This window comes from Microcaecilia unicolor, chromosome 7, assembly GCF_901765095.1.
Source record: "Microcaecilia unicolor chromosome 7, aMicUni1.1, whole genome shotgun sequence".
NCBI classification, from domain to species: Eukaryota; Metazoa; Chordata; class Amphibia; order Gymnophiona; family Siphonopidae; genus Microcaecilia; species Microcaecilia unicolor.
Window position 1 is genome coordinate 238293754 of NC_044037.1, and position 144179 is coordinate 238437932.

Consider the following 144179-nt stretch of genomic DNA (forward strand, 5'->3'; position numbering starts at 1 on the left):
TTCCTAGGTACTTGAATTCTGTAACAACAGAGATTGTTGTATTGCCTATAGTAATGGATAAAGAAGTAGAAAAGGATTTGTCTGCAGTGAGAGAGACCTACAGTCTTTGTGGAATTAAGAACCAAGCAGTTTGCTGCTAGCCAATCAGATGTCACATTCAGACAGTATCGAATCCTGATATGATCAATAAAAAGGGAATTGAGATAATCAACCAAGAGAATAACTTCTGCTTAATAGAATACTTTAACCCATGATCATGTAGACGTGCTGAAGGAGGACTTAGGAAAATATTAAATAACAGAGGTGCTAAGACTGAACTCTGTGAAATGTCACTGGACAGAGGGCAGGTGGTGGAATTTGATGAAGATCCTGAAACTCTAAATGTCCTGTCCCATAGATGAGAGGTACCCCAGTCTAAAAGTTTGCCCATGATGCTAATGGATGTAAGTCTGGTTACTAATAAGGCATGATCCACCAAATCAAAGGTGAAGGAGAGATTCAATGAAACAACTGTTTTAAAAGTCTCTGTTCTGTATTGTGGATGGAAGCCCAATTGCCATGGGTGCAGTACAAGTAGATTCTTGATACATTGTAGTAATTGTTGAAAAACATTTTTCTCTGTCAGCTTGGATAGATAGCAAAGATTCAAGATTGGTTAGTAATTCTCAACCAAAGAACGGTCTGCATTCACTTTTTTTTCAGAACAGGTTTCATAAAGGTATGTTTCCAGTAAATAAACTTTTAGGGACCAATTGTAAGGCAAGAGGCATCAGGCTGTACTTCAGTATTTTATACCTGAACGAAGGAATCAGGTCCAAGAACAGGTTGTAGAGTGGGTGGAAGAGATCATTTAACTTAAAGAAGCTAATGAAGGGAGATTGAAGTATGACCAAAGATGAGTGAGAGAGGCAGCCTTTGAGTCATCAAAAAATATTGAGGATGGTACTGGTGTAAGAATAGGACTGAGAGCCATAGCAGAATTAGCAGGTATAATTGTAAGGGTAGACTGGAGCTGATTTATCTTATCTATAAAGTGATCAGCTAGTAGTTCAACAGAAGTATTGGCAGTACAGTCCTAAGAAGCAGTGGAGGTTAATTGAAAAAAGTTATGACAAATAACATAAGACAATGATTGCATGAATACATGTAATTTTTCTCCTGAAATAGAGGCCTGTGAAGGTATTCATAAGCCACTTCCAAAGCACTATGTTGATGGATATTTGTGTATAAGACAACAACATCCAAGGTAGCCATAATCAACCCCTGAGATTCAGGTATATTTATAGTAGCCAGAAGTAGGATAAATTATGAAGAATCCCTCACATAAGCACTTGTAAAGTCAGAGATGCATTCAGTAGCTATGATCGAATATTGTCATGTGCAACAGGTGCCAAGGGGATTAAGGTTGAATAAGGAACCTTGTTTGGGGGGAAATGATGATTATGTTTGCAGATGGAATGAAGTTATTACAAGTTGTTCACTGGATTTAATATTACTGACAGCAGATGCATTGTAGGACGTTATCTACAAAGAGAGGAGATACAAGAGAAAGTTAGTTTAACCCTTTAGTGTCCAATGTTCCCGTAATAATGCATATGGGAACAGATTGATGGGATCATTGGACACTAAAGGGTTTTAATGCAACAAATACAGGGATCTCCATTATATGAACCGAAGGCGGCTGAACTTCAGATTATAGAGAAGTATAGGCAAGAACAAAATTGGCTAATTTCCATAGGGATGAGTTTGATTATACTAAAGGCAATGTATACCCTTGAAGTGACAAATATTGCTGCCTACGTAAAGGTAGAGAGGTAAGAATACTAATTTAACACATATCATCCCGGCACCTAACTTTGGGTACCATTTATTGAATTTTCTCCTTGGAGCCTAGTTTGAGGCAACCTGTTATAATTAGGATGCAAAATCCTGTTAACACCAAGAGTGCTGGTTAAATCTGAGACATTACATTTGTGTCCAGAAAAAATCTGTATGGAATATTTTCCATTCACCTTTTACATTGCTGAATTTAAGATAGAACCTTCATTATAAAAATTGCCTATTTACCATAACTTACTCTAAACAGTAGCTTTTATCTGTTTTCCACTGACAACCACTCTATTAAAATCCTGATGCAAAGAAGTGGAGAAGGTGAACTAGAAGTGCTGGTATCAGCCCAGAATTACTGTCGGGTAAACCTTTAAAGGTAGGTTTTGAATAAACCTGTTATTTGCAGTCAAGGCTTTTGACTAAAGTATCTGAAATCATTTATGAAGATAAAAGTGTTTTGTAAAAAAAAAAAAGAGAAAGAATAACACTATTAGGAGTTAATGCAATGCTTCTATTTATGCTATTTAATTTAGTACTCTTGTTACGATAAAGAGGGAATTCAGCTACATACCAATAGTACTACTATGCACAGCCATTACATTAAGAGTTTCCAATGTGATGAAAATTAAATAGGATTATTGCATTCTATTATAAACAAAGACAAACATATTTTGGCATATATTTGCAGTATTCCAAAAGAAGTATCTGTAACATAGGCATACCATGGTGCAATTTTCAAAACTACCCATCACAGTTGTTTTTACAAATGGACATTGTTCCAGTTCTCAAAGGAAAAGTGACTGCATGCTTTCCATTTGAAAACTGCCTAAGGAAAACCTACCCATTGAGTTTTTCACCTCCTTTGTTCTGTGGTTACATTTCCCTAAAACACAACAGGGTCGATATATAGTGCTTAAACCATGCTAAGCTAGCTGGCTGTCAATATTCAGCAACACTAAATATGAAGTTATGAAGGCTTTCTAGTTATTCAGTGCCTGTGCCTGCATATCTAACCAGGCAAGTTGGACCATGTAAATAGTAGTCCTAACTAGGCTCAGTTTGGTGTGCAGGTATGTATCAGCGATATCTGCATAACTTTAGGATGTTGCTGCAGACTCAGATATTAAATGCTGGTACATGGCTATGGCTTGGCAATGAATATCTGGGCCTCTTCTTAGCTGGGAGTGAACATCCCCCCCCCCCCCCCCCCCCCATTCAGCTGGTGGCGGGTAGCACTGTTAATGTCTGCCACTAACTTTGAACCTGGATATTCAATGCCGGGCCATATCCAGTTGCTGGCATTGAATATCTGGGCTTTTTTTAAAGCTGGCTAGCACATGCCTGGTGATATTCAGAGCTAACCAGCCATTTGTTAATGCATAAAGATTGGACAGCTGTTTATACAGTCCTAGTTATGCGCTAACACTAGCTGATCAGCACTCGATATCGGGAGGTAACCTGACTCCGCCCCCAAAATGCCCCAGAACACCCCTGGCATAGCCCGTTTGCACTTCAGCACTAACTGGTCATTTTTAGTGAAGATAACCAGTTAAATGCCAGTGAAAATGATCTGATAGCCATCGATAAGCGAGTTAGTCAGCCACTGTTCCCGGCCAGTTAACTCATTTTGAATATTGGCCAAAATGACTTTTGTTGGCTGAATATTGACCTGAACACTTATGGTTTTGAAAATTATGGTATTGTGCAGGGCATGGCAAAGTCTGGGTTACTTGGCTGGGCTTCTTCACCACTCCAACAATACAAACCACAAATCCAACTCCCAATCTTATCCGGGGTTTTCAGGTTTCTAAACACCTTGCAAAAATCGCACAGTGCAAACAAACAAAGATTCCTCCAGATCTGAGTAGAAAGTACATTAACATCCCAAAGTCCTAGGGTCAGTCTTTGAGGAGGGGTAAAATTCAATCACTGTGTCCTTTTCCCCTCCTCTTTCTTGACAGTGTCTCACAGTTCTTTCTTGCAGTAGCAATTCAAAGAAAACAAGTCCTTGCTTAACATCACTCTGGTTCACAACTATACAGTTGTGTCTGCAGCCAGGATTTCCAGTCTGGGTACCTGGCAGCCACCCGCTGGGCGGTTTGTTAAATTGTATCCAACTGAAACTCAATGTCACAGTTCACTGAGGATTTTGTAGACATATATTATATCCCCCCTCAGTCATATCTTATGTTATGGCTCAAGTTGAAGAGCCCAAACCTCTTAAACCTTTTATCATCTAATTCCACTATATTTTTTTGAAATGCAACAACCAGAATTGCAGACAATACTCAAGGTAAGGTCACACCACATAGCGATACAGAGGTATAATCCAGTCCAGATGATTTGCTGCTCTTTGATTTTCTTACTGCACTTTCCAGGTATTATCAGTAGATTTTCTTATTACACTTTCCACGTTCACTGAGACTTGTTTTGGTTCCTCTGTACAATCACCCTTGAATACCATTTCTAGCACAGGTTGATCTCTTACATCCTCCTCAATAGAGACTGAAATAAAGAATTAATTTAGGGGGTATTTTTCTAAAGCTTATCTGCAGCAGGGCCCATTTTATTCTCATGGGCCCTACTGCAGATAACTCAAGCTAAGCTTTAGTAAAATACCCCCTTAGTATCTCCACTATGGTTTTCTTCTCCCTGAGTGCCCCTTTTACTCCTTGATCTAATTGTCTCACTGACTCCTTATCTGCTTTTAATGTACCTGAAACAATTATTACTAAAAGTTTTTGCATCTGTGGCAAGTTTTTGTTCAAATTTTCTTTTACCCTTCCTTATCAATGATTTGCATCTAACTTGCCAGTTTAAGCATGTCTAAGACAGGAACATCACTTCTAAACAGACTGGAGGAGTAGCGTAGTGGTTAGGGCTGCAAGTTTGCTTTCCTTGGGTTCCTGGTTCAAACTCCACTGCTGCTCCTTGTGATTTTGGGCAAGTCACTAAGGGACCATTTTACTAAGCCACGCAAGTGTCTTCGCGTACTCAGTGTGCGGCAAAATGAAGTTACCGCAAGGCTACTGCGTGGCTCTTGCAGTAATACACACTGCCCCAAAAAATTTTTATTTTTAGCTGCGCATATCGGACATGCGCCAAGTGGTATTTGGTGCATGTAGGTCATTACTGCCCGGTTACCATGTGAGATTTTTACCACTAGGTCAGTGACTGGCGGTAAGGTCGCAAACCCAAAATGAATACATTGCAATTCTGATTTTGGCCCAAGTCCATTTTTGGCAAAAAAAAAATTTTTAAGGACTTTTTACATGTGCAGTGAAAAGTGATTCTGCGCATGCCCAAAACCCGTGCCTACACTACCAGAATCCATTTTTTAGCGCACCTTAGTAAAAGGACCCTTTAACGCTTCATTGTTTCACATAACAAATTAGATCATGAGCCTGACAGGGAACTACCTACTGCAACTCACTTTGAGCTACCAAGAAAAAAAGGTGGGAGTAAATAAGTAAGCTATGCACCCTTTTATTTAAATGCCATGGGCATGCATTTATAAATAGCTAATTTATATTTATCTAGTTTTATTTTTTCACTGTATAATCCACATTGTAAAACTGGAATATAAATCTCTGAAATAAAAAATTTTGAGAATAGTTTGACTAATTTTCTATTAATCAGGTCTAAAATTCTTTAATATAATTTAACACAGACATTTATAGTCCTCTTAACCACTAACATTTCAAGAAAGGTAACTGTGAAAACATAATTTTAAATGACAATATATCCAAAATTTGTCCCTGAATAAAAAGAAAATCCTATAAACAAGAAATTAACAGAAGTATTTATAAAAAAGACAAGTTTTTAAGTAAATCTGAAAATGTGATAACTAGTAACAGCTCCCAGTTCAGTTGGTAAGGTGTACCAACAATAGTCCTGTTTCATGTTGCTACCAAATGACATGTGTTTGAGTTGCAGTTCTAGAGATTTATTTATTTATTTTTGTTACATCTGTACTCTGCACTTTCCCATTCATGGCAGGCTCAATGCAGCTTACATATTATATACAGGTACTTATTTGTACCTGGGGCAATGGATGGTTAAGTGACTTGCCCAGAGTCACAAGGAGTTGCCTGTGCCTGAAGTGGGAATCGAACTCAGTTCCTCAGGACCAGAGTCAGGTTCTTGTTGGAATATGCAGATACAAAAGAAAACAAATTTTAGGCCATAAAACATCTTAAAAGTTTTTTTTGCTACCTACATTGGAGAGTTTCCATCAACAGGTTGGTTCATGTATGTTTTTATTTATGTCCTTATTTCCTTGCCTATTTCTTATCATTTTTATCATTTGCATTGTTTACAAACATACTTTTCTGTTTACATAATTTTTATCTTTTATTGGTTGTATTTTTATTGGTTGCACTTTTAACATCTTTATTATTTGCATTATAATATTCAGCCTTTTCTGTTAATATTATTTAATTGTTATAACTTTGTATTGTTATTTAAGTGTTTGTATAGTATTACCCATACACTTACTCATTGTATTTTTGTTGTCTTTTATTATTTTCTAGACTCCTGAGGCAGGCCATTGGCTGAAACACAGTGCTATGTCGAGTCTTTTTATCAATAAACTTTCTTTTAAGAAATCAGGCTCTCTGTCTTATCTCTGGAATCCATGGTCAGTTTCCAACTCTTTCTACTGCTATTGCATCTCATGAGATTTCAGAGTTCTCCACTTTGGTGGACTTCTACTGGATCTTTAAAACCATAGTCCATAGGAAGCTATGTAGAGTAGCATCAACTTTAAAATTTGTGTCAAGTTCCCAGAGTGAGCATATAAAGGTACTGTGATTATAGTCAAGCATATTTTTATAAAGTGAAGATGCAACATGAACTTTTCAAAAGATCTAATTGAGAAGTAATGCTTGGGATGGCATAAGATAAGTTAAGTAATAAACCTGATTTATGTAGGCAATGTTTCTGTTGCAACCATCTATAGTGTTGCGAGGAAGGGAGAAAGATTTCTACAAACTGTCAAATGGAAGAAATGTTTTGGTAGAAGTATCACAAACATCTGATATGGATATTATTCCTTTTGATATCCATTCTTTCCAGTATAGCATTGAATTATTTACCTCAATATGCGAATTACACCAAAGTGAGGTGAATATTGAATTGTGTAAAGAGTTATCCATAGACTGGTCTAGTTCCAACATACATTTTTGGGTGTTTGTAATTATTATATTATCATTTTTTTGAGAACGGTAGCGTTATGAATGATAACATTCTTAAGGAAAAAGGTTTAGCAAGATCTCGTTCCAGCTGCAACCATAAAGGAACATAACCATCAGGAGGGGAAAATGAATGACAACCTTGTTGCATAGTGAAAGCCTTATGGTACAAAAGAAATTCTGGGAACATCACACCAAATCTATTTTTAGGTGCCTTTAGCTTGGTCAATGAGATCCCAACAGCTTTTTCTTTCCATAGAAATGTGGATTATAGCAACTTATCAATTTGTTTGTAAAATGTATTGTGAAACAACAAGGGGATCATACTCAAGATGTAATTAACTTTTGGAGAGACCGTCATTTTAACTGTCTCTATTCTGTCCCACCATGATAAGTGAAGGAGATGCCATGAGAAGAGTAGGGATTTTAGAAAGGTGAGTATATGGTCTCTATTATGTTTAACTGAGTCCATTATATCAGTATGTAGATCTATACCAAGGTACCACATTTTTATGGGAGACCAGACTAAGTCATATGGGTGTATTAAGTCCAAGTGGGCATAGATGTTTAGAGATAAAACAGTTTTTGATTGGTTTATTTTATACCCAGAGAATTGTGAAAAGCTGTCAATCAGAGAGAAAAGAGTTGGAAAGAGAAATTTGGACAAGACATATAAATTAAAATACCATCTGCATAGGTAGATATTTTGTAGTTAGTTTATTATATTTTATCCCTGATATCTGACTATGAGATTGGATTGCCAAAATGAGTGTTTCAAGAGCTATATTGAAAAGGTAAGGGGAGAGAGGACATTCTTGGTGTGTACCTCTTTTCAGGGAAAAAGAATCAGATAGGTGATTACTTGCCAAAATTCTAGCAGTGGGGCTAGTATATAGTAGTTTAACTTTGTCAATATATAAAACCTTGCATAACATGGAAAAGGTAGGCCCAGTCTACTCTATCAAAAGCCTTTTCAGCATCTAGGGAGAGAGCAATGACAGGGACAGAATACTTTTTTGCTAAATTTGTTAAGTGGAAAAAAAAGTCTTTTGAGTTATACATAAGGGCTCATTTTCAAAAGAGAAGGGTGCCCATCTTTTGACATAAATCGGAAGATGGGCGTCCTTCTTACAGTGTCTCACAATTTGCCTTAGGATTAAAGCACAAAATGTACTGCACTGAATGAAGGTCATATTGATATGATTCACAAGTGTGAAAAGGTGAACTATGATAGGGGATAACAAGGAGCAGGATTGACCAATTATGGTGTAATGAAGATACTTGTCCCTTGATTGCCCTATATAAAGGGCGCTCACCTAGGGGTGAGTGGGAGAGGGGTGGGTGGTTGGGACTATAGAATCAGACCCTATGCAAGTGAAAAGATGTCTTTTTTTAATAGGATAGAATAGAAGGAGGTAAAGTCAGCAGTTTAGCAGGAAGATATTAAGAGCAGGACACAAGTAACATTAGTTTACAATCAAACCAAGTCTGAAAATGCCCAGCTTAGCTCAGACAGCTCTCAAGGTAAACTAAGTTCTGTTTTTTTTTTTAAATCTTTTACCACTCAGCTTTATACAATTGCCCCTCCTCCAGAGGTACACACTCTATGAGTCACCAGATGCTATGTAACCAAATTGATTGGATTAAGTCACTTGTCACAGGTTCAAAACACAGTTCTCCAGAGTCACCAGATTCTATGTAACCAAATTGATTGGATTAAGTCACTTGGCACAGGTTCAAAACACAGTTCGAATTAAAGCAGTACCAGCATAAAAATATAAAATCACAATGCAAGAACAATTTTAAGCCATAGGCAATAGGATGAAGACAGATAGAAACTTTTAGAGGTCAGACCCTCTGCAAGTGAAAAGACAGGTCTAATTTTTTAAATAGGATAAAATAGAAGGAGGTAGATGTAGCAGTTTTATCAGGAAGATATTAAGAGTAGGACACAGGTAATATCAGTGCACAATCAAACCAAGTCTGAAATGGGCATCATCACATTTGCCGCACCAGAATCGCTAGTGTGGCTTTGTTAAAGAAGCCCACAGAGTATTTGTGAAAAAGTAGGAAACACCTTACCTTAAAAGATAAGAAGTTTTGATACTGGGTTTAGTTACTTCCATAATTTGATAGGTGTCTATATTTTTGATAAATAATTAAGGTGAAGACAATTTTAATGTTATTTATGCAGATAGTGATTGATGGCTAAAGGTGACTAAAATATACTTGCAAAGTTCACAATGTACATACTTTTACCTCATTTAGGGGCCTGTGGTAGTGTAGGCATGGGTTTTGGGCACGTGCCGATCCATTTTTCAGCATGCCTGCAAAAAAAATGCCTTTGCTGAAAATGAACATGCGGCAAAATAAAAATTGTTGCATGTCCATTTTGGGTCTGAGACGTTACCGCCACCAATTGAGTTAGCGGTAAGGTCTCTCACGGTAATCGTGTGGTAATTGCCCATGCACGTCCAGTCAGAGTTACCACCTGATTTTTGCCATGTGCCAGAAAATAAAATATATTTTCGGGCATGCGCAAAAAATGAAATTACCGCATAGGCCACGTGGTATCCGGGTGGTAACTTCAAATTGGTGCACATTGAGCATGCTTAGGTGCCTCTGCAGCTTAGTAAAATGTTTACTTTTTCTTTTAAAAGCCACCAGGCTTCACCTTTACTGAGGCCAAATCATAAAACAAAAGCAAGAAACAGCAACAACAAAATAACATCCAGTTCTCCTGCACTTCCCCAAGCTTCTTATCATATTTGCCGTTGTCCCTGTTTGTGTGCTATTCATATGTTTGACATTCCAGTTTGTAAACTGGCTGTTCATGGTAGACATCCTCAGCACACCGATGTCCATCTCTCATATTTTTAACAAGGTATTTTTTGTTGGAAAATACATGTAAGATGGACGTTCGTTTTGCATATTATGAACTGGACATTTCTATCACACTAGTGATAGTCAGCTGACTTGCAAATTATAAATGTTTTTAATCATGTGATTAATCACAATTAAAACTTGTAATTGAAATGCAGTAGTGGTACACACCCTCTAACATTTCCCTATGAAAACAGAACCCTATATCCCCCCCCCCCCCCATATTTCCTCCTTGCTTGATTCAAGGATGTAGCAAGAAAGCAGTTTTGGGATGGGCCAATGGGTAGGCTGGGTGGCACACATTTCCTTTCCCCACCCCTAGCATGCTGAAGTTGCAAACCCCCATCAAAAACGGTCAGTGCTACAGATGCTGGACTGCTGATAGCACAACTACATTTAAAGCTACCTTAACAGACAGTGTTAAATGCAATCACGCTAACAGCCATCATGACAACTAACACACAGTACTGATTCACACGCTAGCTGTCACCAAAGAGCTCTTCTCTGCTCCACCCCTGTCATGCCTATGTAGCACTCCTGCCTATGATAAGCAGCTGGTGGTGTTTTTTTTTACTGTGCTGACTGGTTTTAATGTTGCGATAACCGTTAGCGTGTGTCAGCACTAATATCTACTATGCGGTAAAACCCACATTAGCTGTTTAATGCAGCTTAGTAAAATTCCCCTTTAGTTCCTTTCCTTTGTAAAGGCAGTTTTAATAAAATAATGATTTAGCATGATTATGTTTGTATACCAAATGTCAAACTCTTTTGTTATTAAAGTTGCATCTCTGTTATTAATGTTCACCAAGGCTTGCAGAAGAAACAAAGTCAGTTATCAATGAATAATTCAAACTCCAGAGCTGTCAGGCCTCATTATTTTAAATAAGGCTTGGTAGTACCAGTTGTAAGTGGCTAATTGCACCATTTAAACTTAAAGTGTTTGAATGTTTTACACAGTAATTGAAATCATGATTTAAAAAAGTTTTCATGCATTCTGAAGGAGTTCATAATTTTATTCAAATCTAGGTGGGCACACAGAAAGGCAACCTGATGTCTGCTCCTTTTTAAACAGAAACTAGTTAATATTTAGTGGTGGACAGGGGTCATTTTTTTTTTAATGCCGCTGTCTGAATAAGTGGCATTGCTGAACATATGTATATTGTGGTTGTTACCATCATGTGTGGAGCTAAGTAGTTTAAACTGAACTGCATTGCTATTCAGACAGCAGCTGAATATTGCTGCTATAAGTTGAGGTTGCAGGGGGTCAATTTAGGATTAATGTTAGGAAGTACTTTTTTCATGGAGAGGGTGGTAGATGCCTGAAATGCGCTCCCATGAGAGGTGATGGAGATGATAATTGGAATTCAAAAATGTGTGTGATAAACAGGGCTTTTTTTGAGGGGATACTTGGGGGTACTGAGTACCGGTACCTTTTCCATTGTCTTCTAAAATTGACCCATGGACTCCAAATTTTAATGAAAGAGCTCAGGCTCTACACAGCAATTCTGCCTTGTCATAGATTCTGTGACTGGTTGCAGGGGGTCTGGCTATTGTGGGATATGTCCCTCAGTGATCACCCCACCCCTGAAGGGTGGCTTAGTATTTGAGTACTGGCACCTTTTTGGCTAGAAAAATCATACTGGATAAACACAAAGTAATCCTGTGCTTAGATGGCAAATCCAGTAATTAGGAAGCAAAACCAGTACCAGGCAGACTGGATCATGACTGGACAAATTTGGATGAGCTGGAGTGGGGCTTTGATAACAGCTTCAGTAATTGGGGAGCAAGGCTAGTGCAGGGCAGACTTCTACAATCTGTTCTGAAAATGGCAAGGGCAGATTAAGATCAAGTATACATATATCATATCACATCATATGCTATGAGTTTATTTAGTTGGGCAGACTGATGGACTGTACAGGTCTTTATCTGCCATCAACTACTATGTTACTATTGTGCTTATTTTAAAAGCATATTGTCATCTCAAAATGTCCAAATGGACATCCACGTGTTTGAAACATCCAAATCCAGATTTTGCAAAGGCAGAAAAAGGAACATCCAACACTGTAGGGAGATATATTGTAGGCATGTTTTGGGCGGGACCAAGGAAGGCCCAAAATCCGAATGTCCAACAGTGATAACCTAATGGAAAGTAATGTCCAAGTTTAAAAAGAAGGATGTCCTTAGTTGGACCTTTTTCAATCACGTCTAGGGTACAAAAAAGGGCTCTGACTGAGCAGCTGGCCACTGGAGGGATTAAGGCATGCCAACTCCTTAATCCCCCAGTGGGTTGCTGTCCCCCTCTCTCTCCCCTGAAAGTGAAACTGGAAAGGCTCTCTGATAGATTCACATGGGCATTCTGAACAGGGGACTAGGCAGAAATGAGGAGTAGCACAGTAGTTAGTGCAGTGGACTGTAAACCCAGGGACCCAGGGTTGAATCCTGCTTTAACAAAATTGTGTGCCCTTCAGGAACAGAAACAAATACCTACTGTACTTAAATACATAAGCCACCTGCAAGACTGAAGGCTATTGAAGTGTTGTACATTCAGGTACAGAATGCATTCTTTTGTTCCTGGGGGGTGGGGTGGGGCTCACAATTACAAAATAAAAGTAAAGTGGGAGTTGAACCTGGGTCCCTTGGTTTAAAGTTCACTGCATGAATCACTAAGCTGCTCCTCTGATCTGTAAGGAGATCTGTGTGGCTATTCTAAGAATACTGGCAGACAGATGTCCTTGTCCCTGCTTGTTTGCCATTCATATGTTGGACATTCCAGTTTGTAAAATGGCTGTTCATGGCAGACATCCTCAACACATGGATGTCCATCTCACATATTTTTGAACAAGAAATTTCCTATTGGAAAATACATGTAAGATGGACGTTCGTTTTGCATGTTATGAGCAGGACGTTTGTATTCTGACTTGGACGTCGTTTTGAAAATGCCCTTGCTACTGTAGTAAAGCACAAACGTAAAAAGAGAGTGTTCCCATCTGAACTCTCTTAACCTCTGCAGTTTTCAATTGAGATATGTGTTGTTCAAGCCATGGAAGAAGTCCCAGGTTTCTCCAGCACTTGCAAAGAAGCAGCCTTACCAGAGCTTAATATTTTGTTGAACCCGGTGGATTGACCCAGGATTGCAGATGAGTTCAGCCACTGAAAACTACACCATAGAGAAGTCTGCCTAAAGGAAGTGTGGTAGCTCTTGGAGAGGATGAGCTGGACTAGCAAAAGAGGACAGGAAGAAAACACTGCATTGGTGGATAGAACAACTGACAGTTGTACTACTACTACTATTTAGCATTTCTATAGCGCTACAAGGCATACGCAGGTTTGGTCCAGGGACTGGTGGTGAAGCTGTGTTTCAAGGAGTGATCTTGAAGTTTCTCCTATAGCAAGGGCATCTCTGATCAGCTCTTATGGTAAAGTCTACTACTATTATGTTAGAAACCATATGATGCACTATTAGTAGGCTGTAGAGGATTTTTTTCTGACCATATGGCTACTATGGGCCTTGCTTTAGAAGACTGTAAGTCTTGAGCCCTTGCCCAGAAGACATTGGGAATTGATACAGTGGGGACATTGTAGATTTAACTCAGAATGCTACCAGTCTGCAGAAGATGATATGGCTGTATGAGGTATCCTCAGTTTGTCTAGTAAGGTACAGAGACTGTAGAACTGTGTGAATCTCTGATGTATTAATTTCCTCACATCCACTAATGTCTATCTAGTGAAAATGTTTGAAATGTTTAATCGATATTCTCAGTATGCTTAATGAAGCTTTACCGGCAACTTCATGGCTTTTTAATATATACCAGACAAGAAGCATTCTGGCCACTAGTAAGACATTTTAACATAAGAAGGGCTATCAGTGGATAGTTTACTCAGTTGTTAGAGGCCTCAGCTGAAGAGGAAATTATAAGAACATTTCTCTTGGTGACTTTGTTGGAGACTGATAAGAATTAAACCTGACCCTTTATTTTAAATATTGTGATAAGCTGTTTATGGAAGGAAGAGTTTGGATTTTTCCTGATATTTGTTCTGCTGCCTACTAAATACTAGTGTAAGCAGTCATTTAAAGTGTGATCACTTTTATCAGCCAGATAGCTATATAAATGACCCTGCCTTCATTTAGCAGGAACACATGTAAATTAACATAAGCACATAAGAATATAAGAATTGCCATACTGGGTCAGACCAAAGGTCCATCAGACCCAATATCCTGTTTCCAACAGTGGCCAATCCAGGTCACAAGTACCTGGCAAGATCCCAAAACAGTACAGTACATTTTATGCTGCTTTAAACTAACTGCTTTTACCACATTCTCTGGCAATGAATTCCAGAGTTTAATTACATGTTGAGTGAAGAAATATTTTCTCTGATTTGTTTTAAATGTATTATTTTGTAGTTTCATAGCATGCTCCCAATTCCTAGTATTTTTGAAAAGAGAAAACAAGCAATTCACGTCTACCTGTTTCACTCCACTCATTATTTTATAATACCTCTATCATATCTGCCCTTAGCTGTCTTTTCTCCAAACTAAAGAGCCCTAGCTATTTCAGCTGTCCCTCATAAGGAAGTCATCCCATCCCCTTTTCTAATTCCACTATTTCTTTTTTGAGATACGGTGACCAGAATTCTAGACCATGTCAGTTGGAAAGACTATCCAATAGATGCAGGATGCCCAGTCCTGATTAGTTTGAAACCAACTGACTAGTTTTCCTAATGTGGATGTGGATAGTAACAAGAAAAACATGAATGGAATGGGTTAAAGTTTGTTATTAGTTTTATATAAGTTTTGGGTGCTAACTGGGGTATGGCATTGATGAGTTCAACATTGTCCCTTCCCACCTCCACTGACATCATTTCCTGTTTCTACATGGGCTGGACAAGTCAGAGGGAAAGCATCGGACCACGGCACAGGCAACATATGTGCAGTGCTGTTGCTGCCAGGGACCAACAGAAGACTACCTTTTAAGGTAGACCTGCAAGAGGGTGGGGGGTGATGTTGATTCATGGGTGAGGAGAAATATGTTGGGTAGCCCCAAGGACAGGAACTGGAAGTAGAAAAGAGCAGCTTATTAATTTTTTAAAATCACAATTAATAATTAATGCATTAATCGCAGAATTAACTGTGATTAGCTTATAGCCCTCATTCATATTCATTATAGGGATTTGATACATTATAAACACTACTTTAGGAAAGGTTCCCAGAATGGATTGTCCCTGAAAGAAATGAGTAGTAGAAGAGTACTGTATAAGATAATGTGAAGAGACAGAAGAGAGAGAAGCGTATCCATATCTCCCCTCCTGTGAGCTGCAGGAGGCACACAGCACAGGGGTCTTTGCAGAAACTGCAGGCCCAAAAGGAACGGGCTTACATGCTGTCTCCTATTTTGATGAGTAAGGAAGTAAAATCAATTGAGCACATTTCCATTCCTATTTTTCTCTGTTCTAAAGCAATGAATACAGGCGATATTGGAAGATGGTTCTCACTACTAGAATTTTATATATATATATATATATATAGCAAGGAGATTCTTTATTTCTGGCTGTTTAAATCACTTGTGCAATACTATCCATGGATATTCAGTAGCAGTTAACAGGATAGTGCTGCTAAATATCCCCTCTAATTGCCTATGCCAAAAACCAGCTAGTTTCTAGGCAGTCTGCGGGCAGAATTAGGGCAAAGCAGAAACTTAATAGGTTAGCAGTGTTTTTCGGTCCTCTAATCAACTAAATAATTGCATTAGGGGGTCCTTTTACAAAGGCGCGCCGAAAAATGGCTTGCGGTAGTGTAGGCGCAGGTTTTGGAAATGCGATGATCCATTTTTTAGCGTGCCTGTAAAAAAAAGGCCTTTTTAACATTTTTGCCGAAAATGGACTTGCGGCAAAATTAAAATTGCCGCGTATGCATTTTGGATCTGAGACCTTACCGCCAGCCTTTGACCTAGCGGTAAAGACTCACATGGTAACCAGGCGGTAATGACCTTCATGTGCCATTTGGCGCTTGTCTGTTACGTGCGCCCGAAAATAAAAAATATTTTTCAGATGTGCACCAAAAATGAAATTAATGCAAGAGCCAATGCGGTAACTCCATTTTGGTGTGCGTAGACGCTTATATGGCTTAGTAAAAGGACCTCAAAGTTAGGACAGCAAAACTGAGGAGCTGCAGAATAAATAGACTTGTAAGTCAAGAAGAGGCTATATCCCATTGAATGTATAACTTAACTCTGTAGCAGACTGACTCACTCCTAATAGTTTTTTTCTAAATGTTTCTATATATTTTGTTAGAACACATCTTTTTTGGCCTTCTTGCTTCCCATATGATGTTGGGCTCTTCTTTGACTTTTAGTTTGGAGATCCATAACTTGAGGTACTCCTAGATGCTGATCTATCCTTCAAATATTAGTAATAAGTTCCTCTTTTATGGTTCTACAAAGACTCCAGCCCATGAGACCATTCCTATCCCACCATGAGATGGACATGCTTATCTATTCCTTGGTCATATCAAAGATTGATTACTGTAATACTTTGCATAATGTTTTTTATATGACCATTCTCTGTAGGCTTCGGCTTATTTAAAACATACCTGTAAAATTGTTGCTGGGAGTTTGAAAGTTCAACCATATCTCTCCTCTTTTAGCACATAACACTAGTTGCCTATCTCTGTGTTACTAATAAAATTCTCATTATGACTCAACGGTAAATGTAGAAAGCTACTGTGGGCACATCTATGTGCATTTTTATGGCTGTGCAAAGCAGAGAAGTGTCTCTTATAGAAAATAATGCAGTATGGACCCCTACTATAAAGTTGAATGCCCTCTGTATTTAAATGCATGGAAATGTAATATATGATTTATTTATTTATTATATTTGTACCCCGCACTTTCCCGCTCATCGCAATGTGGCTTACATAGTAACAAGAGAATACAATCTATAGTAAATGAATCAACAAAAGGGGTATGTGATAGGACAAATGAGCAAGGAGTAAATGGGATAGATGAGGTATGAGAAAAAGGATAGGGATAGGTAAGGATAGTGATATATTATGTAAAATGTTCCAATGCAGAAAAGCAAGCGAAACAGCAGAATTGTAACATCAAGGCTGAGGTGACATACAGTTCACCTTGAGGGTCATCTATAGTAAAATACAATGCTTCACTTCAGCTGACCCATGTCTAGTGGACTGATCCCCCCTCAACTTACTTGACACACCAAAAGTCATAGTTGCCTAGTGGCCCCAGACACTACTCTCCTCCTGCCCTTGATACAAAAAACACTCTAATTGTCTAGTTGCCCCAAATCTGACCCCTTCATTTGACTCACAAAATGTCCTGGTGGTCTAATGGCCCCCTCCCTCTCCCAACCTGACCTCCCTTACCCCAACATAGAAAAATAAATTCCTGGTAGCTGTGTAGCCTGGTGGAGTAGTCTACTGGTTAGGGCAGTTGCATGAGAACCAGGGAAACTGGGATTGATTCCTACCATGACTTCTTGTGTTTCTGGGCAAGTCACTTAACTATCCATTGCATTGCCCTAGATACAAAATAAGTATCAGTACAGAATATGGCACAAAGAAGTTGCTTGACAAATCCAGACTGCCAAAAAAATAAAAAGTCTGAACCTGTCAAACAGAATATCTCCCTTTATATGGTAGTGAAGCCCCACCCAGTGCATCCCAGGATACACCAGACAGGGCATTGCCATTTTGAAGGTGGTACCCCAGGAGGATGGAGTGCTACTCCCTCCTCCCTTCTAAAGGTATACGGGGGTTGGAGGTAATAGGCCACCAGGGTGGGTGGGTGATGGGGTAGGGTAGCCCATTGGGCCACCAGGGACAGTTTTTGTGCCATGGGTTATGGTGGCTAGAGGCCTACTAGACCTCCAGACCCCCCCCCCCCCACCCCTCATGTCTGGGGCGTATGGGGAGGGAGAAGGCCACTAAGCCACCAGGGAAACTTGTCCAGGTGGGGTCTCTAGCCCCTTGCGTGCGGGGGGGGGGGGGGATGTCCTGTTTGAACAGGTCAGGGCTTTTTGTTTTTTACAGCCCAGACCTGTCAAACAACTTCTGCGGGAGGATTGTGTCTTGGGTGCATGCCCAGACACAATCCTCCCACAAAAGTACCCCATTGATCAGAGCTAAAAGCGCCCAGTAGCATCAATTACGCTCATAACCAAACTTATGGAGGGCATAGTGACGAAACAACTCAATGAATACCTAAATAAACACTCAATTTTGCATGAGTCCCAATCAGGATTTTGATCACAGCACCAAAACTGTACTAGTGTCCGCAATGAACTCATTCAAACAAGCAATTGCAACTGGCAACAACATACTCCTACTACAATTCGACATGTCCAGCGCCTTCGACATGGTTAATCACGGAATACTACTACATATACTAGAATACTTCGGAGTTGGAGGCACAGTTCTCAAATGGCTCAAAGGATTCCTGATCACTAGATTGTACCAAGTAACAACGAATGCGGACATATCACCCCCATGGATATCTGAATGCGGAGTTCCCCAAGGATCTCCCCCTCTCACCAATTCTCTTCAACCTAATGATGATACCTTTAGCAAACTGCTAGCCAATCAAAACCTCAATCCCTAAATATACGGAGACAATGTCACGATCTATATCCCATTCAAACCTGATCTAAACGAAATCACCAACAAGATCAACCAAAGCCTCCAAATCATGCACTCCTGGGCGGATGCATTCCAGCTAAAACTCAATGCAGAAAAAGCACAATGTCTGGTACTCACCTCTCAACACAAACAACTACTCAACCATAACCACACCATACTGCTCTCTTCCCGTCTCACAAAATCTGAAAATTCTTGGAGTGACCATTGATCGAAACCTCACACTTGATACCCACGTGAAGAATACCACGAAAAAGATGTTCTACTCCATGTGGAAACTCAAAAGAGTAAAACCTTTCTTCCCGAGATACATATTCCGTACCCTGGTACAGTCAATGGTAATAAGTCATCTGGACTACTGCAACGCACTGTACGCCGGCTGCAAAGAACAGACTATCAAAATACTCCAAACAGCCCAGAATACCGCAGCCAGACTCATTTTTGGAAAAACTAAATATGAAAGCGCAAAACCCCTAAGAGAAAAACTTCACTGGCTCCCACTCAAGGAACGCATTGCGTTCAAGATCTGCATGATTGTACACAAAATCATTCACGCAGACGCCCCAATCTACATGCTAAACCTCGTGGACCTGCCTCCCAGAAATGCAAAAAGATCAGCCCACAAATTTCTCAATCTACACTTCCCCAACTGTAAAGGATTAAAATACAAGCTGACACACGCCACTACCTTCTCCTGCATGAGCACGCAATTATGGAATGCATTACCCACAACCCTGAAAACTATCGATGAAATATCTAACTTTTGCAAATCCCTGAAGACACATCTCTTCAACAAAGCCTACAAAGAGATCCCATAACCTCACAAAACTACCTCACCAACCCACCCAGCTATTGAAATCAATTTTCTATCATATCTTGCTTAAAACCTTCTTCTCTCTTCCCTTACTTAATTTCTGTATATGACTAATTGTATCTGATATCCTGGAAAGACTATGTCATAACAAAACTATGTAAGCCACATTGAGCCTGCAAATAGGTGGGAAAATGTGGGATACAAATGCAGTAAATAAATAAATCTAAATTTGCATTCTATTAGCTCTGCTCATCGGGGCTTTATTTCCCTATGCTATTCTGGCGCTACTTTTACAGTGCTGTTTGAACAGCACAGGGAAATTGATCATCAGGGCCTATGTGACTGTCTTGCATAGCATATTTGCAAAGGTACATACACATAGGCAGAGCATGGAGAGGGCTGTCATTTTTTACTTTAAATTATATGCATCCCTTTCCACCTTTAAGTGCCTGCACTTACACCAGAACTAAATGCAGGCACCTTGGGTTATGCTAGAATTCTGTAATGGAACCTAGGCACCTAAATTCCATTATAGAATGCCTAAATGAAGACACCCAGTTATTGAATTGCTCCCTTATATCAAATTATCACCATTGAAAAAGGTAAATTTTAGGGAAATATAAATGCTGAAATGTCACTTGAATGTGTGAAGACTGATGCATTAAGAGTTCAACTTTTTAACCCCCCAAATCTAAAGGTCTTTCTTCCCCTTGCTTGACAATAGAACTGCAGCCCCAGCAAGCTTTGTATTGCAGAGAAGGCTTAGGAATTGTCTACAGCTTGAACTATGCCATGTTGAAACACAAACATTATTTCAGAAAAGTCACTGAAAAGAGAGATGTCCTGGATATGAGGAAGGAAGATGTTTCTAAAATAGAAATTTTATTTTCTTTTTTTTAATTTTCAAAAGATTGAATTGCAGGGATGCACATTTGTTATCGTGCGTTCATTAGGGGCACTTTTGCCAAAGTTTAACATGTGCTAATGGACATTACCATGCGCTACGTGCCTTATGGGCCATAGGTATAATTTATTTTTTCATTTAAAAATTTCTAGCTGTAGTAAAAGGTCCTTTAGAGGGGCATAATCGAATGGGAACGCCCATCTCCATGGGCGTCTATGTCCGAAAACGGGTACGTGAAGAAGCAGGACAGACCATATTTTTGAAAAAAATGGGCATCCATCGTTTGTTTCGAAAATACGGTTTGAACGGACCAAATGCCATGGATTTGGTCCTTTCTGAGCTGGGTGGGTTTTTTTTTTTTTGCGATAATGGAAAATAAAAACGTCCAGCTCAGAAACGTCCTAATCCAAGCCATTTGGACATGGGAGGGACAAATTTACAACACTGTCATAGCTCTTAGGGGTGAAGGGGGAAACTACATGTGGGTACAGTGGGTTTCAGAGGCCTCCCATTTACCACCACAAGTGTTACAGGTGGAGGGGGGGATGGGCCTGGGTCTGCCTGCCTGAAGTGCACTGCAGTACCCACTAAAAGTGCTCCAGGGACAGGACTTGCTGCTGTATAACCTTGGCACACCAGTTGACACCTGAAGACTAATCTCGCTGAAAACGTCCTTTATTTGAATAAGCACGTTTACTCACAGTTAACTGCAGATCAGAGGTTGTGCCCCACTGGCAACGAGTCTTGCAGTAGGTCAGAGCTGGCAGAATGGTGTACAATGCCCTCTTTCAGCAACATTCAAGGTAAGAACTAAGTGCTATAACATGGCTAACACATGAACAGGATCTAAAACTGGCTTACAAAAATGGCCACTACCTCATGGACTACTGGAAACAAAACAGGGCACACTCTGACCCAGTAAGCAGAGGGAAAAGCACCATGGGAGTATAGCCTACCAACTACCAACATCATGAGCATTTAACACAAGCTAGTGGAATCACGGAGCCCAATACCCTACACCCACCACAATGCACTGCTAATGTGACTCTGCAGTGCCCTTAACAGAAAAGGTGTCACACTCACCCGGGAGCCACATCAGAACCAGGGAAAGGCTGTCAGAGGATAGAACACATTCTGCTGTCATGGAGGTGGGTATGGAATTTGAGGCTGGCATACAGGCTGGCAAAAAAAAGTTTGTAAAGTGGGTTTTGTTTTGGTGGGAGGAGGTTAGTGACCACTGGGGGAGTCAGGGCAGGTGATCCACGATTCCCTCCAGTGGTCATCTGGTCAGTTGGGGCACTTTTTTGGGACTTGCTCTTGAAAAAAAAGGGTCCAAAAAAGTGACCCAAAATCGCGGTAAAAACGCCTTTTTTTCGCTTATTAGCTAAAGACGCCCATCTCTCCTCGGCCGATAACCATGCCCCAATTCCGCCTTCGCCACACCTCTGACACGCCCCATCAACTTTATTCATTCCTGCGACGGAGTGCAGTTGAAGACGCCTAAAATCAGCTTTCGATTATACCGATTTGGGCGCCCGTGAGAGAAAGACGTCCATCTCCCGATTTAGGTCGGAATATGGGCATTTTTCTCTTTCGATTATAAGGTGGATAGTGTGTCTTAAAAAATATTTTGCACGCAAATTCAATCTAACATAAATTTACCTAACAATTAGCATGTGTAAAGTTGATTAGCATATGTTAAAAATTTTAATATGCATTATAAAACCTTTATTAACCAAAATGTGCAACCCCCCCCCCAAAAAAAGTCTATAAATCAGGAAAAAAAAGTCTAAGGGGGTCTTTTATCAATGATTAGCATGTGCTATCTACTGCAGGGCCCATTTTATTCCTATGGGCCCTGTTGCAGATAACATGCACTAATCGTTAGTAACCCCCCCCCCCCCAAAAAAAAAAAAAAAATCTAAAAATGAGCCAAAATGTTTTTAATGTGGACATCCTTAATGAGTTGGAGTTATACCAGTGGAAACCAGTCAGAACAGTTCATGGAATTTTTGTTTTTAATTTTGTTCTGCAATAAGAGAAGAACACATTCAAATGCTAGAACTGATTAATTCTGCCACTGGTGTCTTCTGCATAGTCCAATGCTTTTTCTAAATAAATTCTCTCACTGCTATGCTTTATTTGTTATTGATTTAGACATCTACTTTAGAGATCACTATGCAGTGGAGAGAGAGAGAGAGACAACATAAACATCCATAGAATGGAATTTGGATGTCTCACATTGGATAGATGGCATTACGTTACTTAAGTGAATCCTTAGAAAACATTTTGTACTACATAACACCCATTTCTAACCTTTCTAAAATTACACTATGTTCATTTTAATCTGAGAATAAATTTGAAATGTCAAATTACATAATGAATGAAAAGCTACTGAGCAAGCTATATAAATGAAAACAAATCTGATAAAAGTACATTTTAGATATATGCTTACATGGAATAAAAGCTAAAAGACCTTTATGTCTCCATATTCATTTCTGCCTTTCTAAACAAAGAAAAACAATCTACCTCTTTAATGTAGCCCCAAAATTGTATTTCAGTTATAAAATGTATTTGAAATACATTTTTTTTTCTAAATCTGATATATACACTTTTCTTCTTCAAAAATAATAATTTGCATTTCAGATTATGTACCACTCAATATGATTTCATGTAATTCTATTTCCCTGTGCTGTTGTTGAAAAAAATCACACCAGTGGAAGAAAGTCAAACTAGATATTGTATTAGACCAAGGCAAATGGTATTCACCTTTATAGTCCCTCTGTTATATAATGAATATACTTCATTGGAACAATGATGCATACTTCAACAGTTCCCTGGAGAGCAGTGAATCCTGTTTTGAGAGATTCATGAATATGTACATTAGTACAATCCATCGGGAGCTTGCTGTTACAAAAGAACCGCAAGTGAAGCTGATCAGTTTTCATTTATATATGTAATCACAAGGTTATCACATTATCTCCCACTCCACAGAGAAATGTACTTGCTTGGGTTAGAACTTTAAAATGAAAAATAGCAAAGAAAACAGTTCCTTTATGTGAGGTTTAATACATGAATCTCAAAAAAATTCTTTTAAAATGTATATACTGTACAAGGCAAGCAATGAGCATAGAATACTTTGAATCAAGAACCATTAAATATAAGTAATTGCTTTATATATATATATATATATATATATATATATATATATATATATATATATATATATATTTGTATGAATTCATCAACATTTTAACTTTTTAACTAGAAGTAAGAGAAAGACCACAAAAGACAGCAAACAGATGAGTGAAGAATTTTACAGTCACAGCTTCCAAAGTTGTTCATGAATCTCTGTGTCCTGAAGATGAATAGGGTACACATGGTAGTTCTTGAGGCTGTAGTTTATTTAAAGTGCAAAGATTTCAGTGAAAAATAATTCTGGCCAGAAGCTGCTTCCTAACTTTCAAGAAAAATGGCAGACCACCACTAAGTTAGTGACAATGATGAAAGCTACACCAGTAGTTTTGAAGATTTATCTTTAGGTTTGCAGCACCTCTGTTCTAAGCAAGAGGTGGTGGTCTTGTAACATCTTAAGAAACAAATGAAGAAGCATTAATATGCCTGGAGACTGAGTCTATGATGATGCATACTATTAAATTATCATTTCAAATACAGTGGTAAGAGAATCACCAGGTTAAATGGACAGTCATCTAAATAAAGACTGAATAGTTAAAAAAAAGGAAAACAAGTAATATTAATAACAAATGTACAAATTGTTTTTTCTTACCTTGCATTTCTTCCATTGTCCTTCTTCCAGCTCATTTGAGATCCTGTTGCTATGATTCTTAATATGTGGCTAACTGGGGATTCCTTCCCTTCATCATGTTAATGGAACATAACCTCAACTGTTCTTACTCTGGCAATTGTGGTGATGGTTCTGAATGTATGCATAAGAGCACCTTCTGAAATGATCCAATCTTTAGCCCTAATTTGGGTCATTAGAAATTGCCCTAGTTTGATAACCACAAACCCCTCCCTTTCACAAATCCGTTGCAGAAAGATGGGTTTTCAGGCTTATTTTAAAATTCCCAAAAGATGAAATTGATCGCATGAAAAGAGAAGATATTCCATAGGAATGAGACCACAAAATAAAAGACACTCTTACAAGTCCATATTTAGTGCACTTGAGATGGATTGGTAAGAATAAGTCTGTGGTCATTTAGGGCCTCTTACAAAGCCATGATGCCGATTCTTGGTGCGGCAAATGAGAGGAAGTCCATTTAATTCCAATGGGCTTCCTTTCATTTGCTGTGCTGGAATCGCTAGTGAAGCTTTGTAAAGGAAGCCCTTAGGGAGCAAAGTAGCCTGGCGGGAGAATAAGGAATAGTCAATTTAGCTATAAATTCTGGAAGACCAGTGTGCATTACGTTATAGGTCAGAGTCAAGATCTTAAACTGAATCCTTTACTGTGGAGTTGTTTAAGAAGGGGGGTAAGGTGGTCCTACCACTTTGCTTCACAGAGAACATGTGCTGTGGTATTCTGAAGGGTTTGAAGTCTTTTAAGGTCTGATTTAGTGGTTCCTGCATAGACTACATTACAATAGTCAGTGGCCTCCCCTTATTCCCCTGTGGTCACTAACCCCATCCCACCCCCCGCAAATATGATGAAAACCCTTATTTACTAACCTTTATGCCAGCCTCAGATGTTATACTCAGGTCCATTAGAACAACATGCAGGTCCCTGGAGTAGTCTAGTGTTCGGTGCAGTGCACTGCAGACAGGTGAACCTAGGCTCCTACCTCCCCCTAACTGTGAGCCCTCCAAAACTCACCAGAAACCCATTGTACCCACATATAGGTGCTCCCTTCACCCGTAAGGGCTATGGTAGTGGTGTACAGTTGGAGGTTGGAGGGTTTGGGTGGGTTTTGGGGGGGGCTCAGCACACAAGGTAAGGAAGCAATGGTCAGATATGTACCTGGGAGCAGTCTATGAAGTGCACTGCAGTGCCCACTAGGGTGCCCTATTGCTGTCCTAGGATGTCAGGGGACCAGTTTACTAAAAATGCTGGCTCCTCCTACATCCCAATGGCTTGATTTTTCTCATTTTGCACTTGGATGGGTTTTTTTTTTTTTTTTCAAAAATGGACCAAAAAACTCCCCATCCATATCACAAAAAGTCCAAAAAATAAAACGACCACAGTATTTTTGAAAAAAAAAAAAAAGATAGACGTTTTTCTTTTTCGAAAATAACCTTCTTCCCTTTTTAGATTTTGGACATTTTTTGCAAAACATCCAAAGTCGGACTTAGACATCATATCGAAAATGCTCCTCTCTGTATCCTTTAGCATTCACAGTATCTTTTTTTGTGCTTTTTGTTCTCCTAAAGTTTTTGTCACTTAAATCTATGTATTTACTCTGGATTGCGTGTGTGTGATGTTAACCACTGATGTTTTTCATTTGGCGCCTTAAAATGTTTTTCTTTTACATCTGTTCCCTCAGTGCGCAGACCCCTCTCTTTTATATATATACATCCCACTTTTATATTTTTCCGTTTCAAGCACTTTGCCTCTTTTGATGGTTTTGTAAGCATTCCACACGTCTTATTTCAGCATGCTTAAAGTTCTGTTGCATTGCTTGTATCACTTACTTATTAGTATCAGGTCATTGTGCGATTTCCTTCTGTTCTTATCTGTAATGGATACATTGGCAGTGCTGCTTCTTAAGCTCACACCTCTTTTCACTGACATTCTGTATCTCTTTTCTTTTCTGGGTTCTCCTTAGTGATTTATTTTTTCGTTGCTGCATCACCACATTGTATACACTGTGATGTATTGATTGGCTTGTCTTGTCTTTTTGCACTTAGAACCCCTTGAGGGAAGGTTTTTGTTATATTTTATCTTTGTTTGTTTTTTTGCCTGTCTATTATCATCATCATATCCTTGTTGTGAACACTCCATTAATTCCTCACCCTTTACATTTGTCTTCAGTCTTTGTAATTTTAACTTTTTTATGGTATTCTCACTAAATGAGTTTATGTACACATATATCATGAGGCTTTTCTCCCCTCTGTCATATAGGTTTTTTTTCTTTACTTATGTCCCCTTTATATGCACATTTCTCCCTTTCACAGATAGCGTGTGTTTCAACTACATAAGCTTAAAGACATTGACAGACTATACCAAGGTGTGTTCTTTTACAATAATGTCTTCTGGCTCTTTTCACTGTTATGTTGAATTTTCATTTGTAATATTTATCTATTTATTAGGATTTATTTACCACCTTTTTTGAAGGAATTCACTCAAGGCGGTGTACAGTAAGAATAAATCAAACATGAGCAATAGACAATTACAGAAGTAAAAATATTCAAATATTAACTTCGTATGCATAATGTGTGATTCCAGTCTGTCACATATGCTTTAATTATATGTTATATCTGTAGTAAACAATATACTTCACCAACGCAGCTATGTATAAATGCAAATGTGTTTATTCATCTATTTATCATATCATATAGACCAAAATATCAAATAACTTAAAACCACTCATCCAATCACACTACTCATGCTCGCTCAATACATACTCAATCATCTACTCATCCAACTAATCACACCTCTCTTAAATCCTTAACCAACTGTTTCACCTTCAATGTTATACCATACTGGGTTACACCAACACGCTGTGAACAGTATTGAATCACTACACTCTTATAGTTCCAAACCCCACCAAACATTAAATTCATGCAGAGTCACTGCTGTTCACATCTTTATATATAGCGTTACCACTTCTTGTTATTTGTCCATGTCCATACACACTGCAGAATGTTCCTAAAGTTGGTGTGGGTTCAATGACTCAATCCTTCATTCAGGCACATATGCACCAATTCCTTCAAGTTTTTAGTAAAAGTCCACGTATTTTCCGATGTTCACCAATCACAGCATATATGATTGTAAACCCGCCAATTCGCTTGTGTAGTTCTTGTCACTTGCAAATATCTCATATCACTTCTATTTGTCTTTTATGACCCTACACGATGCCATGTTTCACTCTGAAAGAGCATCATCAGGGGTCTCTATTCACTAATACAGAGCATCATCAGGAATCTGTATGATTGGAATACATCCGTGATCAATTGGAGAGACTGAGCAGAACCACAGGAGCCAATCCAGGTTCCTCCTTAGACTGGGCTAACTGTTTGACAAACGTCATCGTAAATGGAGGAGCAAGAGGTCCAGACAGACTCAGCAATATATTACTGTTCAAGTCGGGGTCCTTCCTGACCTCGACAGCAGAAGCACCCATTGATCATGTATGTTTAAGGTTAGGGCTGCATGAATGGATATGTGACAGCTGTGGCTTTGAATACCAGTCCTTTACTTGTTAGATGGAATTTATCTTGTTTTATATGCAAATACACACTTCAAACAAACATCAAGAGACAGATACGGGCTATGAACATAAGGAAATCACCAGCATAATAAATTCACATTTTTGAAGCTGTTTTAATAGGAGGTGCCTACATGTCTTTTCAAGACTGAATATTTAAATATTTAAAATAGGTCCTGAAAAGTGTAATGGTTTTTATTTTTAAATGACAAATTAGGCTATAGTGCAGATGTAGTACTCCCCCCAGGGCCACCATACAAGAAAGAAATAAAAATCTTCACCAGCCCTTTGAGAAATACATGGATGGGTTGGGGAACTGTGGATTCAGATATCTGGTAAGGAGTGGCAATCATTGCAATGAGTCCTATTCCATAAATATCTCTATTCTTCTGTATTTTTACCTCAACCTATTTAGGCTTGATTTCTCTCCTTCCTTCCTTCCTTCTTTCTTTCCCTTTCTTTGCTCCTTGCTTTTTCCTGTTCCCTCTGATTCTGTTCTCTCTCTCTCTCTCTGACTTTGGTACCAGAAAAGAAATAAAAGCAGGAATCATAGATCTCACTCAGACTCTGTTCCTTTTGGTTTTGACAGCAGGCAGACATGGATTGGCGCTCTATTGTCAGATGATGCAGAACCAGAGATGACTGCTCCTCATCAGGTCCATTCCCAAAGCATGAGAATGCAGCATAATGAGAAAAACATTAAACAGCAAGCAAGCACAATTCTCTCCTGGATCTGGTTAACCACATACAATTTTTAAACAGCAATTAACCATGTGGTACCATCAGCTGTTCATAAAGTGTCCATGGGTTATCCTTTTATAATCATAGTCACTTGGTTTAGCAAGTATAAATATGGTGACGATTAAGGGCTAACATTTTGGAGCATTCGTAACAAACATATATAGCTGCACTAACCATATATACCTACTTTGAGTTGTTATCATGAAATTCAGTATGGATTAATGGAAGGAAGGTGCATACCAACTTTCTCTCTTCTGCTTTCTCCAATTCTCTCTCTCTCTCTTTCTGTCTCTCACCCACCCACCCACCCACAGATATACACACATACATTCTCTCAGCTTAAGGCAGTAGTTCACAAACCTGGTCCTGAAGGCACCCTTGCCAGTCAGGTTTTCAGGATATCCACAATGAATATTCGTGAGAGAGATTTGAATGCAGTGGAGGCAGTGCATGCAAATCTCTCTCATGAATATTCATTGTATATATCCTGAAAACCTGACTGGCTGGGGTGCCTCCAAAACCACTGGCTTAATGTGATCATAATGCTCCAAATAAAATCAGCCACAAGCTTCCAATTTTATTGAAAAAATCATATTGTAACTTCAGTCCTCTAAGGTGACATGGAGGGGCATAATCGAACAGCGCCGGCCATCTATATAGCCGGCGCCGCAAAGATTGGTCCCGAACTGTATTATCGAAAAAGATGGCTGGCCGTCTTTCATTTCGATAATACGGTTGGGGCCGGCCAAATGTCAGAGATGGCCGGCATTGGTTTTCACCGATAATGGAAACCGAGGCCGGCCATCTCAAACCCATTTGGTCGTGGGAGGGGCCAGCATTTGTAGTGCACTGGTCCCCCTGACATGCCAGGACACCAACCGGGCACCCTAGGGGCACTGCAGCGGACTTTAAAAATTGCTCCCAGATGCATACCTCCCTTACCTTGGGTGCTGAGCCCCCCAAATCCCCCCAAACCCACTCCCCACAACTGTACACCACTACCATAGCCCTTAGGGGTGAAGGGTGGCACCTACATGTGAGTACAGTGGGTTTTGGGGGGGGTTGGAGGGCTCAACACTTACCACCACAACTGTAACAGGTAGGGGGGGTGGACCTGGGTCCGCCTGGCTGAAATGCACTGCACCCACTAAAACTGCTCCAGGGACCTGCTTAGAGCTGTCATGGAGCTGGGTATGACATTTGAGGCTGGCAAAAAAATGTTTTTAATTTATTTTTTTAGGGTGGGAGGGCATTGGTGACCACTGGGGGAGTACAGGGAGGTCATCCCCGATTCCCTCCGGTGGTCATCTGGTCAGTTTGGACACTTTTTTGAAGCTTGGTCCTGAAAATAAATGGACCAAGTGAAGCCGGCAAAGTGCTCCTCAGAGCCGGCCTTTTTTTTTCCATTATCGGCCGAAGCCGGCCATCTCTTAACCACGCCCCGTCCCGCCTTCCATACCCTGCCAAAACACCCCCTTGAAGTTTGGCCGGCCCTACGACGGAAAGCAGTTGAAGTCGGCAAAAATTGGCTTTCGATTATACCGATTTCGCCGGCTTCAGGAGATGGTCGGCCATCTCCTGATTTGTGTCGGAAGATGGCTGGCCTTCTCGTTCGAAAATAAGCAGGATGGACTGCATGGAGTATACTGAAGTATTGAATATGATTGAATAGTGTATTATATTGATGTGATGAGTTTTTATGACCAATTATTGTGATTTTAACCCAATTGATGATAAAGACGGGTAATTATTAATCTGTGTTACAACCCTAGCACATGTTATTTGCCCCTTAATGTGTGCTACAGAACAATAATGGGCATTATATCACCGGAATGCACATTAATATGCATGGAATATTAATACTATGTAATATGTTGTGCAAAGCATGCACAACTCCTGGGCAATTCGTAAAAGGGCCAGCTACAGTGAAAGTGAGCTCCTTCCCAACATATGCCCCCCCACTCACAAACCCCCTAGAGCAGTGTGTCCTAAGTTGGTCCTGGAGTACCCCCTTGCCAGTCAGGTTTTCAAGATATCCATAATGAATATGCATGAGATTGATTTGCACAGACTGCCTCCATGGTATGCAAATCTCTCATGCATATTCATTGTGTATATCCTGAAAACTTGACTGGCAAGGGGTACTGCAGGACCAACTTGGGAAACACTGTCCTAGAGTAGCAAATTTGTCTCAGAGAAATAAGACCATAAATGTCAATGGTAAGGGAGATTGACAGATCAAAAAGACTACCCTTCCCAACGTCCAACATAGAAGAACTAAGTTTTAATGAATTAGTTGTTGTCCAGTCAATTATCTCTTTCAGACAGCTATTTAACTTAGTAATATTAAACTTAAAATCATTTGCCAACCAGAATATAGAGTTATATGTCACCAGCACAGCAAAATAATTGGATTTTATACGTCCTAATAACACTCATGGGAAATGTAAGTAATAATATTAAAGTTGAGGAGACAAGATGGAAACATGAGAATCTTCTCTTGAAAGTCTCCAAGGTAAAGATCTAGCATTCCTTACAGATCTTACAGTTTAAATTTTACATTTTTTAAATCGGATTGCTGGCAAAATGCATCTAGCATTCCTTACAGATGCATTTTGCCAGCAATCTGATTTTAAAAACGTAAAATTTAAACTGTGATCTCATCCTATTCCTTTAAATATAATAATATCACTGACTATATCAAAGACTAAGGATAAGTCAAGGAGGAGTTACTATAGAACTTGAATCCTTTATCCAAGGAATACTTCAGATCAGCCACTAAAGCTATTAATATTGTCACATTTCTTGATGTGCTATACAACCATATTAGTTTATAATTTAATAATGCTTGCTATATTGCCCAAAGTGACTCCGCAGGACAGGGTGGTGTACATACTAAATGACATAAAAGAAAGGGAAAGGAACTCCAATGTTTGATAGGATTGCTAAAACATTCAGTCATAGAAATAGACAATAGACAAACATGTCTTGAATGCAAAAATTATAGGGACAGGCTTATGAACCTCAACATGTATACACTGGAAGAGAGGAGGGAGAGAGGAGACATGATAGAAATGTTTAAATATCTCAAGGGCATTTATGTACAGGAAGAGGGCCTTTTCCAAATGAAGGAGAGCATATGACAAAGTTAAGAGGGAATAGGCTTAGGAGTAACTTAAGGAAGTATTATTTCACAGAAAGGGTGGTGGAGGCATGGAATGGCCTCCCGGTGGAGGTGGTGGAGTCGAGGACTGTTCCAGAATTTTAAAAGGCATGGGATAAGCATGTGAGATCACTTAGGAACAGGTAGAATTGGGGGTTACAGAGGATGGGCAGACTGGATGGGTCATATGGCCTTTATCTGCCGTCATGTTTCTATGTAAGGGAAGAAACTGGGGATGGGGCAATAAAAACAGCATAAATCTCAGAGATTACAAAGAAATAAAAGGTATGGAGGACACTCCTCATGCATCTGGCACTCAAAACGCTTGCACAAATAGCCATGTTTTGAGCTCTTTTTACATTTTTTGAAAGAAGGGATTGCTGTGGAGAGAGAGGGAAAGGAAGTTCCAGACATGAGAAGAAAGAAAGAAAAATGTACAGTGTCTGGTGGATTCAAGATATGCGGAGTAGGAAGAGTTAAACAGTGATCATTTATGGAATGTAAGACTGTTGCTGGGGAATACGTAGTTGTGAAAGATGAAAGGTACTTAGACAGACCTACTCAGAGAACCTACTCAGAGAACTAGTAACCAATGATATTGCTTTAATAAAAATGTAGTGATCATATTGATGAGCATGAAAAAGTAGATACATAGCAGTTTGCAGGTTTTTTAAATGCTGAGTGTGGTAAACCTGTGTAAATGATATTACAATAATCCAAATGGGAAGAGAAAAAAGTGAGAAGAAATGCGTCAAACTGGTTAGTGTCAAGAAGGTAATGAAATGCCCTTAGTTGCCAAAAGATGATGAAACTACCCCTAGATAGGTGCGAAATTCATTTTAGAAAATATAAAGATGAGTCAAGAAATACTCCTAAATAGTGAAAACTCAATACCGGATTGACAGGAGTTCCAAAGAGAGTGATGGGAGAGGAGGAGGGTATTAAAGGATTGGTGAGCCAACAAACAACAGTTTTGTTGGTATAGAGAACCAAATGGTGATTTTTTAGCCAATTAGCAACTGAGTTAAGACAGAATTGCAAAGGACTGAGTGGTAGAGGTAGTGCAGATCGATGGCATAAATGTAAACCGAGATATCAAAAGACTGAATCAAGGTGGCAAGAGGGCTAAGAAATAGATTGAAAAAGAAAGGAGAAAGGATCGATCCTTGAGGGACCCCACAAAATATTCCCTGTTTGTTCGATACCATATTACAAAATTGAACTTGAAAGGACCGGTGAGATAGAAAAGATTGAAACCAAGGTAGCACTGTACCAGATAGTTCTAGGGCAGAGGATCAAAGAGTGATGGATGAGATAGAAGGCTGATAATAAGTCAAGAGATACTGCGAGGACAATTTTGTATTGTTCAAGTGGGTGTGAATCTCACTAATGACAGCTGTCATAACTGTTTCAATACTGAAGTGACTACTAAATTCAGATTGTCTGGGGTGAACGGTCAATGATTTATCAGAAAAAGAAGTAATTTAGTGAAACACTATTTTCTCAAGTATTTTAGACATGTAACACAGGTTGGAAATAGGATGATACTTACAATGCATGGAAGGGTCCAGTGCTGTTTTCTTCAGGATGGGGCGTACTATTGCCAGTTTCAAAATTTCAGGGAACTAACCTGTTGATAAACTTATAATAATGGATAAGATAACAGGTAGCAACTTGAGGTCAGATATGTTTAACCAGGATGAGGGGATTGGGTCACAAGTACTTCGACTGGTCTTCACTGTAGACATAATTTTCTGCATTGATAGAAGAGTTTGAGGAACAAAAGTGGACCAGGTAGAAAAACCTGCAGGACTGGGAGTTAAGGAATGATTCGAGGGTTGGGAGGGTAAACCTTCATGGCATGAATAAAAAAATAAATAAAAATTGGTAATATCTAGCCATTCATGTAATTGAATGGCTACAATCTTTCCAATGACTTTATATAGAAAAAGGTAATCAGCAGTCGGTCTATACCTATTTAGGGGCCATGGCAAACAGGGGCCTGCTCTTGCATCGGCATGTGTTTCTGATGTGAGCCGAGGCCCCCTTTTTACCACAGCTGGTAAAAGGTAGGTCTTTCGTTTTTTAAAGAAATGGCCATGCGGCAACTGAAGCACTTGTCGTGCGGCCATTTTGGGGGTAGCCCTTACCGCCACCCATTGAGGTGGCAGTAAGGTCTCCAGCACTAAGCCAGCAGTAACCAGGCAGCATGCAGCACTGCCCGATTAACACCGGGTACACTGGGGCCCACTGATGGTGGGAAATACCACCAAGATGCTGTGGTAACCCGGTGGTGCATCCTTTTTAGCAAGCAGCAAGCCCACGTTGGGCTTACTGCTGCTTTGTAAAATGGGCTCTTGATCCTTTGGGTAAATGATGGCATTTTGAGAGTGGGCAGAATTTCCATCATTTGCAGTGAATTTGTTAGGTAATCTTCACTTAGGGGTCCTTTTACAAAGGAGAGCTGGGCTACCACACAGGTAGCATGCATCAAATCAGCACTACCGCCAGGGTAGCAAGGAAGCCTGGTGGTAGTTCTGAAGTTGGCCCAGACAGTTTCCAGTGGTAGGAAATAATTTTCTACTGCAGGGGACATTCCCAGTGGTAATTGGCAGTGTGGCTACATTGCTACACGCAGCCTGATTACCGAGCGGTTAACACGTGAGCCCCTACCGCCTCCTAAATTGGGGGAGGTAAGGGCTCAGGCAGTAAATAGCCATGTGCTAATTTTAATATCTGTGCACAGCTATTTACTGCCCAATTGTTTTAAAAAGGCTTTTTTCTCGCCATGGTAAAAAAGAGTGGCCCAGCATGCGCCAATTTCTCCCTCCAAAACTAGCACAGGCCACTTTTTACTGTGGCTTAGTAAAAGGGCCCCTTAAGGAGAATTCAAGGACAGAAAGGAAATGCCTTGTATAAGGAAGAAGCAACTCATGTTTCTGCCTTTTTCTTAGTAATATGCACAGTGATGGGAGTATCACTTCTATTGATATAGTAGCTGGGCTGAAATAATGTACCTTTTCAATGCCAGGAAAAAGCTCTTGCAGTTGGACATCGCTTCACAGAGCTCATATTCCCAGATGAGTCATAATTTAGCAGTGACTTGTCAAAACATTTTAAAGAATTTTGCTTCAACTAACTTAACTCCTCAAAAACACAAATCCCCGAATTCTATATATGGCGCTTTGAGTTGCGTGTGCAAATTTAGACACATGTCCAATTTGCACACACAACTTAATTGAATAATGATATCTGTGTGAGTCAGACCCTTAACAGACCATGTATAGGAAGCTAGATTACAGCACTTCAATCGCATACAGGGAGAATTCAGATTGAAATATTTAGAAGATTTTGGAATGCTTAACTAATAAAATATTATTTGTTATTATATAGAAAATTTCCTACATCTGTTAACTAAATAAAATCTTTTAGAGAGAAGCTATACAATTGCTTAAGGTTTTTTCTATATTCAAAGTGCCCTCTAGTGCATTCTTGCTGAATTTCATGGATTAAGGAGACCTCACCGCAAGCTGAAACTGAATACTGCAGTCAGCATCACCTCTAATAACCGACTTTCTGTCTTCTGATATAGCCTATTTGGAAATAATTTCTGACAAGAATATTCCAAAAGGAAGGTGTTACTTCTCTGTGTGAATTAAACTCTTGCTTATATTTCATGCAGCATTACTTTAACAATACAATTCATACCAATGCCACAGAGAAACAGATTTAAACTTGTGCCTGCTTGTTTCTCTTGTTGGTAGCAGAAGAGAGATCCTTAATGCCAGAAATGTTTTTTCTCTTGTTTGCTGGCTATTTGTTCCTAAATGAGAGGTGTTAGGTAAATAATTTGAAGCGTCAGCACAAAACCATTGTTTATGATTTTGTTCTTATACCAATGCCTAATGAGATCAATTTTCAGTGGCACGATATCCAGTTAGTTAACCAGATATTCAGCTAACTTGTCTGGTTAAGCTGGATCGCTGAATATACTAGAAAAAGTGCCAGAATTTACCTATTTAGAAAGTCTGGTAAAAGAAGACAACAACACTGGAAAAGATATGAAAATTAGAACTGGCAAAGTGGCATCAGCTGTGAACAGGTTGGGTTAGGTTTGGGACAATAAGAAACTAACAATTCAAATGAATGCGCATGTATACAATGGTACTATGATACACACTCTGTTCTATGGTGCAGAAAATCTACCCAGTAATGAAAATTCTCAAACACAGACTGGACAATTGATTCACATAGCTTAAGAAGAATCTTATATGTCAAGTGGCTAGATAAGGCTAAAACCAAAGTGATAAGTGAGACAACCAGCCAGCCACTTGTTAGTAAAGATATTGCAGTAACAGTGGCTTAGACGGTTTGGCACCTACAAAGAATGAATGTACCGCACGTACCAAGGCAAGCCATGACCTGGAAACCAGAAGGGAAAAGAGGTTCAGGAACACCAAGACAGATGTAATGCCAAACTGTTGAAAAGGACTTCACTAAGCTGGCTATCAATTGGTCAGAAGCAGTTGATGAAACACAAGACTGACAAATTTGGAAGTTGCATCTGTCTGCTTTATGTACCTACTGGCTCAAGAAGACATAATAATAATAATAATAATAAAGTAAACCAGATGTATTATACTGTCAGCTTTAGGACAGATAACTATGCAGCTCGGTCCAACTGTATAAATTTAACTGGATATCAATAGTACCTCATTAACTTTCAGATGCACCTTTAAAACTCCTTCAGGCCCTTCTCTTATCCAGATAACTTTAGACCAGCCACAAGCTATACTGTACATTCAGTGGCCCTAAATTTTGAAAGGAAAGGATTTATATGATTATCAACCCTTATATATATATATATATATATATATATATATATATATTAAAGTGCGGTAAAATTTTGGGATTGGTGCATTCTAGTGTAGGACTTTCTAGTCTGTTAAGCCCAGATTAAACATAGCACCTTTTAGGGCTTTTTTTTGTTTGTTTGTTATTGCAGGTCAGGCACTAATGTTCCCATTGGAGTGTGAGAACTGCAAAACTTAGGAACCTTTTTACAATGCCACGGTAGAGCTACCACAGCATTAGCGAGTGCCAGTCCAGCACTACCACTGGCCCACCGCAGGAGCCAGTAGAAGTGTTGCCCCTACTGTGTGCCATTTCCGGCATTATGAAAATTATTTTTTCCTGTTTTGTGTCGGGGTTTGCTCAGCAGTAATCAGACAGCACTGCCTGATTACCACAGAGTTAGTATTGGAGCCCTTACCACCTCCTAAAAAGGAGCCCTGGCACACGGCAAATAATGAGTACATACATAAGTGTTGCCATACTGGGACAGACCGAAGGTCCATCAAGCCCAGCATCCTGTTTCCAACAGTGACCAATCCAGGTCACAAGTACCTGGCAAGATCCCAAAACAGTACAATTAATTTTATGCTGCTTATCCCAGAAATAAGCAGTGGATTTTCCCCAAGTCCATTTTAATAATGGCTTATGGACTTTTCTTTTGGGAAGCTATCCAAACCTTTTTTAAACCCGCTAAGCTAACTGCTTTTACTATGTTCTCTGGCAATGAATTCCAGAGTTTAATTACACATTGAGTGAATAAATATTTTCTCTGATCCATTTTAAATTTACTACTTTGTAACTTCATTGCATGACCACTAGTACTAGTATTTTTCAAGAGTAAACAAGCGATTCACTTCTACCTGTACCACTCCACTCAGTATTTTATAGATCTGTATCATATCTCCCCATAGCCGTCTTTTCTCTAAGCTGAAGAGCCCAAGCCATTTCAGCCTTTCCTCATAGGGAAGTTGTCCCATCTCCTTTATCATTTTCGTCGCTCTTCTCTGTACTTTTTCGAATTCCACTATATCTTTTTTGAGACGTGGCGACCGATGCTACCGCAGGGCCCCTTTTACCGCAGCTTGGTGAAAGGGACCCTTAATGTGGGAGCTCTTACTGCCTCCTATTTAGAAGGTACGGGAAGCAGTAAGTGCTTCTCCGTTAATCCTCCGTTATTCAGTTAGTGCATGCTAATCACGCTAGCTGGATAATGAGGGAACACCCACTTTCTGCCCATGACATGCACCCTCATAAAAATATTTTTAAAAAATAGTTAATATGTGCATAGTATGGGAAAACAGGGAAATTACTGCAAAATGCTTTAACGTGCTTGATAGTAAGCTTTTTCTCTCACACTAACCACACACTAGGGCTTAACGGCCTTTAGTAAAAGGGCCTTTAATTTTATTATATCTTCATATTTGTATAGCAAGTATGTTTTTTTGACCTTGATCCCTGTTTTAAAGGACCTGCTTTCTAGAGTGCATTCTTCACTGGTTCAGACTCTACTCATGTTTATACTTATGAATCTGATGCTTGCATGGGATTTCTATACGGATTAACAGAGCAGCACTCCAATTTATTCATATTCATAAACAGCAAAGTAGAAACAGCTCTCAGAAAGTATAAGCGCATACATTTCTTTAGAAATGAAAATATTGTCACAGATGGGAGGTGGTAGGACTGGGTTAATAAGTAATAACAGACTTATTGAACAAATATAGTAATATATTATGATCAAATGGGATTTGGTTTTACTGTTTTCACACCACCCATATCAGACAAGATTTGTATCTGAGAAAGTATGAAAGAGAAGGCAAATTCCTTGAATCTGACTGAAAAAAATTTAACTTCAGTTATTAAAGCTGTCATTGTTTAATATGGGGTAATTTAATAAAGCAATACCTATGTGTAAAGAATGTTTTACACATGGAAAATGGTTACTGTAAAATGTCATGGGAACACGCAAGTGACCTGTTTTTATAGGCTATCAGGGTGTATTTTGGCGTAAATAGGGTATAATATACGTTATTTATTTATTTACAAATCTATATTTTTATTGCATACACCACAAATAACTGTAATCATAATATATAACCTTTATTAATTATAATCTTCAATAATATGCTCATACGATAAACACATCCATTCTTCATTCATCCTATATAAAATCATTCACCTCTTTTCCCAGTCATTCACAATAAAGCAACACACACGAATAATATACATCAGCATTGCTCACAATAACGGGACATACTTGGTCTTTTCCCAGTGTGGCATTACTTATGTACTAAACATTTTTTGTTCTAACTTGAATCAAACGATATCCTCTCCCAGTGGTGCAAGATTATGTTGTATACTATCACAAATATGTTGAAAGGAATACAATGTAGCTGGCGGTTAGGTCCGTACCCTGAAGCAGCCGAGGTTTATTGCCCAACGAAACATGGTCTGTGTAGGCAGTGGATCTATATAATGGATACTTTCAAAAGCTAAGTTATACAGATCCTTTTATAAACTATTAAAATATTAAATGTTTGCAGAGTTAGCACATGCAAGTATAAGTACAATTAAAGGGTTTAAGTTTTTGTGACCGATGAGGAGTAAGGTGAGTCATAGGCCATGGGTTGAGTGTTGAGCAAAATTAGAACTATTTTGGTTAAGCAGAATATAAATGCTAAAATTAAATTAGATTAAATACCTGACTAGGTGCACATTAGGGCAGTCATAAAATCAGTACAATGCAATGAAAACATCTTAATAGCCAGCAAAGGGGGCAAGTGCCATTAAGACATAGACATGTGAAGAGCAATTCTATATGTGCCCACATGTATGTGCCCCTTGTGCATGTAAATGTACAGAATATTACCACTACATATGTTAGTGGAGCATTTTGCTGACTGCTGCTGGTGTTATACCCGGAAATTCAATGCTGGGCCATATCTGTGAATTTCTGGGTATACAGAGCCAGTGAAAACATAGCTGGTTAACTGTGATAGTTATTTATTTAAGGCATTTACATCCCATATTACCCAAGCAACCTGAGTTCAATGTGGCTAACAATACAGTGAAATCACATCATAGAGAAAACAAAGGGGTCCTTTTACCAAGCTGTGGGGGAAAAGGGCCCTGCGGTAGGTCCGGGGGCCATTTTTCCTGTGTGCTAGGGCCCTTTTTACCTCAGTGGGTAAAAAGCCCCCAAAACAAAATGGTCATGCAGTAAGAAAATTCATACCAAGTGACCATATGGCAGGGAGCCCTTACTGCCACCCACTAAAGTGGTGGTAAGGGCTTCAGCAGTAACCCAGCAGTAACCAGGCAGTGCACGACGATGCCCGATTACCGCTGAGTTACCACCGTGCTAACCATATCCACATTTTTTTACCCCAGAAATGGCACCAGTGGGTGCATTGGGCAGGCAGTAGCCCTGGAATAGCGAATGGTAAGCCCACGTTGGGCTTACCGCAGCTCTGCAAAAGGTCCCAAAAGTGAATATACTACTTGATTATAATACATAGTACATTGCAATAGAAAGAAAAAGTAAAAGTAAAAAAAAAATACAAACAATGAAAATGAGATTCATTAACCAAAAATTGATTAGGCAGGGAGATCATTATCCACACCTAAAAATTTTCTAAACAGGCTGAGTTTGACTTGGAGGGTCCAAAAGAGATGGAGACGAACAGCTGAGAAGGGACCGCTGAAGTGGTCTGATGTGGAATCTGGCCCATGGAAGAACATCAAAGATAGAGGCCATTGTGCCCAGAAATCGAACACATTCACAGACCCTGAGACATTGGAAAGTAGATCCTGACTTGGGTGTGAATCTTTTGCTGATGAGAAACAGAAAGAAATACCTTCCCTAAGCCTATGCCGAATATCACTCCCAGATACTCCAAACTTTGTGTTGGAAACAACTGACTCTTGGTGAAATTGAATACCAGTCCTAAAGACTAAAGAGGAGTAGCTATCTTGGATGAAACTTGCAGACTCTCTTGATAGTCACAAATCAGTCAATCGTTGAGGTATGGATGAACCTGCAATCCATCCTTCCGAAGGAAGGCTGCCACTACTACCATGACTTCGAAAAAATGTCCTTGGTAACATGGAAAGACTGAATGGTATGGTTATAAATTGAGCATGTTCTCCTAAGATCTCAAATCACAGACATCTTCTGTGGGGAGGTGAAATGGAACTGTGAAAGTATGCTTCCTTGAGATCCAGACAGGTTAGACACTCTCCTTGCTAGACTGAAACTATGACAAACTGAAATTTTCCCATTGTGAAATGTTGAACTTTAAACATTCTGTTGACTCTTTTGAAGTCCAAACTCAGGTGGAAGAATCCCTCTTCTTTGGAACTACAAAGTAAATGGAATAACTTCTTGTTCCCCATTTGCAACTGATATTCATATCAGCACTTAACCGTCTATAAAGAATCACATAAAGATAGGACTGTGTTTTGTGCAGTTATCTTTGCCAGTTAAGTGCTGAGAATCGGTATTTAACAAGCTAAGTGCTGACTCCACCCCTTGAACAACCCCAAAATAACTGGTTTTGTCTTGAGTGCTAAACGAGCATTTGCAGTGGCACTATAAAGTTAAATGCTGCTGAAAATGCTCAGTCAGCTCTCCTGGCTGTTTAAATCATTTGAATATTGGTCTCACTGGGCCCAAAATTCAGATGGTAGCAGGCAAAGTGTTTGCTATCTGCCCTGCATTAAACCAGGATATTCAATGCCAGGCCATATCCGGTGACCGGCATTGAATATCAGGGTTTATTTTGGCCACTAAAAAGTTAACCAGCTATGCCGATATTTAGAGCTAACCGTTTAACTTTTTAGTGGTCAAAGATAGGACTGCTATTTAAGCTGCCTATTTTGACTGCTCAACATAGCTGGTTAGGTGCTCAACATTCGCACTTAACTGGCTATTCACACTGAATATGCACACTTAGGTGCTTAAACCCACCAAAAAACTACTGTACACAACTGTACACCACTACAATAGCCATTATGTTTGCAAATGTTATCTATATGTGGGTACCATAGGTTTTTTGTGGGTTTTGGAGGGCTTACACTTTCCACCACAAGTGTAACAGTTAAAGTGTGTTATGGGCCAGGGTCCCTTTCTGTATAGTGCACTGCACTGACTACTAGGCTACTCCAGGGACTTGTTTGCTTCTCTTACAGGACTGGCCATAAGATCTGAAACTATCATTAAGCGTGATATGTACTGTTTCTTTTACATCTTTCAGGGTGGAGGCAGTGGCGTTCCTGGCCTGGATGGCACCCGGGGCGGAGCACCGATACGCCCCCCCCCAGCTAAATTACACTTTCCCCCCCCTCCGGTGAAATGACCCCCCCCCCCGGGTGCATGCCGCTGGGGGGGGGGTGCTGCGGCGTGCGCCTGCTCCGAGTTCGCTAAACTTCACTTTGCTGCAGCTCCCTCTGCCCCGGAACAGGAAGTAACCTGTTCCGGGGCAGAGGGAGCTGTAGCGAACGAGCGACAAAGTTTAGCGAACTCGGAGCAGGCGCGCGCCGCGGCACCCCCCAGCGGTGTGCACCCGGGGCGGACTGCCCCCACTGCCCCCCCCCTTGGTATGCCACTGGGTGGAGGGGTGAACAAACGTGTGGATAAAGGCGAGCCAGTTGATATTGTGTATCTGGATTTTCAAAAGGCGTTTGACAAAGTACCTCATGAAAGACTCCAGAAGAATTGGAGAGTCATGGGATAGGAGGTAATGTCCTATTGTGGATTAAAAACTGGTTAAAGGATAGAAAACAGAGAGTAGGTTAAATGGCCAGTATTCTCAATGGAGAAGGGTAGATAGTGGGGTTCCTCTGGGGTCTGTGCTGGGACCGCTGCTTTTTAACATATTTATAAATGATGTAGAGATGGGAGTAACTAGTGAGGTAATTAAATTTGCTGACAACACAAAGTTATTCAAATTTATTAAATCGCGAGAGGATTGTGAAAATTAAAAGAGGACCTTACGAGACTGGGAGACTGGGCATCTAAATGGCAGATGACATTTAATGTGAGCAAGTGCAAAGTGATGTATGTGGGAAAGAGGAACCCGAACTATAGCTAAGTAATGCAAGGTTCCACGTTAGGAGTCACTGACCAAGAAAGGGATCTCGGCGTCATTGTTAATGATTCATTGAAATCCTCTGCTCAGTGTGCTGCGGCGGCGAAGAAAGCAAATAGAAAGTTAGGTATTATAGGAAAGGAATGGAATGGATAACAAAAGTGAGAATGTTATAATGCCTTTGTATCGGTCCATGGTGCGACTGCATCTCGAATATTGTGTTCAGTTCTGGTTGCCGTATCTCAAAAAAGATATAGTGGAATTAGAAAATGTACAGAGAAGGGCAACGAAAATGATAAAGGGGATGGGATGACTTCCCTATGAGGAAAGGCTGAAGCATATAGGGCTCTTCAGCTTGGAGAAAAGATGACTGAGGGGAGATATGATAGAGGTCTATAAAATGATGAGTGGAGTGGAATGGGTAGATGTGAACCGTTTGTTTACTCTTTCCAAAAATACTAGGACTAGGGGGCATGCAATGAAGCTACGAAGTAGTAAATTTAATACGAATCAGAGAAACATTTTCTTCATTCAACATGTAATTAAGCTCTGAAATTCATTGCCAGAGAATGTGGTAAAGGCAGTTAGCTTAGCAGAGTTTAAAAAGGGTCTGGACGGCTTCCTAAAGGAAAGGTCCATAGACCATTATGAAATTGACTTGGGGAAAATCCATTGCTTATTTCTGGGATAAGCAGAATAAAATGTATTGAGCTTTTTTGGGATCTTGCCAGGTATTTGTGACCTGGATTGGCCACTGCTGGAAACAGGATGCTGGGCTTGATGCATTTTTGGTCTGTCCCAGTGTGGCAATACTTATGTACTTATGTAAGGAGTCAGTGACTACTGGGGGAATAAAGGGGGGGGGGTGTCATGCCTTAATCCCTCCAGTGGTCATTTGGAGCACCTTTTTGTCACTTAGTCGTTATTAAAACAGGTCTATCTCAAAACGTCTAGGTTTTAGCATTGGACATTTTGGCTTTGTTCCATCATGGCAGGAAAATGTCCAAGTGTGATGAACACACAAATCCCACTGCCAACAAGCCCCCAACATGCTCCCTTGTGATTTGGATATAGAAAAACATCTAAAAAAAAATATGTTTCAAAAATAGCAATTTGGACGTTTATACAAGAAAAACATCTGTCTGTTGCTTTGTGCCTTTTATGGATTGTTTCTGTTTCAAAAATGAGCCCCTTGGTCTTTTTTGGATTACTCTTATAAAATTGAACATGAGTATACATGTGTAATAAGTCCATAGAAAGAGTTTGCCTACTTTTATACAGACCATATGTAAGAATTCCTGGGGATGTAGTTTGGGCTGAATTGTGAAATATGTGCATATTTTATAAAACAAGCTCTTAAAATGACCCACAATGGCACATAAATTCTGCTTAAAGAAGGTATTAATATGTACATCAACTCTATGCATGTTCACCAGTATCTTATACATGCATGCATTGTAGCTGCACCTTTGCAGCTCCCAAACTCTGCTCTTAGGAACGCCTAAAGGCAGAATGCATGGGGGTACTACTACTACTACTACTACTACTTAACATTTCTAGAGCGCTACTAGGGTTACGCAGCGCTGTACAAATTAATGAATAAGAACGGTCCCTGCTCAGAAGAGCTTACAATCTAAAGGACGAAATGTCAAGTTGGGGTAGATGAGATTTCCTGAGAAGAGATGAAGTGATTAGGTGCCGAAGGCGACATTGAAGAGGTGGGCTTTGAGCAATGATTTGAAGATGGGTAGGGAGGGGGCCCGGCGTATGGGCTCAGGGAGTTTGTTCCAAGCATGGGGTGAGGCGAGGCAGAAAGGGCGAAGCCTAGAGTTGGCGGTGGTGGAGAAGGGTACTGAAAGGAGGGATTTGTCTTGAGAGCGGAGGTTACGGGTAGGGACGTAAGGGGAGATGAGAGTAGAGAGGTAAGGAGGGGCTCTTCTCAGCATATGTACTTGAACTTGAGGAAGCCCGTGAAGATCAAGGCAGGCTAACACTAATGGGTGGTGGTGCAGGCCATGCTCGGAGAAAAGAACAGGATGGAGGGTGGAGGACTAGCAGGGGTTGTTTAACAACAACAGGAAAAAATAGAAGGAACTGTGGAGGGAAGAGTTGGTGGTTGGAGGAACAAAACAAGGTAGGTAGCTGGGTCAATCACAGGGAAAGGAGGAGTGGAGAAGGCAGCTTCAGGCACTAACAAGAAATTCATTGGCGTCATATGCCAGGCTCGACGGGCTGCAGCTGCAATTCCTATCACACCCACTCTCAGTGGATCGCTAACCATCCTGGTACAGAGCTGAGGAGCTACAGAGGTAGCCAAAAGAGCATGCAGTTAAACGAGGGCCACATAAATTGCTGCATAGAGCCACTGAAAATCTGGGAAGTCCATTGTGGTCTGTGGGTGAAGTCAGAGCAGAGCTGGAGTTTAGCCGGTTAACAGTCATATTAGAAAGATAATCAGAGAACTAGGTGGATAACGTTAGGGACAGCTAAAATGCTGGCACTGGTCTGAATAGTGCCTGGCAAGCACATAACTTTTGGTGGCCATGCAAGACCTGGACATTCAAGCCGGTACCTGGATTAGGCCTGGCAATGAATATCTGGGTTTAAGTTCTGTCCATGATGGTCAATGCCGTGACATTTGCTGACAGCTACAAGATGAATATCGACTCAAGGGCTTCTAGTCTTAGATATTTATAAATAGCTATCTAAATCACAGGTCCTTTTACCTAACTATGGGAAAAAGTGCCCTGCGCTAGCGGCGGGGGTTGTTTTTCCCACGCGCCAGGGTCTTTTTTACCTCAGCAGGTAAAAAGCCCCCAGACAAACATGGCCATGCAGTAAAAGAACTCTTACCACATGGCCATGCAGCAGGGAGCCCTTATCACAACCCATTAAGGTGGCAATAAAAGCTCCATGGTAACCAGGCAACACTTGGCAATGTCAGATTACCACCAGGTTTATTTTATTTTTGTTACATTTGTACCCTGTGCTTTCCCACTCATGGCAGGCTCAATGCAGCTTACATAGGGCAATGGAGGATTAAGTGACTTGCCCAGAGTCACAAGGAGCTGCCTGTACCTGAAGTGAGAATCGAACTCAGTTCCTCAGTACCAAAGTCCACCACCCTAACCACTAGGCCACTCCTCCATAAGCCATTTCCAGAGGTTTCCTTTTTTCCCCCAGAAATGGCACGTCGCGCAGAGTGGCACTACCACTGGCGGCCACATTGGGCCAGCGGTAGTCCCGATTTAGCATTCAGTAAGCTTACAAACGCTTGTAAAATACTCCCTAAGTGTTTATTGCTATTTCTCACCAGAGGCAGTATTGCTGGATATCTTTTTTTCACTGGAATCAAATATTTATTTATTTAATTAGATTTGCTAACACCTTTTTCAGTAGTAGTAGCTCATGTACATTATTGTCACTTGAACTTTGTCAGTGAAAAAAAACCCAAACAAATTACCAAACAAAAAAATAAAATTGAGTGAAGGATAGAAAACAAGCCAGAGGAATGGTGATAGACTATTAGGTGAAATGTTTTTCTGGTGTTTATCCAATAACAATTTGTTGTATTGAGGATTATTTATTGGGTATTTATCAGTTAAAACCTAAAATCAAAATAATTAGCTATAATATTACCCCTCAAGGAATAATAGAATTGACATTGCTGAATGAGATTTTTCCATTAGGCATAAGAGAAAAGAGGTTTCCTAGATTCAGATATCCTAGCTTAATTTACTGTAATGATTCGGTGTTATTATAAATAATGAAGTAGTCTAATGGTTTAAACAACATTAGTTATTGTTTAAAAATGGGATGGCAATGATAGTAATTAGAAAAATAATATGTACTGCTCATTGTGATGCACATTTCCTAAATATTCATTACAAGTTGATCAAGAACAAACTCATTATAACGAGACAAGGTTTCAAACCATGTATAGAATCCCAAATTACAAAATGAATGTATTACTGTATTAATTCATACATTGTGAATAATTTCTATTACATTATGTTCTATGACAATAGAAAAACATATGCAAATAATACTGAAATCATTCCTGCTATCCAACTAGTTCAAAAATGTGCCTTGGTTTTTATAAAGTATATGTTGGTAACACATTAATTCATGGTCTGTAGATAATTCTAATAGTTAGTGTTTATCTGGTTTGTAAAATACTTTTAATATCCACATCTTTCATTGAATAAATTAACATTTCAGAATATCAGAGACAATCATATATATCATGCTAAATGTTTGTTAAACTGTTCAAGTTGTAAAAATATTTTTTTAAATTATTAAAAAACCAATCTTGGATGGGATAGCCAGTCATAACAACACATCAGCTTCTGATCATCTGTGGTATGCCACAGAGCTGTCACCAGTTAATTTGAATGTTCAGAATTGACTTAGTTGAGCTGCAGTCGGTTGAAACAGAAATGTGGCAAGGTTATTGAATCTATCCTCTGAAAAGACGTAGAGGGGCATAATCGAACGGGGTGCCCAAGTTTTCCTGGGGCAATCCTCGCAGGACGGCTCCGTGAAGGGGTGAGGAAACCCATATTATCGAAACAAGATGGACGGCCATCTTTCGTTTCGATAATACGTACGGGGACACCCAAATCTCAGCATTTTACGTCAACCTTAGAGATGGTCATCCCCGGTTTTTGGCAATAATGGAAACCAAGGATGCCCATCTCAGAAATGATCAAATCCAAGCCATCTGGTTGTGGGAGGAGCCAGCATTCATAGTGGTCTCCCTCACATGCCAGGACACCAACCGGGCACCCTAGGGGGCACTGCAGTGGACTTCAGAAATTGCTCCCTTACCTTGTGTGCTGAGCCCCCCAACCCCCCCCCCAAAAAAAAAAACCGCTCCCCACAACTGTACACCACTACCATAGCCTAAGGGGTGAAGGGGGCACCTACAAGTGGGTACAGTGGGTTTGTGGTGGGTTTTGGGCTCACATTTACCACCACAAGTGTAACAGGTAGAGGGGGATGGGCCTGGGTCCACCTGGCTAAAGTGCACTGCACCCACTAAAACTGCTCCAGGGACCTGCATACTGCTGTCAGGGAGCTGGGTATGACATCTGAGGCTGGCATAGAGGCTGTCAAAACATATTTTAAAGTTTTTTTTTTAGGGTGGGAGGGTGTTAGTGACCACTGGGGGAGTAAGGGGAGGTGTGATGGAAAATATTAAGGATTGTTTTTCAGTCTTGCTTTAATCGATAATACATTTAAAAATCTGTCTTTGATCAAAAGTGACTTTCTTTGTATATCTCAAAGAACAGGCTGGAATGTAAGGCACATCTCAAGAACAATGTAAGAGATAAGGCACACTCAAGAACAATGTATAAGATAAAGCACATCTCAAAAACAATGTATGAGATAAGGCACATCTCAAGAACAGGTTGTAATGTCTCTGAAGCCAGCTTGTGCAGGAGGGAGGCGGGGTATGCTTGAGGTTCGGGAGATAAGCCACCTGGCCAGTGGTTTGTTTACCTGAACTGAGAGCATATGACTGAATCCTCATGTACCTGGATAAGTTTTAGCTTAATAAAAAGGGAGCTTTTTGCAGCTGAGCTTTGGGGCTCATTCTGTGGATGGCCGCATCGTGCAGAAAAAGACTTGTTCCTGGTCATATGGAGACTTCGGGCTTTTGCTGCAAGGGGCCTCCCAGCTGATGAGATAAGGGCCTGAATGACGTAATTCCTGACCAGTGATGTTGTATATATATATATATATATATATATATATATATACAGTATATATATATATATATATATATATATATAATATATATATATATATATAATATATATATATATATATATACACACACATATATCTTTCTTATTTCACTTTTCTATAGCCTTCCTTTAGTAATGATAAAGGGGATCTGTAGTATTTTAGCCTTTGAGCAGTCTGTGGTGATCATGTTAGCAGCCTGCAATACCAAAGCAATACAGGAGGTCATCCCCGATTCCCTCTGTTGGTCATCTGGTCAGTTCGGGCACCTTTTTGAGGCTTGGTCACAAGAAAAAATGGACTAAGTAAAGTTGGCCTAGTGCTCATCAGGGGCGCCCTTCTTTTTTCCATTATCGGCCGAGGAAGCCCATGTGTTAAGCATGCCCCAGTCCCGCCATCACTACGCTGCCAACACGCCCCAGTGAACTTTGGTCGTCCCCAGCGATGGAAAGCAGTTGAGGGTGCCCAAAATCGTCTTTCGATTATGACGATTTGGACGACCCTGAGAGAAGGACGCCCATCTCCTGATTTGTGTTGGAAGATGGGCGCCATTCTTTTTTGAAATAAGCCTGATAGGGCCCTGTTTACTAAGGTGCGCTAGCATTTTTAGCGTGCGCTAATGCTAGAGACACCCATGGGTGTCTCTAAAATGTTAGCATGCCTACAGCATGGAATATTAAAAAGGGCCCATAGCTTTTTCATTTTTTGCAGTGGATCTTGCTCTGAAGTACATCTAACTATTTGTTTTATGGGATTATACCTCATTGGAACTATTTAGATTAGCACTGATATATAAAAATATTTATTATCAATAAAATAGAGATACCCGAACTTTTCCTGTGTTGAACAGCAGTGATTTCTGGAAACCCCTTTAATTATTATTATCCATGACTGAAAGCATGATCCAGCAATGAAAGGAGTAAGTTCTTATGGGATTTTCCAGGATCAATATTCAAAGCAATTTAACCATCCAAAAATGGCTCCTGGCCAATTAAATCACTTATTTAGGGCTACCCGCTAAATGTCAGTGGCACTTAACCAGTTAGTGCAGCTGAAAATAACTGATTGGTGTCTAACTGCAATCTGGCTATTTTGAAGGTGTTCTGGGGGGCAGAGTCAGAACTTTGCTGATAAGTGCTGCTGATATTTAGCACTTAATTAGCCAGGTTAACTGCATAAATACGACCATATAAAAGTCAGTCTTATGTTTATGCAGTAGCCCATAGACAGATAAGTGCTAGATATAGTACTTAACTGGCTATATGTTAGCCAACAGCTCTGTAAAACCAGATCTTCAGTGCTGAAGCCTGGCTGTGGCCCTGCATTGACTCTCTAGGTTTGATCATTGCTAGTTGAATATCTAGCCCTTCATAGATAAAACTGTGCAGGTATATACATGTATAAAAGGTAGACATGCTGAAAGACTGTCATCTACTTTTATGTAGACCTTAGCTAAGCATTACCAGGACCATAGTTTAGGATGATCTGGGGCAGAGTTGCAATATTTACACACATGCATAAATATACACATTGGAGCAGATATAAGTTGTGCATGAGGATTTGTGACTTGCTGAGGCTGATTCTCGGTTCCTATGAGGCCCCCCTTTTACCGTAGCTGTTAACAGGGAAGTCCTATCTTCCTACAGGAAATGGCCGGGTGACAAGTAAAGCACTTGCTGCACTGCCATTTTGGGGTGGAGGAGCCCTTACTGCCACCCATTGATGTGGCAGTAAGGGTTCCTGTGTTAACCCGGAGGTAACCAGGCAGCGCATGGCACTGCATGATTACCGCCAGGTACACTCCAGTGCTACAAAAATAAATACATTTTTATATCACTGGAAATAACGGCACACTAGGAGTGGGAAATACTGCCGGGCTGCTGCGATAGCCCAGCGGTACTTCCTGTACAGCAAGCAGTAAACCCACGTTGGGCTTACTGCTGCTTAGTAAAGGAGCCCTTACTTAGCAGTCTAACTTTAGCAGCATTACCACTAGACTACCACCAGGGGGTGGTGCCATTGGACGTATACGCAGAAATGTCATTAATCAGTATTTTGCCAATTTTAAATAGTGTATTTCACAAATATTTTCATAATAGTCACTCTAGAAGTTTGTTTTCATCATTTTTTAGTTAAATATTATCACAGAAGGTCTATGGAGCCTTGTGCATTTCTGGCTCCGACATAATGTAATATTGTGGCCCATCAGGGATACTACTGACATTCATGTGACCCTCAGTGTATAAAGGTTGCCTACCCCTGCCTAAGGCCCACTGGGCCACCAGGAATTGGAGGGGGCAAGAACTTGAGGGCAGCATTGCTGTATGGAAGTGCACCACATGGAAACATCACAGGCTGCCTGCAAGCCAAAGCCTTGCTGTACACCAACTGCTTCCTGCTGCACCAATAAATTTATGCAGATTTGTACAATTATGTGGGCTCTCATTAATTATGTGGAAAGCTCTGCACATGCACAATTGTGTAATTCTCCAGGTATATTAATGCATGTATTTTCTCAAATAAATGTGCTTAAATCTCAACTTCACCCCTACTCTCCCAAACTATACTGCTGGCAATGCCTGTACATGGTATGCATTTAAGAATGTTGTTGGTCATGCAATTTATGAGCCAATTTCCACATGTAAAATACCCTCTTTGTGTCAAGATAGGTGAACAAGGAGAGAGTCAGTCAGAGAGAAATTCTTTCCACTCTCTTATTCACTTCAGATTCTCTGGCAATGCATGTCCCGTGTGTGATTTTCATTGTAGGAGAAGAAGTGACTTCTTTCTATTCTGCAACGTCCACCCCCTGAACTCTGTCATTCTTGACCTCCATAGCCTCTCGTGGACTGTACTGTTTTTTTTTTCTGTTCTTCTCTGTAAGGGCTGTTCCTTCATTCTCCTGACATACTAAACTTTTTTGTCAGGCACAGGCACATGCACTTCCTCATGAGCCATTTTGTATTTTATGTAGATATGAACTCATTCTGGTTCTTCCACATTAACAAAAATAGGACAAATTTCATGAGGCACTATTCATGTGGCATAGCCAAAGTTTAAACTTAAATGTATAACATCTGTTTAAAGTGAGAGGCATTTTCAGCAGCATTATCTATATAAATGCTGGCACTGAAAATCCATGTATAACTAATTAGATGGTTATATATTTAAAGCTTCTGGCTGAGCTGCTTCGGTTAATTGGCACAAAGTTCAGTGGAGGAGTGGCCTAGTGGTTAGGGTGGTGGACTTTGGTCCTGGGGAACTGAGGAACTGAGTTCGATTCCCGGCACAGGCAGCTCCTTGTGACTCTGGGTAAGTCACTTAACCCTCCATTGCCTGCCGCATTGAGCCTGCCATGAGTGGGAAAAAATGTGGGGTACAAATGTAACAAAACAAAAAAAGTTCTGTATCTATGCTGATGGTGTACGACTACTCATGCCCATTGCACCAGATCTTGGTTGACAGATCTTTGACACTGGAGCAGCATGTGAATTCTACAGTCAAGCAAATGTTCTTCTCTCTTTGGAGGCTTAAGCGTATCCAGCCTTACTTCCCTAGAGAAGTATTCCGCAACCTAGTCCAGTCTCTAGTTATAAGCTGCCTTGATTACTGCAACAGTATCTACGGCGGATGCACAATCATGCTCCTAAAAAAATTGCAAACTGCTCAGAATACAGCAGCTCAACTCATCTTCGGTAAATCAAGATTTGAAAGTTCGAGACCGCTGCGTGAGAGGTTGCACTGGCTTCCTGTGAAGGGACTACATCACTTTCAAGATCTGCGCATTGGTGCACAAAATCATCTATGGAGAAGCCCCTGCTTATATGGACACTGCTGCCCAGAAACTCCCGAAGGTCAGCTCGCTTGTACCTCAATCTCCACTACCCAGCTTTTAGTGGCCTCAAATATAAGACTGCCTATGCTTCCTCTTTCTCTTATCTCAGGCACTCAATTGTGAAACGGGCTGCCTCAAGATGGTGAAATTCACTCCAGATCACCCGACCTTCAAGAAGTGACTCAAGACCTTCCTTTTTGGCAGAGCATACGCTGTGAGCCCGTCTTGCCCCACATCCTTTTGATCCACGACTATCTCAGCGAAAACTTATCCACCTCTCCTCTCTCCCTTTCCCTCCTCAGTTATTTCTCTTTCCCTCTTGCGATCTTGTATACTGTATTTTGTACTACTGTTTGCTAATAGACTATTGTATGCCACATTGAGCCAGCCCGTGGGCGGGAATATTGTGGGATATAAATGCCATAAATAAATAAAAAAATAAATAAATACAATTACCCCCAGCTTAGAATGAACTGACTGCCTGTCTAACTGCAACTCAGGAATAGGCAACAAAACAACAAACACTGCCTGAAACCAAGCAAAATAGAGATTCTTTGGGTACTTAACACAAATGGACAAATGCCTGACTATATACCCTTGGGAAGTATGAATTCCCCCTAAAATCACAGGTCAGAAATCTTGGGAAACTGCTGGACTCACTCACTCTGATCCCGCAATCCAAACAACCTTTAAAAATTGTCTCTTATCAACTGGGCAACTACAAAATCTCTCTCCATATACCGAAAAGACAAGTCTGACCACATTATCATGGTCCATGCCGTGATGATGTCACAAATAGACTACTGTAATACCCTGTACACTGGTCAAATCAAAAAGACTTTGCATCAGCTCCAACTAATTCAGAATGCTGCAGCACAACTGATAGAAAGCTCCAAGCAGCGTGACCACATCACACCGTTCCTGCAAAAAAAACCCCAAACAAACACTGCCAACCACTATCATACAAGGCTAAGTTTAAAATTCTCTGATTTTCAAGGTCCTCAGACAAAATGGGCCAGAGTATTTAAAGAATAAGTTAATCCTTTACATACTTTAAGACCTCTAAGATCCTCTCAAGGAGCATCACTATCGGTACCTTCATCAAACAAAATTGTATGATGTAATACCCACCAACAAGCCTTCTCAGAAGTAACCCCACACTTTGGAACTTACTCCCAGAGGTGCTACATCTAACTCAAGACTACCTCTACTTCAGGATGCAGGTGAAAGCCTGTATCTTCTCCCAAGCCTTTAATACATAATGTGACTGACTATACATTCACTTCGCAGTTCACACCTGGACTAGCTTGCTGCACACCCTGTAACTTAGACCAGTTCCTTATATCTTGTTTAACTGTACAAAGGTTTTGCCTTGAGTTTAGCCACTCATCTACTTATCCCAATTAACTCTGTGCTACTCATTTTGTCCCATCTATAAATCTGTGCTTGGCCCCTCACCTACATAGAAAAGCAGTAGCATCATATCTATGCTATTTGAATGTTCTGTTGCGTTGCTTATTATGTGTTTCATTGATATTGTGCTGACACCATATTATATCTATTTTATTTGAATATTCTTCCATACTGTCTATTATGGTATTGTTTGTATTGTACTGACATCCTATTTCAAAGTTTACCTAATATAGAGGGTATTTTTGATATGATATATATATCCGATTGTGGACATTTTGCAGAAAACATCCAAAAATCCAGTAGCGAACATAAAACCAGACAAACATCCAATTTTTTGTTTATAAAATGGCCATTTGCTAGACATTTTTGTGCTCAGTACATCTATCATTTAGGATGATTTTCCAAAACAAAATGTCCAAGGGAAAAAATGCACAAAAACGAGCCATTGGGATGTATGGGGGAGGGGGGGGCAGCATTCTTAGAAAACTGGCCACACATACATCCTAGCAGAGCAGTGGGGCACCCTAGGAGGCACTACAGTGGACATCACATAAAAGGTCCCAGGTATACATCTCACCATTACCACCTTTTTGTCACGATTGTGGCCATGACCCCTCTTTTGACTCAACTTCTCTGCCGGTCAGGTCATGAGCTGGCTTCTTTTCTGCATGGTTGTATTTGCCCTGTGTGTTCCTAGCCTCACTTTGGCGTTGAGTGTAGGGTTTCTCCTTCCTGTGTGTTCCAAGCCTCACTTTGGTGTTCAGTGTGTAGTTCCTGTCTCTGTCCTTTAGGGTGGCCACTTCCTCTGTGTTTCAAGCCTCACTTTGGGTTCTGTGTATTTCCTGTCTCTGTCCTGTTATAAGGAAGTGGTTCACTTTCATTCAGGGCCTTTGCAATGCCAAAGGTCCCCAGGTTAGTCTGTGTGCTTGTGAGCACTTCTGCCTAGATCCTTGTTGCTTTATTCTTAGCCAGGACCGGTCAAACCCGGTAAGCAGGGTAAGCACTGCAGGAGGGCGCATGCCTTCAAGTGTGTCACTTTGCAAGCAATCAACCTCTGCTGAGTATCTAATCTCCGCTGCTCATCTCAGTCTGGCTCCAAAGCTGTCAGCTCTCTGTCCCGTCCCCTCCCCCCTCCCAAGCAGAGAAATACCCTCCTTGTGTTTGTCAGAGGATGTCACTGGCTCTGAAATAACTTGTGGGAGCTCAGTTAACCTCTGTCCTCTGCCAGAGGGCTCAGACAGAGACAGCACAGCAGAGCCTGGACCCTTGTTTTGTCAGAGACTGCTGTTTAGTGCTGCATCTGACCCACCCGTTTCCACCCCACCCCCAACACAGCAACTCACAGGACAGGAGGGCTGGATGCCTGCTTTCAATTCTTAACCATCACCTATCTCTCATTCCCACTTCAGTAACTCCTGTTAGTCTGTCCAACTCAGATTGCAGAATATGTTAGTTTATGCTGATTAAGTCTGTCCTAGCTAGATCCTAAACTGTGCTCGATGGGAAGGCTATTGTGCTGCATGCAGAGTCTAACTTCTTAGGATTTCAGGTTAATTTTTGAAGAATTTGAAGAGGGGTTATCTCTGTTCTACATGTGTGACTGCAAGGCCAAGTGTCTGAATAGGGATCTGTTTGTTAGATTCTGAAATTTTGATAACACATTGTTTTTCAGAGTTGGCAAGACTGTCTGTTCTCCTAATTCCTGCTCTGTGTGCTAAGTTATTTTTCTTCTATACTGGTGTAATATTTTCAATGATGCCATGGCTGGTAAAAGGGGTGTGTCTACTGTGGGGGCGGAGCCATAGTGATCCCGCCTCTGGATGGGTAGGGGCGCCAACTAATAGATTGCAGGAGGGCGCTAGAAACCATAGGGCCGGCCTGTTCTTAGCCAGTGTGCCCGTGGGCACTTCTGTTTCTGTTCTTCTCTCTTTGTTTGCTTTGTGTCCAGCCTAGTCTGCCTTGCTTGTTCTAATCCCTTCTACGGTCTACCTAGCTTGTCTGTGTGTTTGTCTGTGTGGATCAGCTTTGTATCCTGCTTGTATGTGCCCTGTGTGTCTTTACCTTCAGTTCCTTGCTGTTGTATCTGCCCTGAGTGTCTTTTACTTCAGTTCCCTTCCTGCTTGAGTATCTTGAATCCTGTTTCTGCCAAGCTTGTTTGTAAATCCTGAATCCTGCTTGAGTATTCCTGAATTCAGCCAAGCTTGTTCCTGAATCCAGTTCCAGTCTAGTCAAGCCCAGCTTGTCCCTGAATCTGGTTCCAGTCAAGCCAAGCTTGTTCCAGTATCAGGTTCCAATCCACTCAAGCCAAGTTCGTTCCAGCATTTAGTTCCAGTCCAGTCAAGCCAAGCTTGCTCCAGAATCCGGTTCCAGTCCAATCAAGCCCAGCTTGTTCCAGAATCTAGTTCCGGTCCAGCCTACCCAAGTCTGTTCCAGTCTCCTGGTGTTCCAGTCTGTCTGTTCCAGCCCTGCCTGCCTACAGCTCCAGTCTTGTTAATCCAGTCTTGGTTGGGGGATTTTGCCTCATGCTGCTGCTCATCAACAGTGGGCCAAGGGCTCATGTTGTTCCAGAGTTCACGCCTGGTTGCTCTAAGCCTGGGAATGTGACACTTATGTTGTATGGTGAGTCCTCCAAAACCCACTGTACCCAATTGTACATCACTACAATAGCCCTTATGTCTGCAGGTGTCACCTATATGTGGGCACAGTGGTTTTTGGTGGGTTTTGGATGGCTCACACTTTCCACCACAAGTATAACAGTTAGAGTGGGAGATGGGCCTGGGTCCCCTTCTCTACACTACACTACACTGCACCACACCGCACCAACCACTAGGCTACTCCAGGGACCTGCTTGCTGCTCTAATACAACTCGCCATAACATTTGAAGCTGCCATACAGGCTAGTATGTACTGTTTTGTTCACATCTTTGGTGGGTGGGGCGGGGTCACTGGCCACTGAGGGAGTAAGGAGAGGGGTCATACATTAATCCCTCCAGTGGTTATCTGGTCATTTAGGACACCTTTCTGTAACTAGTCATGATTGAAACCGGCCTAGACCAAAATGTCTACCTTTTAGCCCTGGACGTTTTGTTGCATAATGACAGAACAACATCCAAGTTTTGGGGAATGCCCAAATCCCCCACCCAACACGCCTTTTGTGATTTGGATGCACTGCATATGAACTGTAGAGAAACCATCTTAAAAATGGGTTTGAAATAGCGATTTGAGCGTTTTTGGCAAAAAAAAAGTCATCTGCCACCTTTTTTCTGCAGGGGAATGGAAAAGGGCTTTTATCAAATTACTTTTTTACCATTTAAATACATGCCTCACCAAGGGGCCTAAGCTGTATTAAGAAATCGGCTTAACACACTCCTTACGCAATACTCTCCCACACTCTAAGCCCATTTCTACTGTGACTTCCAGAAAGTGCTTTTCCTATTTGTTTGATTTCTGGCCAAGTGCCAATGTTAGAACTGTCACGCGATCATTTAAAAAAAATTATCATGGAAGCACTTACTACCTCTTATTTAGGAAGTCCTAAAAGTTTCCAGCATTATGGACACACTAATCAATTAGCATGGCATGGATTCAGTGCATTAGCTGATTAGTGCACCCATGCCTATTCTCTGCCCCTGATATGTGCCTCCCCCTGTCTCCCATGGTAGTTTAATAGCGTGGGCCCAGCAGAGGTGAACGGGATGTGAGTGAGTGAGAGTGTGCTGCAGGGCTGCAGTGAATGGGAGGGGGAGAAAGAAATTAGGCAAGATTGGATGGGAGGGGAGGGAGAGAGAGAGGAGAGAGAGAGATACATGGGGTGAGACTGGATAAAAGGGGGGGAGACAAGAGGCTATGAAATGGGGGGGAAAAGAAATTGGTCCAAGACTGGATAGGTGGGGAGGGAGATAGAAATGAGTCAAGACTGGATGGGATGGAAGGAGAGAGAGTGGAAACTATTATAAAGAATAAAATTACAGAAGACATGGTTAATGGGACAGAGTCAGCATGGGTTCAGCTGAGGGAAGTCTTGCCTCACCAATTTGCTTCATCTCTTTGAAAGCATGAGTAAACATGTGGAAAAAGGTGAGCCGGTTGATGTAATATATCTAGATTTTCACAAAGCTTTTGATAAAATTTCTCATGGGAGACTCCTGAGAAAGTTAAAGAGTCATGGGATAGGAGGCAATGTTCTGATGTGGATTAGGAATTGCTTATTAGACAGAAAACATAGGTAGGGTTAAATGGTCAATTCTCTCAATGGAGGAGGCCGAACAGTAGAGTGCTGCAGGGATCTGTATTGGGACCGGTACTATTTAACCTATTTATAAATGATATGGAAATTGTAACAATGGTGAGGTGATTAAATTTGCAAATGACATGTGCGGACTGTGAATTATGCAGAAAGACCATAGGAAATTGGAAGACTGGGCACCCAAATGGCAGATGAAATTTAATGTGGAAAAATGCAAGGTGATGCACGATGGAAAGAATAATTAGAATCATATTTACCTTGAGGGTTAGCACTCAAGAAAAAAGATCTAGGTGTCATTGTAGATGATATGCTGAAATCTTCTGCTCACTGTGTGTGGCAACAGCCAAAAAAGCAAACAGTATGCTAGGAATTATTAGGAAAGGGATGGCGAATAAGACCAAAAATACTATAATGCCTTTGTATCACTCCATGATGCGACCACACCTTGAGAATTGCATTCAGTTCTAGTCAAGTATCTCAAAAAAGATATAGTGGAATTAGAAAAGGTTCAAAGAAGAGCGACCAAAATTATAAAGGAATGGAACTCGTCTTGTATGAGGAAAGGCTAAAGAGGTTAGTGATCTTCAGCTTGGAAAGAGACCGATGCAGGGAGATATGATTGAGGTCTACAATATCCTGAGTGGTTGTACAGTCGATTTTTGTTGGTTCCAAAAGTACAAAGACTAAGGAACCCTCAAGGAAGTTACATGGAAATACTTTTAAAACAAAGAGTAGGAAATATTTTTTTCACTCAAACAAATAGTTAAGCTCTGGAAACCTTTGTCGGAGGATGTAGTAACAGCGGTTAGCCGTATCTGGGTTTAAAAAAGGTTTGGACAAATTCCTGGAGGAAAAGTCCATAATCTGCTATGAGACAGACTTGGAAAGCAACTGCTTGCCCCAGGATTGGTAGCATGGATGTTGCTGCTATTTAGGTTTCTGGCCAGGTATTGTGACCTGGATTGGCCAGTGTTTGGAAACAGTATACTGGGCTGGATGAACTATTGGGTCTGACCCAATATGGCTACTCTTATGTTTTTATGTTCTATAAACATAATTTTTATTTTTAATTTATGATAAAGTAATGCAGTAATGGTTGGTCCACTTAAAAGTTAATAACTATAATAAAAGTGACACTTTTATATTGGACCATATACATTTTTTTTTTTTTACTAACGTTGGAGACCAAAACATACTTCTTCAGGTTGGGACAGTATACTGCTGTAATAGTATGCTTGTCCTAACTTAAGAAAGGAGTTTTTACCCTCCAAAAACTAGTTAAAGAATGTAATAATTTGTTTTATTTGTTAATTTTTAAAGTACTATTGGAATATGTACGATTTTTTAAATTACATCTACTCTTTTATATTGTACATAAGGCAAAGGGACATGTAAGTGTTTTCTGTTTCTTTAGTTTTGCACTTTATGCAGAGTATGGCTTTTCTCGGGGTTCAGTTTAATTTTGTCTACATATTTCTATTTTAGATTTGTGGTTAATTATTCTATACTTTATGGGGGGGCTCCTCTGTTCATGTGTGAAAAAGGCCGGGTATTCTATTAGCATCAAGTGTGTGTTTGTAGTGACGGATCTGTACTAATCTAGCTTACTTTCAGGCTTATTTTTGAAGAGAAGGGCGCCTCATTTCAACACCAATCAGGAGATTGGGCGTCCTTCTCCCAGGGTCGCCCAAATCGGCATAATCGAAAGCCGATTTGGGCGTCCTGAGCTGCTTTCTGTCGCGGGGACAACCAAAGTTCACAGGGGCGTGTCGAAGCATAGCAAAGGCGGGACTGGGGCAGGCTTAACACATGGGGCGTCCTCGGCCGATAATGGAAAAAAGAAGGCCTCCCTGACGTGCACTTGGCTGACTTTACTTGATCCATTTTTTCTTGCAACCAAGCCTCAAAAGGTGCCCAAACTGACCAGATGACCACCGAAGGAAAATTGGGGATGACCTCCCTTTACTCCCCCAGTGTCACTAACCACCTTCCAACCCTAAAAGAAAACTTTAAAAATATTTTTTCCAGCCTCTATGCAGCCTCAAATGTCATACCAGCTCCTGACAGCAGTATGCAGGTCCCTGGAGCAGTTTTAGTGGGTGCAGTGCACTTCAGGCAGGCGGACCCAGCCCATCTCCCCCACCTACCTGTTACACGTAGGGTAAATGTGAGCCCTTCAAAACCCACCAGAAACCCACTGTACCCACATCTAGGTGCCCCCCTTCACCCCTTACGGCTATGGTAGTGTTGTACAGTTGTGAGTAGTGGGTTTTGGGGGGCTCAGCACCCAAGGTAAGGAAGCTATGCACCTGGGAGCAATTTCTGAAATCCACTGTAGTGCCCCCTAGGGTGCTTGGTTGGTGTCCTGGCATGTCGGGGGACCAGTGCACTATGTATGCTGGCTCCTCCCATGACCAAATGGCTTGGATTTGGTCATTTCTGAGATGGGCGTCCTCGGTTTCCATGATCGCCAAAAACTGGGGACGACCATCTCTAAAGTCAACCTAAATGTTGAGATTTGGGCATCCCCGACCATATTATCAAAACAAAAGATGGCCGCCCATCTTGTTTTGATAATACGGGTTTCCCCGCCCCTACGTCGGGACGTCCTCACAGGAAAACTTGGGCACCCCGTTCAATTATGCCCTCTTTGTTTTCCAATAAGTATATTAATGTCCTTCGGCCCACTGCAATGTTCAGGGTGTTATTTTTTCTAGGAAGGACTATATTGTCTAGTTCAAAATGACCACTCTATAGTCAGCAGCTTAAAACTCAAACAGTTTATTCTTCAGCTTGAAACCACAAGAACATTCCAGCTGCATAAACTGTCCATCACTTGGTGCAACCATTTAAATAAGTTGTTACCTAAATATTCCCTGGGAGAACTCCTGTATTCTTCTCCCTTAGGGTATACAAGGGTATACAAGGTACTCTGAAATAGGATTATTTACACTTTGTACATCTCCAGTCTGTGCCTATCCCCAAAGATAGTGTTGCAAAGGCTGTGCACCTCTCTATGATTCAGGTTCAGACCCTCCTGATCTAACCTCTACCCAGGGTGACCTTTGCGTTGGCTCACCCTGGCTACGGGATAGGCACTCCCTGGCTCCTATCCCTCGCTCCTGGGTTGGGTCTCTCCACTACCCACCCAGAGCTCTCCTTCACGGTTACTGCTTCTCCTAGCAGCAATTTTCTTTTCCTTTGGCCAATGGATTCACTTTTTTTTTTAAATGGGAACCCCCTTCCTGTTCTTCGAGTCACTTGGCAGGGGTTTGCAGGCAACTAAAGACTCACAGCTACAAACAGAAAACCAAAACCCCCAAAGAAAAGACGCAAAGATAGAACCTCTCTACAGGGCAAACACTTAACTTTATCTCCTCCAAGTCTCTTCCCCCCTTATCATTCTTCAGCAGAGATGGGTTCGTTACTTTTTAAATGGATTTATGTAAAAAGTAAAAGTACTGGCTTCAAAAGTAGTGAAGTAAAAGTGGAAAGTCTTGTCAAAAAAAAAAATACTCAAGTAAAAGTAGTAAAGTACAGCATTCTTAACAAATTGGGCCACTAGTATGTTTACAAGCAAAAATCCAGGGGGTCGCACAAAGTCCTTCCTAGGAAAAAAAAACCACCCCGATCACTGCAGTGGGCAGAAGGACATTAATATACCTATTGGAAAACAAAGAGGGACATAATCGAACGGGGCACCCAAGTTTTCCTGAGGACGTCCTCGAAGGACGTCCTGATGAAGGGGCGGGGAAACCTGTATTATCGAAACAAGATGGGCGGCCATCGTTCATTTCGATAATACGGTCGGGGACGCACAAATCTCAACATTTTTAGTTGGCTTTAGAGATGGTCGTCCTTAGAGATGGTTGTCCCCATTTTTCGGTGATAATGGAAACCGAGGACGCCCATCTCAGAAATGACCAAACCAAAGCCATTTGGTCGTGGGAGGAGCCAGCATATGTAGTGCACTGGTCCCCCTGACATACCGGGCATCCTAGGGGGCACTGCAGTGGAATTCAGAAATTGCTCCCAGGTGCATAGCTCCCTTACCTTGGGTGCTAAGCCCCTCAACCCCCCCCCCCCAAAACCCACTCCCCACAACTGTACAACAATACCATAGCCCTAAGAGGTGAAGGGGGCACATAGATGTGGGTACAGTGGGTTTGTGGTGGGTTTGAAGGGCTCACATTTACCACCACAAGTGTAACAGGTAGGTGGGGGGATGGACCTGGGTCTGCCTGCCTGAAGTGCACGGCGCCCACTAAAACTGCTCCAGGGACCTGCATACTACTACAACTACTTCAAATCATTTCTATAGTGCTACCAGTCATATGCAGCACTTCACAATTGAACATGAAGAAAAGACAGTCCCTGCTTAAAAGAGCTTACAATATAAATCAGGACAGACAGACAGGACAAATAAGGGATAAGGAGAGGACAGACATAGGACACATAGAGAAAAGGGACTATTGAAGCGAGGAAGACAAGATAAAGGTTACGAGCAGGTGACAAGTTAGGAATTAAAAGCAGCATCAAACAGGTAGGCCTTTAGCCTGGATTTGAAGGTGGCCAGGGATGGAGCTTGATGTAATGGCTCAGGAAGTCTGTTCCAAGCATAAGGTGCGGCGAGATAAAAGGAACAGAGTCTGGAGTTAGTGATGGAGGAGAAGGGTGCAATTAGGAGAGATTTGCCTAGTGAACGGAGTTCCTGGGAAGGAGTGTAAGGAGAGATAAGGGTGGAGAGATAGTGAGGGGCAGCAGAGTGAATGCACTTATAGGTTATTAAGAGGAGCATGAACTGTATACGGAAACGGATAGGGAGCCAGTGAAGTGACTTCAGAAGAGGGCTGATATGGGCATAGTGACTTTGGCGAAATATTAATCGTGCAGCAGAAGTTTGAACAGATTGAAGAGGAGAGAGATAGCTGACTGGAAGACCTGTGAGAAGCAAGTTGCAGTAGTCCAAGCGAGAGGTGATGAGAGTGTGGATGAGGGTTCTGGTAGCGTGCTCAGAAAGGAGAGAACGACTTTTGGCGATATTATAGAGGAAGAAATGACAGGTTTTAGCACTCTGTTGAATATGGGCAGAGAAGGAGAGGGAGGAGTCAAAGATGACCCCAAGGTTACGAGCAGATGAGACAGGAAGAATGAGCTTGTTGTCGACAGAAATAGAGAGTGGGGAAAGGGGAGAGGTTGGTTTAGGTGGGAAGATAAGGAGCTCAGTTTTGGACATATTGAACTTCAGGTGGTGGTGAGACATCCAGGCAGCAATGTCAGACAGGCAGGCAGATATCTTGGCTTGGATTTCTGCCGAGATTTCTGGTGTGGAGAGGTAGATCTGGGAGTCATCAGCGTAAAGGTGATATTGAAAACCGTGGGCTGAGATCAGAGCACCGAGGGAGGAAGTATAGATGGAGAAAAGGAGAGGTCAAGGAGCTGGGTATGACATTTGAGGCTGGCATAGAGGCTGGAAAAAAATATATTTAAAGTTTTTTTTAGGGTGGGAGGGGGTTAGTGACCACTGGGGGAGTAAGGGGAGGTCATCCCCGATTCCCTCCGGTGGTCATCTGGTCAGTTCGGGCACCTTTTTGAGGCTTGGTCGCAAGAAAAAAATGGATCAAGTAAAGTTGACCAAGTGCTTGTCAGGGACGCCCTTCTTTTTTCCATTATCGGCCGAGGACGCCCATGTGGTAAGCACGCCCCAGTCCCGCCTTTGCTATGCTTCCCGACACGCCCCTGTGAACTTTGGTCGTCCCCGTGAAGGAAAGCAGTTGAGGATGCTCAAAATCGGCTTTCGATTATGCCGATTTGGGCGACCCTGGGAGAAGGACACCCATCTCCCAATTTGTGTCGAAAGATGGGCGCCCTTCTCTTTCGAAAATAAGCCTGATTGTGTTTCCACGTAATGAATCTCAGACTCAATAAGACTGGAGCATTTATGTTTTTTTTTAAAGTTTTTTTATGTTTTACTATTTTTATTCCCAGATAAATTGGTCTGACTTCTTTGGAACTTGTAACCCTCCTAGAACTGAAAAGGTATTTGGTGGGATATAAGACATGTTGTAAAATAATATAATATTACATAACATTAACTTTAAGAGGGTAATTTTATGACTGGCTACCTAGGTTGGGAGGCAAGTAACACCCATGTTGAGGCTAGGTGTAAAGACATGTGGAGGCGCATTTTCGTTAGTGCGTCTAAGTTGGAGTTTGGATGTTTTGTGCTAAATGTACCAAATCCAAATAGGAAATATACACATTTTTAAAAAAAAGTACCGTTTCAAACAAGGTTTTGTGCTTTGTGCATTTATCTTTTTAGACCATTTTTTTTAAAAGAATGCACATGTTAAAACATACAAAATCAAGCCATTGGGATGTAGGATGGGCCAGCATTTTGTAGGACAAGTCCCCCAGACATCCCAGGAGAGCAATGGGGCACCCTAGGGGCCATTACTATGGACTTCATATAAATGCTCCCAGGTACACATCTCACCGTTGCTCCATTATCTTGTCTACTGAGCCTTCCCAAAAACCACCCAAAACACACTACCCCAACTGTATACCACTACAAATACCACTACAGTAGCCCTTTGGGGTGAAAGGGACATCTATATGTGGGTACAGTAGGTTTTTGGTGAATTTTGGAGGGTTCACAGTTTCTACCATAAGTGTAACAGGTAGGAGGAGGTATGGGCCTGGGTCCACCTGTCTACAGTGCACTGCACCCACCACTAGGCTACTCCAGGGACATGCATGCTGCTCTAATGGACCTGGCTATAACATCTGAGCTGCCAAGTTTTCATCTATTTTGAATGAAGGTTGGTACAGCTGAAAGATACAATATTAAATAATTTGAAGTGGTGACAAGAGGGAGCACAAGTCCCTGAGGAAGCCAAGTTGGGGGAAACAGTTGGACATACGATAATTGCTGGTTTCTTTGGCACTTTAAATCACCACATGAAATGTAGGGCCTTGTTTACTAAGCAGCGCTATCGGCTCACTAGCATTTTTAGCACATTCTAATGCTAGAGACACCCCTAGGAATATATGGGTATGTCTAGCATTTAGTGCATGCTAAAAATGCTAGTGCACCCTAATAAACAGGGCCCTTAAAGTTTTTATCCAGTATATTTGAGAATGGAGTTTGATACACAATAAATGGGAGCACATTATATAAGTATAAGAAAAAATAGGAGCGTTTGAGACCGATGAAAGATCTCAATTGTTCAGACGCTTGGGGTATCTGAGGTTTTCCTATGGGTCTCTGAGGTCTCTTTTCTCCTTATATAAAAAAATTCAAGTCTTATTGTCATAGAGGTTTGCATTTGCTGGTGCTATTCTAGAGATTTGTATAATTTACCTTACTTTTTTGCGCCAGTATATACACTGCATGGTCTGTGATATTGCTAACACTTTCCATCTCCAAGACCAAGATACAATTCTTCAGTCCATTTGAATTATTTGTTCCTGGCCTGATGAATGAGAACATGTGTCTGTAATAGTATTTTTTATGCTGCTGAAGCTGTATGATTGTAAAACACAGTGGGATACGGTTTGAACAAAAAAATGTACATTATTAGTACTATTGTTAGTTTCATTTATTTATATTATGCCACCTGTTCTACCTTGTCTAACTGTTCTCTGCATCTACAATTGTCTACTCATTATCTACAACATTTTAGAAGAAACATGCAAACGTAGAGCCTGCCATTTTCTATGTAAGACAGAGAGTGCCATTACTCATGGCTGTATATGCTATCTATAATTTCTGCATTAAACCTGACTTATCAATCCTTTAACCTGATAGTAAAAGCTGTTCTATGGCTCTTTTCAAACACTTTTCCGTAACACCGTTACTGCTAATGAAGCACTAACATATTCTTTCTTTCTTGGCTAAATGTTGTTGACCAACATTATTATTGCTGCTCATATAATTATTTTTTAAATTTAATTGCTTTAATAGAAAAGCACCTATAATGCATTTTTAATTACACTTCCCTGGTGACCTATGCTAAAAAAGGTTTTATAATGAAGCCAAAATAATTAGCCCGTCACAGTCCAGTTTCGGGCTATTGTCGAGTTTGTCCTTTCATGGCTTGATACAGCATGACTAGAATTCTAAAAACCCTAATGATTATCTTCTATAACATTTAGAAAGGTATTAAACCCTGTGCAGTACTGACAGATGCAGGTTTCTAATTTGTATCTGCTTATTTTCTCTGTGACGTGGTAACTCCCTTGAGAACTAAGACAACAGCCCACTCTAGGATTTCTAATAGGCCCTAGAGCCTAAGTAGCTGTAGACAGAGCTGTTTCCCTCAGGATAGATAATTGTTTGCATAGCTCAACATCTGAAACTAAACCATTTTTCTGTTGTGGTTTCTGTGTTTACTCCAATGCACAAAGATGTTGTGGTTTATTACCTATGACTCCATTTTAATAGAATGGTATTTGCATATTTTGTTGTACCTGAAATACTGATAAGTATTATTATCACAGGCATGAAGTACTAAATATTATTGAAGGAGTGCAAAACAAGTGTGGGAGCAGCAGAGAGAAAATGCTATTTGTGAACTTATTGAGTGGGAGTGAAGCAATACCACTGTTTAATTTTTAGACATGTGTAAAATATCCATAACTGAAAATTTGACTGCAAAATGTTAAAAACAGTATGGAAGGCATGGTTAAATATGTTTAGATATGTGGGAGTTGTTTTAGGGGCCCTTTTACTAAGCTGTGCAAGCATCTACGTGCGCCCAACGCATGCCAAAATGGAGTTACCGCCCAGCTACCACCTGGCTCTTGAAGTAATTTCATTTTTGGCACGCGTCCGATACGCGTGTCCGAAAAATAATTTTTATTTTCGGACGTGTGTATTGGGTGAGCGCCAAGTGGCATTTGACAGGCATAGGTCATTACCGCCCGGTTACCGTTGTGAGACTTTACCGCTAGTTCAATGGCTGGCAGTAAGGTCTCAGACCCCAAATTGATGTGCAACAATTTTCATTTGCTGGACGTCCATGTTTGGCAAAAATGTTTAAAAGTCATTTTTTTTTTTTTGTAGGTGCGCTGAAAAATGGTTCTGTGTGTGCCCAAAACACACGTCTACACTACGTCAGGCCATTTTTCAGCGCACCTTAGTAAAAGGCCCCTTAGTCACTTGTAGATTACAGATAAATAGGTTTGAATGATGACAGGCTAATGAATAATTTTTGCCTTCTACATGAGTATATCTGCTGCAGAAAGCTAAAATGTACTATCTCAGTCTAATTCCATCTTTCCTGATGTGTGAAGGTTGCAAGGTAGGAATGAAGTCTTCATTCTTAGTGTATGGATAATCCTTCTTTTTTAAACCACCGATACTAGGCATATCATGTTAGATAAGATTGTTAAAGTTAACATCTCTCTTGATAATAGGGTTTTGGAATGCAAAGCGCATCTGTTAGCGTGGTTTTTAATATCAGGTCATACTGTGTAGTTACAGGTTATTTGTATGTTTCTGGAGGTGTCAAAAAGATAACAGAGAAAGATCACTCTTGTGAGCTGCCAAATACCACTTTTGGCATTCTAATAAACGGTTCCTTGGGTAGAAATATCATGTTTCTACTAATGGCCATTAATGTGTACATGCGTCATGTAATTTAATAGTATCTCATTTTAATCTACAATTTTAATGAATTGTAATTTAGGGAAGAAACTATTTTCCTCCACTCGATATAATACAATTATGAACCAAATTAACCCCACACTAGTCTTAATTACATTTAGTTTCATTTGACTGATCATGCAATTAACTTGCCTTTGGATTTTGGAAATACAAACCAAGCTGCTTCCTCTTCCCTACCAAAAATATGGACCAGATCATCTCTCCAGTTTACCCACAGTAGACCTTGTAATTTAAAATATTCTTACTTTGTTTTCCTATATATTCGGTGTATTGCAGCACAAGAATGTAAATATAATGAGGCCCTTCTGCACCTGGGGTCCTGTGACATTGTGCTGCTTAATAATCTTTTTTTGCATACCAGCCGTCATCTGTACTACATGGATTGGTGTCTGTGCTCTTCTTTTTTAATTGGGTGCTAATTTTAGCTTTTGCCTTCAGTGATTAAAATATTTGTGTTCTCAAGTCTGTACAATGTCATTCACATTTCCATATGAAGAAGGGGAAACATTTTAATGCTTAGCTGTGTTTATACAAAGAGTATAACAAAAGCTGACAAAATGAGCCCAATTAAATAATTATAGCAATGGTTTGCTACTTAGCAAATCAGTAAGTCAGTTTTGGGGGAATTTAGAAATAATTTTGCAGTTATATATGGAAGAGCTTCTGTTCAAAATATTGATTGTACAAAATCATTTTTTCACACTTCCCAAACAAGATGTAACGTATTCTGCAAGAAGCTGACACACCAAAACAGTACTTGCTAAGAAAATGTAACGCTCTCTTTTGTACAATATGTAAGCTGAAAATGTTTCTTCTGATTCAAAACACCCTTTTGTGTCAGCAATTCAGAGCACCCGAGACTAAGTGCTTGTGTATGTTGTGCTCTCTAAAATTCAAGGTTATTTAGTTTGAAACCTTTTTTTTTTTTTTTTAAAGAGTGTTGGTTTCTATAACAGCAGATTGGAGATAGGCCTGGTATTTTTATTTTCACAGGTGACACTTCTTATTGTAGCTTATCATGTCAAGCTGCATCGTTCATGTCTGATTGTATTATATCATGCCAAAAAGCTACTGAAAGCAGGTATTTTTCTGCTATTCTATGGCAGATCCAATAACTTGTATTACAAGTCCAGCACGACGCTGATAAAAATTCAGCGTATTCAACTGAAAAGCTGAAGTTAAGCATTTGACTTCAGAAAAGGAAACACTATGGGGTATGTCTACAAAAGGGTGCTAGGAAATGGGCTTAGTGTGTGCTATTGTAGGACTTCCTTGTGCACCAAGCCTATTTCTAGTGTGCCCAGGATATAAGGCATTTTCAATTTTTGTTTTTCAGGTTGTGCGCTAATGGTTGCATTAATATGTGTATCTGAAAAGAAAAATTAACAAGGGAGCACTTACTGCCTCCTATTTAAGAGGTTCAAACTTGTCCAAAACAAATTCCAAATAGGGAATTTAGGAGGCACCAAGGGCTCAAACATTAAGCCACGTTAACCATACAGTGTTTGCTAATGTGAATGCGCTATCTGGTTAATGCTTCCCTGGCCATACCATGTCATCAGCAAAAAGAAAACAAATCAGAATAAAGAAATAACACTATGGCACTCATGTTCAGAACAAGTGGACGTCTCAGAATGGCCAAAAAAGGTTCCTCTGCTGAAAATATCTGTAACCCGTGACCAGCTCAGTTCTCTAACTGACCCAAGCCACAAAAGATACACAACTCTTTTCTGCTCTCAGAATTCACTCTCCACACCTCATCCAGTCCTTCTGATTTGAACTTGGGTGCAGGCCTGGACTGGAAAAAGATCTAGAAGGCTGTACAATGTTAAGCTGGGCTTTATCCTGAGCAGTGGCGATCCTAGGTCGGCTGCCACCCAGGGCGGATCGCTGCTGTGCTCCCCCCTGGGTGCAGCGGCGTCCGTCCCCCCAGAGTGCAGCACGATACCCCACCCGGCGCATCAGGCCCCCTCCCCGGCGCATCAAGCCCCCCCCCCCCGGGTGCATTCTTGGCTGCTGGAGGGTGCAGAGAGCAGCCGCGCGCCTGTTGGCTCCGCTGGTTCCCTGCTCCCTCTGCTCTCACAAAAACAGCTTTCACTTGAAATGTGGGGAAAAAAATGTTGCTAAACTGCTGAACTTAGCCCAAGGCAATTGGATGATCCCAGATGATCCCAACGGGGACCAGTTTCACTACTCGGCTTCCTCAGGGGATTCAACCCACTGCCAGCGCAGCTATAGGTGGTCGGTGGCCCAACTGTTTGGGGAGGCTAAAGCGGGTGGGGCTAGAGGTGGGGTTGGGGGTTAGAGGTGGGGTCAGGTGGGGCTAGGGGCGGGGCTTACATCCAGAATTGTCTGGCAACACACGCGCTCCCTGGGGGGGGGAGGTGCGCTCTGGAGGGGGGAGGGTGCTGCTGTAACAACCTTCAAAGTCAAAGTCAGTCGGCACCTTTCTGCCTAAGCCTAATAGTTGAGATCATAGTCTAAGTCATCATCGACATCATCACAAACAATATAGGAAAAACCAAAAGCATTAGGGGCTTGGCTTAAAGCCCATTTAGTTATGTTTTAAACAAAAGAGATCTGCATGAAACAAAATATTTATTTTTATTTGACTTTACTTGTTTACTTGTTGTTTTAAAACCTGCTTCAGAGTCAGTCAGCACCTCCCTCAGTGTCTCCTGAACTCCAACATATGTGCGCTGCCCCTACATGCCAATTTCTGGAAGGAAGTGGGAGGGAACATGAGACACTCTCTTTTCTTCTTCTTAACCAATAACCAGCCTTCCCTATGTATGGCCCTGCCCCTCCCGCCTATGGAGAACAGGAGTACATGATGAATGACGGGACGGGAGCGAGCGCTCGTAGCGAAGGCTGACTGGCTGCCTGAGGACGAGGGCGGCAAAGAAAGAAGAAGCACTGCAGAGAGGCACAGCAGGACCGTGCGGCCTGCCAGTGTGAGAGCGGAGCCCGAGCGGTGAGCCCCCGGCGGCCGGAACTCAACTGGGCTGGCTGAATGGGATGGCGTGTCTGTCGGGCATCGTGGTCGTGTCGGTCTGAAACAGATTATCATGATCCGGGCCGAGCGGTGAGCCCCAGGCGGGTGGAACTGGGCTTATGGCTGGCGTCGGTGTCGGCGTCATCGCATGAAACTACAGCTGACCTGATCCTGCGGCTGGGGAAGCTTAGCCTCCCCAAGTCTCTTATACCGGGCACCTATGAGCGCAGCGACTATGAACAAAATAAAATAACAACTGAAAAGAACAAAAGTTAAAAACAATGCAGTGTATGGGAGCTTATCATATAAAGTACTAGCTGGGTCAGGACCCCAGGGATAATGGAAGTTAGCAAATAACCAGTTGCTATACCCAGTTAAAACTCAAAGGTCCAAAAGAAAAATGGAAACAAGAATAAGTTCTTACTTGAGAGATGTACCATCTGCCTCCTGCAAGAATTCCTTTAGTCAAACATGACAAGAGTCTTGGGGGAGGGATAGCTGGAAGCAGGATGTGATAGAGAGGCTCAGCAGCAGGCACCCTGGGAAGGAAGCTGCATCTATTGTGAGATGCAGTACATGAGGCTATTTTTCCCAAGGAGGTTTCATAATAGGAAGCGGCATGAACCTATCTGGCCCATTATGTGGGCTGAAGCCAGTAGGGGGAGCTTGATGCCCTACCAATTTCATTGTTTTGGGTGTACCAAGATGGAAGAATTAAAACCTCCTTGAGTGGAGTGGGTGGAGACCAGCGTCACCTTCAAACCTCCTTGGTTTTTCGGTATGACTGGAAACACTCTAGCAGGGCTAACAGCCACTGAAGAAGGAGCTGCCAGGGAGAGAAGAGAGAGGATGAATTGAAAATACCTGGGTTATGGATAGTCCCCAAAGGAATAAAAGGCCAAAGGCAGGTAAAAGCCAAGGTTAGCAGACTACAGAAAAGTCTGAAAGTAAAAAAAGCCTAGGAAGGTTGTACTTGTTAGCTTAGGAGAGGTTTGGAACTCTCCTAGATTATAAAGGGAGTTTGGAACTGCCCTAGTTTGGGAATAGGGTTGGAACTGTACTAGATTGTGAATAGGGTGTGGAATTGCCCTGGTATATAATGGGGGTTTAGAATTGCCCTAGAATGTAAAAGGGATTTGAGAACTCCCTTGGTTGGGGAAAAGGGGAATGCTGTTTGGGGAGCTGCCTTTGGGTGTAAAGAGTAGCCCTGAGGTAATCCCGCTAGCAGCTTGGGAGTAGTAAGTTTGGACATGAGTGGTAAAGGAAGAAGATGTGTTAAAAGAACCTTGTATGTTGTATAAAGTATTTTTTAGAAACTTGTAACAAGGAGATGATCTAGTTAACTTTTGATGAATTATGTTACTAAGTTAGTAAAAGTTGTTATACCCAAAATAAATGGTATTTGTTTATTCAAACCTTATGAACGCTTAGTTATGTGCTAGGCAGCTGCCTAGGCCAGGGGCTGCTGATACCTGAGACGTTAAAGTAGTGGGTGAGGTAGCTCAGCTGTAGTAGAAAGGGATTCCCTCAGGGCCAACCGTCTCCGCTACAGAAAGGCAGACTTCATTCAGGCAGTCTTTGGCTCCCATGGAAGTGTTAGGCCAACTAGGGTGCTCCCTAATGGTGAAAATGTGCAGGGCCCAGCTATAGTCCAGATCTCCAATTTTGCAGCTAAAATAAAGGTGGTAGGCTTTCTTAACCAAAGTAGTTATATACCGCTTCTGTGCTGAAAAAGTCATTTCACTATAAACATAGAAAGGGAGAAGTTATCTGCATTGTCCAAAAAAAGTAGTCAGCATTTCTTTGGCTAAACAGAACTGTGTCCCTTTGTAAAATCAAACACTGACAAGTAAGAGAGCACGACACTTTATGATTTCTGGAGCTGATATAACGCAACTTGTTCAGCAGAGTGATGTAAGCTGTGTTATGGATTTATCATCCATGACTTCTACAAATAATACAATGCAATTCATATCACATATGATGCAGTATCACAATCAGATTGCATTATTGTTTTGCTTAAAAAGGAAGTACTATCCAAACCCAGTCATAGATTTATTCATAGATGCAGTCAAATATATATTTTAATCATTTCCATTTTAAACTGAGATCTCTTCTCTTTCTAACTCACTTATCCTCCATCATTCACAATTCAAGGACTGTGTATTCTGACCTATAGGCCTTGGAACAGGGGGAGCCACAGGTGCCATGATAGCACCTCCATAATTTTGCTACCCTCCCTCTCTCCCCATGAGGCCTTTCTTCTCTTACCTTGCTTCTGTGCATTCTCAAGTTTAGCCAGCCAGCTTCCATCCCCTCCGAAACACTAAGTTTAGAATGGGCGGGAACTAGCAGGCCTTGAGCATCTGAAGACCCTTCATTAGCTGGCTATGTGATGTCTCCAGTGTAGCTTATAGAGTTGCCATTTCAGGGGAACGTGGTAAGAGAATAAATACCTTGCATACACAGCAGGGAAGAAGAGAAAAGCTGGGGGGGGGGAGGGGTTAAATTATGGGCACCACAGGCAGAGGGGGGAGAAGAGGAGAAGGAAATGCTGAAGGGGAAAGGAAGGAGAGAGATGCTGAAGAGAAGAGGGTGAGTTGAGGGGAGGGGAAATGAGAGATGCTGAAGACCATGGGGGGTTGAGAGGGAGGGAAGGAGAGAGGTGCTAGAGACCATGGAGGATTGTGGAATGATGGACACCACAAATGGGGGGGGGGGGGAGGAGTGAGATGCTGGATACCATGGTGGGGGTATAGAATTTGGACATCACAGGCGGCGAGAGAAGTGAAGGAGACAAATACTGAAGGGGGAGGGAAGGAGAGAGATATTGAAGAGATGGGGAGGGAAGATAGAGATGCTGGAGACCATGGAGTGGGTGAGATGCTGGATACCACAGTCAAGGGGAGTAGAAGGGAAGAAGAGAGAAGCTGAAGAGAGGAGGGCAAGGGAAGGAAAGAGATGCTAGAAACCATGTGGGGGTGGGGTAGAGATGCTGTAGAACATCTGGGGGTGTGGAGAGAGAGAGGGAAGGAGAGAGGTGCTAGAGACCCTGAGGGGTGGAATTCTGGACACTACAGGCAGGAGGCGGGAGAAGGGAAAGAGAGATGCTGAAGGGGAAGGGAAGGAGAAAGCTTCTACAGACCATAGGAGAGGGAGATAGATGCTATAGGTCATGTGGGATTGAGAGGGAGGGAAGGCGTTAGATGCTAGATGAGATGGGGGAAGGGATTAGAGAAAGAGGGAAGGAGAGATATGTCAGATGGTAAGGAAAAGCTGGGGTGGAGCTTGGGCACCCCTAAACAAAAAAAAGTGTTCCACTGCCCCTGAGTAGCATATCTTGATAACTAGAGCCAATCAACAGTTTTAAGTATCATTTTTGTTCTCAGTGACCTATATTTAATAATTGTTATTATTATTTGCAAACTTTAACAGGTACAACAAACTGTCAAGTTAAACACAGCCAAAATAGTCATACAAATATAATCATTTCAAACTTACAATCCAATACAATCTGGCTTACTTAGACCTCAAAGCCTAATAAGGCAAAGAAATAAAAAGGGGGGATAGGAATTAGTGAAGTTTAACAAAAATCAAATTATCAAATAATTTATCCAGAATTGGAGTCGTGTTTCTCTACATTTCTTTTAACTCTGACTCTGTTCTACTTCCAGAAAGGATTTAAGCTGATCAGGAACATAAAAAAACATATTTTGTCTAATTAAGCCTTATGAGACATTTACACGGGTAAGCCAAGAGGAAAGTTCCCCCTTTATCAACAACTTTTGACCTCATAGAAAGAAACATTTTTCTTTTTTCTTGAGTTGATTTTGTCACATCGGGGTAAAGCCAAATCTTTTGACCTGCAAAAATATGATTATTTGATTTAAAATATAATCTCATAATTGAATTCAGGTCTTGCTGAAAAACAAAGGACACCAAGAGTGTCCCTCTTTCACTTGCATCATCTATAGATTTCTCCAAAATAGCTGTGACATTTTGTAAATTATTTGATATCTCTCCTTCAACCTTTTTCATTGTGCTAGGTATATAATAAATCTTATTTAATGGAGGAACTACTTCCTGTGAATAATTCAAGTTTTCTTTCAAAAATCTAACAAACATATCAATTGGGGATACACCCAACAGTCTAGGAAAATTTAAAACACGTAAATTCAATCTCCTGTTATAGTTCTCCATTTGTTCAATCTTCCTTCTAATATCCAAATTGTCCTTAATCACAGCCACCTTGAAATCTACAGTCTGCTTAGTCTCTTTCTGTAAGGCCTCAATTCTTGGGGAAAAATCTTGTTTGACCATATCCAGGGAGTCTTTCACTTCTTTCACGTGTAAATTTAAAGATTTTACCTCTTCTGAGGAACGTCCCAAGGCTTTCTCAATATCTAAGAGCTTCCACCAAATCCTATCCAGGTTTACCTCTGTGTCTCTTCCTGCAATCGCTGTTGTCTCAGCTCTGCCGCGTTCCCCTATGGGCCTCACTGAATCGCCCCTTCCGGGCTCCAGGGTAGACCCCGCACGGCTAGCAATCGTTGCAGGGCACAGAGGAGGTGTCGAGCATGGCGGGGAAAGAGATATTTCAGCTTCCAGTGGGGGGATCGCTTCACCAATTCCCCCCATCAAGGAATCCGCACCGCCTCCACGAGAAAGAGCGGGGAAGAAGCGCTCGAGTCCTTGTCCTACCGGTGTGGACGTTCCCAAAGGTAGGGGAATCCCTCGGAGCGTCGCCTTACGCTTAGTATGCGGCATATCACCAAGAATTTGTTTAGTTGGAAGGAAAGGGTCAGAGCTCACTTCCAGCATGTCCGCTCACGACGCCATCCTCAGTGACCTATAATTAGCAAAGTTTAGCTACATCTTTTGTGGAAGCATTTTGGCTGTTGCTCAGTGTAACCTCATAACTGGCATTATCTTTCTTCTCAGCGAACATAGGCTGCTAACATATAGCCTGATGCTCCTTTAAGGGGCAGGTGTTGGGAATTCTCCACATCCAATCAAAGTCCAACTTCCAAACCACAGTATAATCTCCCCTCTCCATTTCCCTGACCACCCCTCAAAAATAACCACAATCTTTGATTCCCTGGCACCTTGTGGGGCTTTCCCTCGTAGATAGTCATTGGGGCAAGAGTGACCCCTAATCAACCCTATTCCATCAGCTCTCTGCTTCTTTCTAGTGGTAGTCTCACAATACTACCACTAGAAATCAAGCTACAAAATAAGATGGGTTTCATGTTGGGGAGGTTTGGGAATGGAAATTTGATCAAGAGGGTTTCCATGACTTGCAGTTTTAAAGAGAGACTTAGAGGGGCACAATCGAACGGCGCCGGCCAAATAGATGGCCGGCCATCTTTGGGGCTGGCTCCGCAAAGGGACGGAGCAAACCATATTTAAAAAAAAAAAAGATGGCCGGCCATCTTTTCTTTCAACAATACGCTTGGTGCCGGCTAGAGATGGCCGGCTTCGGTTTTCGGCCGTAATGGAAACCGGGCCCGGCCATCTCAAACCCGGCGAAATGCAAGGTAATTGGTCGTGGTAGGAGCCAGCATTTGTAGTGCACTGGTCCCCCTGACATGCCAGGACACCAACCGGACACCCTAGGGGGCACTTCTAAAAATTAAAAAAAAATTAAAATAGCTCCTAGGTGCATAGCTCCCTTACCTTGGATGCTAAGCCCCCTAAATCCCCCCAAAACCCACTCCCCACAACTCTACACCACTACCATAGCCTTAAGGGGTGAAGGAGTGGCCTAGTGGTTAAGGTGGTGGACTTTGGTCCTGGGGAACTGAGTTCGATTTCCACTTCAGGCACAGGCAGCTCCTTGTGACTCTGGGCAAGTCACTTAACCCTCCATTGCCCCATGTAAGCCACACTGAGCCTGCCATGAGTGGGGAAAGCACAGGGTACAAATGTAACAAAAAAAATAAAAAGGGGGGCACCTATATGTGGGTACAGTGGGTTTTTTTTTGGGGGGGTGGGGGTTGGAGGGTTCCCATTTACCACCACAAGTGTAACAGGTAGGGGGGATGGGCCTGGGTCCACCTGCCTGAAGTACACTGCACCCACAAAAAACTGTTCCAGGTACCTGCGTCCTGCTGTCAGGGAGCTGGGTATGACATTTGAGGCTGGCAAAAAAATGTTTTTAATTTTTTTGAGGGGTGGGAGGGGGTTGGTGACCACTGGGGGAGTAAGGGGAGGTGATTCCCGCTTCCCTCTGGTGGTCATCTGGTCAATTGGGACACTTTTTTGAGGCTTGGTTGTAAAAATAAATGGACCAAGTGAAGCCGTCGAAATGCTCGTCAGAGCCGGCCATCTTTTTTCCATATTACCTTGCAAGAAACTGAAAGAGGAACTTATCAGTGTGGGCTACGGTTAAGATGGGTTATTTTACTGTTAACCTGGAGTATTAGTAACTAGGTCTCATTGCACAAATTGGAATCTGTGCTAAAATAGCATAAGTTATTCAAATTTGGCTATTCCTTATATGATCTGATCTCTCTATCTAATAGTTCATATTATTATTGTTTGCTTGCCAGTATTGTTTTATATATTTTTTTCTTAACTGGTATTCAAAAGCCAGCAATATTTTATTTTGCTGCAAGGTCTTCTGCCTGGTAAAGAGTTCAGCTAATGTGCAGTCATAAGAAAAAAAAATATTACTTCCAGAAAAACATATTTTTTTCAGCAGAAAGCAAAAAAGAGTATGTTTAGGATTAGTGTAGCACAGAGTTAAAGACATAGTTTTTCCTCTGAGAATAAAATGCTCACAAAAAATTCAATTAAAGGTAAGATAGCTGGGTGCATAATCAATAAAAAAGTATGACTACTGCTATTCAGAGACCCCCCCAACCTAACCTTTCCACAAGCTATTGATATTTGCAGAGCTTTTGAAGTAATCAATTCTAGATTGTAAACCAGTATTCAGAGGAGGTAAACCCAAAATAAAGGCACCAACATGACTACAGATTCATGGAGCAGATGTGGTGTTAACCTTACAAACAAAAAGAGTTATCTAGCTCAAGGCTCCACATGTACCTCATGCAATAACTGAAACCATTTTGCCAAGGTTTGTAACTCAGTTGGTGAAAAGCAAAGGGCTGAAATACCTAAAAAGCTCATGAACAGATGGTACAGAAAGTAGCAGTGTTCATAATACATGAAAGGCAATTACTAATCAGAAACTGCATAATATCATATTATTGCATACAGTCCTGACAGGCTCAAAAAAGCAGGAAAATATCAAGGACCAAGCAGAGTGTAATTACCACATACTTATTATCTATGTACATCAAAATCTATACTTATCAACAGACAGATATAGATGTAACCTATCAGCTCAATTAATGAATGATCCGTGTAGAAAATACAAAGGATTATTACACTTCATGGGCAGGAAATACATGGAAATGACTCATGCATATTAATACAAAGGTAAAGACAAAGTGGAGGCAAAAGGCATTAAATCTGAAGTTTGGTTTTAAAGATATGCTGAGTGAATGAAATGAAGGTATAAGTAGTCCCCTGAATGCAAGTAAAGCCACAAATGACTTGTGGGGGCTGTAACTTGTGTGGCGGTTTCTTGGCAGACTAATAGTGAACAGGAAAAACAAGTCATTCTTGCCAGTTATCATTAGGAAGCTTTTCAGTTGAATCTAAGTGGTTAGGTTTTCAGCCACCTCAATTTTGAAGGAAAGTACTAAACTGCAGTAAAATATGTCATGTGAGGAAGGACGTTATCAACATAGGCTACGGTTAAGACATGTTATTTTACTGTTAACTCTAGTTATTAGTAACTAGGGAGCTCTTTTACTAAACCACATTAAGTGCTATCACGTGCATTATGCAAGTAAAAGGGCTTATTGTAAAACGTGTTAAAACCTTTTGTGGTAATTTACCTGTCAGCACACTCTAATTACATACTAATTGTTTTGTTATTTTTTTTCAGGATGGGGCATGTTATAGGTGGGGACTGGGCGTGAAAGCGTTATCCAGCTAGCACATTCATATTAGTGCACGCTAACTGGATAACACAAGCTTAGAAATCAACAAGGCAAACGATCCGCAGACTCCAAAATGGAAGACAAGAAAACAGATCAGTAGCAGATATACAAAAACTTTCTTAGTAGAGTTGCACACAGAATATATTGCCTGACTCAGGCTGTGTTTCGTCCAGCAGGGCTGCGTCAGGGGCAATGTTGTGATCTTGACAAAGAAATGCTTGTGGAAGGTGTATGCTTATATTCCAACAATTGGTAATGAAGTTACAATGTGCACAACTAAGTTTTTGCATATCTACTACTGACCTGCTTTTCTTGTCTTCCACTTAACAGAAGCATAGCACAGGAACACGTGTTAGTGCTCCTAAATAGGAAGTGGTAAGTGCTCTCGTGTCAATATTTTGGAAGGTCTTGTACACTAATGGAAAACTTAACAAGGGATCTGCAAAAGTTTTTAAAAGCCCTATTTTAGGGCCACATTAAAAATGGACTTAGCCTATGGGAAAGTCCCACATTAAAATGCGTTTTAGTAAAACAACCCCCTAGCTCTCATTGTATAAAATGGGACTGGTGTGAAACTAGCATGAATTAGTGATGAAATAACATGTTTTATTGGCAGCTCATGTTAATGACTACGTCCCTGTCAGGCTCGTTTTCAAAAGAGATAGACGTCCAAAAAGTGACGTCAGCATTTGGACATTTATCTCACAGAAACATCCAAATCAGTATTATCAGAAGGATGTCAAAATCTCAAGGGGGCATACCAGGGGCATGTTCAAGGTGGAACTTGGGTGTTCCTAAGACTAAGATGTTTTTCAGCCATAATGGAACAAAGTAAAAATGTCCAGTACTAAAACTTAGACGTTTTGAGCTAGACCTGTTTTTATTATGAATAAGGCACAAAAAGGTGCCCCAAATGACCAGATGACCACTGGAGGGAATCAGGGATGACCTTTCCTTACTCCCCCAATGGTTAGTAACTTCCTCCCACCCCCAAAAAGTGTGTTGAAAAACATTACTTGCCAGCCTCTATGCCATCCTCAGATGTCATACTCTGGTCCATTACAGCAACATGCAGGTCCCTGGAGTAGTTTAGAAGTAGGTGCAGTGTACTTCAGACAGGTGGACCCAGGCCCATGCCCCCACTACCTGTTCACTTGAGGAGGAAACTATGAGCCCTCCAAAACTCACCAGAAACCCACTGTACCCACATATAGGTGTCCCCTTCACCCATAAGGGCTATGGTAATGGCGTACAGTTGGGGGTAGTGGGTTTTGGGGGGGCTCAGCACACAGGGTAAGGGAACAATAGTCAGATGTTTACCTGGGAGCATTTTATGAAGTCCACTGCAGTGCCCCTTAGGGTGCCCTATTGCTGTCCTGGGATGTCAGGGGGACCAGTCTGCTAAAAATGCTGGCTTCTCCTACGTCCCAATGGCTTGATTCTGGACATTTTACACTTGAACATGTTTTTTTTTAGAAAATGGCCGAAAAACAAAGACGTCCAAATCACAAGATAGATGTCTATCTTTTTCGAAAATGACCTTTTTTCCTGTTCAGAATTTGGACGTCTTTGTAAAACGTCCAAATTCTGATTTAGACGTTTCTTTCGAAAATGCCCCTCCGTGTCTCTCACCTGTAGTAACTCAGTACCACAGGTCAGTAACTCCTGCAGTAAATAAATAATTCAACTTACGATCAACCTCACAAGCTACATAATTCTTCTCATCAGGGTCACTGAGCCACTGACACTCATCTTGGTACTTCCAATGAGCCTTTTGTAAATGGGGCTGATGCAGTACAAAAAGAAGAGAGGTGCATGGATCCCCCATCTGCCTTTCCTCTCCTCCCTAATAAACTCCCCCAAAGATAACCCCCACAGATCCTTCTGAAGACATGTTATAGTCCCCTACCCCACTGTGTTAGACCCATCCTGAACCCCCACTCAAAGACCCGCCAGGGGCATTAAGACATTATTCAATACACCCAAAGACCTAGGGAATAAAAAAGGTAGAACAAAGGGGTCTATGGTGAGTCAGGATTCTCCAGAAACGTTTTTGAGTGGGGCTCTGGGGGCCTACAAGTGGTAAGGTGGGGGACCATAACATATGTCTTCAGAGGGGTGTATCCTCTGATGGGTCTTTGTTAGGGAGAAGAGGGCAAAGGACCCCGTACCATTTTTGTACCATGCTAGTCCTTTAAAAAGGGTACCTGGGAATATTAGGCCAAGTGGTAGCTGCCCTATGCTCCCGGGCTGGAAAAATGATATCAGCTTTGAAGTTCAGCAAAAGCTGCATTATTTGAATACGCATAGCTATGAAGTGTTTTGCATGCATTTGCATGCTTTCCATCTCATTATTATGTATTCAATGGTAACTTAAATTAACATGCATTACAGTAATAAAAGGCATGCCACAGCCATTTAAAGCATAATTCCCTTTAAGTTCCTAGAAGGTGCCTATTTGGAACCTATTCTATAAAGGAACGTAGGTTCCTACTTTCATTTATGGAATACTAGTGTCACTAGGTTTATCTTCCATGAATAAGCAAATCTGTGAAAACTGAATGCACGAATAGCGAGAACGGACTGTAAGTGTGTGTCCCGCTCATCCTTCACTCAGACTCCACCTATATAAATTCCCACCTGCATAGGACATGCTATCAAAGATATGTACATAGCCTAATTATTGTTATTTCTGCCCATGTGTTTACATAGATATGTAAATGGCTAGAGTATTAACATTTTTATGCATATTTGGTACCTAAACCTATGCAGCTCTTCATAGGATTATCTCCTGAATGCATGCTAAGAGGAATATATTATTTGCTATTGTCTTAATGCCCCTAAGGGTGCTGACTAAACTTAGAGGGGCATAATCGAACGCGAACGCCCATCTCCATGGGCGACTATCTCCGAGGACGGGTACATGAAGGGGCGTCCATCTTTTGTTTCGATAATATGGTTGGTGCCGGGCAAATGCATCGGATTTGAGCTGGGCGGTATCTGTTTTCAGCGATAATGGAAACCAAAGCGCCCAGCTCAAAAACAAACACATCCAAGGCATTTGGTCGTGGGAGGGGCCAGGATTCGTAGTGCACTGGTCCCCCTCACATGCCAGGACACCAACTGGGCTCCCTAGGGGGCACTTATAAAAAGTAAAATTAAAAATTGAAATCCTCCCAAGTCCATAGCTCCCTTACCTTGGGTGCTGGGCCCCCCAAATCCCCCCCAAAACCCACTCCCCACAACTCTACACCATTACCATAGCACTTATGGGTGAAGGGGGGCACCTAGATGGGGGCGGTTTGGAGGGCTCCCATTTACCAGCACAAGTGTAACAGGTTGGGGGGGATGGGCCTGGGTCCACCTGCCTGAAGTCCACTGCACCCACTAACAACTGCTCCAGGGACCTGCATACTGCTATCAGGGAGCTGGGTATGACATTTGAGGCTGGCATAAAGGCTGGAAATAAAAAGGTTTTAAAGTTTTGTTTTTTTTTGGTTGAAGGTGGATAGTTACCACTGGGGGAGTCAGGGGAGGTCATCCCCGATTCCCTCCGGTGGTGATCTGGGCAGTTGGGGCACTTTTTATGGACTTGTTCATGAAAAAAAAAAGGTCCAAAAAAGCGGCCCAAATTCTCGCTTCTGCCGCCCTTCTTTTTTCCATTATTGGCCTAGCGCGCCCATCTCTCCTCGGCCAGCCCCGCCTTCACCACGCCTCCGACACACCCCTGACACGCCCCGTCAACTTTGTTCATTCCTGTGACAGACTGCAGTTGGAGGCGCCCAAAATCAGCTTTCGATTATACCGATTTGGGCGCCCATCTCTCGATTTGGGTCAAAATATTGGCGTCTTTCTCTTTCTAAAATAAGCCTGAAGGTAACATAGCTTGTGCAGCAGTGTAAAATAGTACACATTAGTGCAGCTTTATGTTTCAACAGCCTACAACTTGTCAATATATTTCAACCATGTACACGCTGAAGTTTATTCTTATGATTATAAAATGATATATTGTTTGCTTGCAAAATGTTTAAAGATAAAAATCATGATGATCACTATCTCTAACAGACAGAAAAGGGAAACATGTACCATCTTGCTTCCAAGAAACCATCATTATACATATTCCTCAATTTCATGCCATTTCCTTACTGGATATATGCATTACTACAATTGTTCAGAACTTGACATTAATACTTCTATGATGGAACTTCTATAAAAGGTGCCATTTCTGTGGCCAAAATCAACAACTGGCTGCCCCAAATCAGGGATCATGCTCAGTGGTATTTTATAATGGGAAAACAGGTGCACATATGTGCAGCATGTCATTTACATGTACCCAACATGAAATAGGACGTGCTTGGGATGGAAAGTATGTATGTACTAGACAGAACCAGCAACCAAGCATGTAGGATATATTCTATAAACATCAGGCATGCAGATGACATGTAAAAACTATGCCCTACTGTGGTCAGGCCTTAGTCGTCTTCTAAGTAGCTACCTCGCTGTGGTCGCCTTACTCTCTACAGCCCCTTTAGCACCCTCTCAGCTCTATTTTGCCTCTTTCTAGCAGAGATCCTCTCCAACCCTCTAAATGGAGTGGAGGAGTGGCCTAGTGGTTAGGGTGGTGGACTTTGATCCTGAGAAACTGAGTTTGATTCCCACTTCAGGCACAGGCAGCTCCTTGTGACTCTGGGCAAGTCACTTAACCCTCCATTGCCCCAGGTACAAATAAGTACCTGTATGCAACATGTAAGCCACATTGAGCCTGCCATGAGTGGGAATGCGCAGGGTACAAATGTAACAAAAATAAAATACCTGCTCTCGCTCCTCTCTCTTGAGCCTTTCCACCCCATCTCCCTGTTGAACAGCCAGTATGTGTGTTTCTGCATTTGAGTGTGCCTATCTACCTCAGTTTTGTACTGGGAATAATCATGGGAAATGGGTGCTAATAGTGGTGCGTACTGGATGTAACAGGTAGTGGGAACCTGGGAATTCTGGTGGTGAATACTATGTATAAATAGTTGTAGGTTTAAGCATGAGTGGAAGCAAGGTGTTGCTCCTGTGGGCACTTGCTCACAGAAGAGAGAGGCAAAAGAGATAAAAGAAGGTCCCTGTACAAAGGGTGTTCAGATCCAGAACCCTAGCATTATAATTACATCATGTGAAGAAACATCAAGTGGAAAAAATCAAATAAACACATGAGCACTGGCACATACTAGAGGAGGAAGGAACACAATATGTTTCCCTCTGGCAAAACTGGAAAAGGCAAATCTATGGATTAACAAAAAAATACAAAGTCATTATAGACCCCATAAGTAAGGTTTATACATCAAGGATCAGGTAAAAATCTTTAACATGAGTAAAAATCCAGCAAAACAAAGAGAAAAGAGAGGGTCCAAAATACACCAGTCCAAACAAAGCAAAACAAAAAGCACAACAGGACCTTCAGGAATGGGACAATGACATACACTTTATTGGTTGGACTCAATATGGGCCATGTTTCAGTGACAAAGTTTCTTGGCAAAACAATGCAGATCTACCACTTTACAGGTTGAGACAGTGTGATCCCGCTACTACATTTTAAAGCATAAAGCCAGCAGTTGTGCACATGGATGTTCCAAACAGAGCAAATAGACTTCTTGCACAGTAATGTTTATTTGTGCTGCTGGAAGGGTCAAAGGTTATGCGTAGCTAAAAAAAAAAAAATCATTAAACTATGAAAATTGTTCTTAAAAAAAATCAAATATATTATAGACCTCATTAGAGGTAAAACTCAGGATGATTAAAATGTGTTGCTATTTCTTTAAAAAGTCACAATTTTGCTTTATAATCACGCTGATAAAAACCTCATGAAAATGCATAATCAAGATGTCATTTGAAACATCTTGAAGTGCCCAGCTCAAATCGCTAAAATGTGCTGCTCAGATTGGTCAGAAAATTATCTCATGTATTCCAGTGGCCATTTTATGTGTTCCAATGATGCCATTGTAGTAACATAGTAAATGATGGCAGATAAAGACCTGAACAGTCCATCTAGTCTGCCCAACAAGATAAACTCATTTTATATGGTACTAGTAAAAAAAGGCCCGTTTCTGAAACCAATGAAACGGGCGCTAGCATGTGTTTTTTTTTTTTGTGTGTGTGAGTGTGTGCGGGTGCGGTGTGTGTGCAGGTTGTTGATGTGTGTCTTTTTTTGTTTTGTTTTGTTTTTTGCTTGGGGGTTGGGGGATGTGCTGTGCTGTGCTGGCAAAGTGGATTGGATGTGTGGCTTTGAGGGTGTGTTTCTGTTGTATTGTGTGTGTGTGTGGTTTTGTCTGTCAAGGAGGTTTGTGGAGGGGGGTCATTCTGTTGGTGAAATGTAAATGTGGTTGTAGGGGGGTCAGTCTTTGTTGAGTGTTGTTTTTTTTTTTTTCCATGTTTTTTTTTTGTGTTGTGCTGAGGCAGCAGTGTTGTTTTAGATGGGCGGAAGGTAGAGGAGCACGTTCTTTGTCTGTCGTTATTTTTTGGCCGTTTCAGGGCTGCTGTAGGGGAATGCTGGAAGAGAAATGTGGTGTTGGAAGCAGCGCCATCTTTTTCCATTGGGCTGGGGTTCTGGGCATCCTGGAGGTGGGTGATGGCTTGCCTGAGGACGGGGATGGTTGTTTTAAGTTGGCGGAAGGGAAAAGAGCACGGTCTCGGGCCGTCGGGGGGTGATCCGGTATGTTTGGTCCATTTCAGGCCGGCTGCAGGGGAATGCTGGAACATTTATGCGCTGCAGGAATCAGCGCCGTCTTTTTCTGGGTGCTTGGGGAATCCCCGAGGTGGGAGACTGCTTGCCTGAGGCTGGGGATGGTTGGGCACGTCCTTGGCCGCTTCGGCAAAAGGGGAAGAGGAAGGGGGTGGGGAGTTACCTGCAGCCGCCTGAGAAACCATGTATTCTTTGTTTGTTTTGTATTATTAGTTTGCATTTCTGTTGAAGAAAGAGTGGATGCCTTTCGAATGATGGAGGTGGTGCGTCGGTGTGCGGTTGTTTCCTTAGTTTGGCAGCCAGTCTCCAGCGATTCCTAGGCAGGGAAGGAGTACTCCTCCCCCTTCCTTGGTCGCTGTTTGCTGCTGGCTGGGTCGCGGGTAATCCTTCCAGCTGGGCCGCAGCTTGTCCTGTTCGCCCACGTCCCAGATGGTGACGGGCACGTTGTTTTCCGGCTCCTCTGACTCCATGTCAAGCGATCCCAAATATAGTCTGTGCTATAGGCCATCTGGCACTCTTCAGTACTGGCATTAGGCATTTAAAAATTTTTCCCCCCCTCCCCCGGTCTATTTTTGCACATACCCACAGCAGGAATATTCTTCTCTCGTTCCAGCGGTGGTTCTGTGCTCTCCGTGCTGCACAGATAATGAGCCATTCTGCTGGGGAATGCTCCTCCCTTATTGTCACGTAGTTTCCTCTGATTGGTCCGTCTTACGTTGCCTAGTGTTGCCTGGGAACGGTGTTGTGATGGTCCTTTGTGTTTCAGAATGTTGAGGGTGTTTTTTCTGATTGGTCCGTCATGCGAGGGCGGGGCAGAGAGACATGGTCAGTGTTGTGGCTTCACCACCATGAATCCATGAACCCTTCAGTGAGTGACTGAGTGACTTCAGAACGTTGTCTTCAGAATGTTGAGGGTGAGTTTTATTATAGTAGATATGATACTTTATATGTATACCGTGTATACGGTGTAATTAAACTCTGGAAATCGTTGCCAGAGAATGTGGTAAAGGTTGTTAGCTTAGCGGAGTTTTAAAAAGGTTTGGACGGCTTCCTAAAGGAAAAGTCCATGGACTGTTATTGAATGGACTTGGGGGAAAATCCACTATTTCTGGGATAAGCAGTATAAAATGTTTTGGGATCTTGCCAGGTATATTGTGACCTGGATTGGCCACTGTTGGAAACAGGATGCTGGGCTTGATGGACCTTTGGTCTTTTCCAGTAAGGCAATACTTATGTACTTATGTACCGAGTTTGATTTGTCCCTGCTTTTCTCAGGGCACAGACTGTAAAAGTCTGCCCAGCACTGTTCCTGTACTAAACATTCTGAAGCTAATGTCGCAGCCCCTTAAAATTTACACTCCAGCCCATCCATATCTATTCAGCCACAATCAGGGCGCAGACCGTAGAAGTCCACCCAGCATTGTTTTTACTCTCCAATTACCAGCGTTGCCACCTAATCTCCGCTAATATTCCGTAGATCCATTCCTTCTAAACAGAATTCCTTTGTGTTTATCCCACGCATGTTTGAATTCCATTACCGTTTATATCTCCACCACCTCCTGCGGGAGTGCATTCCACGTATCTACCACCCTTTCCTTGAAAAAATACTTCCTGTTATTACCCTGAGTCTGCCCCCCCCCCCCCCCCCCTTCAACCTCAATTCATGTCCTCTAGTTCTACCACCTTCCCGTCTCCGGAAAAGGTTCATTTGAGGATTAATACCTTTCAAATATTTGAACATCTTTATCATGTCACCCCTGTTTCTCCTTTCCTCCAAGGTATACATGTTCAGGTCGGCAAGTCTCGCCTCGTACGGTTTGCAACGCAAATCCCATACCATTCTTGTAGCTTTTCTTTGCACCGCTTCCAGTCTTTTTACGTCTTTAGCAAGGTACGGCCTCCAAAACTGAACACAATACTCCAAGTGGGAACTCACCATTGACTTGTAGAGGGGCATCAACACCTCCTTTCTTCTGCTGGTTATACCCCTCTCTATGCAGCCTAGCATACTTCTGGCCATGGCCATCGCCTTGTCACATTGTTTCTTCACCTTCAGATCCTTGGACACCAACACTCCAAGGTCTCTCTCCTGAGTCAAGCTTACTAATCTCTCCCCTCCTATTCGGTATCTCTCATCAAAACTTGACATATTATGATTCAATGTGTGTCTATTTTACAAAGGAGAAGAGAGTGTGTCAGCATCACCAGTATTCCAACATAACAAGTGGAACATTGATCACATGGGCAATGTCCTGTTGTTGGGCTTTGCTTTGATGGTATGATGGTAGGTCTGATGGTGCCAAGAGGGCCTTGAGATTTGTATGTCTTTTATGTGCCAATGTTTTTGTAAGATGTGGGCAATGTCTTGTGAGAAATGGTCATAAAATAGGGTACATACTATTTTATCATTCTTAGACTGTATTGATGATTCTGAATTGATCAACATGCTCTGGTTGATGCATTGTGTTCTGTGTTGTTCCTCTCTAAAGTGTCCATGTGGATACCCTCTTTCTACAAACTTACATGCCATCACCCAAGATTGATGTTTAAAATCTTGAGCTGATCAAATCCATTTCACTCTCTAGAACTGACTGTAAGGCAAATTTAATTTGTAGGGACTGACTGTGACAACTCGTGTAATACAATAGTTTAACATCTGTGTTCTTGCGGTAGAGGCTAGTGATAAACAAGTTGTTGTCAAACATAATACAAATGGCAATCAAAGGCACCTTTATATTTATCAATAGCCCTGTAGATGCAGGTTTACAAGCCAGGCTAAGAAGGGACCTTAAATACCTATATGATGGTAGTTATTATACAGATGTGAGTAGTGCTGAGTTTCCAGATCGACCACTGAACACATTCTTGGTAACAGTGATATTTGGCACTGCTATCCAGATAATTAATGATAGCAATTTTTATATATGAAGTTGTCCAAATAGTTATCTGCATAGTGGCACTGAATCTCACAGCTAACCAGATAATATTGCACTCTGCCCTCATTTTGCTTATGCACCGTCTCAGCTCTTTACAGATAATATTGGGCAATCTTTAATAATTTTCAGCAGCACTAGCCAGATAGTATGGCAGAAAATCAACAGATGACCCAGTCAGTGGCAGTTATTTGGAGCAGGTGCTATTCTCCACATAAATGCTTTTGAATATATGGTCGATAATGTTTGAAGTATTTGGGGGAGAAAGAATATAAACAATTACCTCAGGCTTAATCTGACAGCTGCTAATGGAGTAGTCTTATCATATTAATTACCAAAAAATAAATTATCTTTAATTTTGTCCATTCTTATTAGCAGTGTGTAGCTCAAACTTTTTTGTGCTGTGCCATTTTCCATGCCATTTAAGGGAATTTTTGTTTTTGATCAAAGGAAGGGAAGGGGGTTGTCTTTTTGTTGTTGTTGTTGGTGTTGTTGTTGTTGTTCCAGGAGTAATATCATTAACCCTCTAATTCTATAAAAGTCACCAAAAATTGTGCTTGCAATTTAATTGAATAATGAGTCAATTAGCACCAATAGTTTTTTATAAGCAATTATTGGCACTAATTAGACTTAATTGGCATTTATGTGCATATATTTAGGCGTGATTGGAAAAAGGTGTGTGGAACTGGGACAAGCATGGGTGTAATAGGGCGTTCCTACAATGAATGTGCGTTGTAATAGAAAAATAGGGATACACACCTGCATTTGCATCACATTTCAGTTGGTGCAACATACCTAAAGTTAGGCGTAATTCCAGGGCTTAAGCACGATTATATAAACCACATTTATAGAATAGCGCTTTTTTTGGCTTCATATATAGAATCTGGCCCTAAGAGTGCATTTTCTTTCAGAAACAGTGCGTACATTTAACATACGTGATGATTCAGAAGAGTGTGCGCTTTTAACAACATGCAAAAAAAAAAAAAACCCATGACATTTCATGGGTTTTCCCTGTTGTTTTCTTTAGAAAAAGATACGCAATGGCACAGGGCATCTCTAATTTTTATACTGAAAACACTTTTTCAATTTGTATATAAATTCTTTCCATCATTAGTGTGTGTTTCATTACATCAACAAAACAATTTATTTCAGAAAATATTATTATATAATAATCTCATTTATTTGAAAATTAAAAGGGTTTTTTTTGTTTTACTTTTTTTTATTGGAGTAATTACTTTCAGCAAGATAGAAAAATACTGTTTTATGTGTTCTTGCCTTGCTGTCTTATATACACAAACAACACATGTAAATTTTAAAAGTTGATTTGGTCCCTATTGAAAACAAAAGTAGAAGGGAAACCCTTGGGAGAAGGGAGAAACTTGTCTGCTTGTAGAGCAGCATAGTATGACTGATGTTCTTTTGTATGAAGCAACAATATAGACAGAATATTGTGGGGGGAAAAAGAGCTGCAGCCACTCTAGTTATTTGATTGGCTGAGGCCCCCTGGTGCTTTACAAGACACATTATTGCTTTCCTGAACATGTCAAACTAATCTGCTAATTTACTTGAGAGATGTGAGTTACATTTTAAAAATATTCTTTAGTAGGTGCTGTTCTACTTGAGGTCTACCATGGTGCAACTGTAATATGGTGAATTGTAAATATTTGATGATCCGGAAGATATAGCATTCATTGTACTTGACCTGCTGTGTATCTATAGAGAAAATAACCATCATCTTAATTAAAAACAGTGTGAAGTTTAAACTGCTCTTGAAAAAAAATAATTGAAATTTTTGTAAACAGATAGAAGTTTGACTGCCTGAAATTAACTATTGGTATGTGAATAGTGGCATACATTCAATACTTAGTTGCCCTCCTGCAACTAAGTATTGAATGTATACCCCCAAATTTTTGGAAAGCATAATATTATGCTTTCCAAAGATTTGGGGGTATGACTAATTGCTTGGCTAAATATTTCTCCAACACTTAAGATCACATTCTAGGAAGAAAATGGGAATCTTTGCAGGACATTATACATTTTGAGTAGTATGCATATATATCAATGAGTTTTCAAGACCACAGGATTAATATAGCTATCAGAACCCCTATGAGGAAGACCTAATTTATGGGCTGTTGCAAACATTGCATATTTTTAATTTGCCTGTTTTACCACTTCCTATAGATGAAATATTTTTTCTAGACAATATTCAAATTACAGAGATGATCCTATTGTATATCATAAACAGTGAAATAAATTTCTTGTAAAAGATCTTCCCTTTTCCCTCTCTACCATGTGCTATTATAACCTTGACATGTTCTATCTTGCAGTTTTGCCTTTCACTAGATTTTCTGCCAGTTTGGGTATTGGCCTTAGATCGATTGTTTTCCAGACTGCTCTTGTCTATCAGTTGTCTTTGCCTCAGAAGTGACTTGACAGTTTGTAGAACCACAAATGTGCTGAGATGGAAGCTTCCAGTTCTTCTGGACAAGATGAGGAAATTGCAAGGAGTGTTGGATAACATACAGAGTCAGCTCACCAGCCAGCTTCAATAGGTAAACTCCAGGTTTGTGCATCAGAAATTGAGTCAAGTCCTTCATCCTTGTTTTTGCTATCAAAACCCACAATATACTCAAGTTTCACAGATACACATCAGACTCCAACTGGAATGATCCAGCTTTCTGTTCACATTTCATAAGGGGATTTTCTTATAAAATAATGCATGAACTAGTCTGATACAATTCACTGGAGGTGTTAAGAGTTTTTATTACCCTGTGTGATCCCAAAGATGATGTCTTATGAGCATAAGAGCAGCATCAAGAGTAGAGCATGAAACCAGACTTTTCTTACATACAGCTGAAAGAATGCAAATAGCTGGCACTTTAAGCTGGGGTGGTTCTCCCATTAGGCCACCAGAGGCAGTTGCCACAGATGTAAATGTATGGGGGTGGCAGCAGTGATAGTGGCAGTTTGCTGGAAGGAGGTAAAAACACAGTTCACTGTACTTAGCTCTAATAGTGTTTAGCCCATCGCCTCCCGATCTTGTTTTTCAGTCACCCCCTTTGCCCCAGTAGCACTTAAGTGCACATCAACTTCTGCTACCATGGATCATGTTTTATAATAAGAGACGTGGTTTTGTGATTCAAAGATTAGGGTGTGGTGTGGCCAAACTACTGGGGATAAGTTCACTATCTGCCATACTCTTAAATATGCTCTTGATATGGGTTCTAAAGTGGCTGACTAGGTCATAAACCAATTGAGTGGGGGACAATAATAGGCATTTCAGAGATCTGGAAGGAGGAGGGCAATCAATGGGACACTGTGGGCATCTTTTACTAAAGCTTAGCTCGAGTTATCTGCAGCAGGGCCTATTTTATTCCTATTGGCCCTGCTGCAGAAAACTCAAGCTGAGCTTTAGTAAAAGACCCCCAGGGTACACACTATATTGCAATGATAGGATGGATTGAATTGGGGGGGGGGGGGGGGGGTTACGCTATATGTTAAATGGGATATTGAGTCCAAAAAAATAAACATTCTACCTGAAACAAATGGCAGCGTGGAATCTTTATGGATAGAAATTCCAGGTGTGAAGGGAAGGAATATACTAGTAAGGTGTACTACCGTCCACCGTCCATCATTCGTAGTGCATGTCACGTCTGTGGCCATGACCACCCTCAGACTTACCTCATTTCTGTTGGCCAGCAGCTCTGCTGGCTTCTGTCTGTCTTTGTGTTAGTCTTGTCTCTGGCTCTGTGTGCTGATTACTTCACTAGACCTCACCTGTGTGTGCTATGCCTCTCTGGGGAGCCAGCATCTAAGATGGCTGCCACCGGCTCTGTGCCAGCTTCCAAGATGGCTCCTGCCTGTCTTTCCTGTGGGCTCACTTCCTATGTGTGTCAAGCCTCTCTTTGGAGTCAGTGTACTTCCTGCTTCTGTCCTGCTGCTGGTGACTCATCAGTGAGAGCCTTCATAAGGAAGGGCTGTGCTTGCAGTCAGGGCCTTTGCAGAAGTGTTATGCTCTTAGGCCAGGTCAGGTTAGTAAGTGTCTGCTGCACTACTGCTTAGCCTCTCTCTGGGTTCCAGCCCAGCTTCTTTCTGTGTCTGTGTCTCTGTTGTCCTTCCGTGGGGAGTCTTCCCTGCCACTGTCTGTCTGTGGACTGCGGTCCTTCCTGGCTTACCCTGAGTTGGGGTGAAGCCTCTGTCTGTGGACTGCGGGTCCTTCCTGGCTTACCCTGTGTTTGGGGTGAAGCCTCTGTTCCTGGCTTACCCTGTGTTTGGGGTGAAACCTCTGCTCCAGGCTTACCCTGTGTTGGGGTGAAGCATCTGTCCCTGGCTTACCCTGGGTTGGGGTGAAGCCTTTGTCCTGGTTTACTCTGTCTGTTCTCCTGTCTGCCCCAAAGACCCTTGGCCTGTTGTTCCTGGTTACTCTGCTTGCTCTGCTGCCAGCCCAAGATCCCTGGCCTGTTCTTCCTGGTTTGCTCTCTTTACCCTAAGTCATGCCTTGCCTAGCCTGTGTGCCTACCCTGCTTGTATATCCTGAGTGTATATCCTGAATCCTGTATCTGTCTAGCTAGTGTGTATTTCCTGGGTGGTTATTCCTGTATCCTGTCTCCACCTAGCTAGAGGGTTTACCCTGTGGGTATTCCCGGATCCCCGTTCTGCCTAGCGTGTATGCTGCCCTAGTCCTTGCTCCTGCTAGGCTTTTGTACGCCTTGTGTTCCTTGGTCTGTCTTCTGGGTCTTGCTAGTGGCTGTGCAGCAGCACACTGTCTGTGTTTAGTTCCTAGTCTGGTCTCTCTCGTGTATCCCAGTCCCAGGGTGGGTCCTCTGGATCTTCAGTTCCTGCCTTATCCTGCAAGTCCTGCCGGCCACCTGCACTTCGGAGCTGAACTCTGGAGGAACGGTGGATAAGTGCAGGTGAAGCTGTTCCTGTTTCATCTGTTCTAGTTGCCTGCCTTGTACTACTCCAGTCCAGAGTTCCAGTACTGCTCTTCGGGGTATCCAGTTCCAAGGTGGTCTTGCCTGGCCCTGCCGCTCCTCGGCAGTGGCCCAAGGGCTCACGAACTCCAGTCCTGCCTCAAGGACCTGACAGGATGCCAAGGCCCTCGAGAACGCAACAATGCACTGGTCCCCCTGACATGCCAGGACACCAACCGAACACCCTAGGGGGCACTGCAGTGGACTAACTGATGCACTAACTGAATGGAAAAAGGCATGCTGTGGTCACTAACCACCTCCCACCCCCAAAAAAACAACTTTAAAAACTTGTATCTTTTTTTTTAGAGTATGGGTGAAGGATGTCCTTCGCTATGCCTCTGTGACGGCAGTTGAGGATGTCCTTCACTATTTATTTAGATTTTGCTCACACCTTTTTCAGTAGTAGCTCAAGGTGAGTTACATTCAGGTACACTGGATATATCTATGCCTCTGTCCCTGCAACGGCAGTTGAGGACGTCCTTCGATATGCCTCCATCCGTGCAATGGCAGTTGAAGACATCCAGAATGTGGATGTTTATGAGAAGGATGTCCATGCCTGGATGTTTCTGTGAGAAGGACGTCCATGCCTGCTATGCCTCTGACATCCCCTTTATTTATTTGGATTTTGGATCACAAGTAGCAACATTGGGATTTGAGCCAGCCATCTCTGGATTGCAAGACCAGTGCTCTAACCACTAGGCCACTCTACTACTACTACTATTTAGCATTTCTATAGCGCTACAAGGCGTATGCAGCGCTGCACAAACATAGAAGAAAGACAGTCCCTGCTCAAAGAGCTTACAATCTAATAGACAAAAAATAAAGTAAGCAAACTCACAGAAACATTCAGGCATGGATGTCCTTCTCACAAACATCCACATTTTGGACGTCCTCAACTGCCGTCGCAGGGACAGAGGCATAGCGAAGGATGTCCTTCACCCACAAAAGTTCTTAAAGTTTTTTTTCAGGGTGGGAGGTGGTTAGTGACCACTGGGAGAGTCAGGGGAGGTCATCCCTGATTCCCTCCGGTGGTCATCTGGTCATTTAGGGCACATTTTTGTGGCTTGGTCATAAAAAAAAAGGACCAAGTAAAGTCGGCCAAGTGTTCGTCATGAAAGCCCTTCTTTTTTCCATTATCGCTTGAGGATGCCCCTCTTTTAGGCACGCCCCAGTCCCACCTTAGCTACATCTCCGACGCCCCCGGGAACTTTGGTCATCCCTGTGACGGGAAGCAGTTGGGGATGGCCAAAATTGGCTTTCGATTATGCCGATTTGGGCGACCCTGAGAGGACGCCCATCTCCCGATTTGTGTCAGAAGATGGGTGTCCTTCCCTTTCGAAAATAAGCTAGATAGTAATATACATAGTGAATGACAGCAGATAAAGACCTGTATGGTCCATCCAGTCTGCCCAACAAGATAAATTCATTATACATGGTATGCAATATTTTATATGTATGCCTGATTTGATTTGTCCTTGCCATTTTCAGGACACAGACCGTAGAAGTCTGCCCAGCACTCTTCTTGTACTAAAATTTCTGAACTTAACGTCGAAGCCCCTTAAAATGTACACACCAGTCCATCCATATCTATTCAGTCAAAATCAGAGCACAGACCGTAGACGTCTGCCCAGCACTGGTTTTGCTTCCCAATTACTGATGTTGCCACCCAATCTCCGCTAGGTTTCCGTGGATCCATACCTTCTAAACAGGATTCCTTTGGGTTTATCCTATACATGTTTGAATTCCATTACCATTTTCATCTCCACCACCTCCTGCAGGAGGGCATTCCATGTATCCACCACCCTCTCTGTAAAAAAAAAAAAAATACTTCCTGACATTGCTCCTGAGTCTGTCCCTCTCCAACCTCAATTCATGCCCTCTAGTTGTACCACCTTCCCATCTCTGAAAATGTTCTGTGGTGGATTAGGAATAGTTTATTGGACAGAAAGCAGAGGGTAGAGGTAGCTCTCACCGAAGAGTATATACTTCATCATTTTTTTTGAAAGATAAACTGGAAGGCTCTCATGAAGTGACTTGTAAACCAAACATAAAAGCTTAAAAGTGATTCATGTAGCCACAAGCATCCAATGCAACTGGTGCAATATATGATCAGATCTCTTGCTTCCCATCACCAAACAAGCAGCAGTAATTTGCACCAATTTCAAACATTGTGAACTAGATTTACTCAATCCAGACAAGAGGTAGGTATCCTAGAATTATAAATTGTATAAATCAGAATTAAGATTGTAAATATAATTCTACGTGCTACAGGGAGCCAGTGTTCTTCTATTAATAATGGTGTTCTATGAGTAGAAGAGTAGCCTAGTGGTTAGTGCAGTGGCCTAAGGAAAAAAAAAAAAAAAGGGAACTGGATTCAATTCCCACTACAGCTATTTGTGACTCTGAGTAAGTCAATTAATCCTCCACTGCCTCAGGTACAAAATAAATATCTGTATATAATATGTAAACCACAGAAAGGTGGCATATCAAATCCCATCTTCTTTTTCAAGCCTTATCACAGTATTTTGTAAAATTTGCAAGTGGTGAATTTTTGTACATCAAGTCCCCTTTAAAGGTCAATTACAATAATCAATGCTTGTTATCCCCATAGAGAGAACTATCATTCTTAATGCTTCAATCAAAAATGTCTGTTTTTTTTAAACCAAGCAGATCATGTGCATCTTTAAAAAAAAAAAAACTTTTTACGGAGGTTTAAGAAATATGCATGTTCAATGATAATTCATTGTCTATGACTACACATAACATTTTCATAGATGTGACCTAATCTAAACAGACAATTTATCTAATTTGTTTCCTATTGAACAGAATACCTTTGTTTTTCTCTGGATTTGACTTCATCCTATGGTCAATCAAACATTTTACAATCTTCTCAAGTTTCTGGTTCAAAGTATTAACTTTTGAGATCTTAGAACAATCAAGGGTTGTCAATATCTGAAAATCATCTGCATAGAAAAATATTGCCAGATCAAGGGACTGAATTAGTCCAAGCAAAGTATAAGGAGCTGAGTATAATGATTCCCATAGGACTGAGTATTAGTGATTATGCAAATATGAATTAAATGATGTCCATGCAGTACCTGAGATTCTTATAGAAAAGAAGCACACGACGGAAAAAGAGAAAAACCGGACACTTCCGAACAGAAGAATGCGGCGAAAAGACGCGAGGGGTCTCCTTGGGGCACAGACTGACTGAAAAACAGCCATCCTGAGCTGCGGAAAAAAGAAGACTGGCGAACACGAGCGCGTTAGGGTGGAAAGACGGTCGCGCATGGGCACGGTGCATGCGCACGCGAGGGCTAGCAAACGCTGTTGCTAGTGAAGATCTCCAATCGGAGGGGCTGCCGTGGACGTCATCTATTCATGAGAACAAGCAGCCTGCTTGTCTTCAGAGAGAAAAAAAAAATATATATATATATATATTAAAATATATATATATGAGCAATCCAAGTAGTGATGTTTTTTACTGTTAAGAAATCCTGATTGATTGGGATGTAAAACATTTCACATCCAAGAAATCATTCAATTGTTGTGCTATTAGTTATTCAGCCAGTTTAAATATGAACAGAAGATTAGCTATGGGATGATAATTTGAACAGTATTGTCTCTGGGGCAAATGAAAACCCTCTTCTACTGCTTGCCCTGGGATTGGTAGCTTGGAATGGTGCTACTAATTGGGTATCTGCCAGGTACTTGTGACCTGGATTGGCCAATGATGAAAGCAGGATAGCAGGGCTAGATGGATCATTGGGCTGACCCACTATGGCTATGTTATTCTGTTGACACATCACCAAAGGGAGAACAATCTGAAAAAATGAAAGGAAGAAGAATAGATTCAAATGTTTTAATATATTTTGAGGGAAATTGATCATGTTGAGCCATTGTTAATCAAATAGTCTGAAAGGAGTCATGAAGTGATGACATAAATGATGATGTAAAAGAACATAGGGTGCTGACATTGTCTCATTCCTGCAGCTAATGGGTAGATCTAAATGTGATGGTGTTCAGAAAATAAAAATTCCATGTTTAAATGTGTTAACAAAATTCTAGCACACTTATTAAAGGGGGGGGGGGCTTAAATATTGTCAATTACTATTTCTTGAATATGAAACACAAAAACTGGCAGAGTACTGCTGTATTATATGCACATGATGATTGGAAAAAAGGGGAACCTTTAAATTGTGTCAGATAACTTTGGGACCCTTTTACTACGCTGCAGCAGTATTAGCACATGGTTACCATGTGCTATAAAGTACTACCATGGGACACACTGAGGAGTCTCACGGCAGAGCATCGCTCAGCATGTTCTAATCCCATGCTAAAAACATTTTTCTCAGCATGGGACGCATGCCCATGGGTGGAGAGTAGGCATGCCCTGCGCTACTCGTGTAGCACAGGCACATTGCCATATACTGCCCGATTACCATGGGAGTAGCGTAGGAGCCCTTACCACCAAGTAAATAGGTGGTGGTAAGGGTTTCAGTAGTAATGGCCATGTGTTCGCTGGGAATGTGGCATATGGCCATAAATGGGGTGGGGGGAGGTGGAAGGGGATATAACAAATGCAGCCATTTTACTGCCACACTAAAAGTGGCCACAGTGCACAGTCACTGACAGCAGCACCGGCCACCTTTTAGTGTGGCTTAGTAAAAGGACCCTTTTGTTGTTTAACAGCATAATATAAGCAAATTTTGGTAATTTGTACCAAAATAAACATCAAATAATGCATTGTATAATTGGCCATCAGAATTAGCTGTTTACTTGCCTTTTCTACTGTGCAAAAATGATGTCAATTTGACATCATTGTTTACACCACTGAGCAAAGAGAAAAAAAGGGAACCTGTGCATTTTTCCTTAAAACATAAGTTACTGTGCACCTATTTAAGTCAAATTTTCAGTAAATGTGCAGAAATGTATTGAAAACAAGGCAATACAATACATTACCACACACTAATGGTGTTGCCATATTTTATAAAACAACACTCAAAAACGTGAATGAAACAGAACAGCTGCCCAGTGTACATTTAGTAAAAGCTTATGTGATCCTTTTGATTAGTAACAAACACTCTTGCAAAGTAAATAAGGTTAATTTTAGCCACAGGACCTGTTCAAAATGTCCTCTCCGAGCAGAAACAGAAGTGCAAAAATGTTATGCCACACTGTCTTATTGCAGCGTCAATCATGTGTTTATCAACTTCTTCCCATGCAGTCACTACCCTTAGGATGTTTTGTTGTACCAGTTTAATTAATCTTTTTTTGAAGATTGTTTAAGCCTCCTCTCCCTTCCCCCACCCCAATGTCCAGTTCTTTGTTGGAAATTCAGCAGTAAGTCATTTTATGCTGTAATATTTAGCTTGTCCAAACATTCGAAAACATCTTTATCTTCTTCAATGTAGAGTAACTAATGACATCACACACTAGCATCAGTTTTGAACTGTGGAAGAAGTATGTAGTGAGTTCTGGCAGTCAATTATGCGAAGTATTGGTTGACATTTATTTTAGGACAAATTACCCAAATTTGCTTAAATTATGCTGTTAAACAGCAAAGTTAGATGATAAAATCTAGAGTTTCCCTTTTTTCCCTGTCATGTGTACAACAGAATAAAAGGGTGAACCAAGTCAATAGTACACTAACATCCAAAAACATAATATATTTTCTTTACATTTATTTTTCCTGTGAATGCATAAATAAAAATTGTAGTATTAAATAAAAATGAAGTATCATATATTTTTGTGAGCATCCAGCAGTACTAGCCTAAAAGGGCTCATGGATGTTTTATAATTATTTTTCTTATTTCAAAACTGTCCATCCCAGTGAATGGTATATATCAGGGGGATTTGAACTGGGCTTCTCTGGTTTTCTGTCTGCCGCTCTAACCATTAGTCTACTCCTCCACTTGACAAAGAATATTACATAATCCATTTCCTGGGGGAAAGCTGTCATTCAGTATACAAATAAAGAATAAAAGAAAGTAGGGGAAGACCAACAAAAAGTAGAAAAAGGAAACCATGGAGTCAAACAATGACAAACATAAAGTATATTGTGTTAGAAAAATGATAAGAAAAATAGGCTAACTCGTCTACATAAAGCAAATCCTTAAAAACAACAGGAGTTCAGAAGACAGACTCGAGATGGTGCCGTGTTTCGGCACAACCACCTGCATAAGGAGTTGCAACAATCTGAATGGTTCTAAACACAAGTGTTTGTTGGTGGGGATTAAATAATGTCCAAAAGGAAATTATAGAGCTCTCAGTTGTCTTTTCTCCAAGCTTCAGAGCCCTAACCTCAAGCCTTCCTCCATAGCTGTGCCATCCCTTTATCATTCTTGGTGCCCTTCTCTGAGCCTTTTCTAGTTCCTTCTTTGAGGTGAAGTGACCCAAATGGCAGACAATATTCAAGGTGTGGTCACACCATAGATTGATTCAGAGGCGTTATGATGCTATCTACTTTATTTTTCATTCAATTCCTTATAATACTTAGCATTCTGTTTACATTTTTTTAACCACTGTGGCACATTGAACAAAGCTTTGACTGTATCTACAGAAAGGCCGTATATCATGCTGAATAAACATAAACTAAGGGGCCCTTTTACTAAACCACAGTAAAATTTGCAGTTACAGTGGCTTAACATTGAATTTTCATGCTGGGTACCTTCAAATTTTAATGTGGCATCAATTGGAGGCATTCACACTCTTTATTTTATTGCAGGTCATGTTTTATTTAACATTCAGTTTAATGTGAGATGTTAATGAGGTATACTGTATAGATTGTCTTTTATTGAGTTTATATCTGTTATATTTTTTGTGTATTTTATTATGTATGTTTTCTTTGTACCTCGCCCTGGATAAGAGTGGGTTATAACTATTAAATCTAATGCTAGGCAATTAGCATGGTAAGTGTAGTGCATTGACTGCCACATGTCTTCCATGCCTGTTCTCTATCTATGCAATGCCTCCTGACACAAAAAGCACAACACCCAGCTTACTGCATACAAACTGTGAAAATACTACAATGTCCCTTAACACAGCTCTGCACTAGCAATTGGCATGGGGTAAAACAGGCATTAATCCCCTAAGTTTATAAAAATCACCAAAATTGCAAATACAAATGTGGGTGTGCACACATTTTGCATGCATAATTTAATTGAATAGTGAGCTAATTAGTGACAATTGGCTATTTAACAAGCACAGAACTTATTGGCACTAATTATATTTAATTAGCATCCACATGTATAAATTTAGGTGCAGGTCCATTCCTAAAATGTATACATGATCTGAAAAAGTGTGTGTGGAAATGGGAGGGTCATGGGGTGTTCCTAAAATTAACATGCATTGTTACAGAATAACGGGGATACACACCTAATGTTGGCATATACATTTGTATCACATTTAAGTTGGTGCAAATGCTGCAGTTAGTTAGGTATGATCCCCGGGCATAAGCACTATTCTGTAAACCACGTCTAACTTTAAGCATGACTTATAGAGTAGCGCTTTTTCGGTGCCAATTTTTTTTGGCGCTGTACATAGAATCTAGCCCTTAGTGCTTGACATGTTTTAGTAAAAGGAACCCTAAATCAAAGATTACAATGTATTCTCCACAATAACACAAAGATCTCTTTGATGGATAATAACTCCTGATACAGAACACTGCAACATGTGCCCTATAATAGTTCAGACTATTTCTCCTATCTCACAAGTACCTTCTACAATTGCTTGCAATCAGCAGTGATCTGACAGCTTTAAACAATTTTATGTTATGTGCAACTCTTATCAGCTTATTTATTATTTTGATTTCCTGATCATGTATATATATATATTAAAAAGCACCAACTCCAACACAGATACTTGTGGCACTCCACTATTTACCCATTTAGCCTTACTTTCACTTCTTTGTCTTGTAATTAGTTGCCAGTCCATAATAAGACTTTAAGGCCTGTTTTATATAAAAGGCAGAGCAGGGTCAGCTCAAGGGATCATTGCATCATATCGCTTCCAGTGTCCTTCCTGCCTCCTCCTCCTCCCCCCTCCCACACCATTGGTTTTAGATCTCTGCCTCCCTTGGGTCAATATCTGAGCCAACTTGCTTAAGCAGCACCCATCCCTCCCCCTCCGCGGGTTTCACATCTCTCCTTCCACCCCCAGTCCAGCCTCTCTTTCCCTCTCATCTGTCCCACTCCCCACAGGTCTGGCACTGGTTTCTCACCTCTTTCACTCCCCTGCAGTCCTGTAATGTTTATGTTGGTTGCTGGCAGCAGCAGCAGCAGCAGCAACAGCATGACAAGGCTGCCCATGGGTCTTCGCTCTGCTGCATGCAGCCCACAGAAAAATACATCAGAGGAGGCAGCAGAGGGGAAGACCCAGGGACTGGTTGAAGGCAGCCAGTCATGCTGCTACTGCTGCTGCTGCCACCAGTACCAATGTAAACATTACAGGGCCACAGGGAGTAAGAAAGGTGAGGGAGAAGTGCCAGGCCCAAGGGGAAGGTGAAGGGGAGAAACCAAACCGGGTTGGGGGGAAAGGCTTAACTTGTAGACCAGGTGCGGTCAGAGGCTAGGTATTTTGGTGCCCTTAATTTACCGGCACCCTGGGCCAGAGCCTCACCTGGTCCAATGGTTAAGCCGGCCCTGAAGCAGAGATTGCAACTGATACATCAAAATCGGCGCATGTTGGCTAATGTAGAGCCTTTTCTAAAATTCCTGCAGGAGTGCACATGAATTTGTTGACATGTACAGTGAAAGCAGACATTTTAAACATGTACACATGATTAAAATGATTGGCATAGCCCTAATAGCTTCCACATGAGAGAGTTATTTAATTAATTCATTAGTTAATTTGGATTTTGCTTGCACCTTTTTCAGTAGTAGCTATTCAGGCACAATCCATCTGATATTCAGTGCTATTTAACTGGCCGAGAACAGCTCCTAGGCAATTAAATAGTGCTTAATCAGCTATCCACAAATATCCAGTGGGAGATAGCCGGTTATCTCCACTCCATATTCGCAGTCAGTGCTCAGCGGATAACCAGCTATATCACATGATATAGCCGGCCATCCACAAATATTCAACGCATCGCCGGCTACGTTTGGTGGCCAAATTGTTCTGCCAAAATAGCAGGCCTATCTTTGGCTAGTTTAAACTGAACAGGCCAGCGCTGAATATCATCTTGGATCGTTAAATTTAAACTGGCTCAAAAAAAACCTGGATATTCAATGTCAGTTACTGGAAACAACCTGGCATTGAATATCTGGACTCAGTGCCAACCGCGGGAGGCATCCCGGCTATCTCCGTGGTCTGAATATTGGCCACACTAGGTATTTCCCTGTCCCCTGAAAGGCTTACAGTATAACCTTGTACCTGAGACAATGGAGGTGACACTTCCATGTAGAAATGACAATTTTGCAACTTTCACATAACATAAGAATTCAGATATACTATATCAAATTTATCATATATGATTCATATCCAATTTGGGTTTTTTTCCACTTTGAACATAAGACCAGCAGTGTACAATCAGAACTTAATATACTTGCACCGGTTTTGAAAATTTTCTCAGATCTGATATGTATTATTATCATATGTTTTACATTTTTTCTTTAACTTACATTTAAAATTTCTTTACAAGAAATTACAAACTTAACTATAATTGTCCCTCCCCTTTATGTACAGTTCACAGTAGTGTTAAGGAACAATGACAATTCAAGGAGGAATACCCTAACAAGAAAAAAGAATAAATGAAAAGGACCTACAGGCTATTTCTTAGTATTTAATGTGGCTCATTTTCAAAGCATATAGGCTTACAAAGTTACGAGTACCATAGCACCTAAGAATTAAACTCAACAACCATATTGGGAGATTAACATATTGGGAGTGTTTGCCACATAACTGGGGCCCATATTGTTTTCTTTTGAAAAGCTTTCTGGAATTTGAGACACGTGGAGGGGCATAATCGAAAGGGATGCCCAAGGTTTTCTGAGGATGTCCTTGTAGGACATCCCCGTGAAGGGGCGGGGAAACCCGTATTATCGAAACAAGATGGACATCCATCTTTCGTTTTGATAATACGGTCAGTGACTCCCAAATCTGGAAATTTAAGTCGACCATAGAGATGGTCATCCTTAGACTTGGTCGTTTCTGATTTTCCGTGATAATGGAAACTGAGGACGCCCATCTCAGAAACGACCAAATCCAAGCCCTTTGGTCATGGGAGGAGCCAGCATTCGTAGTGCACTGGCCCCCCTTACATGCCAGCACACCAACCGGGCACCCTAGGTGGACTTCAGAAATTGCTCCCAGGTGCATAGCTCCCTCACTATGTGTGCTGAGTCCCCCAAACCCCCCTCCCCAAAACCCACTACCCACAACTGTACACCACTACCATAGCCCTTATGGGTGAAGGGGGGCACCTAGATATAGGTACAGTGGGTTTCTGGTGGGTTTTGGAGGGCTCACATTTACCTCCACAAGTGTAACAGGTAGGGGGGATGGGCCTGGGTCCGCCTGTCTGAAGTGCACTGCAGACACTAAAACTGCTGCGATGGACCTGAGTATGACATTTGAGGCTGGCATCTGGTGAGTTGGGGCACCTTTTCGTGGCTTGGGTGTAACAAAAAAAGGAACAGGTAAAGTCATTCAAGTGCCCATCAGGGACTCCCTTCTCTTTTCGATTATGGGTCGAGGACGCCCATGTGTTAAGCACGCCCAAGTCTTGCCTTCGCTACACGCCCCTGTGAACTTTGGTCATCCCCGCAATGGAAAGTAGATGGGGATGCTCAAAATGGGCTTTCGATTATGCCGATTTGGGCGACCCTGTGAGAAGGACGATTTGTGTTGAAAGATGGGCGTCCTCTTTCGAAAATAAGCCTGTCAGTAACTTTGAGATCTTGGCTGTCCTGCCCTTGGATTTTGTTTAATGTGTGATCTACTTAAATTAAAAGTGTAAAGTATTTTGTTGATTTGAATGACATCCAGGATTTATTTTCACTCGAGAAGGGGGACTCAGGAAAATTCAGGAGTTGTGAATGATCTCCTAAAGCAGAGAGAGGGATGGTTGGTATTCCATAAACTGCAGTTATCAATGAATAATTTTGAGGTGATGTGATTTATTACAGTGAAGATATCTCCAGAAGGATCAGTAATATTTAAAGGGACTCAATTGCTGTGGGTTCAGATGATGAGGAACCTTGGAGTCAAATCCAATACTTTTTGTATGTGGTGTATATGTAAATATCTAGGAGTGGAGGAAATCACTGAGAGAAAAAAATCAGTAAAACATATTAAAGGAGACTAGAGCTGATAGGGAAGAGTGCATTAACATCACGGAATAAGATACTGGCAAGGAATCAACTGGTACTGTTACTGTAGACTGGCCTCTTTAAGGCCTTGAAAAACTAGATGTGTAAACAAGAAAACTCCATGTCCACGAGGTCATCTCTAGGAATCAATGTATTCCAAGACTGTAAATTCCTAGATCTGAAGGTGGAATGGGTCTCATAGAAACAGATTATACCTATCAAGCTACTATAATAGGCCTCCAGGCTTACATAACAGCATCATCAGATCCCAATGTACAAAAGGTGCTGAAATATGAAAGAAAACTTATAGAATCCAGTTCCATCATTAAACTTGGACAAGTGTTCCGATGAGTGAAAAGAATGGGTGAAAATCCATTGGTACCAAAACAATGGAAGCAACTGAAATTGCGAAGAAAGAGAAAAAAGAAATTAGATTAGCAGAGAGAAACAACAAGTGGCAAATGCATAAGTACAGTGGGAAATGCAAAGAGTTACTCCAGGAGCCATTTGTTAATCAAAATCAGACACATGAATATTAAGGAGAGGTTAAGTCAACCATTTGGAAATTAAAGATGATTTAGCAGTTGCTTCTGTACCTTGCACCTAGAGATTTGGCTATATTAATGCAATGCTTGATGATTTAGGGAATACAAACTCAAATGTCTTAAGGCCTCCAAAAAATGTGCCCAAAGTATTTTGATCAACTGTACTCAGCTGGGAGCTAGAGAGAGGTCTTCAATATAAGGCCCATATTGGAGGCCTTATACTGACTTCCAAAGTAAAATTCAAAATACTGGCGCTCACCTTTAAAATGTTCCATGGGTTGCCATCAAATTATTTGCATATAGGCTGAAAAGGTATGCACCAGGAATGGTTCTTCAGTAGGGGGAGAAGGGCCCTCAAAAGCTATCTATGGATTCCAAACCAGAATATTATTCTATTCCATTCTAATTGTGATTACTAAAGAGACTTTTTATGAAGTTGTACTTTGATCTGCTATCATTTTCTTCAAAACTAACCCCACACAAATAATGCATCTGTTCCATTTTATTAAAATTGGAAAATATATAGTTTATATTAAAAAAGTCATTTTTGACAAATAGAAAACAAAGCAAAGCACAAAATCTATGTTTCCAATAAGAGGGAATAAACAAAGAAATGGTATAAAGTGAGCAGTACATGGCCTAATATTTTCTTCTTGCTCCTATCTATATGTGCCTGCTGGCAAGAAATGCCAAATGAATTACGAAGTCTTTTTTTTAATAAAAGAAAGAAATAATGGGTTCTATAAGCTATTAGAGCACAGAAAAAAAATCTCTTCAGACTGAAATTTGCTCTAAATATGTTTTATTTCATTTTGTCTATTTCATACTCAAAAGTGTTTAACGCGTGCACTATACTAGTTTAAGAAAATAAATCTATCATATCTATCTTATTAATCTCTAATATATTTGGTTTTGTTTTAATGCTGTTTTTTTCATTTATTCTTTTGAATATTCTTCATAAGTCTATATATACAATCAACTATGGAGGGAAGTTGTCAACATGAGCTACAGTTATGACATGCTAGCTCATGCTGTTTTAGCATAAATCCCATTTTATGTAAAGAGAGTTAGGGCCCTATTTACTAAGCCATGCTATAGGTGTGCTAGCGTTTTTAGCACAATCTAAAAAATTAGCACGTGCTAATGCTAGAGACACCCATAGGAATATATGGGTGTCTCTAGCATGTAGTGCACACTAATTTTAGTGCACGCTAAAAATGCTAGTGCACCTTAGCAATCAGGACCTTTAATAGTAGCCCATGTTGATAACTTCAATCCTATATAGTTATTGACTTGTGAAATGTTATATTATTTGAGGGTTGATATAAGCCATGCTACATTTCAGGTTTTAGTTTGAAAACCATATTGGTTAAGGAAGTATCCCTTTTGACCTCAGGATAGTTGAGCTATCGGCATAGACATCTCCTTTGCCATTCCAATTGCAGTGAATATGGCTCCTCAGCTGCTTCTGTAACAGTTAAAGTCACATTTGGTACTTGTATCCTGCGCTTTATTCGGCGGAACCTCAGCCGGAGGGACTCAAGGTCCTTCCGAATGCCAAACCTTCTGCAAGATACGTTTGTACACCAGGAGTCAGGGGATGGCACTTCTTGCCTTCAGCACACAAATTCATTTGGAAATCAAATAGGAGAGATGCTCAACACTGATTGGGGGGGGGGGGCATTACATTGGTACAGGTGATGTCATTGAGGTGGACATCAGGAAAGAGAGTACCATTTGTGTGCAGTATTGTAGGGATGTGGGAATGGTTTTCCTTTCTAGTACATAGATTGTATTAATGAATGTGCATGTGCACATATTACTGATTAACCTTGAATTCAGACTACAGTTAGTGCTTACATTGCTGAGGGAGCTCTTATATGTGTAGCTTCAGGAGGGGGACCTGACAGCCTATGAGGAGGGGGAAAGCAAACACTTACCTTTCTAACATTTTCCTTATTTGACACCAGGCTTGGATGGAGACAGTCCTGGGGGGCAGGTGGTGGTGGTACATAGAATTTGCCAGTGTTTGAGGCAATTGTACACCAAGTACAAGCTTTTGGCGTCGCAGAAATTGGGCTCTCGCCGTAAAGACATGTTTGTCAGGGAATAACCGTTAGGAAGCATGCATCGCCTTATATGGACACCCATGCTTGATGGATGTCCTTACATGCACAGTTCCATATATGGACGACCATCCCATATATGGACGAGTCAGCACGTGAACGTCCTGCTCCATATATGATGGGTCGGCACGTGGACAACCATGATGCATGGAGGAGAGAGAAAGGAGATACTGGATGGAGAGAGAGAGAGAGGGAGTGTTAGTAAAAAAAAAATTGGGGAATCATAGGATGAGGAATCAGAGGGCTGGGGTAAGGGATACGAAAAGGTATAGGTTGATACAGTAAAAAGAGGAACATTGAAGACTGGATAGTAAGAGGAAATAAAATCTGAGCGGGTAGAGAGGCAGAAAATTTGTGGAAGAAAGTTGAAGGAAAAATATCAAAATTGGAGATGGGTGTAAGAGAGGAAGTGAAGAAGACAGAAGGGTGAGAAGAAGTGGTAAATGTATTGGAGACCTTGGAAAGAGAGTTAATTAAAGACTGTAGAAAGCAGAAACTGAAGACTGACAAACACGAATAAAATGGCCAAACAACAAAGGTAGAATAAAGATGAAAACAGTCAGTTTTATAGTAGGAATTTGCATCTGTTTTGTTTATATTTTTCAATCTGATTAATTTTACCAATCTCATTAGATGCAAGTTATTCCATTTCTGTTCTCCAGCTTCTCTCATTTTCTTATCTGTTGAGTCAGCTTTGATTGAAAGATTTTAAAGCCCCATTTTACATAGGAGATTGAGAGAGGAATTAAAATGCCCTGGCTGAGATGTTCAGTTTTCCTAGTATTTTACAAAAGGTTCTGTACAAGAATGCAAGGTATATTTTTGGTCTTTTAGCTTCTGGCTAACCCTCCGCACCACTTACAGCAGCAGCAGTGTCCAAGGAAGCACAAAGTCCCATAGAGAGTCAGAGTGCTTTAGAATCTGTATTATGCAGAATGCATGTACTGTACTAAGGGCATTAATACAGGGAAGCTAAAGAACCATATTTTGAAAAGTGCCTTGTTGCATAATTTACAGAAACAATACACTTTCAAGCTAGTTTCAAGGGAAGAACTGTGGACTCTATCCTGCACTGCAGGGTAGCAGTATCAGGAAAGGTAGATAAAAGAGGAAATCTGTTTACCAAGTTGAGCCCCCAATCTCTTCCCCTAGTGAAGTGGCAGGAAGCAGTTCTGATATTTATAAAAGTGCAGGACCATGGGGGACATGAGATGGTGTGTGGCATTGCTCTCCAAGAGCAAGCTGCAGGCAGCATCATAGAAATGTTTACCAGGGTTCACCATCCCCTGTAGTAGCCCAGTCATCAAAAGAAGGAAGGAAAGAGATTTTGGTTTTAGCTCATGCCTTTTTCAGTTGTAGTTTAAGGTGAGTTACAACCAGGTACACTAGGGTAAGCAATTTAACCAAGATAACCAAGATCACAAGGAGTCTCAGTGAGATCAAATACATGATATTTTAAGTGATTATTTTTAACGGACCAATTAATGAATACAATACCCCAGCAAGACATTGAAGTTTCAGTGTTTGGGTGCCTCAGGTCTTTTTCCTCATTTGGCATAGATTTGTGAGTTTTCACTGTTTTGGACTTGTCGTAATTTGATTTTGCGTTGCAAACTGTTTATTATGTTGGTTTGCCAGCCACCTGTATCCAGTCCTTGCAAATTGTCCAAAATTCTGTTATTCGATTATTGTATGAGTTTGCTAAGAATGAGCATGTCTCGCCTTATTGTAGGAAAATGCAGTGGTTACCTGTGTTGGAGAGAATTAAGTTTAAACTGATGACATTAATTCATAGGAGATTACATCAGGTCTCATCATGGTATTTGATTGTTTGTGCTGGTATAAGCCTGCTCGAGCACTTTGCTTGGACACTTCCTGTTTGTTAGAAGTAACAAATTTCCGATTTTTTTTATATGAACATACTAGGAAAATGATTTTATCAGTAGCCGGACCTCTCAAATGGAATAAACTGCTTTCCCTTCTCAGAAAGCAAATGAACTATTAGTTGTTTAAAAGACTACTGAAGCAGAATTTGTTAGAACAAGCAGCTTAGTACCTCCGGGAACAGTGACTGCTCTGTATGCAGACTGAAAGTATGATGAAGTTATGATGATTGATATGAGTGTGTTTATTGATAGTATTACAATAGGCTATAATGTAGTGTATACTTTTTTAAATTAGATTATGTAACGGAATTCAAACATGCGTGGGATAAGCATAAAGGAATCCTGTGCCGAAGGAATGGATCCTCAGGAGCTTAGTCAAGATCGGGAGGCGGGGCTGGTGGTTGGGAGGCGGGGATAGTGCTGGACAGACTTGTACGGTCTGTGCCAGAGCTGGTGGTTAGGAGGCAGGGCTGGTGGTGGGCAGGTGAGGATAGTGCTGGGCAGACTTATACGGTTTGTGCCTGTGCCAGAGCCGGTGGTTGGGAGGTGGGGCTGGTGGTTGGGAGGCGGGGATAGTGTGGGGCAGACTTATACGGTCTGTGCCCTGAAGAGCACAGGTACAAATCCAAGCAGGGTATACACAAAAAGCAGCAAATATGAGTTATCTTGTTGGGCAGACTGGATGGACCATGCAGGTCTTTTTCTGCCGTCATCTACTATGTTACTATGTTACTATGTTTGTTTGTAATCTGCCCTGGATAAGGGCAGAATATAAATTTTAATAAATTAAATGAAATAAATTCAAGTCATTTCTCCAGGTTTATCTGGACTATTACAAACTCGCTTCCAGGTGATCTCCCTAAAGATTATGCCCCCTCCCCCAGTTATTATACTAAATAATTTTGTTTCAATTTTTTCCATATGGAAAACTTTTTTTAATTTTTTTCTAAATAATACCACAAAAGCCCTTAGATTATCAATTTAATTGAGCAAGGTTTCAGAAAAAAAAATCTGAGGTATTTCCTTGCAAGACTGGTATAATAGCAGGACCTAATTTAATAAATTTTTTATTCCTACTGTCTACAAGAAAAAATACTTTAAAAGCAATGTTCAACTGGTTCTTGCCATGTTGCATTGATATGCAGACAAACAGATTTGTTGATTGTGCAAGACATTTGAATATCAGAGAACGAAAATTTCAAGCTACTCCTCTGTCTCATTTTACTTCCAATTCATTTCATTTTCATTTCATTTATTGATTTAATGCATGTTACCAAAGCATAATGAGGTGTATAATAACTTCAGCTGAGAAAGAACAGCAGCAGAATTATGTTTTCCTCTATGTACTTTGTAAAATGTCAGATTGTAAATCTGAATTTCCATGACTGTAAATATGCTTCAAATATTTTATAATTATAAAGCATATTGGAAACCTGATTGGATGAAAAGTGCCTCAAAAATTCATCTTTTCTGTCTCCAGCATCTACCAAAGACTATATGATTGGTGATGTATTATTGCTGAGAACATTCATAGCCTCATGTATAAAGGAGAATCATGCCTCCTTTAGCTAAGACCATACTGGGCTAAAAAGTTCATCTAAGGGTACTTATTACAAAACAGCATTTGGGAAGGCAATATTGGTTTCACAGTATCTTAAAATCAATTACAAGGAGGCCAAAGAAGAACATTTTTTCTGAAAATATCAAATATTATGTCAACCTTTACAGACTTACACATACCTGGAGTCTTACAGTTGTTCATTTTTAATAAAGCATGTGTACTCTTATCTTTTGTGTATAGATTTCCCTACAGTGAGACAGATTAGGAAAAAGAAATAGAAGCTAATACCGAAAGGAAGTAATTGAGAATAAATATGAACCACTATAATGAAGTCTGTTTTCCTAATGTAACTTCATTTGCTGCTAGTGTTGTGCGTGTCTATGCTGACAAGCTATCAATTTGTGATATTTACTTCTATAATCATGGCCGGTGGTTACCTATCCTCACTTTTTCTAAGCTAGCTTTGCCATGCTATGCATGAACATCAGAAAAGATAGGAAAGAATATAAACTAAATCATCTGTTTTCATCATGCCTGGACTCAATTTTTAAAACTGCAGACACATTTTCTCTATTTTCTGTCATCTGTTTTTTTTTGTAAGAAATATTTTGTAAATACTTTATACATATATATAACTACAAAAATGTAAAATTCAAAAAGTAGAGAAAAAAGAGAAAAATGCATCTGAAGTTTTGAAATTAGAATCCAGGGATAATAAACATGGATGGTTTTGTTTAGATATAATTAGTTCATACAGTATTGAATGGATCCACTCAGCACTGTCCTCCTCTATAGTAGGTAAGAAACAAGCAGAAAAAAAAAACCATTCTCCTCCCCATCTAGAATTTGTGAAGGGCGATTCTAGAAATTGGCACCTAATGATAGATACCAATTCTCCGCGTGTGTGATTGGTGCCATTAATTGGCAATTGCTCATGATAGTGATAGGTACTATTAAATGACCTATGTACCAACATGGTTTAGCACTTAAGTGCAAAGGAATGTAAACATGGGTGGAGTATAGGAGAGTCATTGGCGTATCTTGTAGAATACTATAAGTTGTATGCACGTCAAGGCACAATTAGGTGCCAACATGTAGAGCCGCCATTGACTTGGCATAATGTAACCTTATTAAGGGTTAAATTTCTTTTTTATAATCTGGGGAGAGGGGGTTCAGATATGATCCGAGGGACCCAGACTCTTTTTAATGAGGTTGGGGAATTTTCAGGCTGTTTCCAGCCCTGAAGAAGGTCTGAGTGACCAGCAGGGTTAAAGGTGGCCAGAGCTTCTACAATGTTATTTTTTTTAATAAAAATTTAGATACCTGCCAGGGGTGTCCAGCAAGATCATTGGTGGCCAGTGGGAGTCCTTCCCTGGTGGTCCAGAGGCTTTTGTGGAAGGAGCTGTACTGTTTGCAGCCTTCTCTGGGGCTGCCCAGCCAGGAACTGAGCTTCTCTTGGCAGCTGTTACAGGAAAATGGCCTGCCTGAGGTCTAAAAGAGGATCCAGCCAACTCTGTGGATCCGTGAATTACCGCTGGAGCTGGGAAGTAGGCCTAACCTGAAGATAAGGCCTCAATTTTGGAGCTGCCCGGCTGGAGTTCCATGGAATTTTGTAGTTTTCCGGCTGGAGCATTTAGGGTCGCCAAGGTCCATCAGGACCCGAACGAAAAGGTAGTCACCACATGGGGAGCCATTGGAGATCAATGTAAGGGATCTTATGGCTCAGAAAAGTGTTTTATTTATTGGCAAAATGTGTTTTTTGAAACACGTAGCCTAGCATATGAGGGGTTAATCTATTTTAAATTTGAGTGGTGGTTTTGGGTTTCTGAGAACCTTCTCTGGTAAACTGGGGGGGGGGGGGGGTTGCTAAAAAAATATTTTACATAGTGAAAATCAAGGTAGGATGTTTTGGATGGTTCCAGGGGTCTGGAAAGAAATTTTGAGGAATTCCTCGATGGAGGACATTTAACGGATTTTATTTAAATTTTCTAAGGTGGTTTCACTGTTTTAATGAATTTTAACTGGCTTGAGAAGAAAAATTGCAGGACATTCTTTTAAAAAGGGGTTATTTTAAAATCTAAAATTATAGGGATGTATATTAGGATGTGCAGGAGCGGCATGGCGAATTTGAAACAAATTGAATGTAATTTACTGTCACTATTTTTTAAAATGTCATTTCTCCATTATTTCTACGGGAAAAATAAAACTAAGTACAGAAATATATGTCTGTTTTGCTTTAAGTATCTAGTTTGTATACTAATGGAAAATTTTTTTCCAAAAAAAAAAAAAAAAGAAAAAAAATGTTAAATCAAGATTTGATGAAGGGCTGGTAAAAAAAAAACAAAAAAAAAACCCTGGAAGTTCTGTGTGTTACCTTATAAGGTCAGGTGGTCAAGCCAAGCCAGGGTTTCTATAGAAACGTTACCTGAAACAGTTGGTGAGAAGAGTTCTGGACGGGGAAGGAAGCGGAAGTATGTAGAGGTGTCTGCTCCCTCAGTGTGTCTGTGAGGCCTAGTGCTGTGTCAGTGAAGTCTGACATGTAGTTGAGTGTAAGTGATGAAAGAAAACTGGTTCATATATTTGGGAGATAGCTAGAAGAGAGCAGTGCTGAACAATAAAGGAAGCAGATGTGTGTGAATGTGTTTGCTATCAGTCGGTGAAGAAAGGAATCTGGTTTCTTTTTAATAGAAAGAGTGCCAGCAGGAAAATTTAGCTTTAATAGCATTAGAGGCAAAAAAAACATAGTAAAAATTTTTTTCGGTATATTAAAAGCAGGAAGCCGGCAAAAGAATCGGTTGGGCCTCTGGATGACCGAGGGGTAAAAGGGGCGATCAAGGAAGACAAAGACGTAGCGGAGAGACTGAATGAATTCTTTGCTTCGGTCTTCACCGAGGAAGATTTGGGTGGGATACCAGTGTCGGAAATGGTATTTCAAGCGGACGAGTCGGAGAAACTTACTGACTTCACGGTAAACCTGGAGGATGTAATGGGGCAGTTCGGCAAACTGAAGAGTAGCAAATCTCCTGGACCGGATGGTATTCATCCTAGAGTACTGATAGAACTGAAAAACGAGCTTGCGGAGCTACTGCTAGTGATATGCAACTTATCCTTAAAATCGAGCGTGGTACCGGAAGATTGGAGGGTGGCCAATGTAACGCCCATTTTTAAAAAAGGCTCCAGGGGAGATCCGGGAAATTATAGACCGGTGAGTCTGACGTCGGTGCCTGGGAAAATGGTAGAGGCTATTATTAAAAACAAAATTACAGAGCACATCCGAGGACATGGATTACTGAGACCAAGTCAGCATGGCTTTTGTGTGGGGAAATCTTGCCTGACCAATTTACTTCAATTCTTTGAAGGAGTGAACAAACATGTGGACAAAGGGGAGTCGGTTGATATTGTGTATCTGGATTTTCAAAAGGCGTTGGACAAGGTACCTCATGAAAGGCTACAGAGGAAATTGGAGGGTCATGGGATAGGAGGAAATGTCCTATTGTGGATTAAAAACTGGTTGAAGGATAGGAAACAGAGAGTGGGGTTAAATGGGTAGTATTCACAATGGAGAAGGGTAGTTAGTGAGATTCCTCAGGGGTCCCTGCTAGGACCGCTGCTTTTTAATATATTTATAAATGATTTAGAGATGGGAGTAACTAGCGAGGTAATGAAATTTGCTGATGACACAAAGTTATTCAAAGTCGTTAAATCACGACAGGATTGTGAAAAATTACAAGAGGACCTTACGAGACTGGGAGACTGGGCGGCTAAATGGCAGATGATGTTTAATGTGAGCAAGTGCAAGGTGATGCATGTGGGAAAAAAGAACCCGAATTATAGCTACGTCATGCAAGGTTCCACGTTAGGAGTTACGGACCAAGAAAGGGATCTGGGTGTCGTCGTCGATAACACACTGAAACCTTCTGCTCAGTGTGCTGCTGCGGCTAAGAAAGCGAATAGAATGTTGGGTATTATTAGGAAAGGTATGGAAAACAGGTGTGAGGATGTTATAATGCCGTTGTATCGCTCCATGGTGCGACTGCACCTTGAGTATTGTGTTCAATTCTGGTCACCGCATCTCAAGAAAGATATAGTAGAATTGGAAAAGGTGCAGCGAAGGGCGACTAATGATAGCGGGGATGGGACGACTTCCCTATGAAGAAAGACTAAGGAGGCTAGGGCTATACAGCTTGGAGAAGAGACGGCTGAGGGGAGACAGAGATATATAAAATAATGAGTGGAGTGGAACAGGTGGATGTGAAGCTTCTGTTCACGCTTTCCAAAAATACTAGGACTAGGAGGCATGCGATGAAACTACAGTGTAGTGAATTTAAAACAAATCGGAGAAAATGTTTCTTCACCCAACGTGTAATTAAACTCTGGAATTCGTTGCCGGAGAAAGTGGTGAAGGCGGTTAGCTTAGCAAAGTTTAAAAAGGGGTTGGATGGTTTCCTAAAGGACAAGTCCATAAACCGCTACTAAACGGACTTGGAAAAATCCAAAATTCCAGGAATAACATGTATAGAATGTTTGTACGTTTGGGAAACTTGCCAGGTGCCCTTGGCCTGGATTGGCCGCTGTCGTGGACAGGATGCTGGGCTCGATGGACCCTTGGTCTTTTCGCAGTATGGCATTACTTATGTACTTATGTAGTGTGTGGGCTAGGGTAGCTGAATGAAAATAACATAACAAAAGTGAGAAACATATTTTGTGGTGAGATAGGTCAGGTGTGATTTTACTGTATTGTGGAAGAAGGGAATCTCAAAAAAAAAGTTATTCCCAAACAAGTAGGCTATCGGTTAATTCCCTTTATGACAAGAGCTAGTTTCCAATAGAAGCTTAGGTGAAAGCTGTGTGTAAGTCTGAAGTACGTCTGAGTGTGAGTGGGTTCCAGAAATACTTCCAAGAAGAACATTTCTCAAACTCTTCTTAGTGTTAGGGAAACAAAGTTCCTAGAGATTAGGCCTTTGAAGAGAAATTTAAATATATTATTATTATTATTAGTTTCCTCCTTAATTACTGGTCCAGTCATAATTATAAAGTGCTTCCTGTTTTCTTAAGTGAAGTCAGGGTTTTCCTTTCTTTTATGTTATTAAAGTTAGTTGAGGTATATACACCAGCGAATAGCACCTAAGAAGGGATATGCTGATGCTATGCATAGTCGTCGCTGCAGTACATGAGCTCTGACAAAAGAAAGACCAAAGATACCTCTCAAGAAAGATCCAGCTAAGTGAAATTTGCACCTATACACATACAGAAGGATTAGGGTTTAACAAAATTAAAGGTCAAAAAAAGATGTACTTACCCACTGCCAATAGGGTTTGCTGAATTCCTGAAATAGAAGAATACACGCAAAGAATCAGTCCTTTGGATAAAAAGGGGAGTGAGGTGAAAGTTGTTATTAAACCAAACTTTATGTGCTATAAATAAAATAAGTTATTCTTATCTGATGGCTTGCGATATTCTGAGGTTTGTGAATTGTGAAACTGGTGTCAAATCTGTGAAAAAGAAAACAAGTGAATAGCAGAAGTAAACATTTAACTGTAAAGTTCAGCTGAACTATAAATTTGGGTTATTTAGAATTTTCTTCTGTAAATGTATTGGTTAAAAGTAATTGTTACATTTAGAAACAACTTGAATTTTATAGCTGCAAATTAAAGCTATTAACACCAAAATACCATCATTGTTGGTGTGGCTTATTCATCTATAGGAAAATCCTAAAAATGTTATTTTCTTTTCCAGCTTTGAGTTGAAAGGACATGGGTAGTGAATGTTGTGTAACCCATTTCTGTAGTGCAATTTGAGGTATCCGTCATGACTACAACCAACAGGTATAGTAAAGCTGTGCACTTCAGGAACGGGGTACAATTACAATAACTGTTGGTGACTAACTTTAGGAGCACCAATGCCAACTTATGCTAGTATTCTATAATGGAATCCTGGTGCCAAGAAGCCATTTAGAATCGTCGCTAAGTTCAGTTTAAAGAATTGCCACCATAGTTTCTTCTGTCACCTGTGTATATTGTTATTATTGTTTAGATAGTGCTATATGGGGTATCCAGAACTTTACAGCAATACACAATACAGTGGAGTAGCCTAGTGCAGCAGGCTTTGATCCTAGTGAACTAGGTTCAATTCCTTGTGACTCTGGGCAAGTCACTTAATCCTCCACTGCTCAAGGTACAAAATAAGTACAGTGCAATCCGCTTAAGTGCAAGGGTCTGGGACCAAAGAAATACATGCAGTTAACCGGAGCGTGCACTTCACCGTTGTGACCCAAAAAAGAAGCTTGTCATCTGATAAACATATATACAGTACTGTTTATTATATGTACAGTATACAATCTCCGTTAACTGACGTTAGGCTTACTTGAAGTAATCATAGTCCTCTGTACACTCTTGTGTCTGTGAGTTCCATAGACTCCGTTTGCCAGACGGTAAAAACTGTCATAGCACTGACATCCAGTGGCCTCCAGATAGGCCCGCACGGTGTTGAGACTCTCCAGCGCTCTTGCAAAAGTGACAGGAGGTTGTTGAATTTCATCAGCAGGTGCCTTGCTGCTCATTTCATCATCTGTTTCATCATCAGCCGTTGCCTGCATGTAGGCGCATATCTCGACATCAGTGCTGTCGCCAGCTGTTTGTAGATCGTAATCAACAGCTACGTAGTGATGAAACTCCTCTTCAGTAACACTGGCTGGGATGTCAAGAGCCTGTTCATCTGACACGTTTGCAACAGCTGCATCTGTTTCGTCCCTCTACACATCCCTAACAAAGCTTGCCCGCTTATAGCAGTTCACAATGGTTGCTTGTGTAACATGTTTCCAGGCTTCTTTCTGCATATGTAGGGAACCCAACAGTGATAGATTATGAGCCAGTTCAACAGCACGTTTATCCTTGCCAGTCTGGTCATCCATAACACTCATCAGACGACGTAGCACAAGAGCCCAATAATGTTGTTTGAAATTGGATATTATGCCTTGATCCATAGGTTGGATCAGAGAGATAGTGTTTGGTGGCAGGAAGAACACCTTGATGTTAGACAGCCTGATATCATCACTGTGTACAACACAATTATCTTAAAGCAACAAAATCTGACACTTTTGTGCCCACATTCTAATGTCTAACTTCTTTAGCCACTGCTTCCAAATTTCCACAGTCATCCATAAATTTGCACAGGAAATCGCTTAACATTCTTGAAGCAACGGGGCTGTTTGCTCTTTCCAATAACGAGTGGTTCCAACTTCTCACTCCCATCCATATTGCAGCAAAGGAGGATCGTCAGTCGGTCTTTCAACGTTTTACTTCCTGTAGTTTCGGCTTGTTTGAATGCAAGTGTTCCATCAGGAATCGCTCTCCAGTAGAGTCCGTTTTCATCAGCATTGAAAATGTCACGAGGTGCAAACTTCTTCAAGATGGTAGGAAGAACTGAAACAACCCAATTTTCAGCACCAAAGTCATCAGCGTCTTGTTTTTCACCATGCTGTTTCTTGAATTTTATGTTGTTCCTCTCCTTCCATCTTTCCAACCATCCAACAGTGGCTTTGAATTCAGTTAGTCCAAGACTTTCAGCTAGCTGATTAGCTTTCTCCATAAGCAGTGGACCACTGACAGGAAACTGTCTGCTCCTGACTTGAGAAAACCACCGAAGAAGAGCATCTTCTACCTCCTAAGCTTTTCCCGCCCGTTTTCTTTTCCGTTGTGGATTTGTATTGTTTTGCCAGTCTTCCAGAAGCTGGTCTTTCTGCTTCAAGACACGTGAAATTTGACTGGGATTGACACCATATTCTTTAGCAATAGATGCTTGACTTTGTTTGTTTTCTAATTTTTTAAGAACTTCTATTCGTTCAGCTAGTGTTAAAGTCTTACAGTTGCGCGACGATGACAACTCCAGTGTACACTCTAACAATATTCTTTCACTAATTCAACGAGATTTCAAATTTACTTCCCCTTTGTCATGCGCCAATCGGCTTCCATATTCCGTGCGCGTGCTTATGCGGAGTCTTTCCTGCAGAGGAGCGGTCTTAAACCATGCATATAAGCGAATCTTGCACTTATCAGTGGTGTGCTAAACTGAAGTTTGTCCCCATAGAAATTGATGGCGCCAAAAACGGGACTGAAGTACGGCATGCAGTTAAACAGAGCATGATCTTATCCGACGTGCACTTAAATGGAGTGCACTGTACTTGTATATAGTATGTAAACTGCTTTGATTATAACCACAGAAAAGCAGTCTATCAAATCTCATCCCCTTTCCCTTTCACTTTCGACAGTGACAGCTCCTTGGGGCTTACAATCTAATCAAGACAGACAGATAAAATCAAATAAGGATCCGAGTTTAAACAGTGAGACCAAGTAGTTTGTAGATGTGGTTAGATGGAGAGAAGCATTAATGGAGCTGAATTACAAGAAATGAGACTTTGCAAGACTTGCTATAATAATAGCCAGTGAAACAAGTAAGAAGTCTGAAAATTCTTTACTGAGAGAATCTTTCTTTGATTCTTAGATTGATTAAAAATTGAGGTTGGCTTAATACTCTGGAAATCTGAGCAATATACTCGAGACCAGAAAACAAGTTATTCTTCTTATATATAATACTAAAGTAGGCAGATACTTATCATAGATGCATTGGGCTAGAGTTTACACTTCAAGAGGTCCGCTTCGGGAAACGCTGGTTGTCCAGTATATTTTTTCTCGCGAGTGAATGCCTTCGGGCAGTTTTGTTTTGCACAGTGCTATCCTTGAATACTACTGTGACCCCTGAGGCAGGCGTTTTGCGAAGCCGAAATACGGACCGTGTCAGGTCCTTCTTGATCAAGCAACAAAGAGTTTTTAATGTTGGATTTGTCCTTCTCTCAACCTCTACTCCTATTTGATTGGACTATTTGATGTAGAGGTTTCTTCTGTTTGCTGTTCCAGGTGCTAATGTGAACCTAACACAGCTAAAAATGGAGTACCACGGGACGTGCTCAGGCATCCTGTGGTAACCCTGAAATGTGTGTGTGCTAACCGCACATTACAAAATATTTCAAATCTTTTTTAGGGGGCATGTCATGTGCAGTGAGTGGGTGTTCCTGCATAACTACATTACTGCACACTACCTGGTTAGCACAGGAATACAGCCTGAACCCTTACCTGCAAAAACTGGGTGGCGGTAAGTGCTCACATAGTAATTTTTTTTAATGTCTATATGCTAATGGCAACATTAGTGTGTGAACTAAATCTAAACACAAGGGGGAGATCCCTTCAAATTAGTCAATCTACACAAATCTACCAAACAAGAGATACTCTTCTCAGGGTCTAACTTGCAAAATAATTAAGAAGAGTGAGGAGGAAAAAAGCCTCAAGAAGCTCCCAGCCTCATTTAGTTGCGGGAGCAGGAGTGCTTCATCATCGGCTTAAAAAAACTTCCTACTTTAGCATTGTAGCGCCCCTTAACAGAGGTCTTCCTCCTCTGCTAAGATATGTGCAGAGAACTTTTTGACTGTCAGACCCTGAAGCAGGCTGATGAAACGCTGGCCATCATAGATCATGGTCTCCATTCATGGAAAAGGAAGCACCTGAAGAAGCTAAGTGAAAGCTGATAGTCACTTTAATATATATTTTTCTGTGCATTAGATAGTGAGGTCTTCCTCCTCTGCTAAGATACGTGTGGAGAACATTTTGACCACCAGACCCTGAAGCAGGCTGATGAAACGCTGGCCATTATAGGTCACGGTCTCCATTCGTGGAAAAGGAAGCACCAGAAGAAGCTAAGTGAAAGCTGATAGTCACTTTAATATATATTTTTCTGTGCATTAGATAGTGAGTGCAAACAATACAAAACTGTTCTGGTCCAATATAAATCTGTTTTGGCTCAATGTTAAGGGGCGTTACAACGCTAAAATATGAGTTTTTTTTAAGCCGATGATGACGCAGTCCTGCTCCCGCAGCTAAATGAGACTGGGAGCTTCTTGAAGCTTTTTTCTTCCTCACGCTTTTTAATTATTTTGCAAGTTAGACCCTGAGAAGAGTATCTCTTGTTTGGTAGATTTGTGTAGATTGAACATTAGTGTGTGGCCATTAATAGAAAAAAATATAAGATTTACCATTTTACTGTAGCAGTAAAAATGCCCTTAGCATGTGGGAAAACCCCCACATAAGAACACTCTATGGCCAATTTTTTTCCACAGCTTAGTAAAAGAACCCCTAAGAAAACTGTTTACATTTGAAAATCAGTAATGCTATCAAGTAATTGAAAATGTATATTACCATTATATATGTTGAATATACTACAGTAATTAGTTTGAACGGCAGTACTTTAATTTTAATGGGTTTTCTGCTACTTCTGGCACTAAATATAGTATGAAACCTAAAGTAAACCATTGTCTGCTTTTCATGAGAGCTCAAATGCATATAAAATAATCACAAGACTTGTTTACTTGCCAGCTAAAATTATATAGAGATGAATAGAATTTAGAATTCCATTTTTTTGCTGATGACATTCAGAGGGAAGTTATTAACGTGGGCTACCATTCAGAAGGGGTGTTTTAATGTTAACCTGAGATAGATAAATAAGCTTCCTCGCCAGCTCTAAGCTACATTTCTGTAAAATCAAACAATTGGAACTTGAAGTCAGCAATCAAATCACAAAGAAGTGGAGTCTTAGAATGAAGAAATTGCAAGCAAATACAGATTGGATCAATTAGAAGAGCAGTTAATAAGATTATCTAGGTGCCAAGACAACTGACCATAAGTTGCCTGGGCCAACCTGTGACTCCAGAAAACAAGAATAAAGGAGTGAGCGGGATATAAAAGTGAAGAGGCCTGCTCTTGCATGGACGTCAAAGTTGTAATGGAAAAATAGACAAAGTATCAAAGAAAAACCAACAACAAATACAATGCCAACAAACCAAGATGTGCTCACAGAGTAAGCCTCAAGGAGCTCACCAACAGTTGGCATTGAAGAACATTCATATAGGACTAGATTCAGTAAATGGTGTTGAAAAAATGGCACCACAAAAAGTCAGTGCTACTCTAAAAACAGTGCTCTGAGTTGTGCACTGTGCTTAGAACTGATTTTCTGTCAAACTTTGGGTGTGAGGACTTAAACCAACTGAAATATGGTGTAAATCCTGGTGTGTAAGATAGGCATGGATCCTTGGTATTCAGTAACACTGTGTGCATCATTCGTAAATGCCCCTGACCTGCCCACGCATCTCCCATAGTCACGCCCCTTTCTGAGTTGGATGCTATAAGTATGCACACAGATCTTATAGTGTTTAGCAAGATGTATGTGCAAATTCAAACAGTTGCTAAATAATGCCAATAATTGATTGTTCATACGTTGTGAACCTTCCCAAGAACTCATCTGCTTATGTAGCACTACTAGGTATGCCTTGGTATTGTGAAGGATCTTCAGAATTAGTGCAACAAGACTGCTTAACAGACAGTTTTCAGGCAGTCAAGAGCAAATTGTCATTGATCCTATGAAGTATATTTTTTTGTATTAATCATTTTTTTATCAACAACTTCTTAGTTTCAAAAACAGACCATTTCTTGGCTTCAACAATACTATACTAAATAAGTTCATTCACGTAACTGGCAGAAGACTAATAGAATTCAGGAACCTCAACCATCTTGGCCAGGTTTCGCAACTTCATCAGGGCGAAGGTTCTATATTTCTCTCCAACTTCGATCTTTTTGTCATCACATTGTGCAGTATTTTTTGATAAGTGTGCAGATAGTGATGCTCCTTGAAAGAACCTTAGAAGCCTCAAAGGCATGTAGAGGGCCCAACTTATTCTTTAGGTATTTTGACCATGTTGACTGAGGACCTTGAAAATCAAAGATACTACTACTACTAATAATAATAACATTTATATAGTGTTACCAGATGCACGCAGCGCTGAACATTTGACATAGAGAGACAGTCCCTGCTCAAAGATACATTTTTAAATTTGGCCCTCAAGGATACTGTAGCCAGTGCCGTTTTTGCAGAAAGAATGTTATGTAGTCATTTCACTTGTAAGCCAGGTATGCTGCAGGATTCTGAGAGGCCCTTTTACTAAGCCGCATACGTGCCTTTGCACGCCCAACATGTGCCAATTCAGAGTTACCACCTGGCTACCGTGTGGCCCATGTGGTAATTTCATTTTTTACGAACGTCCCCTAAGCATGCCATAAAGTATGTTTTATTTTCTGGTGCATGGCGAAAACTGCTAAGTCAATGGCTGATGGTAAGGTCTCAGACACAAAATGGATGCGTGCCAATTTTTATTTTGTCGCACGTCCATCTTCGGCAAAAATTTTAAAAAGGCATTTTTTATAGCACACTGAAAAATGGATCTGTGCGCACCCAAAACCCACGCCTACATTACTGCAGGACATTTTTCTGTGCACCTTAGTAAAAAGACCCCTGAATTAGTTGAAGCTGGTACAAACACTTATTGATTTGACCAATGTCTAGAACATTACAGTAGTCTAGCTGTGACTATCATGGCATGCACCACTGTGATCATACTTTACATTTCAATATATAGAGATAGAGTTGCCACGTGAAGGTAAATAATGGAGTACCCCATGGATCTCTACTGAGATGAGTGCTGTTTAATATACTATAAATAATCTGGAAATGGTTGTTAGTGAGTTATGTGATTAAATTTGAAGATGACACACAACTATTCAAAGTTGTTAAAAAGCATGCAGACTATGAAGATTTACAGGAAGGCCTTAGGAAATTGGAGGACTGGGCATCCAAATGGCAGGTGAAATTTAATGTGAACAAATGCAAAGTGATGCATAATGGGAAGAATAATCTAAATTATTATGCCTTTTTGGTAGAGCATACGCTCCCAACCCGCCTGGTGTCTCTTCCTTCTGAATTACAACTGTTGTAGCGACATACTGATCACCGCTACTCTTTCCCCTTTTCTCACCTTGCTCTTTCCCTTTCTCTCTTAGGATATTGATTGTTTGTTTGCAGAATTGTTGTATGTTTTTGTAGACTGTTGTACGCCACTTTGAGCCTGCCCATGGGTGGGAATATTGTGGGATATAAATGCTATAAATAAAATAAAATAAATAAATCATAGTTACTTGATGCTAGATTCCACTTCAGGAGTCACCACCCAAGAATTATTAGGAAAAGGATAGAAAATAAGACTATTATAATGCCTCTTCATTACTCCATGGAGTGACCACTTCTTGAATATTGTATGCAGTTCTGGTTACTGTATCTCCCCCCCCCCCCCCAAAATATGGCAGAATTAGAAAAAGGTTCAAAGAAGGGTTACCAAAATGATTAAGGGGATGAAACTCCTATCATATGAGGAAAGACTTAAGAGATTAGGGCTCTTCAGTTTGGAAAAGAAATGGCTCAGGAGGTATACAAGAGAGGTCTACAAAATCCTGAGCAGAGTAAAATGGGAAACTGAATTAATTGTTTACTGTTTCAGAAAGTACAAACACTAAGGGACACGTGGAGGGGCATAATTGAACGAAAACGTCTATCTCCATGGGCGTTTATCTCCGAGAACGGGTCCGTGAAGGGGCGGACCGAACCGTAGTTTCGAAAAAAATAGACGTCCATGTTTTATTTGACAATTTGTGAGCTGGGCGTTTTTGTTTTTCAGTGATAATGGAAAATGAAAGCACCCAGCTCAAAAACGAATAAATCCAAGGCATTTGTTCGTGGGAGGGGCCAGGATTCGTAGTACACTGGTCCCCCTCATATGCCAGGACACCAACCGGGCACTCTAGGGGGCACTTTTACAAAAACAAAAAAAAGGTAAAAGAGCTCCCAGGTGCATAGCACCCTTCCCTTGTGTGTTGAGCCCCCCAAATCCCCCTCAAAACCCACTGCCCACAAGTCTACACCATTACTATAGCCCTAAGGGGTGAAGGGGGGCACCTACATGTGGGTACAGTGGGTTTGGGGGGGGGGGTTGGACGACTAAGCATTAAGCAGCACAATTGTAACAGGTAGGGGGGGGATGGGCCTGGGTCCACCTGCCTGAAGTCCACTGCACCCCCTAACAACTGCTCCAGGGACCTGCATACTGCTGCCAGGGAGGTGGGTATGACATTTGAAGGTGAAAATAAAAAGTTGTGAAACATCATTTTTTGTGGTGGGAGGGGGTTAGTGACCACTGGGGGAGTCAGGGGAGGTCATCCCCGATTCCCCCTGGGGGTAATCTGGTCATTTAGGGCACTTTTTGGGGCCTTATTCGTGAAAAAACAGGGTCCAGGAAAAGTGCCCTAAATTCTAGCTACAAATGCATACTTTTTTTCCATTATCGGCGAAAGGCGCCCATCTCTCCTCGGCCGATAACCACACCCCAGTTCCACCTTCACCACGCCTCTGACACGCCCCGTCAACTTTGTACGCTTCCGCGATGGAGTGCAGTTGAAAACGTCCAAAATCGGCTTTCCATTATACCAATTTATTCGTTTTTGTGAAATAAATGTCTATCTCCCGATTTGGGTCGAAATCTAGGCGTTTTTCTCTTTCAATTATAAGGTGGTCAATGAAGTTACATGGTAATACATAGAAAATATTTTTCAGTTAATGAATAGTTAAGCTTTGAAACTTGTTTCCAGAAGATGTGGTAACAGCAGTTAGCACATCTGGGTTTTAAAAAGGTTTGTACAAGTTCCTGGAGGAAAAGTCCATAATATGCTATTAAGACAGAAGCCACTGCTTATCCCTGCAATCAGTATCATGGAATCTTGCTACTATTTAGGATTCTGTCAGATACTTGTAACCTGAATTGGCTACTGTTGGAAGCAGGATACTAGGCTAAGATGGGCCATTGGTCTAAACCAGTATGGCTGCTTTCGACTCCTGACTTGTAACTTTTATCTTATCCTTATGTGTCCTTCTGTCTGTACTTCCCTTATCCTTTTTGGTCCTGTCTGTTTGTCCTGATTTAGATTGTAAGCTCTTTGGAGCAGGGACTGTCTTTCTTCTTCATGTTCAATTATAAAGCGCTGCGTACGACTGGTAGCGCTATAAAAGTGATTTATAGTAGTAGTAGTTGACGGTTCAAAGAAAGTGATAAGTCTATCAGTACCTCAAAATTCCTCATCTGTCTTTTTAGGTGGAGTTCATACTTTCCAAATCATACTTTGAAGTCTAGTATTTCTCAGCTCATGTTAGCAACCCACAAAATCTCTGTTTTACTTGAGTTCGGGCAGAAAATATTGCTTTTTAGCTGCTGATAGGCAAGCTGTCAAAGCTGTGGGTAAATCTGTTTCAGTGGGTATAAGGAGTTGTACATCATCAGCACAGATATAAAGGGTGAGGCACAGAAAAGTAACCCCCTAGAGTTCATTGCATTTTCTCAGCAACCGCTTTGAATTTCCTAGAGAAATGTTAGATACTTATTTAGTCATCATACTTACTTATTACTATTAAACAACATTTAATTATCTTAAGCTATGTTGATGTTACTGACATTTTTGCAATACTAACTAATGATTTTTGTGCGTTAAAAATAGAGTAATTCAAATGCTACAATTATCAATGTGTCAGAATTTCACAGTCACTGTGAATGCTCAAAGTGTGTACCCCAAGCTTTAACACAGGTCTTCAGTCACTTTGGGAAGTTAACAGCCTTGTCCATTGGTCCCTGTGACAGGCTGTCCCAGATCATCTGCAGCACTTCCTTGAGTTCAGTGATTGCTTGTGGTTTTGGGTGGAGCTTGTGATAGGCCTCCAACATTGCTACCCAAACAATAGTCTATGTCACTGTGATGTAATTAAGCTGGTACCCCATTTATTTTTTCAAATAATGGTAGTTTTACAGTGCAAACAATTTTGAATATGCAAAAATCGCTGGGTAGTCACACTAATAGGTCTGTAACTTTGCCGTGTTTAAATGCAATCTCATTCCACACAGCACATAAACGTAGATAGCAACAACAAATAAAGCTGTAAAACTTCACTTTGAAATTCTAAGCAGTTGCTGAGAAAACAGAAAAAAAAAAAAATTGTTTGCACTGTAAAACTACCATTATTTGAAAAAAAAAAAAAACATAAATGGGGTACCAGCTTACTGTCCCTTGTAAATAGTAGATCTTTGCCTGTAGTAAGCAGCGACTGATACATACTGCCCCATAGCCTTCCCTCTGACATATTTCCGCCTATGTGGAAACAGGAAGTTGCATCAGTGGGAAGGTTGTGGGGCCAACATGAGCTGCTTGCTGATGGTGAAAATCTGCTATTTAAAGGTATGTTGGAGAGGGGGGATGTTTGAGAGACCATATGGCATGCAGGTGAGAAAAAGGAGAGACCAAACGACCTGTGGGATGGGGCGCGGGTTTTCTGCCCACCCATCTTGGGCCCAGGCCTACCCAAAATTAGGTGTCTGTCTACACTCCTGACTGTTGTGATGGAAAAACATATGCAGGCAAATTTGGCTCATTTTTCTAAATACTCTAAGAAGCATAGGCGTAGACTGGGGGGGGGGGGGCGAGGGGGGGCAATGCCCCCCCAAACGACGATGAGGCGCCGCCGCGCCATTAGTTTAAAAAAAAAAACACACATGCACGCACGCGCTCCTCTCCGTCCGCTTGGCTTCCCTGCTCTCTGTCTGCGTCCCGCCTTCCTCTGACGTCAGAGGAAGGCGGGACGCAGACAGAGAGGGCAGGGAAGCCAAGCGGAGTAGCGGACGGAGAGGAGCGTGTCCGTCTACCCCTCTCTCTTCTTCCCTCCCTCCCTCCGCCGCAGGCAGCAGTCTTTTCCAGCGTTCCTGGCAGCGGTAGCGTTGTACACGCTGCCTTCGGTCTGCCCTGAAGCCTTCTCTTCAAGTTCCTGTTCCCGCATAGGTGGGAACAGGAACTTGAAGAGAAGACTTCCGGGGCAGACCGAAGGCAGTGTGTACATCGCTACCGCTGCCAGGAACGCTGAAAAAGCTGAAGACTGTTGCCTGCACCGGAGGGAGGGAGGGAGGAAGAGAGGGGGTAAACGGAGTCACCATCTTGGACCTCGCGGGGCGGGGGGAGCAGAGGGAAGATGGATGGGACTGGGAGGGGTGGGGAGCAGAGGGAAGGAGCAACAAATGGATGGGACTGGGAGGGGTGGGAAGCAGAGGGAAGGAACAGGAGATGAATGGGACTGGGAGGGGTGGGAAGCAGAGGGAAGGAGCAGGAGATGAATGGGACTGGGAGGGGTGGGAAGCAGAGGGAAGGAGCAGGAGATGAATGGGACTGGGAGGGATGGGACTGGGAGGGGTGGGGAGCAGAGGGAAGGAGCAACAGATGGATGGGACTGGGAGGGGTGGGGAGCAGAGGGAAGGAGCAACAGATGGATGGGACTGGGAGGGGTGGGGAGCAGAGGGAAGGAGCAGGAGATGAATGGGACTGGGAGGGGTGGGAAGCAGAGGGAAGGAGCAGGAGATGGATGGGACTGGGAGGGGTGGGAAGCAGAGGGAAGGAGCAACAGATGGATGGGACTGGGAGGGGTGGGAAGCAGAGGGAAGGAGCAGGAGATGAATGGGACTGGGAGGGGTGGGAAGCAGAGGGAAGGAGCAACAGATGGATGGGACTGGGAGGGGTGGGAAGCAGAGGGAAGGAGCAACAGATGGATGGGACTGGGAGGGGTGGGAAGCAGAGGGAAGGAGCAGGAGATGAATGGGACTGGGAGGGGTGGGAAGCAGAGGGAAGGAGCAACAGATGGATGGGACTGGGAGGGGTGGGAAGCAGAGGGAAGGAGCAGGAGATGAATGGGACTGGGAGGGGTGGGAAGCAGAGGGAAGGAGCAACAGATGGATGGGACTGGGAGGGATAGGACTGGGAGGGGTGGGAAGCAGAGGGAAGGAGCAGGAGATGAATGGGACTGGGAGGGGTGGGAAGCAGAGGGAAGGAGCAAGAGATGGATGGGACTGGGAGGGGTGGGAAGCAGAGGGAAGGAGCAGGAGATGAATGGGACTGGGAGGGGTGGGAAGCAGAGGGAAGGAGCAACAGATGGATGGGACTGGGAGGGGTGGGAAGCAGAGGGAAGGAGCAACAGATGGATGGGACTGGGAGGGGTGGGAAGCAGAGGGAAGGAGCAGGAGATGAATGGGACTGGGAGGGGTGGGAAGCAGAGGGAAGGAGCAACAGATGGATGGGACTGGGAGGGATAGGACTGGGAGGGGTGGGAAGCAGAGGGAAGGAGCAGGAGATGAATGGGACTGGGAGGGGTGGGAAGCAGAGGGAAGGAGCAAGAGATGGATGGGACTGGGAGGGGTGGGAAGCAGAGGGAAGGAGCAGGAGATGAATGGGACTGGGAGGGGTGGGAAGCAGAGGGAAGGAGCAACAGATGGATGGGACTGGGAGGGGTGGGAAGCAGAGGGAAGGAGCAACAGATGGATGGGACTGGGAGGGGTGGGAAGCAGAGGGAAGGAGCAGGAGATGAATGGGACTGGGAGGGGTGGGAAGCAGAGGGAAGGAGCAACAGATGGATGGGACTGGGAGGGATAGGACTGGGAGGGGTGGGAAGCAGAGGGAAGGAGCAGGAGATGAATGGGACTGGGAGGGGTGGGAAGCAGAGGGAAGGAGCAAGAGATGGATGGGACTGGGAGGGGTGGGAAGCAGAGGGGAAGGAGCAGGAGATGGATGGGACTGGGAGGGGTGGGAAGCAGAGGGAAGGAGCAGGAGATGGATGGGACTGGGAGGGGTGGGAAGCAGAGGGAAGGAGCAGGAGATGGATGGGACTGCGAGGGGTGGGGAGCAGAAGGAAGGAGCAAGAGATGGATGGGACTGCGAGGGGTGGGGAGCAGAGGGAAGGAACAGGAGATGAATGGGACTGGGAGGGGTGGGAAGCAGAGGGAAGGAGCAGGAGATGGATGGGACTGGGAGGGGTGGGAAGCAGAGGGAAGGAGCAGGAGATGAATGGGACTGGGAGGGATGGGACTGGGAGGGGTGGGGAGCAGAGGGAAGGAGCAACAGATGGATGGGACTGGGAGGGGTGGGGAGCAGAGGGAAGGAGCAACAGATGGATGGGACTGGGAGGGGTGGGGAGCAGAGGGAAGGAGCAGGAGATGAATGGGACTGGGAGGGGTGGGAAGCAGAGGGAAGGAGCAGGAGATGGATGGGACTGGGAGGGGTGGGAAGCAGAGGGAAGGAGCAACAGATGGATGGGACTGGGAGGGGTGGGAAGCAGAGGGAAGGAGCAGGAGATGAATGGGACTGGGAGGGGTGGGAAGCAGAGGGAAGGAGCAACAGATGGATGGGACTGGGAGGGGTGGGAAGCAGAGGGAAGGAGCAGGAGATGAATGGGACTGGGAGGGGTGGGAAGCAGAGGGAAGGAGCAAGAGATGGATGGGACTGGGAGGGGTGGGAAGCAGAGGGAAGGAGCAGGAGATGAATGGGACTGGGAGGGGTGGGAAGCAGAGGGAAGGAGCAACAGATGGATGGGACTGGGAGGGGTGGGAAGCAGAGGGAAGGAGCAACAGATGGATGGGACTGGGAGGGGTGGGAAGCAGAGGGAAGGAGCAACAGATGGATGGGACTGGGAGGGGTGGGAAGCAGAGGGAAGGAGCAACAGATGGATGGGACTGGGAGGGATAGGACTGGGAGGGGTGGGAAGCAGAGGGAAGGAGCAGGAGATGAATGGGACTGGGAGGGGTGGGAAGCAGAGGGAAGGAGCAAGAGATGGATGGGACTGGGAGGGGTGGGAAGCAGAGGGAAGGAGCAGGAGATGAATGGGACTGGGAGGGGTGGGAAGCAGAGGGAAGGAGCAACAGATGGATGGGACTGGGAGGGGTGGGAAGCAGAGGGAAGGAGCAACAGATGGATGGGACTGGGAGGGGTGGGAAGCAGAGGGAAGGAGCAGGAGATGAATGGGACTGGGAGGGGTGGGAAGCAGAGGGAAGGAGCAACAGATGGATGGGACTGGGAGGGATAGGACTGGGAGGGGTGGGAAGCAGAGGGAAGGAGCAGGAGATGAATGGGACTGGGAGGGGTGGGAAGCAGAGGGAAGGAGCAAGAGATGGATGGGACTGGGAGGGGTGGGAAGCAGAGGGAAGGAGCAGGAGATGGATGGGACTGGGAGGGGTGGGAAGCAGAGGGAAGGAGCAGGAGATGGATGGGACTGGGAGGGGTGGGAAGCAGAGGGAAGGAGCAGGAGATGGATGGGACTGCGAGGGGTGGGGAGCAGAAGGAAGGAGCAAGAGATGGATGGGACTGCGAGGGGTGGGGAGCAGAGGGAAGGAGCAGGAGATGGATGGGACTGGGAGGGGTGGGAAGCAGAGGGAAGGAGCAACAGATGGATGGGACTGGGAGGGGTGGGAAGCAGAGGGAAGGAGCAGGAGATGAATGGGACTGGGAGGGGTGGGAAGCAGAGGGAAGGAGCAACAGATGGATGGGACTGGGAGGGGTGGGAAGCAGAGGGAAGGAGCAACAGATGGATGGGACTGGGAGGGGTGGGAAGCAGAGGGAAGGAGCAGGAGATGAATGGGACTGGGAGGGGTGGGATGCAGAGGGAAGGAGCAGGAGATGAATGGGACTGGGAGGGGTGGGAAGCAGAGGGAAGGAGCAACAGATGGATGGGACTGGGAGGGGTGGGAAGCAGAGGGAAGGAGCAAGAGATGGATGGGACTGGGAGGGGTGGGAAGCAGAGGGAATGAGCAGGAGATGAATGGGACTGGGAGGGGTGGGATGCAGAGGGAAGGAGCAACAGATGGATGGGACTGGGAGGGGTGGGAAGCAGAGGGAAGGAGCAACAGATGGATGGGACTGGGAGGGGTGGGAAGCAGAGGGAAGGAGCAGGAGATGAATGGGACTGGGAGGGGTGGGAAGCAGAGGGAAGGAGCAACAGATGGATGTGACTGGGAGGGGTGGGAAGCAGAGGGAAGGAGCAACAGATGGATGGGACTGGGAGGGGTGGGAAGCAGAGGGAAGGAGCAGGAGATGAATGGGACTGGGAGGGGTGGGAAGCAGAGGGAAGGAGCAACAGATGGATGGGACTGGGAGGGATAGGACTGGGAGGGGTGGGAAGCAGAGGGAAGGAGCAGGAGATGAATGGGACTGGGAGGGGTGGGAAGCAGAGGGAAGGAGCAAGAGATGGATGGGACTGGGAGGGGTGGAAGCAGAGGGAAGGAGCAGGAGATGAATGGGACTGGGAGGGGGGGGAAGCAGAGGGAAGGAGCAACAGATGGATGGGACTGGGAGGGGTGGGAAGCAGAGGGAAGGAGCAGGAGATGAATGGGACTGGGAGGGGTGGGAAGCAGAGGGAAGGAGCAACAGATGGATGGGACTGGGAGGGATAGGACTGGGAGGGGTGGGAAGCAGAGGGAAGGAGCAGGAGATGAATGGGACTGGGAGGGGTGGGAAGCAGAGGGAAGGAGCAAGAGATGGATGGGACTGGGAGGGGTGGGAAGCAGAGGGAAGGAGCAGGAGATGGATGGGACTGGGAGGGGTGGGAAGCAGAGGGAAGGAGCAAGAGATGGATGGGACTGGGAGGGGTGGGAAGCAGAGGGAAGGAGCAGGAGATGACTGGGAGGGGTGGGAAGCAGAGGGAAGGAGCAGGAGATGGATGGGACTGGGAGGGGTGGGAAGCAGAGGGAAGGAGCAGGAGATGGATGGGACTGCGAGGGGTGGGGAGCAGAGGGAAGGAGCAGGAGATGAATGGGACTGGGAGGGGTGGGAAGCAGAGGGAAGGAGCAAGAGATGGATGGTACTGGGAGGGGTGGGAAGCAGAGGGAAGGAGCAGGAGATGGATGGGACTGGGAGGGGTGGGAAGCAGAGGGAAGGAGCAGGAGATGGATGGGACTGCGAGGGGTGGGGAGCAGAAGGAAGGAGCAAGAGATGGATGGGACTGCGAGGGGTGGGGAGCAGAGGGAAGCCTACTGGAAAGAAGACACTGAATAAAACAGAAGACACTGGGACCAAAGCGAATAGAAAAACTAAATGATCAGACAACAAAGGTAGATAAAAGTATTTTATTCATAATTTATTAATTGAAATGTGTCAGCTTTTTGAAATGTGATCTGTGATATTTTGCCTGTAAATTCAATTCCTTCCTCCACATTAGCATATTCATTTGCATATGTATATATGCAAATGATATGCTAATATGCTCCTCCCATTCTTTGCCCCCCCAAATGAAACAGTCAAACTACGCCTATGCTAAGAAGGCATCAACAAAATTCTTGGAGCATGACAAGAAGTTTTTTTTGTAGTTGATGAATGTTTAAATAAGATTGAGACTCAATACTCTGCTGTGCAAACAGCAATTACAATAGCTGTTAAGGATAGCTTGTCTATTCATTTGCAATTAGATAAATTGGAAAATGAATCTAGGGCTTCTAATTTAAGTTCTTAAACTTTCATATTGCTCATTATTTGTCTCCTAGAGAACTAACATAGTAACATAGTAGATGACGGCAGAAAAAGACCTGCATGGTCCATCCAGTCTGCCCAACAAGATAAACTCATATGTGCTACTTTTTCTGTATACCTTACCTTGATTTATATCTGTCATTTTCAGGGCACAGACTGTATGTCTGCCCAGCACTATCCCTGCCTCCCAACCACCAGCCCCACCTCCCACCACAGGCTATGCCGCCCAATCTCAGCTAAGCTTCTGAGGATCCATTCCCTCGGAACAGGATTCCTTTAAGTTTATCCCACGCATGTTTGAATTCCGTTACCGTTTTCCTCTCCACCACCTCTCGCGGGAGGGCATTCCAAGCATCCACCACTCTCTCCGTGAAAAAATACTTCCTGACATTTTTCTTGAGTCTACCCACCTTCAATCTCATTTCATTCCCTCTCGTTCTACCGCCTTCCCATCTCCGGAAAAGGTTCGTTTGCGGATTAATACCTTTCAAATATTTGAACGTCTGTATCATATCACCCCTGTTTCTCCTTTCCTCCAGGGTATACATGTTCAGGTCAGCAAGTCTCTTCTCATACGTCTTGTAACGCAAATCTCATACCATTTTTGTAGCTTTTCTTTACATCCTTAGCAAGATGCGGCTTCCAGAACTGAACACAATACTCCAGGTGGGGCCTCACCAACGACTTATACAGGGGCATTAAAACCTCTTTTCTTCTGCTGGCCACTCCCCTCTCTATACAGCCCAGCAACCTTCTACTTATGGCCACCACCTTGTCACACTGTTTTGTCGCCTTCAGATCCTCAGATATTATCACCCCAAGATCCCTCTCCCTGTCGGTACCTATCAGACTCTCACTGCCTAACACATACGTCTCCCCTGGATTTCTACTCCCTAAGTGCATACCTTTGCATTTCTTCGCATTGAATTTTAATTGCCAAACCTTAGACCATTCTTCTAGCTTCCGCAGATCCTTTTTCATGTTTTCCACTCCCTCCCGGGTGTCCACTCTGTTACAAATCTTTGTATCATCCAAAAAGGGCAAACTTTACCTTCTAACTATTTAAAATGTATCTTAAATATGTTTAAAGTTTTCTTGGTTGGAAAGCAAAGTAGAGATTAATGCTTTCTATTTACCTAGTGACTCTAGGGTAGTTAATTAGGAAGGTTACCTAACTACAATTAATTCACCTGACACCCTGCATGTATCTAAAGTTTTGGAATTGTAAGCTCTTTGAGCAGGGATCTGTCTTTCTTCTATGTTTGTGCAGCGCTGCGTATGCCTTGTAGCGCTATAGAAATGCTAAATAGTAGTAGTAGTAGTAGGAATCTTCACAAGATTTGATTGTTAAATGCTCAACTCTAATAGTTAGTTTACAATCTGCAGCTTTCAAAATGGAGGGGATGATGATCAAGGCAATTTAACTGGCCAGTAGAGGCTTCTAGCCAGTTAGTTTGCTTGTATGGGGCTATCTGCTAAAATTCAGTGGCACTTAACTGATTAGATTAGAGGAATCAGATACCCGCTTCCGTAAAACCTTAAAAACATACTTTTTCCACAGTATGTTTGAAAACAACACATGATAAAGGGATAACAGATGCAATGGATGTTCTATTTTCAACATGCAGCATTATAATCTTGGTTTTCGTATGAATGGTACTGTATTTTTGTTCACTCACCTCTTAGTATGGATGTTTCTGTTTTTGCTGTGCTTTTCTATCGTATGTATTCATCGGTTCTTTTGGTCCACTAAATTGTTGTATAATAAAAGGCCACATTTAAGAGGCTTAAATAGACTAAAGAAGCTATTTGCATAATTTAAATCTTTTACACATTTTTAGGAAACCCCATTAGATTTTATTGATAAGATGGAAATGTATTCTTCCTTCCATATGCTAAAGTTTGAAATAGTGTACTTAGAGACCTGGTAACTAAAAGCAATGAAAGTTAGGGGAAAAAAATGTCAAGACAGCTTTCCATTATACCCCTGGTAAAATGCTTTAATGTTCTATAATAATTTAAATATGTAGTTAATTTTAATTGTTTCTAATAAAATGTAATATAATTTTGCTATTGTTTTAGGCATGTATGATACACATTTGTATTTTTTGCTGCCACATTTCTATTTGCAGAGATACCTCCTGGAAGAAACTATTGGTCTTAATGGGGTGCTATTTAACCAGGTTAACTTCAATCATGCCTTTCTTCAATATTCAAATAAACAGCAATTCCTATTTGTACAACTTTTTGCTTCAAGCAATTCTATTTCTGCAACTTCATCCAATGTGTCTTTAAATCTTTAAAAGCCAGGTTAATTGATTTCTGCCTTTATAATTATTTTACCATAATTGTTGTCCAATTCTTAAACATAGCTATTAGAACAAAAATGTTAAGCTGAACTATTCATGGCCACTAAACTTCTACCATAGTCCCCCTCCCCCATTTATTTATTTAAAAAAATATCTATGTAGTTTACAAAAGACACATACTGTTTCAAGATAAGTATAAAATAAACAGGCCAATATTCAGCCACAGCTGTCAGTTTTTATGTTTTTTTTAATGCCAGCTGTAGTGGTCAAAAAATATTAAGATATTTGATGTCACTATCTGGATAGTGGTTGATATTGAAAGTCTGCATAAGACAGTGAGCACCACTATTTATCTGGACAGTGGCAATACTCAGTCTGCTATTTGGATAACTGAGGGGTCCTTTTACAAAGGCGCGCTGAAAATGGCTTGTGGTAGTGTAGGTGCGGGTTTGGGGCGCACGCTGATCCATTTTTTAGTGTGCTTGTAAAACAGACCTTTTTTTCTTTTGGCGAAAATGGACGTGCAGAAAAATAAAATTTGCCATGCATCCATTTTGGGTCTGAGACCATACTGCCAGCCATTGACCTAGCAGTAAAGAATCCGGGTGGTAATGACCTACGCGCATCAAATGCTACTTGACGTGTGTCCATCACGTGTGCCCGAAAATAAAAAATATTTTTCAAACGCGCATATCGGACGCGTGCCACAAATGAAATTACCACAAGAGCCATGCGGTAGTTGGATGGTAACTCCATTTTGGCACTCGTTGGGCACGCGTAGACACTTACATGGCTTACTTAAAGGGCCTCTTAACCAGGTAACTTAGGGGACCTTTCACTAAGCAGTGCTAAAAAGTGGTCTCCACTATCCTTAGTGCTGGTCTTTCCTGTGTGCTAAGGCCTCTTTTAGCACTACTGGTAAATGACTGAATTTCCTATTTCTATCAAGACTGAAACAAGTAAGAAGTAACCTAAAACTATAAATAGTATAGGTGTCTACCTAAAGTTTTTTGTATTTTTTAAAGTATATTAAAATAGGAAGAAAAAGATCTCTGTCGTTCTACCAATGCTGTTTACCAATTACAACTCACAACTTATAGGTTGCTTTTATAAGGAGAGCTATTTCTTCATCGATCTTTAAAAAATCCTCCATGTCTGTATACCAATAATACTTTATTTTATTCAGTACTTTTTCTTCTGGCAATATGTCTCAAGCTTTTTACTTTTTAATTTTAATTTTTTCTCCAAGCTCATACTTAAAATTTGTGACTTATCTGGCAGCATGAATCTTCATTTAGTAACTCAACAGAACTCCGCTGTTTCGCCGGAGCTTTTTCAAAAGCTTAACTGTTCATAAGCTTTTGAAACTGTTTGTAATCATAGATTGAACTTATAAGGTGGCACTTTGCAGATATGTAAGTGACAGGAGGAAGTGCCATAATAGCATTGTGAGGCTCAAACCTGAGGGGGGAAGAAAATGTAAAAGATGATAAGGATAAAGCTTAACTGCTTAACAATTATTTCTGTTCAGTGTTCACTGATGAACGGCCAGAGGAAGGATATCAGAAAACAAATGCAAATGGGGATGGATGTATGGTAGACCAGGACCGATTCACAAAAAACTGTGTTTGCGAAGAGCTAGCTAAGCTAAAAGTAGACAAAGCGATGGGGCCCAATGGGATACATCCGAGAGTGCTACAGAAACTTGGAGAGGTTCTGGTGGCTCTGCTCTCTGACATCTTCAATGCTTCCTTAGAGGCTGGAGTGGTCCAGGACTGGAGAAGGGCAGATGTGGTCCCTCTGCACAAGTGCGGAAGTAAGGAAGAGGTTGGTATCACATGGCCATTTTTTTTTGGGGGGGGGGTGTCTTTTTACCAACTGCAGGAAAAAGGGCCCTGGCGCGTGGCAAAAATGGCCCTTAATGAAGGCCTTCTTTTTTTTTTCAATAAAAATTGTGCTTCAGAGGCATTCATGTGTCCAACATATCTTCATCTGGTATGCCAAACAACATCACAGTCAACATATTTATAAGGCATATATAAATTTATATTAGTGAAGGGAGTAAAAAGTCGATAATCTCATTATACTCAGCTTCAATCTCACATCAGTAATATCTTAATATGGTCTAGTTTAACCAGGTAATTTTGGGGGGATCATCAGACCTGTGTGACCACCTCTATAATGGCTAATTGAGCCAAGCAGGTTGGAGAGGAGGCCCCACAATCCTCATCGATCCCTTTTTTTGTTTATGATATTTTTAAAGACTTTGTATCACTTTCATTAGAAGTCATTCGACTTTATATCTAGATAGTATAGTACTTAGCTTTTAAAGCTTCAGTTAGCATGTGTAATGGAGACTCGGGTTCACCAACGGAGACTTGGGTTTACCGACATAGATCCATGTTTTGCATATCGCTGTTTCAAGGTAGTCTCCTAAAGATTAAATTCAGAAAGTAAGCAGAATTGAACTGTTTACTCTATCCAAATAATTTAATCAAAACTCACAATAGCCACCAGACCTATTTTCTTAAAGCTGGCCGCTAATCTCTTACGAGAACCTTTTTATACTTCAGTTATCCGCAGCGCCAATCAGACTTCCGGGCTGAACAGCTGGGCAGGCGCGCATACGCCTTATCATCATCAATTAAGCATACATCCAGAGGAAAATATACAAATATCTGGATGTAGTTGGTTAACACTTTCAAACCCAGGGCCGTGCCGATGCGGTAAGCGAGGTAAGCGCCGCAGGGGGGCGCCCACCTCTGGAGGGCGCCGCCGCGGTGCTTACCCTCGCCCCGCCGAGGCCTTTAAATCTTTTGGTCGCCCCGGGTGTCACCAGAAAGGGGGGTGCCGCCGCTCCCGCTGCTCTTCATCCTGGCACCCCCCCGCACCAGCCCTTTAAATTTATTTGCCGACGTGATAGCGAGCGCAGCACCTCGTGTGGAAGTAAAGGAAGCGGATCCGATCATCTCATTGGGCCTTCCCTCACTGTCCCGCCCTCCTCTGACGCAACTTCCTATTTCCTCTAGGGCGGGACAGTGAAGGAAGGCCCAATGAGATGATCGGATTCGCTTCTTTTACTTCCACACGAGGTGCTGCGCTCGCTATCGCGTCGGCAATTTCTTTTTAAAGACGGGTGGCAGGGAGGGAGAAGACGAGGCAGGGTGAGGGTGGGGGACAGATGGGGTGACCGTGAAGGTGGGGGAGGACTCGGATAGCAGAAGGGACTGGGTGGGAGACAGATGGGGTGAGGGGGACTCGGATGGGCAGAAGGGACTGGGTGGGAGACAGATGGGGTGAGGGTGGGGGGCACTTGGATAGCAGAAGGGACTGGGTGGGAGACAGATGGGGTGAGGGGGACTCGGATGGGCAGAAGGGACTGGGTGGGAGACAGATGGGGTGAGGGTGGGGGGCACTTGGATAGCAGAAGGGACTGGGTGGGAGACAGATGGGGTGAGGGGGACTCGGATGGGCAGAAGGCCAGGGACTGGGTGGGAGACAGATGGGGTGAGGGGGACTCGGATGGGCAGAAGGGACTGGGTGGGAGATAGATGGGGTGAGGGTGGGGGGCACTTGGATAGCAGAAGGGACTGGGTGGGAGCCAGATGGGGTGAGGGGGACTCGGATGGGCAGAAGGGACTGGGTGGGAGACAGATGGGGTGAGGGTGGGGGGCACTTGGATAGCAGAAGGGACTGGGTGGGAGACAGATGGGGTGAGGGGGACTCGGATGGGCAGAAGGGACTGGGTGGGAGACAGATGGGGTGAGGGTGGGGGGCACTTGGATAGCAGAAGGGACTGGGTGGGAGACAGATGGGGTGAGGGGGACTCGGATGGGCAGAAGGGACTGGGTGGGAGACAGATGGGGTGAGGGTGGGGGGCACTTGGATAGCAAAAGGGACTGGGTGGGAGACAGATGGGGTGAGGGGGACTCGGATGGGCAGAAGGGACTGGGTGGGAGACAGATGATGGGGTGAGGGTGTGGGCACTTGGATAGCAGAAGGGACTGGGTGGGAGACAGATGGGAGAAGGGGCATGGAGCTGGAACTGGGGTCTGAAAAGTGAGCAGGAGGGAGAATGGGGTCATGCCTGGGGCAGGGGTGGATGGGAGAATCAATGGATCTGGAACTAGGGGCAGCCGCAGGTGGGAACTGGGAGCCGAAAAGAGGGGGCAGTGAGAGAGGGGGGATAGATCCTGGATGGAATGGGGAGTGAGAGGGAGGGCAGACCCTGAATGGATGGGAGGGGGAAAGAGAGAGGGCAAATGGTGAATCGAAGGAGCAGAGAGAAAGGGCAGACAGTGGATAGAAGGGAGTGAAAGAGCAGACAGTGGATGGAAGGGGGCAGAGATAGAGGGCAAATGCTAGAGGGAAAGGAGAGAGAGAGGGCAGATGGTGGATGGAAGGGGGAGAGAGAGATGGCAGACTGGGGCAGATGGTGGATGGAAGGAGCAGAAATAGAGGGCAGATGTGGATGGAAGGGACATTAGAGAGGGCAGACACTTGAGAGCAGAGAGAGAGCGAAGACAGATGCTGGATGGAAGGAAGACGGTGAAAAGAAGATAAGGAAAGCAGAAACCAAAGACAACAAACTGTAAATATATATTTTTATTATTTTGCTTTAGGATATAGTATTTTAGCTGTGTTAATAAATGTTTATAAATAGAACATGTAAATAAGGTAATCTTTTTATTGGACTAATTTTAATACATTTTGACTTAACTTTCAGAGAACAAAACCCCCTTCCTCAGATCAGGATAGGATACTGTAACAGCACTATACTGTATTGACCTGAGGAAGGAGATTTTGGCCTCTGGAAGCTAAATGTATTAGTCCAATAAAATGGTATTATTTTATTTTCTGTATTTGTTTTATTTCTATTTGTTAATTTGTAAAGTGGTGATTGGTATTTGTTAGTTTTTTCAAATTTACATCTGCTGTCTTTATATTTTGCACAGTACTAGGGGACATTTTCTGTTTCTGTGGTGTTGCATTGTATGCAGAGTCTGGCATCGGGGGTTCAGTTTAATTTTTGTCTAAATAGAAAGTTTATGATTACTTATCCTATGGTGGATCTGTGTTTGAAAAAGACATGGCTTTCAGTTGGCATTGACTGTGCAGGATCTACGATCTGTACTATTCTGTCTGGTTTCGTTTTACAATAGGTGAATTGATGTTCTAGTGCTCACTGTAGTGTTTAAGATGCTTTCCTTTTCCTTGTGTAACTCGTAGAAATGACTGCCTATGGTATGGTAAAATTGCTCTATAGGTCGTGAGTGTTTTGTATTCTCGGTATGCCTAGTACTGGATTGGGGGGGGGGGGGGTGTTAAACAATGACCGGCCCCGGGTGTCAACTACCCTAGCTACGCCACTGCTGCTGACGTCTCCCTTCCCTTGCACTCGTTGGTTCCCTCAGTGTCCCGCCTTCTTCTGACGTCAGAAGAAGGCGGACACTGAGGGAACCAAGAGCGCAAAGGGAAGGGAGACGTCGGCAGCGCTCCACTTTCACTGACGCTGCTGCGACCGGAAGTAAAAGATTTAAAGGCCCCAGGGTGCGGAGGGAAGGGCAGAGAGGCATGGATGGGAGGGCAGGGCCCAGGGAGAGGACAAATTGCTGGAAGGGAAGGGGAGAGGAGAGAGGATTGCTGGCTATGGATGGAGGAGGGAAGGGCAGAGAGGGACAAGGATGGACATGGGGGCCCAGGGAGAGGACAAATTGCTGGAAATGGAGGGGAGGGGATAGAGGAGGCAAGGATTGCTGGCTATGGATGGAGGAGGGAAGGGCAGAGAGGGACAAGGATGGACATGGGGGCCCAGGGAGAGGACAAATTGCTGGAAATGGAGGGGAGGGGAGAGAGGAGGATTGCTGGGTATGGATGGAGGAGGGAAGGGCAGAGAGGGACAAGAATGGACATGGATGGGAGGGCAGGACCCAGGGAGAGAGGAGAAATTGCTGGAAATGGATATAGAGCAAGAAATGAAGAAGAAAGGAGAAAAGTAAAGAAATAAATGGAAAGGAAGCCCTGGAAATGGAGTTAAGAGGACATATAGCAGCAGAATCAGATACTGGACCAGCATGATTGAAAAAAGAAAGTCACCAGACAACAAAGGTAGAAAAAAATTATTTTATTTTCATTTTAGCGTTTGGAATATGTCCACTTTGAGAATTTACATCTGCTACCTTATTTTGCAATGTATAGCAATTAGTTTCTAAGAATATTGCTGACAATTCCTTTCAGTGTGGCAAGTGGTGAGCGATCATTTTCACGGGGGGGGGGGGCGCCAACTGATAGTCTGCAGGGGGGCGCCAGAGACCCTAGGCATGGCCCTGTTCAAACCCATTCTTTTCCCATGACACACTCCCTCCAAAAATATGTTTTTAAAAATAACACACACAGTTAGTGTGTGGCGAAGGAAGAAATACTGCAAAACATTCTAACGCATTTTGCAGTAGCCCATTTTCCTGCGTTAAATGCATGTTAAGGGCCTAACACAGTATAGTAGGAGGGCTAGGGTTACCATCAAGCTTATTTTCAAAAGAGAAGGACGCCCATCTTTCGACACAAATAGGAAGATGGGCGTCCTTCTCACAGGGTCACCCAAATTGGTATAATCGAAAGCCGATTTTGGACGTCCCCAACTGCTTTCCGTCGCAGGGACGGCCAAAGTTCACGGCATGTCGGAGGCGTAGCAAAGGCGGGACTTGGGCGTGCCTAACACAAGGATGTCCTCGACCCATAATGGGAAAAAAGGGACATCCCTGACGAGCACTTTCAAGACTTTACCTGGTCCTGTTTTTTTTTTATGACTAAGGTGCAAAAAGGTGCCCGAACTGACCAGATGAGCACTGGAGAGAATCAGGGATGACCTCCCCTTACTTCCCCAGTGGTCACTAACCCCCTCCCACCCTCAAAAATATCTTTAAAAATATTTTGTGCCAGCCTCAGATATCATACTCAGGTCCATGACAGTAGTATGCAGGTCCCTGGAGCAGTTTTAGTGGGTGCAGTGCACTTCAGGTTTGTGGACCCAGGCCCATACCCCCCCTACCTGTTATGTTTGTGGAGGAAACAGCAAGCCCTCCAAAACCCACCACAAACCCACTGTACCCACATCTAGGTGTCCCCCTTCACCCGTAAGGGCTATGGTAGTGGTGTACAGTTGTGGGTAGTGGGTTTTGGGGGGGGGGGGTTGGAGGGCTCAGCAAACAAGGTAAGGGAGCTATGTACCTGAGATCAATTTCTGAAGTCTACTGCAGTGCCTCCTTGGGTGCCCGGTTAGTGTCCTGGCATGTCAGGGGGACCAGTGCACTACGAATGCTGGCTCCTTCCACGACCAAAGGGCTTGCATTTGTTCGTTTCTGAGATGGGCGTCTTTGGTTTCCATTATCTCCGAAAATCAGAAATGACCAAGTCTAGGGATGACCATCTCTAAGGACAACCTAAATTTCAAGATTTGGGCGTCCCCAATCGTATTATCGAAACGAAAGATGGACGTCCATCTTGTTTCAATAATACGTGTTTCCCTGCCCCTCCATTGGGACATTTTGCGAGGACGTCTTCAGCAAAACTTGGGCGTCCCTTTCGATTATGCCCCTCCATATGTCCAATTTTACCCAGATATGCCCTCTTTTTAAGGACACTGTGGAACGTCTGGGCAGGTTTTTCCAGCCTGCTCGTTTGCCAGATTTGTGAACAAACAGGCAGGCTGGAATCGGATTTCCCACAGTGTCCTCAAAAAGAGGACAAGTAAGTCTCCTACTTGCTACCGGAGCTGCTTCAAAATGGCTGCTGAGATTTCAAGCGGTGGCTTCACGAGACTTCCAGAAGTCTTAAAAGGTCATTTGAAGGTTCGGGAGCTATTTTGAAGTGGCGCTGGCAGCGAGCAGGCAGCGGCATCACCAGGCAGGAAAGAATTGGCTCCTTTCTTGCCCTGAAGAGGCCACTAGACCACCAGGTAAGGTAGGGGAGGGGAGGGGATGTGGAATATGGGTAGGGTGTGGGGGATGAGGAAGCTGTAAAAAATGGTGGGTGGAGGGAGGCTGGAGAAAGATTTGTGGAGAGGGAAATATATAGAAGGGGATGGCTTTCTTTTAGGGGGTAAAATCAAGGTTACTGTGTGGCATGGGGGTGGGGAGGAGGTGTGACAGAGAGTGTGGAGTGGGGAAGGAGCATGGTGAGGGTGGGGAGTGGGCAATGTCCAAATGAAAAATGCACAAAATTAAGCCATTGGAATGTAGGAGGAGCCAGCATTCTTAGTAGACTGGCCACACAGAAATCCCAGGAGAGCAATGGGGCAACCTAGGGGGCACTGCAGTGGACTTCAAATAAATGCTCCATTATCTTGTATGCTGAGCCTCCAAAATCACACTACCCCTAACTGTCCACCATTACACAATAGCCCTTGTGGGTGAAAAGGGCACCTATATGTGGGTACAATGGTCTTCTGGTGAGCTTTAGAGAGCTCACAGTTTCCACTACAAGTGTAAAAGGTAAGGGGAGGTATGGGCCTGGCTTCATCTGTCCGCAGTACACTGCACCCACCACTATACTACCCCAGGGACCTGCATGCTGCTCTAAAAGACCTGAGTACAACATCTGAGGCTGGTAAGTAATGTTTTTAATCACATTTTTTTTTTTGGGGGGGGGGGGGGACTGAGAGGGGGTTAGTGACCACTACTAAGGGGAAGTCATCTCTGATTCCCTCCAGTGTCATCTGGTCATTTAGGGCACCTTTTTTGTGGCTTATTTGTTAATAAAACAGATCTAGACCAAACGTCCAACTTATAGCCCTGAATGGGTTTTGTTTTGTTCAATTATGGCAGAAAAACATCTAAATGTTAGGAACACTCAGATTCCATCCTAAACATGCCCCTGACACACCCCCTTGTGATCTGAACACACTCCTGATGGACTTCATAGAAAAATGTCTAAAAATAGGTTTTGAAAATACCAATTTGGACGTTTTTATGAAAAAAGTCCAAATGTAGATTTATGCCACTTTTTAGACTTTTTTCTCTTTTGAAAATGAGCCCCTTTGAAAACTAGTAGGCTTATTTAATATTGTACAAACAGGGATGGAGTACACAAAAACA